At 42.5% G+C, this 132,166-nt stretch overlaps 5 protein-coding genes and 1 long non-coding RNA gene across 12 annotated transcripts; 3 read left to right on the plus strand and 3 right to left on the minus strand.

The window, feature by feature from the left end:
• Positions 1-9,789: 9,789 nt before the first annotated feature.
• On the plus strand, positions 9,790-49,610 carry CACNB3 (calcium voltage-gated channel auxiliary subunit beta 3). 2 transcript variants are annotated; one of them, XM_087925306.1, is made up of 13 exons: positions 9,790-9,997; positions 26,444-26,566; positions 29,441-29,563; positions 32,952-33,067; positions 33,589-33,641; positions 34,735-34,754; positions 35,258-35,338; positions 35,475-35,533; positions 35,757-35,866; positions 41,642-41,793; positions 43,204-43,299; positions 46,004-46,162; positions 47,105-49,610. In XM_087925306.1, exons 1-13 carry the CDS (start codon positions 9,956-9,958, stop codon positions 47,417-47,419), a joined length of 1,449 nt encoding a protein of 482 aa, XP_087781432.1. In that variant the 5' UTR covers positions 9,790-9,955; the 3' UTR covers positions 47,420-49,610. The 2 variants fall into 2 exon arrangements, with proteins under 2 accessions (XP_087781432.1, XP_026570450.1); XM_026714665.2 differs by lacking the exon at positions 9,790-9,997 and adding an exon at positions 11,717-11,867.
• A 2,053-nt stretch (positions 49,611-51,663) lies between these two features.
• On the minus strand, positions 51,664-68,096 carry DDX23 (DEAD-box helicase 23). 2 transcript variants are annotated; one of them, XM_087925291.1, is made up of 17 exons: positions 67,912-68,096; positions 65,236-65,444; positions 64,874-64,984; positions 62,984-63,080; positions 62,419-62,484; positions 61,969-62,107; positions 61,714-61,847; positions 60,872-60,984; positions 59,648-59,791; positions 58,348-58,573; positions 57,892-58,037; positions 56,832-57,009; positions 56,328-56,570; positions 55,757-55,908; positions 54,106-54,214; positions 53,470-53,644; positions 51,664-52,739 (listed from the first exon to the last, which is right to left on the minus strand). In XM_087925291.1, the coding sequence occupies exons 2-17, from the start codon at positions 65,442-65,444 to the stop codon at positions 52,516-52,518; spliced, it is 2,466 nt and encodes an 821-aa protein (XP_087781417.1). In that variant the 5' UTR covers positions 67,912-68,096; the 3' UTR covers positions 51,664-52,515. The 2 variants fall into 2 exon arrangements, with proteins under 2 accessions (XP_087781417.1, XP_026570449.1); XM_026714664.2 differs by having other exon boundaries at positions 67,879-68,096.
• A 2,189-nt stretch (positions 68,097-70,285) lies between these two features.
• On the plus strand, positions 70,286-72,416 carry LOC148127082 (uncharacterized). Its single transcript, XR_015741913.1, has 2 exons — positions 70,286-70,422; positions 72,292-72,416. It is a non-coding gene; the product is annotated as an uncharacterized LOC148127082 (long non-coding RNA).
• A 1,509-nt stretch (positions 72,417-73,925) lies between these two features.
• RND1 (Rho family GTPase 1) lies at positions 73,926-80,298 on the minus strand. Its single transcript, XM_026714819.2, has 5 exons — positions 80,067-80,298; positions 79,280-79,367; positions 77,419-77,528; positions 76,300-76,434; positions 73,926-74,834 (listed from the first exon to the last, which is right to left on the minus strand). Exons 1-5 carry the CDS (start codon positions 80,184-80,186, stop codon positions 74,586-74,588), a joined length of 702 nt encoding a protein of 233 aa, XP_026570604.1. The 5' UTR covers positions 80,187-80,298; the 3' UTR covers positions 73,926-74,585.
• Positions 80,299-80,634: 336 nt separating this feature from the next.
• DRC2 (dynein regulatory complex subunit 2) lies at positions 80,635-121,467 on the plus strand. Of its 4 annotated transcripts, XM_026714737.2 has the most exons (10): positions 105,539-105,663; positions 109,482-109,638; positions 110,929-111,096; positions 112,335-112,504; positions 112,613-112,751; positions 114,093-114,290; positions 115,438-115,656; positions 119,739-119,891; positions 120,852-121,177; positions 121,354-121,467. In XM_026714737.2, exons 2-9 carry the CDS (start codon positions 109,507-109,509, stop codon positions 121,164-121,166), a joined length of 1,494 nt encoding a protein of 497 aa, XP_026570522.1. In that variant the 5' UTR covers positions 105,539-105,663; positions 109,482-109,506; the 3' UTR covers positions 121,167-121,177; positions 121,354-121,467. The 4 variants fall into 4 exon arrangements, with proteins under 4 accessions (XP_087781430.1, XP_087781429.1, XP_026570522.1 ...); XM_087925303.1 differs by lacking the exon at positions 105,539-105,663 and adding an exon at positions 80,636-80,868 and having other exon boundaries at positions 120,852-121,467; XM_026714736.2 differs by having other exon boundaries at positions 120,852-121,467.
• A 1,247-nt stretch (positions 121,468-122,714) lies between these two features.
• FKBP11 (FKBP prolyl isomerase 11) lies at positions 122,715-129,894 on the minus strand. Of its 2 annotated transcripts, XM_087925307.1 has the most exons (7): positions 129,664-129,876; positions 129,169-129,234; positions 126,912-127,055; positions 126,344-126,431; positions 124,883-124,916; positions 123,393-123,463; positions 122,715-122,954 (listed from the first exon to the last, which is right to left on the minus strand). In XM_087925307.1, the coding sequence occupies exons 5-7, from the start codon at positions 124,891-124,893 to the stop codon at positions 122,737-122,739; spliced, it is 300 nt and encodes a 99-aa protein (XP_087781433.1). In that variant the 5' UTR covers positions 124,894-124,916; positions 126,344-126,431; positions 126,912-127,055; positions 129,169-129,234; positions 129,664-129,876; the 3' UTR covers positions 122,715-122,736. The 2 variants fall into 2 exon arrangements, with proteins under 2 accessions (XP_087781433.1, XP_026570552.2); XM_026714767.2 differs by lacking the exon at positions 126,912-127,055 and having other exon boundaries at positions 129,664-129,894.
• Positions 129,895-132,166: the final 2,272 nt, after the last annotated feature.

The raw sequence follows: 132,166 nt of genomic DNA on the forward strand, positions 1-132,166 counted from the left end.
GCTTCTCTCCTGTCTGGCAGAGTGTGGCTTAGGATGGCTCCAACACCAAATGGTGAAGTGTCGCAGGTCACGGTCAGCGGTAGGGTTTCGCTGTACTGCATGAGGACTGATTCTGATGTTAGCAGGTCTTTTATATTCTGGAATGCGTTTTCTTCCCACTTGCCCCAGGATCAGGTGGCTGTCTTGTTTAGCAGCCTATGTGGGAGTTCCGCTGTTATTGCCTTCTGTGGCAAAAAAACATTATGAAAGTTAGTAAGTCAGAGGAAAGCTTGCAGCTCCATTTTATTCTGAGGTCTAGGGGCTTCTTTGATGGCTTTAACTTTCTTTTCAGTGGGGTGGATTCCATTTTCGTCAATCAAATACCCCAGGAACTCTACTTTCTCTGTGCATAGTTGGCACTTTTCTTTTTTTACTTTGAGTCCTGCCTCTTTAAATTTTTGCAGGACTTCCCTGAGGCGGCTTTCCAATTGGTTTTTGTTCTTCGCCGATACTAGCACATCATCGAAATAAGGCACCATCCCTTTTATTCCTTGTGATAATCGTTCCATTAGGCTCTGGAATACCCCTGGGGCCACACTGACTCCGAATTGGAGTCTTTTGCAACGGAATGCCCCCGCCCCCCCGTGGGTCACAATAGTCTGTGCCTCGGCTGTCTCGGCATTGACTGGCAGCTGCTGGTATGCCTGTGCCAGGTCGAGCTTTGCAAAAACTTCCCCCCCACCAGCGAGTGTAGGAGGCGCTGTACCACTGGGATGGGGTATGCACTCTGCTGCAATGCATGGTTGAGGGTGGCCTTGTAGTCACCGCAGATTCTCACGGACCCGTCTGGCTTTATGGGGGTGACTATTGAGGTTTCCCACCGTGCGTGGTCTATCTGTTCCAGGACCCCTTGTGCGATGAGCTTGTCTAGTTGCTCATCAATTTTGGGGTTGAGTGCGAAGGGCACTCATCGTGGCTTAAGGCAGATTGGGGCAATATTTGGGTTCAGATTAAATGAGATTGGGGACCCACGGTACTTGTCTAATTTGGCATTGAAGACCTCCTGGAAGTCCTTCATGAGGTTCTCCTCCCAGTCTGTTTCAGCGACATGGTTGATGCCAGTCACCTCGATCCCCAATGGTGCGAACCATTCCAGTCCCAGCAGACTTGGGCGGTCTTTATCCACGATGGTTAGTGGGAGTACCTTTGTATGTCCCTTGAAAACTACGTGAAAATGTCTGATCCTGACCACGGGGATCCAGTTCCCCTGGTAATCTTTTAGGGTCAGTCTCTGGCTTTCCAACTCCCCTCTGCGTATGCTGGGTACCAGACACTTAATTGTATTCCAGGATACCATGGAGAGGTAGGACCCGGAATCCACCTCCATGTTGCACTGCTGGCCTTCGATGTTGACCTGTACGTGCACTTTTCGGGCATCGGTTGTGTTTGAGTGCCCGATGGTGACCGTCTGGTGGGTCACTTCTTTCCAACGGTTTTCTCTGAGCCACTTGTTTCTGCCTTCGCGGCTCCATCGGTTCTCTGTGTGCCTGTCTCTGGCTCTAGGGGGGTGCTGTCGCGTCGCCTCGAGCTGTAACTTCTCTTATTCCAGCAGACCTTGGCAATGTGTCCCCGTTTTTCACAGTGCCAGCAAATGGCATCTAGGAACCGGCACTCTGAACGGGGATGGTCCCCTCCACACCCGGCACACTGAAACCCCGACTTATGACCTCTTCGCTCCCGTCGGTCTCGTTCCGATTGTAGTCTGTGGATTTCATCATCATCATCTTCAGTCTCGGAAAAGGAGTCGACATCCCCGTGGTGCGTGGGCATGTCTTTTTGGCTTGCTTCTGGTCTTTTGTCCAGGGCTGGGGTGGCTTCCGTGGGTGCTGGCCGGTCTATCGTGTTTATTTGCTGCATTTTGGCTGCCAACTGTTTCTCTGCCTTGACTGCGGTGGCTTCGGCGATGGCTTTGGTGACTGTGATATCCGTTTGAGCCATCAACCGGCTCTGGAGTATGGGGTCCCTTAATCCGAGGACCACGTGGTCTCTCAGAGCCTCGTCCATGTTGGAAAAGCCGCACACACACCCGAAGTTCCTTAGGGCTGCCACGAAGTTGCCGATGCTTTCTCCTTCCTTCTGGTCCCTTCTGTAAAATTCATGCCTCCGGATGAGGTTGGGAACGGCTGGTGCATAATGGTTTTGCAGTAGCTGGTCCAGATCTGTCCATGCCATCTCCTTCACATCTTGGGGTTTGGCCAGTGCCTTGGCCATCTTGAACACTGAGGGCCCGCAGTGTGTCAGGAACACGGCTCTCTTCCTCTGGTCGTTTGCATCTTTCAGGTTGTTGCTTTTGAGGAACATGAGGAATCGATTGATATACGATTCCCAGTCCTCTGCCGCCTGATCGAATGGTGCAGGTGGCGAGTTGCTGCTGGCCATCTCGTCAGTTGTTCAGCTCTGGTTGCCACGTGCTCGACTGGTCTCTTTGTCTCAGAATCCCACCTTCGTCGCCAGTGTTAGATCGCGGGAAAGGAGACTCGAGACCAGTGTGACTTTTCAGCTCTTTATTCAATGTATGGATCTGTACAAGATCTTGGAGCCGCAGCAGCCCTTCATATAGGGATTGCTTGCGGCTCGCAGCCAATGACGGCTCTTTGAATCTCCCGCGATCGGCCTGGCCAATCGTGGTTGATTCGTATGGACCCAATCACTGTAGTTCATTCAACCAATCAGCTTGTAGAATGTGTGGACCAATCAGACAAGGGTATTTCGAGTATGCTAATATAGAATAAGAAGGATCAAATTCCTTCTTTTTCCCTGGTTTGTTTCCAAGCTGAGAATTTTAATAAAGTCATCAGATGATCAGTGGAGGTCAAAGATATTACATTATTTTCACCCAAAGTTGTCAACTTGATCAGGGGAGATCAAACTTGTTATATTTATTCATCGAAAGTTGTCAAATTGCTTTGAGTAGGTGACTGCAAAGGAATATCTCTCCATTTACCCTTTGATAGATCTTAAAAGATTTAGCCAATCATTATCAATGGAATGGAATGCATCAGTTTATTGCAAACAAATGTTGACTTATCTTTGAAGGAAAGCAGGTGCTTCTTTATTTAGTTAAATTGTCTCCTTATCTAGAGCTAAAATATATGTTTTTGTATGCATAAATTATATGACTTTCTTTACATGAGTTTTGCTACATCGTGTTTATTTCATTTATGCTGTCGGAGCCAGCTTTTACAGAATTTAAACTTTTTGTAAATGTATCAGAAAAATATTCCAGCCCTTAGGATTGAAAGAGCCTGTGAACTGGAACTTCATTGCTCAGTCCTTCTCCCGAAAAAAAGACAGCATCTTCAAAAAAAAATTCCATTAACACATCTTTGTCAACCAACTAACCTTTTCCCTAAGAATACAGGACCATCATTAAAATTATAGTTCGATACAAGGTGTATCCATACAATAAAAGGAATTTGGGACATTTTTTTTTAAAGGTTTGTTGGTATCCCATTTTACAAAAAGTCTAAAGCTTCACTCTTGAACAAGTTCAAGATTAAACTGCTCCAAAAGCGTGCATTCCCATGCATGCACATGTGCACGGATGCATGCACAGATACACCCACGCATATAAATTTTACATCCTGATGCAACCCCCCCAAAAAACGTTAACCTTAGACTGTCTACTATTGACCTCACCCCTTTCCTAAGAGGTCTGTAGGGGGCATGCATAAGTGCACCAATGTCCTATTGTTTCTTTTTTATTCGTAGCCATTTCATATATTCATAACCATGCTTATACCTATACTTGCTTGACAAATAAATGACAAATAAATAAAAAAAAACACATGATGAGGAACAAAATGAGAAAATACCTTCTACTCTCATTATAGTTCTCTGCTGCTCAAACCCAATATTTGCCCAAAGAATGGGAAGAGCTAATGGACAGAAATAATGGGAGAATGTTCTTTGGCTCAGAGGTTGCTTTTGGTAGGGATTCTTTTGCCAGCTACTCATTCTGAGTGCCAGCATCCAGCCATCCCTAAATCGAAGGGGGAAACAGAAGAGAAAAGTTGGTGCTTGGTCCTCTCCACCTCTCGATCCAGAAGTGACAAGAGTGGACTGCACTCTCCCCAAAGTGTTAAAAGTGGGAGAAGGCTTTGGCAGCCCCGCATCCTTCCCCTCTCTCCTTCCTTCTTGTTCTCCTCCTTTCTTCAGACAACAAAGAGGCTTCTTACATCCCCAGGGTGTTCTTGGCGTCTGAGAACATCCATTAACGGGCATTCTGGTCTCCCCCGCCGCTCCTCTGGTCCTTCAAGGGGAGTGTTTCCTTATTGATGAAGCCACTCTGAAGCAGCCAAATGGAAGGATTCCCCAGCATACAGATACTCCCACTCCTCCCTCCCTCCACCTTCCAAGTGGAGTACCTGCTTAGAAGGGGGAAGAGGGGGAGGCAGGAGCTGATCTTGCAAAAGCATTTCAGAGAAATGCTCCTCACGCTTTTATTTCTTCGGGGGCAAGCAATCCTCTGCAGTGCAGGAGGAGGGGCAAGGGAGAAGAGGTGTAAATGGGAAGAGATGAAAACTACTCCGTGTGGGAGGGCATGGCCTTGGCCCCTGTTGGCAAGGCGAGGGTGGGTGTGCGTATCTCTTTCTCGCGCTACAGTTTTCAGGGCAGGAGGCAAGTCTTTGCAAACAGATCTTGGGCTTTTGGAATTAAATATGTTTTCAAGCAGTATACTGAAAGATGCTAATCAGGGGCCAGGCTCAAAAAAGGGTGGTCCAAGGAACTGGGGAATGAAGTCAATGAACTACTGAACCCCATGACCCATCAATTAGTCTTGAATCCATTCGTGCCTTCCAAGAGATCAGGGATTCTAACTTCACTAAAACTGAACCGCTGTTGAATAAAATACCCCTCAATGTCAAGAAGCAAAGAAGTGTTTTCACAGATCAAACCAAGAAAGCCCATTGCCTTCTGAAAGGGACAAACATGACCTGTATGGTTGAGAATCTCCATAGACATTCAGGCCAGCACGTAGGTTTTCCTTCAATTGCAACAGTGCAATATAGTTTGTTTTTTTTAAAAAAAATATTTATATCAAATGTTTGAATGACCAAATATCAGGACCTAGCAAAGGGAATTTGCAGACAAATTGGCAAATCAGCAACTGGCAGGAGTCCTATGGACTTGGAAAAAACTGAGTCCACCCAGGCTCATGAATAAAAAATGAAAGAGAAAAACTCACTCAGGTTAACTTCTAATGGCTACATCCATATCAGTCTCTTGGCAACAATACAGATATGGTTTACCTTTGTCTTCTTCCATAATGCTTTTTATTCCTTTCAACTCCCCAGAATGTTGAAAGCAAAGTATGTAAAAGGAATTAAGGTTCTGCCTGTCCATCTATCAGCAGGGAAATGAAAATCAAACAGAATAGTCCAGGCGATTCTGAAAAGGAGCCAGATCTGGCTGGGGGCTATAGTGAAAAACATTCCAGAAAAAAAGTTCTCCAATCCATCCTAAAGGAGCAGCAGTCGGGGAATGGCTTGGAGTGTTGTTGATTGCTTTGTTCTAAGCCTGGGATCCCCAAACTTGGCAACTTTAAGACATATGGCCTTCAACTCCCTATTTTGTGCTGTGCTCCCTATGCTATGCTGGCTGGAAAATTCTGAGAATTGAAGTTCACAAGTCTTAAAGTTGCCAAGTTTGGATACCTTTGTTCTAAGCCCTCTGACCTCAACCCTGGTCTTGAGACATAGAGTGACCCACACAAATAAAACGCAACAAGAGATAAGAAGCACACCTGCACACATACATGCAAAAGAAAGGGTTTTTTAAAAAAAATGCTGGTAAAAGGGTTGGAAAGAATATCTGCATGTGTTTGCTGCTTTATTGATTCCCCACTCTAGCCTGGAGTTTCCTAATAATCTCATCTAAATACAAACCATGGTTACTACTTAGTCAACACTGCTGAACTTTTGAGATTGGCTGGGTATTTGATTTTATCTCAGAAGAACTGTTAAGTTTTCTTATTGGGGGGAAAAATTCACTCAGGGTGAGAAAAAAAAAAAAGAGGAAACTACAGGGTTTTCTGAGCCAAAGAATTTGTGAAAGTGACTCATGATAAGGAAGGCAAGCATCTGAAACAGGTGGAGGCAAACTGCTGAGAAATATTACCAAAAAGAAGAAAACAAATTTGGGTCTCTCAAATTCTCCTTTTTGAAGTTTGAGGGACAAAATGCAATGCTGAGCACAGGCCAGTGTAAAGATAGCACCTGTTAGAAACACTTTAAATCAAGTGTGTCTTTTCCCAGGGTCATCCAGGAGAAACACCTTTTGTTTAAAGGTGTTTCCAACTCATGCTACATTCTCACATCTTCCTACACATCACATTTTGCCTCTCAAATCTGGCTTCCTGCATAAACCAGCTAAATAACCTTTTGGTCTGATCTCACCAGCTGGGCTCTTCTTGGGGTTGGATCCTTCTGGGAGTGGAAAGAAAACAAGAAAAAGCAGAATGTTTTTGGTAAAAAGGAATGAAAAACGTAAGACAAGGCATTCACATATAGATATGTAATGCTTCTAAGATTCAGGATGCAAGTGTCAACTCGTAAAGCACTCCTGGCCTGGTTTAATTAGGGCATCTGTCGGAACCCTGACAGCAAGATTGGGGATAGGCGCCGTACATTTGGAGGAACCCAATAAACCCACAAAGATTACACAAATATGTTTGGCCAAAAATGTTTTTCTGCTTGAGATTCAAGTCACAGAAGGCCAGCCAGATTTGCTGCATAGAAGTGGCTGTCTATGGCAGAGGTCTTACAGCCTGGTGGACACATCTGGAATTCTGAAATCATGTTGTGGATGCCAAGAGCACCTGGGGCAAGAGTAAAAAAAAAGTTAACACGGTATCCAATAGATTGTGTGGTTGCATCCACCACCTCAACTTTATGGTTTTCCTGCTAGTTTCTCTCATAACAAAAATTGCCCTACTGAATTTTGTATTTGCACAGTGGCTGCCAGGAAGAATGTGGCTGGCTGAAACATTAATTTACTGGAAGACAAGCAGGCAGGATTACTTCCAGCAACCCCTTTCTAGCTCTCAGAGATGCTCTTGACCTCTCTATCTTATACTGTCCCTCCCTCCATGTGTTACTTGATTCTTGGTGACGGAATATTATCACACTGACTGAAGGTAATCATATCCTGGATTGCCCACTGAGGACAGGATGAAGAGAAGATAGATTCCAGCAATTTGAGAAAAGCAGATATGGCTCAAAAGATCTCGATTGCTGGTCTGATAGGTTTGCCATTTCAGTACTTGCTGGCAAAAATAGCGATTTTTAGAATCAAAGAGATCCTCTCAAAAGGTTTCATCTTTTCTTGGACTTAATTTCAGTCCTTCTCTGAAGACCAATTGCTCCACTGCATCATCCTTCCCAGCAGCCACTCTGGTCAGCCTGAAGATCCAGGAAACAAGCTGCGGAGAGAACGAACACCACTCTTGGGGACACTATTCCTTCTAGAAGCCATAATCCTGAAGAGTCTTTCTTCCAGCTTTCTTATAGCCTCAGAATTGTCAGTGAGTAGCATGGATAAATCTGTAGTGCTTCAAGAGGATGCACAGCTGACTTTGCGATGGCACACGGGGTCCTAGAAGAGCCTACCAGCTAACGAGATATTTCTGCATGGTGTCATAAGGCAAAGAGCAGCAGTAGAAAGCATATGTGAGAATCAGAAAGGATCCACTGGGGGGGAAAAATCCTGCCTGTTTGCCTTCTAGTAAATAGGTGTTTGCAGTTGGCCATATTCTTCAGCTGGCAGCCAGGTACACAATTTGCTAGTAGCCCTGATTTTTGGAAACTGCACACTCCCCCTCGCAAAAGATGCAAGCTGGGATTCACAGCTGCCTTATGAAGTAGGTTGAAGTTGGAGCTGGCGGGAGGGGTACAGCGATCTGTGCTGCTTTCAGCAAAGATGCAGCCACTTCTGCATCTTTCCACAATCTGGCATCTTCCTGCTCAATGAGGCACCTCCCATGGCCTCTTGGGCTGAATTGGAAACGGGGAGGAGGACTGGAAGGAATAATCCAGAGCCTGGGTTGGGGCTGGGGTGGTGGAACGGCAAACCCAAACCGAATTCAAGACAGGCAGAGTGAACTGGGCCCCGAGGTAATTGGCAGATTCAAGCAGGCAGAAGGCCTTGGCTCCCACTGTGGCTCACAGCTTCTTCAGCAGCAGAGAACCCAAACAGATGCACTGCTCCGTCTTTCCAGTTTGTTCGCCAGAACAACACCCAAGGCTTATGTATTGCAATGCCCTTTGTCGAATGAAGTCATTTGAGGGAACAGCTCCCCACAATGAAACAAACAGTTTAGCTGCACAAAATGCTGAAACTGCTAAATTCTTTGTCTGCCACTCATGCTCCAGCTCCTGGCATTATTGTCCTCTCACAAGTCTGGGACACCCGGCCTCCCTGCCGCCAGTGTCACCTCCAGCTATGTTGTCCCTTCACTCCCAGCTACTGCCACACAGGATGGGGACAGTTGTAGCCCCAAACACCCAAAGGTCAGAAGGTCAGAAGGGTTGTTTCTGCACCCTCCCTTCTGAAGCTCCTATCAAATTGTGCCAGGATAGTGACAAAGCTAATTGCTTCCTTTTCTCTCTTTCTCTCTCTCTCTCACACACACACACAGCTCCCCAAAGGCAACAGTATAGGGACTTTGCTTGCGTAGCTAAGCTTTCCACTTAGATCCACTTGTCTCACATCTGCTGGTCTTTCAAGAGTCGGATGAGGAGTACGATGGCTCCTATTCTTGTCCCCCTTTCTCAAATCCGGCTGTTCCAAGTGCCAAGAATCCCACCTGGTTTTCAAAACCAGCTTCTGAGACAAGCCAGGAAAGGGAGTTGGGGAGCCTAGCAGAAAAGAGGTTGAAGGAAGGAATGGATGCTGAAGGCAAGGGGCATTTCTGAGTGGATCCCTTTACTGGGCCAAAGCAGGATTCAGAAAAGAAAACATCATCACTTCCGGGGAGGAGGGGGGAGGGAGAAACCTTCCGGTAGGTCCGAGTACCTGAACGTGCATTTCTCTGACTTAACAGGAGAGGCTTCCCCCCCATCCCCCCATTTCCTGCCGTGTGGAGATGCTTATCAGTCCTTCAGTGGACCTACCTTCTGCACTGAACTTTCAGTAACTGGCACTTTATTTGACCCCCGCCTAAGATTTTTTTTTTCCTTTCCTTTTCTAAATCCCTTGGAAATGGGTTGCCCGAGTTGGTTGAGCTCCGGGGATCCCAGACCAACACGAAAATGCGGCGGGGATGAGAGGGAGGGCGGGTGGGTGGAATGGAAGGAGGATGGGTGGGTGAGCCGCTTGGGCCCGCCATCCTCTGGTCTCCCCGGTTTGCAAAGGTGAGCAAACCGCCCTCCGGCCATTTCCTGCTGGGGGAGCATCCCCGAGGAGCACGGCGAGAGAAGAAGCCGCCCGAAGGGTCCGCGCGGCAGCAGCTGCTTCTCCCGACGGTCCCGGCTGAGAAGACGGTGGGGGAGGGGAGGGGAGGCGGCGGGAAAAGGCGCGGGGTCCCGGAGCTCGAGGACGCCGGACGCCGCGCGAAGTGAGCTCAACGGGCTCGGCTGGGCGCACCCCCTCCCCCTCCCCCGGAGTAATGTGATTATTTAGCGCTTGGCACGTCTCTCTCTTCTTCTCCCCCCCCACCCCCAACCATTATCCGAGCGGCGCGTAACGGGAGGAGGGGGAAGCGAAAAGGGGCGGAGAGGAATGCGCGGCGGCGGCGGCGGCGGCAGTCCTGGAGAGCGAGAGAAGAAGGAGGAGGCGAGGGCGAGGAAGGCGCTTGGGAGCGGCGCGGCGGGGAAAGCAGCGGGGGCGGGGGGCGCCTCCCTCCCTCCTTCCTTCCTTCCCAGCTGGCACCGCACTCCGGGCCTCGCCGGCCGGCCGGCTCCCTCCCTGTCTGTCTATGTCTTTTTCTGACTCCAGCGCTACCTTCCTGCTCAACGAGGTAACTTAACAGGCACCGCGCAGCCGCCGTCGCCGCCGTTGCCATCGCCTACCACCACGCTGTACTCAACCTCTCTTATCTTCTTCTCTTCCTCCTCCTCCTCCCCGTCTGCCTCCCTCCGCCGTTCTCTCCTGCTGCTGCTAAGCACCAGGACCGGCGCGGGCGCTCCTGCCTGAGCTCTCTTCCCTCAGATTCCCCGTCCGCCTTGAATGCAACTCCTGGCAGAACCGGAGCCTTTTTTTTTTTTTTTTTTGCCTTGGAGGAATTCTGGGCAGGAGATGTCGGGGAGCAGGAAAAGGGGCTGGGTTGTTGTTGTTGATTTTTGCTCCCCCCCCCTCTCTTTCGGTCATGGTTCCCCTTCCCGGCATTCCGATGATAGGGGTGTGTGTGTGTGTTTTTAAACATCTCAGCCGGGAATTGGGTGAAAAACTCCTGTTAGAAAACGGTGTGAAGAAATGGTGAGATCGGATCTCGTTTTGGGAAAAGCTGGTGTTAACCCTTCCTCCGCCAAATATATTGGACAGCTCTCCAACTTTGGATGGGAAATGGGCGTGGGGCGGAGATTAGGTTGTGCCAGCAGCTCTGGCACTGAAGTCAAAGAGGCAGATGGAACTAGCGCCTGGGGGATTGCAGGGGGAAAATCCCCATCTGGCCCATTTCCTGCAAAGTCCTCCCCTCCCCGCTTTGCCCCTGCCAGCCCTGTTCATTTCTGTCAGCCCAGTGCAGGTGGATAGGCATCAGTCTGTCCCCAAGTTGGTAGGGTCATAGATAGTTAAGGGTGGACATCTAGTTGGTTCGTGCATGTGCAACTGTGCATGCAAAGTTGAAGATCTGGGCAAAAGTAGAATGGGTTGTAGCCTTCTGGTGAGGTCCAGAAGTGTTGGACTGTAGCTCCCATCCTCTAGGGAATGGTAGAAATTGTCCAATAGAGTGAGGAAGAAGAAGTAGGTTGGTGAAGTATGAATCAAGGCTGACTGTCCAAGAATGCCTCTCAAGATTGTCAAAGGTTACAGTAAAGGCCTGAGGACTAGGAATGTGGTATGTGGGAAATTAGGATTATTGGTAACTGGGTAAAAGCTGCTACTACGGAAACTGGTGTTTGATAGAAGGACAGTCCTTTGTGATTCCCTGTCCATATGACTTTGCTTGTCCCGTGTTGCTGTGCCCATCCCAGCCCACCTTGCATTATTGTGCCTGGAATACCATGAGAGACCCCCACCCACCCGCAGGTTGGATGTCTCAGTACGCTTTCCTGCATCTCTGTGGTAAATTGTCTGGTACCCGCTTAACTCTTGGAAAGCAGTCTAAAGGGGCGGGGGGGATGCAATTGCTGGAAAGTGTGGTTACACTTCTTGCTCTCCTCCCATCTGGTGGGATTGTCCCACACTTCCAAGAACCCTCCTCATGACCAGCTTTTCCCTTGTTGTGTCCCGCTGCTTCATGCCGCCTGGCACCCGAACCCTACCTCTTCCGTGTAGCCATAAGGAGTTGCAGACAGAGCTGCACTGTCCAGATGCCACTGCCTTGCCTGCCTGCCTGCCTGCCTCCCTCCTTACTTGCCTGTCTCTGTGCCTGCCCCCAAGGGAGGGCTGGTGGGTGGGCGCTATTGTTTTTGCTGTTGCTGCTCAGCTGAGAATGAAAGCATCCAGGGAGGGGAATCGGGATCAATAGCAGGCTGAGTTGCTTTGCCACTGTGTGCCACCTGCTGCCCCCAACCCAACTAGGGCAGGGGGCACAGCTGTAGACTGTAGACACCTCTGTCTGGAAGAACTCCTATCTTTCTTCCCTCTCGGCTCGGCTTCCTCAACAATTCTTTCCTTCCCCCATGTATGACGACTCCTATCTCCATGGATTCGAAGACTCTGAAGTGGTGAGTCGACGACAGGCTGAGAGAAAGGCTCTATTTTAAGCTGGGAGACGCCCACTTAAAAGAACTTGGCCTCTTCCTAGCTAGTTGTTGACCGGTGATGATCTCGGGGGCTATTGAAAAGGGACTGCTGGAAAGTTGGGGCTGAGGAACCTCGGGAGGGCCAGGGTTTATCACCAGTTCATTGCATGGTTGCTGGGGATTGGGTTAAATGGGCACCTGGGAGGGGGAGCAGTATTTCCCTATTTACTGGGACCATCTTGACTGGCTTCCCAAATCAAGAGACAATATTTTGTAACGGAGAGATCGGTGGCGAAAGAATCCCTGAGAAATGGACGGGGACTGAAAGCATTGCATTGTTTGGTTGGAGCAAGACTGTCAGATAGTGTTGGTCTCGAAGTCTTCCTCACAGAGCAGAAGAGAGATGCTGGGGGCAGATGAGCCGTTTGAATATGGTCCAGACCTGGAAATTCCAGCGCATTAACAGCTCTCTCTCCAAAACAGCTCCACCTGCTGGCTGGTGAGCCTAATGTATGTGTGCTCTAGTCTAGCCCATTCAGAAGGGTGGTGTGGGCATTGAACAGATCCCATGTGTTCCCATTTGGACCCGTTCTACACCCCACCTTTGTGAAGGAAGTGCTTTCTGCCTTTCTAAAGCTGCGAGCAGAAGGGGTAATGGAGTCCATACAAATAGGAAGCCCAGTTGAGGTTCTTTTACACTGTTTTGGGGGGGACATCAGTTGTTCCTGAAAGTGGCTTCCTTAAGATAATCCCTTTCTGAAAGAAATAGCTTGAGAATTAGCTTTGGAAATCCTGGATGGGAGGGTGCGAGTGATAGATATGGTTAAGAAGAGAGGTTATTTGGGAACAATAAAAGAAGAGAGGGAGAGAGAGAGAGATCCAGGGAAGCCTCCACCAATATGCCAGCTCAGCAGTGTTGATCACCAGGGTTTGGGGTTTCCTGCAGGGAGGCCAGAGTTCTTCTTATCATCTCCAGACCTGGGACTTCCTGCTTTCTAGGTTGGGGTCAGGCAGCCACAGTAGGCGCATCTGCTTTGCTTTCAGATGTGTGGGTGGGAGCCAGTGGGGGAGGTGGATGATCAGATGGCATGACGGAACTGGGTCGTGGGGGGCTGTGGCATTTCCCAAAGGCTCTGCTTGAGCTGGAGGGATGGGAGAGAGGCACTGCATGTTCAAAGGGTGGGTTGTTGTCATCTTCCCCCACCTTCCATCTTTAAGAGGTCTTACCCAAATCAAAAACTGTTTCTGAAGATTGTATGGAGTTATTATTTCTCTTCTTTCCCTTGATTATGATCTGTCTCAAGAAAAAGAGAGAACGGGAGGGCGTCTTTTTCTTTAGATAGAAACTGGGCAGATGATGCAAGGTCAAAAGACAATTGAGGTTCATCACCTTTTCCTTCTCTATAGGTGTTGTGGTTTCTGTCGGATATTTTGGGGTGCAATTGCAAATTCTAAGTAACAAGAACATGAATCGGGGATCATGGGAACTATAGTTTTAAAAAAAATCTGAGAGGCACCATATTATTAGAGAAAAATATTCCTAAATGCTAATGTCAGGTGTCTAAATTCTCAGAAATGTTGGCCTTCTGTTTATTCCCTTTATAAACTTGTTGATTGTTTTTAAGTTTTGTTATTAGATTTATGATTATTCTGTATAGTGCTTTTATACCACTCAAATAACATTTAGATTTTTGCTAAGTTTGGTTGTTTTCTTGCAGATGTTTCACTACCCAAACTTCATAACATCATCAGTGCCAGTGTTACCTAGTTAGTTATGTAGGTGTTATCTAGTTTGGGTAATGAAACACCTGCCAGTGGAGTAAATGCCAGTGGAGATTCTCAGTCATCCAGGCCATGGTTGTCCCAAAAGTGTTTCTTCAAAAGGCAACTGGATTTTCTTTGTTTTTCCTTGAAGGTATTTTCACTTCAGAACTGCTGAAGCAGTTTCTTGGATGAGAAGTGAAATGTCTTCAAGGAAAAGCAAAGAAAATCCAGTTGCCTTTTGAAGAAACACCTTTGGGCCTGCAAGAAAACAGAGAGTACCAAGGACCCCCTCATTTCAACACTGAGCTACAAATATTCTCCTTTATTTAGAGTTTCCTTCAAAACTTGAAGGCAGACTATATGATTTTCCTCTACTCCTTTGATCTTCTTACAGAATCGCAACCCTGTAGAGCAAATTAGGCTGAGAAACAATGACTGGACCCAGAAAACCTTTCAGGCCCTGTGGCTGAATTGATGGTTCAGTATTAGACCCATATTCTTATTTTGCCTTCCATCAGTCCTGATGGCTCTGGTGGTTGGGAGTATATAGAGTTAAAACCTGAGCAATCTGGAAGACCCTTAATTTGCAAAGGTTTCTGGATCCGCTACACTGCCCAAATGTGTACTGTGTACTTGTTTGAGGGGTTAAGCCGGAAACAGGACAAACAGCCCTGATAATAAATTGAATTTGAGTGCCTGGGATCACGATGACAGCCATTCCTCTTGTCATTGTGAATTCACCAAGTGTAATGGTAAATTAAATAAAATAGCTGGTACAGGAGCAGAAGATGCACCAAGTTCATGGCTCTGGATATGAATACTTTGAAGGTTGTTTCTTGTCTCTCTGTGTTTGTTTCCTCTTGTCCAATTACCATTGCTTGGAGGGCGGGCGAGAAACTTATATTAAAAAAGAACCCAGTCCTGCCTTCTGGGTTTCTATTTGTCATTGTAATCCATAATCCCCCATTTATAATATTTGCTTTCAGTATTCTCTGGAGAAAGCAGGTGGTTGGCTTCCATTTGCATTTGCCTTCAAAATAAGGAATCTTTCTTTCATTTTACACACACGCACACAAACACGTGTGTGTGTGTGTGTAATATGAGCGACAGTGAATCTAAGGATTGTCAAGACAGTGGAGATCAGAATAAAGCTCAGCTAAGTGGCAAGATAAAAGCAGAGAGAAAGAGTTTGCATCTCTTTGACAGCATGGCTTTTAAGCTCTTTGGCCCACATTCAGTGTCGTCTTAGGTTGCTTGTAGTTGTAGCCATTACAACACAAAGGGAGCCAGAGATAACCCTTCTCTCCCATTACTACATAGGTATGGGCATTAAAGATTTTAGATTGGGGGACTTTGAAATCTACAGGCACTTCTAGAAGGAGAAAACCTCCTTAATTCTAATTTTGAGCACAGGCTTTCAGGACGCTCAAAAAATATGTTTCCAGAAACAGGAAAGAATGAGCTTCTGACCATGTTTGCTGTGGAGGCCCTGAGAATTATCCCAGCCACCCAACATTATACGTAGGGATTGGAGGATAAAACATATAATGAACACTTGCTGGAATTGGGTATGTTTAGTTTAATCAAAAGAAGAACTAGGGGAGACATGATAGCAGTGTTCAATATCTCAGAGGCTGCCACAAAGAAGAGGGGGTTGAGCTGTTCTCCAAACTAGCACCTGAGAGCAGAGCAAGAAGCCATGGGTGGAAACTAATCAAGGAGAGAAGCAACTTAGACCTAAGGAGAAATTTCCTGACAGAACAATTTATCAGTGGAACCACTTGCCTCCAGAAGTTGTGGGTACACCAACACTGGAAGTTTTTAAGACAGGATTTGACAACCATTTGTCTGAAATGGTATAGGGTCCCCTGCCTAAGCAGGGGGTTGGACTAGAAGACCTCCAATTCTGCCATGCTGTTAAGTTCCGGTTAAGCTGAAATACTGGTCATGCATGTACCCAAGAATCTAGTCAATTAATGGTCAGTAATAAATTGGAGCTAGATAAGAGTGAATAAAATTCAAGAGAGGCTGGATCGCTTGTGGGAATATAAGAACTTCAGTCAGACTCCTCTCTTAGTCCCTCTCCAGGTTCCACCTTTCCTGCTACAGATCAGATCTAAAGCAGTGGGACTTAAGCCCAAAAAGGACTTGATTTCTGACTGAGCTTCAACACAAATTTGGTTTTAAATAATTATTTTAAACTCATCTTCTTTTCCTCTTCTTCCTCCGCTGTGCATGCGAAAAGGAAGCAGGGTTATTCCATTAACACTGGGTTTGCCACAAACAAGATTGGGTAAAACGCCAAGAGATGCATTCACACAACATGCTAAGTTTGATTAGCCTTAACCTTGGCTGTTTGTGCATGGTTGAATGCATTGTACCAAGTGGTTTAATGCCTTGTGCAAAGCAGAAAGAAGATGGATTCAATAACGAGCTTAAATGCCTTGTGTGAACCACAGTCTTTTTGAATTTTTCATGTTCTCCATATGCCCAAATGACAGAATATCCAGTGGGGAAGAAAAATATAATTTTGGAAGGGAAAAAAAACAACAGTTCTGGGTCTCCATCACGCTGCATTTGCACGGAGATTGATCAGACACTTCTGAAAAAAGGGGAAAGCATACTGACAGAGAAGGAAGGATGAGGAATCAGAGAAAACAGGCGCACTCTAGTATGCCCTACAGTATTCTAAAATAGGCTTTTATCAAGCCTTTGCAAAACATGGTGGGCAGAAGCGTTTTGTTGCTGAAGGGGAGTAGAAAATATTTCCCCGACACAACCAGCTTCTTTGGACCTGAAGCATAAATGCCCTTTTGGGAGGGAATACATGTACAAATACAGTATGATTACCAGGATACGTATCCAGTCACTATACTAAGGTAAAGTACCTGCCTTCACATACTCAGCTGTCCTGACATATGACAAATTTCTGATCGTCTTTAAATAAACAAATACCACTTGGAGGCTGTTAGTTTGGAGTGGAGGAAAGTAGTCTTTTCCCTACCAGCTGTTTTGACGGAGCTCAAAATCACTGCAACCCCGAAGGAAGAAAGCTGCTTTTGTTGTAAAAAGGGAAAGAGAAACAACATCTGTCAGAGCTTTTTGTTCCGTGCATGTGCACGTAATGGATGGTTGCAGCTCACACGGCAGCTCACAAATGCTTTTTACTCCTACCCTGGGAGGTGGGGTGGCTCTTCCGATCTTGAAATAGTCTCTGTAAATGTTTTAGTTTGCAGGGTATTGGGAAAAGCCTTTGTGAATGGCTGTTGTCCATACAGGAATCTGAAGTTGGAGGTCGGTTTGGTGTGTGATTGTGACCATGTTCGAGAACCAGAAACTAAACAGTTTGTTTGAAGGTCTCTGTATCGCAAAGCCTACAGAGCTAAGGCGGCTGGAACAGAAGAGACCGGAAGGCAGATTGTAATTTCTTGTGGCTGGAGCTGGCATCCATTCATTTTGCCACTTTTCTGCTTTCTTTTAGTTGAATGGGAAAGGGTTAGTTTACAGCTTTGGTTGCTGCTGGGATGATAAGATTTATTAATCTCAATTTTCAACGTCTCTCATTCCCTGTTTATATACTGGAGTCAGTCTGGTTTTCACAATATTTCAAGACAATATAAAGCTTCAGGATGCTTCATACTTTCTGTATATGCTTCCCAGTTCCTACCATCGGGGATCTTCAGCTAACTCCTTCCCATCTTTCCCTTGTCTTTGAACACAGATTGTACACAGATCTCGTTGCCAGTTCTTCACATGTTAACTGCTACTGTCCCTTGTGCCCCACATTTGAACATAAAACCATTCTTCTTTTCAGACCAGCTTTGAAGCTCCAACCATTGCAAATGTCAAAACAGCACTAGTCATGCACAAGTGGGAACTACCAGCCGAAAAGGGAGTAGAGAAGCAGGGAACTGAGCATGCTCAGTTGCTGCACAATGCCAACCAACTCTTGAGGGAAGAAAAATAGAAAACTCAAGAGAGAATACCTGGAATCTCAATGTATAGCATGCTGCACCGTCACATTTTGTTGCACATAGTTTTGGGTTCCTGGTTCCCTTTTACACAAAACTCAGGATGATAGTGTTAACTCACTTTTCCCACTGAGTACTTTATTGTTGATTCAGCCCTTCCTTTGTCAACACAAGGCCTTGCAAGGATAGGGACCATCAGTTCTATTGTGTGTTGGGGTTAGAAGCATATGGTCTTCATTGGTGAGTAAGGGGAGATGCAATATTTTGTGGTCAATTATGACTGATGATGAGACAATTGCCCTCTTTCCTAAGATACAACGAATCTACTAATGACAGTCCAATGAGTACTGTTGGTCTATTCCACCCAAAGGGGAAAACAGTTTAATAAAGTTTGTAAAACATGACTCTTCGGGATTAAGTTATTTTCTGAAATGAGGAGATTTATCAATAAGACTTATTTTATATCAGTGCAATCCTAAATTGCATTAACAGAGGGACACAATCAAGATCAATGAGATACTAATACCACTCTTTATAGTCTTAGTAAGACCACACCTAAAATACTGCATTCAGTTTTAATCACCAGCTATAAAAAAAGATGTTGAGACTCTAGAAAGAGTGCAGAGAAGAGCAACCAAGATGATTATGGGACTGGAGGCTAAAACATATGAAGAATGGTTGCAGGAACTGGGCATGGCTAGTCTAGTGAAGAGAAGGACCAGGGGAGACATAGGAGTGTTCTAATATTTGACAGGCTGCCACCGGGGGGGGGGCAGTCAAGCTATTTTCCAAGGCACCCCAAAACTAGTCAAGGAATAGTGGATGGAAGCTGATCAAGGAGAGATTCAACCTAGAAGCAAGGAGAAATTTTCTGACAATGAGAACAATCAACCAATGGAACTGCTTGCCTTTGGAAGTTGTGGGAGCTTCATCACTGGAAGCTTTCAAGAAGAGATTGGATTGCATTTGTCAGAAATGGTGTAGGCAGGGAAGATCTTCTGCTTGGGTGGGGATTTGGACTAGATGACCTACAACGTCCCTTCCAACTCTGTTAATCTATATCTGTATTTATCAATAAGTCCAGAGTAGGCAGATTTTAGGTGTTTGTATGTTTGTTTTTAGGACCTTGGACTGCCCGAAACAGAGCAAAAGACAAAATGGTGGCTTGACAAAGCCTGGCAGAAAAAATACTTATGAGTACAGCCCTGTTCAGCCCTATTTTATTTGACAGGGAAAGTGCCTTAAATTGGCAGGTGCTGTGTAGCTGAGGATGGATGGATGGATGCAGGGGTGGGATTCTACGGGTTTGCACCTATTCGCTAGAACCGATTGTTAACATTCTAAGCAGTTCGGACAACAGGTTGTTAGAAGAAATTACTGGTCTAATCCTGTAAGGAAGGCAGGAAGGAAACATTCTGGTGTTGCTTACAGAAACTGCCTCTCCGTTAACCCTTATTACATTCTTGATAGAATTAGACTTCCTGTCTCAGGAACGTCTCTGGAGTTATTTTTCCCCTCCTTTGCTGGTACTTTGCTTGTGTGGAGTGACCATTCAAAGTTACAATGGCATGGAAAAAAGTGACTTATGACCGTTTTTCGCACTTACGACTATTGCAGCATCCCCACAGTCACGAGAGGCCAGGCGAGGAGATGTGTGCCTCGATGTGAGTAATGTTGAGTTGGCCATGCCCAGCTAGTCACATGACCACCAAGCCACGCCCACCAACTAAGCCATGCCCACAGAACCGGTTATTAAAAAAATTGAATCCCACCCCTGGATGGATGGATGAACTGAAAAGTTGGAGGATGTCCCTGCACATACATACCCTCTGCTCCTCAGCAAGCAAGTCCTTTCTTGACATGAAGGAAGCAAACTTTCTCCAGGCTTCCCCCCCTCATGGGCATCATAGGCTGTTCGGTTTCAAATAACATAAATCTGTTGCACTTAGACTTTAATGGGGTGTGGTCAAACAAAAAACGTTTCCCGATTGCACCAAGAAGAAAATATTTCTTTGTCCTGCTTGCACAGCCCTGTGGGATCCTTGCAAAGATTCGTACATACATTTACTTACAGGAACGGGTCCCTTGTGTAGCAGGCTCAGACTAACAGTATTGCCTCTTATCTACTGTCCGAGCAGCATCTTCATTACAGTACTTTCCCACCTAAACCTGAGTTTGATTCTTTTGCAGAGAGAAGCCCAGTGTGTGTGTCATTCACTCAGTCACCATCCTGGCCTTGGTGCCTGCCCTTCCAGGGTGACTTGCCTGTTGCTGGGAGCAGCTTCCTCCCCTTCCCTTTGAGGAAGCTGCCATGCCCACAGTTAAAGGGAGGGGAGAGCGGTGGCTGGCATTCAGTGCTGTACTGAACCGTTTTATGCCCAGCTGGGTGTAGGAAGGGAGGGGTGAGATTATTGCTTCATGGGAGAAAGAAAGGGAGAGGGGGAACTTCACCCTTCTTCTTTACTTTCTCTGCTTTATTTCTATTAAGGTGCATGTCTGAAAGCTCCCGTTTTTGATGCAGTGTCCAATAAACGCACATTTTTCAGTTCTTAGAGAAAGATAATAGCCCAGCAGCAACCGTGAGATACTACCAAGAATAAGTACACAGTCTTGCTGCCATTGGTTTGTCCCAGATCTTAATCTGTGAAAACATAAACGGCAGAAACATTAATACAAATGCAAATCTCCTTAATTTATTAACCCTTCGCACTCTGCTGTTTAGAAGAGCCACGAAGACCTGGCTGCTCATTCACTTCTTCAGCGAGAGAAAGTGAAACTCTTATTTCATAGAGCTTGCCATCGTTTTTACATTTTTTTTAATGTTTTATGGTAATTTCTTTCTTCGATTATTGTGAGCCTCTCAGAGTCTTTGGCAGTTGGGGCACTTATAAATTTAATTATTTATTAATGAACCAAGTCATTAATTATTTACTAATGAATCAAGTCATATAATGAACCAAGCAGGGGTGATCATATGGTTGCCTGTGGCCCCTTGTACAGTCATGTAATACACAGGTGTCAAATTTGGCAATAGTACAACTAGATATTGGCACGATTATCTTGGTCCATTTTCCAGGATATGGGGTGGTTTTAAGGATTGGGAAGAGAGTAGAAGGCATCCCAGAAACAAAGCTTCCATCTGTAACCTCCCTCCCAAATTTTCAGCCATGTTTTTCCAATGATGCTAGCTAGATGGAGTCATATGGCATTTGATTGAGTGACTGACTGATAGATTGACTTCGAAGACTTATGTCCTCTCTCGCAAGATTTGGAATGGTTCACAATTCACAAAGCGGTACTTTTAAAACTCAATAATATCCATCAAAATTATAGCCGAGATGCAATACCATCAAAATGAAGTGTAACAAAATTAATCCAGTAGAAAGGTAGCTTCACAAACAGCCACTCAAACCTCAAATGCCTAGTGAAACAAGATCAGTTTCATCACTTTCCTAAAAATCAACCTTTTGGAGAACCAGTAGTGGAAATTTTAAGTAGTCCAGAGAACTTGCAAATACCACCTGTGACTGGAGATTTTACAGTATCCTTCCCCTGCTACGCCTACCAAGCCACACCCTGCACCAAACTGGTAATAAAAAAAAAATTGAATCCAACCACTTACTTGGGAATCTATCAACAGTCCATTCAGCACCCTCCAGCAAGAGGGCCACCTTCAACTAAAGTTTCCAGGTACTCTTCAAAGGCAGAGTTGAGAGCCTATTTGTAGTCAGAGTTCAAGGTGACCAAAGCACCACGAGTCGTTGCTATGGCTTCTTGCTCCAAAAAGATATGGAATTGGTACACCAGCCAAGGTTCTTCAAAGGCTGCTCTGGGCAAAGCCTCCATCTGCTGATCAAGGAGATTGAGAAGCACCTCCAAGTTGCAACATGTCTTTTTGGGACGAGATTGACTCTGTCCAGAGGTAGCAATGGGGTCAAAGTATTTATGCACCAACAATACCTCCCCCTTTCTAGAATTCTGTTTTAGCTTGGTCAAGTATTTTATTTGTTAGATTTAGCTCCCTTTTTTCTACATAGCAAGTCAAGGCAACACACACAGTACTCGTCCTCTTTTTCTTCACAACAACACTCTGAGGTAGGGTGGGCAAAGACAGTGAGTGACTGGCCTCGCACTTTGGCCTCCTCATATTATAGGTAATTTTAGATTCCAAGCAGAGGAAATTTTCCTGTGGATAAGTCATTGTAGAAAGGAGAGTGTCGGCACAGAATTTACCACAGCCATGCTTTATTTTGCAGGGTCCAATCTGGGTCGATTACTGGGATCAGAGATTTAGTCTTCTGAGCTTTTGGATTCATGCTGGAGCCCATCACCAGGGAACGTCTCTCTCACCAGAATGTGACATTCCAGTGGAAAGTAGTTCCCTGTGGATGGGTTTCAGCATGAGACTGAAAGCTCACAAGACCAAACCCCTGATCTCTGTGAGCCATCCAGATTATCCTGGGACATGTATATTTGCCTTCATTCATACTTTATTTTGCCCCAAACAATAAGTCTGTCCGCATCTGTCCTCTTTGCAATAGGTTTGATTTAACATTTGCAGATCATGTTTTCTTTTCTCAACTTCTTTTGAAACTTGGAGTTCCTTACAGAGGCAAAGACCTGGAGTCTTCTAGAAATTTGTGGCTTATTGTTTTTGTCATTCTCTGGTCACTGCAGTGTGGTTGAGGCTGCTGAGACATGGAGTTCTGCAATAACTGGAAGGCCCCAAGTTCCCTACTTTTTTAAAAAAAAATACATCCATTAAACAGATGTTCCATTTACAGCCCAGTTCAATATTGAAATAAATTATATCCTTTAAGATGCTTTGAGTATTTTTCAGTGGCCCTATAAATTATTACTACTACTTTTCAAATGCTGTAAATATTTTAAATACGCCATATGCATTGCTTGTTAATGTTGCCAGGTAGACTTTTAGGATGTCAATCATAAGGTTTTTCACGGTGGCCTCACTGTAGATGTCTGGTATCTCAAATTCTTCTTTTGAAAAAGCACTTCTGATTTTCAAGATCAGCAAATGCTCCGTAAATCTGATCCCCCTGATAAGTGGCATTAAAAAAAAAATCTGTCCAAATGGGTTGTTGGCATTTTTGTTGGTTTAACATACACTTACATGACATGTGTCAAAATTTCATTTGTAAATGTCTGCTGATTCCTTTCCTGTAAGAAAGGAAAGCTCCACAAAAGAGAGAATACCCTGGGAAGGGCAAGGAAACTGAAGGGTCATGAGAAATGAAGTTGCTGTAATTCGCATATAGTGTTACATGGATTGGCAGGGGACTTGGAGTCTGGGGCTTGGCCAAAGGGTGGGATGAGGGCAAATAGATTTTGAGCAGGACTTTGTAGGTGGGGAACGCTTTAATAATACCCAAATGCTGTAGTGTGGTGGAAAAATTAGCTGTTTGATAACATGAACATGAGTGTTAGCAAATCAATGAAAGCATGGACAGAATTTAGCATTGAGTTTGTCACTAGAGAGCTGACAGCCCGGGTTTGAGACCCGAACTCTGTGCAACAGGGTAACCCAAGCTCCCATTCCTTGCCCCAGCCTCCTGTCCACCTAGCAGTTTGAAAGCATGCCAATGCAAGTAGATAAATAGGTATCACTTTGGTGGGAAGATAACAGCGTTCTGTGCACTTTGGCATTTAGTAATGCTAGCTACATGGCCATGGAAGGTTAGCTTCCATGCTGGCTGCCTTGGGTAAGAAACGGTGATAAATGATGTGCTGTAAACTGACAGAGAGACCTTTACCTTTACCTAGTGGATCATTCAAGTGTTCAAAGGGCTTCATCTAGATCAGGGGTCCCCAATCACTGGTCCCCGCACTGGTATCAGTCCGTGGATCATTTTTTACCGGGCCGCAAAGCTTGGGCGCCGCCATCTTGTTTCGACAGCGCTTCCGGGTTTTCAGTTGCTTCTGGCTTTTCAGTTGGAAAGCGGCGTTTGGGTGCTCGCACCTTAGTTTCGTCGAAGGGGGGGGGGCTTCGAACGAAGAGCCGTCCCGATGGTGGTGGAATCTCACATTACTCAGGTACCGGTCTGTGAAAGAATAAATAATTGTGAAACCAGTCCCTGGTTCGAAAAAGATTGGGGGCCACTGATCTAGATTACTTTAGCAATCCTTTCCATAACAGTCATAGAGGGCAAGCCTTTACTATTGTCTTTTGATTGCTAATTAAAGGGCATGGAGGCCCCTGTAGAGTCATTTTTGGGGGGGATGTGTTGAATTTGGACTTCTGAGTATTTTGCTACTATCATCTTATAAAGGAGTGGTGCAGTGGCCTTGAGGTGGAGCTCTCATCCCACAATCAGGAAGCTGTAAGTTCGATCCCAGGTAGAGGCAGATATTTCTCTCTCCAGGCCCAATGAGAATATATCTGCTGAACAAAACTCTGCATTGGCAACAAGAAGGGCATCCGGCCATTCAACACTGTGCTAACTCCATTCAGTTGCCCAGACTCCACCCTGCAAGAGATTATGGGGTCATTAAAAGATGATGATGATCATCATTTTGTTTGTGTATAACAGGAGCTTCCTCATCCACATCAACATAGAAGGTTGAGCTGCTCTTGTTCTGGCTGAGGAAAACTTCAGCCTCTCCATTGGTCTGGGTTACAAAAGAGAATAGGAGCAAAGCTGCAGCAACCCAGCAATTACTACACTATTCCAGCGGTTGTATGCACTGTTATACCACACCATCAATTACTGTGACTTTATATTTCTACCTTTCTCAGTCTTCTTTTGCCTTCAGTGTTGTTTGTATTGACATCTGAGACAATTGCAGACTTTCCATTCAAGGCAGCCATGGTGAATGTGGCTGCAAATGGGTGTGATTATAGCCACTCCGCAGACATAACCACATCGGTTGCAATTCACTGCTTTATTAAGGGGTGAGTTGCAACTCACTGCTTTATTAAGGGGTAGGAGTCAGTCTGTTTTCACCCAATCTGACTCTGAGTAAATGGTCAGGGAGGGGTGAGGAGGTACCTGCAACAAATAGGACAAAATAATCAAATAGGCAGGGCTGTCTCATTGCAGGCATATCTCACACGTAAGCACTGATCTTCTTGAATGCAATGCATATTCATTGGAAGCCAGCACAGGAAAGGATAATACAAGTAGCCCTTGACTTATGACCACTATTGAGCCCAAAATTTCTGTTGCTAAGCAAGATAGTTGTTAAGTTAATTTTGCCCCATTTTATGGCCTTTCTTGCCCCTGTTGTTAAGTGAATCGCTGCAGTTGTTCAAACTGCTTACATGGTTGTTAAGTGAATCTGGATTCCCTATTGACTTTGCTTGTCAGAAGGCTGCAAAAGAATCACGTGATCCCAGGACATTGCAACCCTCATAAATATGAGTCACTTGCCAAGTGTCTGAATCTTGTTCACATGACCATGGGGATACTACAATGGTAGTGAGTGTGAAAAATGGGCATAAGTCACTTTTTTCACTGTAACTTCAAATGGCCATGAATTGTCATAACTCAAGGACTACCTGTAGTAAATATATCTCAGAGGAAGAGCTTCCAGTGCTTTCCATATACTATAGAAGATGGAAATGTTTTTTGACAATAATCTTTCATGGGAAGAGAGGCCTGTTTTAAATATACAAAAGTACCTTTTTAAATCTGGGAATAAAACTTTGAGGAAGGGATGCATTCATTCTACATACATTTAACCTTTTTGCTGACTTAACCAATTTTCTGTGTTCGTACAATATATCAAAGCACAAACTAATGAAATAAGCTGGGTTCCCAAAAAATGACATTTCCCAAAATTTCCCACAACAAATGAAGCAAAGTTGACTCTAAGTAAGCTTAATATGTTGTGGAAAAACACTTGCTAGGGCCTGGCATGTCCTGGTTAAACACAGAGATTTCAGATTTCAACATTTTAATAGACCCCTTTCACCACTTGTTGATTTTCAAATGACAAATTGTAACCTTATCACTCGATCCCAGAATATTATAACCTAATCAAAACCCAAGTCCTTCATGTATCCAGTAACCTCTAAGATTTGACATTAGGAATTGCAGCACAAATCACAGTGGGGATGTAGTTTACAGGTGATTGTTCCAAAACCCTTGGTTCTCTTATAGTTAGTAAGGCAGGTTTGAGACTAATTTCAAAGTGTAAAACGTCTCTGTAGCTGAGATATCCACTCCAGCTGTGTTACTTGATAGTGTAATGGTATGTGGGAATGACTTTGGGTGATAGGAGAGAGAGGCACAGACTGGACAACCAGGTGTGAAAAAAAGGCTTAGCTCAGAGAAGGAGGAAACATTTCAGAACTCTCCCTAGTTTTCCAGAGAGTAAAGGGAAAGAAGGGAAGAAATACCTTTAGTCTTGCAATATTTGGTGGATGTAACCTTACAATAAGGAGAGAGCTAGCACTTCTGGTTATTCTTCTTGCCTGGACTAACTCACTAGGCTAACAGGTAGAGAGCTCAAAGAGCCAGTATGAATTCAATTTCCAGTGCCCCAAATAACAATGGCACTTATATACTGCTTCACAGTGCTTTTTTTCCCCCCAGTCCACTCTAAGTGGTTTACAGAGTTGCCCCCAACAATCTGGGGTCCTCATTTTACCGACCTCAGAAGGATGGAAGGCTGAGTCAATCTTGAGCGGGTCAGGATCGAACAGCTGGCAATCGGCAGAGTCTGCCTGCAATACTGCATTCTAACCACTTCGCCACCATCTCTCTTAATATATAAATAATCTGTGAGTGAGTGAGTGTGTGTGTGTGTGTATTTCTTGCATTTCCACCAGGGCTCTGCTGATATTTCTTGCATTTCCTCCAGGGCTCTGCTGATTCTTACACTAGCCGCCCATCGTTGGATTCCGACGTGTCGCTCGAGGAGGAACGTGAAGGGGTGAAGCGCGAAGTGGAGAACCAGGCCCAGCAGCAGCTTGAAAAAGCCAAGGTAATGGATGGAGTGGGCAAAATCTTGTTTTTTCTTAGGACAGAGAGAGGGTTGCATCAGGTGAGAATGACTGCCCCCGTAACAAGCCAGGTTAATATCCTGCAGTCCAGTTTTTTATTGTTCAGTTGCTCTGCTTCCATTATGGATTTCCCCAGCTGGTTAGAACACTTGTCATCTTTCTTTGTTTTCCCACTCTTTCTGCCTTATTTTTCCTTGAAACCACAGAGGATCAGCTAAACAGAGGAAGTTGTAACAGCTACACAGTAGAACGTTTTTGGCAATGCGAGAAGCTGCTGTTTGGAAGCACAGATTAATTTCTGGTAGCCCTAATGAATCTGAATTACAATTTGATTAAAAGAAAAATATCATAAGCAGTAGAGCTGTGAGATCACATGACAGCTATGGAGAGAAGCTGCAGGGTTGCAGAAAAAGACAGCATCTTTAAAGAGGATGCAGGTGCTATATTTATACTCATTTTTGGAATAAAATCTGAATTACTGAGAGAACTGATGAGGAGAAGTGGGGAAAAGCAACTACTAATACCGATCTCTCTAATGTGACTTAGGTAGCCAAAAAAAGGCACAATTCTTGTCTAAAAGTTGGCATCATCAGGTTTGAGAGAACTCCTTAAGATTTTCAAAAGTACAAACTGTCTTGTGGAGAGGCGGTATTATGATAACTAATTATTATTATAGACTATAAATAAGATTGCAGATTATAGACTCAAAGACATCCCCATCAGTGAGAGAAGATTCTTTGTCTCTCATACACAATCTTGCCTTTCCTTTTGCTAAGTACTGTATAGAAGGTGGTTTAATCTTTTTAAAACATGGGAAAAAATGTCAAGGGAAAGAAGGTATGGAGGTAACAAGTTTTCCATCATCTGCAACTTGTAATGAATATTTAGAAGCACACATCCATTTGCTTCAGTTGTATAGAAATAGATAAATGTATAGCCAAGTAATAGTTATTACTATTATTACTATTATTATACACAAAAAACAACAATGCACACAGAAAATGAGATAACTATGCTGGGTTTTGTATCACAAATCACTAGTTGAACACCTCCCAAGCATTTAGGACTGCGTGATATATGGGCGGATTATGCAAGCAGATCCCAGTAAGGTGGCCTTCTGCAGCTGACCCGCCTAGGTGTTTAGGCACAGCACCCAGTGTGCCAATTACCATTGGAACCACCATTATTATTATTATTATTATTATTATTATTGTTGTTGTTGTTGTTGTTGTTGTTGTTGTTGTTGTTGTTGTTGTTTCTCTTTAGTATGTTGTACTACATCTTATTTTCTTTAATTTGGTACACCAGTTGTGGGATTTCAGCTTCTTTCATACTTCAAGCTATGTACATGAAAATATTTTTTTCTTGAGAATATTCTTGTGGTTTGTAGTAATAATTATACTGTATATTTTATCATGGGGGTGGGGTTTACATGATTTTTAGATAGAGAGTTCTTCATATGTGATAGGAGAGTATCAACCTGTGATCGCCTATTTGTATTTTCATTTGAATGCTTCTTTAACTACTTCGCAAGTATTACTGAGATCTGGGCAGTTCTGTATTTATGTTCTGTTTTTTTATGGAAGGTTTACTTAATTTTGGTACTTAATTTTTTTTTAAAGATCTTGAAATAAAGTTTCATTTTGTTTATCTCCAATGAGATTTGTCCACCTTTCCGGAGACAGTTGAAGGGAGGGGAAAGAAGGGCTGAATTCTCTAGTCATCATACCTGTATGCCACAAGGCCAGGAGGTAGCACTATGGAAATTATTTCACCATTTGCCTTTTTTAATTATTAGAAAGGGATCAGAGAATGTGAAAACTCCATTTCTAATGCCAGCTGGGTTTAGGGATTGTGAATCTTAGGTGAAGCGCCCTCTGCGACACCTGAGCTACTGACCTGACTATAATAAAATTGGAGGTGGGAGCAAGGTGTGAAGAACCAGGAAACTTCTGGGAGAAGAATTTTGGAACCTCAAGTTTTCTTCCCAGCAGGTCTTAGCATTTATTAGAAGTCAGAAATACTAAAAGGGAAAAGCTTTCCTTTTTCTATTCAGGTTTCCATCGATCCATTCCATCTCCTCTCCCCACTTCTCCTTTTTCCCCATCAATATTCAGCCAGTATTCCACATGCCTTGCCTTGTCTGTTTGCTTGTTTGCAATGGGAAGGATTGGCATAAATCATTTTAAAACATGGTCTGGGAACAGAAAGAGGATGATGGGAATTTGGCATGGCCAGAGCATGCTCCTCCAGGAGAGAGAGAGAGAGAGAGAGAGAAATATATAATCCATGTACCCATCTCATTAAAGGAAGGCAGTGGTGGTGGTGGTGGTGGTGGTGGTGGAGGAGGAGGAAGAAGAAGAAGAAGAAGAAGAAGAAGAAGAAGAAGAAGAAGAAGAAGAAGAAGAAGAAGAAGAAGAAGAAGAAGAAGAAGAAGAAGAAGAAGAAGAAGAAGAAGAAGAAGAAGAAGAAGAAGAAGAAGAAGAAGAAGAAGAAGAAGAAGAAGAAGAAGAAGAAGAAGAAGAAGAAGAAGAAGAAGAAGAAGAAGAAGAAGAAGACAACCACCTATGTTTTGGCTCTTGTGACATAAAAGTGAACCCTGCTTAGATGTAGGTAATCTCCAAGCAGTGTTGTGCCAAAAAAGGATCAACAAAGGCTAAGTGGTGTTTTCCTTTGAAGGGATGGTCTACCTTTCTTGTTCGTGAATCCCTATCATTGTTCTTGGGTGTTCTTTGAGCCAATCAAGGTCATAGAAATAGGAGAAAGAGGAGGACGGACATTTTATTTAAGGTCTTATTTTACATTGGGACTCACCTGGCACCGATAATTCATCTTTGATTTCTTCTGCTCCTCAGAACAAACCGGTTGCATTTGCTGTCCGTACTAATGTCAGCTACTGTGGCGCATTGGATGAAGAATGTCCTGTGCAGGGATCTGCCATCAACTTTGAAGCCAAAGACTTCTTGCATATTAAAGAGGTGGGGCATTAGATGAGCAGAAGTAACCTGCTCTTGGATTTGTGAGGGGAGACACTGCATTGCTGCTGCTACGGGTAGAGGTGGAAAGGGGATGGTCTGCAGGTCGGATGACCTGTCAGCCAGGTCAATGTATGATCACAGTTGAGACCAGAATTTCTGTCAGTTGTTAAGCAAGTCACACCTAGTTTTACAACTGTTTTTGCCATAGTTGTTAAGCAAATCACTGCAGTTGTTAAGTGAATCATTCAATTGTTCAGCGAGTCTGGTTTCCCCCATTGACTTTGCTTGTTGGAATCCAGCTGGGAAGGTTGGAAATAGTGATTGCATAATTCCAGGATGCTGCAACAGTCGTAAATACATGCTGGTGCCAAGCATCTGTATTTTGATCATGTGACTACAAGGATGCTGCAACAGTTGTAAATATATGCTGGTGCCAAGCACCTGTATTTTGATCATGTGACTATAAGGATGCTGCAACAGTTGTAAATATATGCTGGTGCCAAGCACCTGTATTTTGATCATGTGACTACAAGGATGCTGCAACAGGCATAAGTGCGAGGACTAGTTGTGAGTCCCTCTTTTCAAGGCCATTGTTACTTTGAATGGTCCCGAAACCAATTGTTGTAAATTGAAGCCTATCTGTACAGTGTGGTAAGTTTAGACCAGTATTTTGCAACCTTGGCAGCTTTAAGGGAGTGGACTTCCAACTCCCAGAATTCTGGCTTGAAAGTCGCTTCTCAAAAAATGTTCTCAAACTTCCCATATAGAAATGGAGTTTAGTTTTTCAAAATGAAAGGGGCGTTTAGATAGGAGACTACCAGAAAATCCCAAGGCTCCAAGTGTCCGCAGGATCTCACACTTTCACCAGAAGGACGAAAGCTGCATCATGCTGTTGTGATGCAAGCACAACCCATTTCACACAGGTGTCTGATGTATTGACACATGTACTGTACATAAGAGGTGGAACTTATGTTGTGACATTGTAAACTGCTTTCCTCATTCTCCTCCACATGCCCTGGGGATGTCTATGAGTACAGGTTAGGTAGGGAGATTATACAACCCAGAAATAGACAAAGTTGAAGTCCTTGTATATTATTGCTAAAAACAACCACATTAAAATGAATTGAATAGCCTAGAACATTGAATAACTTTGTTTTTGAATAGCCTAGAACCTTGTTTCTCAACCTTGGCAACTTTGAGATGTGTGGCCTTCAGCTCTCAAAATTCTCCAGCTAGCAAGCTGGGGTGGATTCCATAAGCAAACTGGCTGGGGAATTCTGGGAGTTGAAGTCCAGATATCTTAAAGTTGCCAAGGTTGAAAAAGACTGGCCTAGAAAGTATGGATTGGGTTGCAATAAGTAACACGTTAACTGATTTCAAAATCTTAATTAAAGTGCAGGTAATGTTTGATTTACAACTGTTGGAGTGACAATGGGGGGGCGGGGTTATTTTGGTACTTGGCAACTGTTTTACCTTTATGGCCTGCTGTAGCACCCTATGGTCACATGACTGCAATTTGCAATAGCTTTTGCTCAGTTTCTGGAAATTCTGGTCCCAGTTGTGGTTGTAAGTCAAGGGTTACCTATATTATAAATGTGAACCCATTTATTTCTGTAATTTACTTGCTGCTCCATTTTAAAAAGGCTTCCATTTGATTGCAGTAATAATAGGAAAAGAATAAAAGAAAATATAATAATAACCCCACTCCAATAACAGCAATACAGCTTCCATTCCATTATCATACCAGGGAGAAGACCAGTTCTTACTATCAACCTTGCAACATTTTTCTGGAAGAGACAAGTCATAGTGGCTTTTCTTGATCTCCAACAGGGTTGGGGCTGACTGCCTCAAATATATTATATTGTTAAATACTGCTCTGTTTTAACTGGATATTTCACCTAAACCCAAACCCCATGCAGGTTGAGGAAGAGAAACAGGGAAAAAGTAGCTATTCAGAAGAGGGAAGTAGGGGGAAAGAGAAGAAATAAAAGTCAGGCCCTAAAAGCCCTAAAAATGTAGACAGGGTATAGTTTAATTTAGACCTAGTATCTCATTCCTTGGTTGCTGTATCCAGAAGATCAAATGTTTAATTTTAAACAATTTTTATTCCAGGGATGTAGCTTTCCAGTATTGGAGGAACAGATGTTTAGCTATAATGGCTACCCACCAAATGCTATGTTTAATTAATTATTCATGCTAAAAATATATAATTAGGGGGAAAAAAGCACCTTCGAAGTTCTGCTCTCATCGGAATAGCTTAAGAAGATGATAGAAAGAGAGCAGGGGGGGAGATGGAGATGCAGAGAGACAGATCCTATTCTCTCTCTCTTTTTTCTTTAAAAGAAAGATTTGAGTTCACTATCTGACTTGCATATGACTTTCTTAGCCAAAACAAGGGTTCCCACATCACACTAAACGTTAAACCGTGCTCTGCAAACCACAAACAAAATAAATCACATTATGATTGTGTGTGATGCATGATTTTAGCCCAGGTGTTTCCCAACCGTGGCAATTTATTGTTTATTTATTAATTAAACAAATTTATATAGCAGCCCAACTCGCATATAGATGGCTCTGGATGGCTTACAACGTATACTTTTTAAAAAAAAAATCTTATATAATAAAACCATTAAAAAAAAGAAGAAAACTTTACCCCACTCACCATGGCAGCCATGATCAGATTAGCAACTTGATCAGCTCCATTTCCATTTATAGTTCTTAGGCCTGCTGACAAGGCCATGTCTTTAGGGCCTTTCAGAAAAAAACAGCAGGGGTGGGGGCCAACTGCACTGAGGGGCAATGAAGTTCCATGAAGGGGCCACCACCAAGAAGGCCTTTTTTCGTGGTCAGACCAGATCACAATCCCTAATCGATGCGACCCACAACACGCCTTACCTTCCTGCCCGATGGGAAGAGGTAATCAGGAGAAACGTTGCTTCAAATAACCTGGCCTCAAGCCAGGTTATAGTTTGTAGGAGCTGTGGTGGTGCAAGTGGTTAGAATGCAGTATTGCAGACAAACTCTGCCCACGGCCACTAGTTCAATCCTGACCTGCTCAAGCCTCGACTCAGCCTTCCATCCTTCCAAGATCGATAAAATGAGGACCCCGATTGTTGAGGCAATATAAACTGCCCAGATAGTGCTATGAAGCACCATTAGTCTAAGTGCTATTGCTATTTAAACCAGCATCTTGAATTATACCTGAAATTTTATATACAATGGCTGGAGGGGGCTTCTACCCTTAGAATTCTCTGCAATAGTTGCGTTGTTAAGCCCACACATTTGGAAGCTGTCGAGGTTAAAAACACTAGTCTAGTTTGTATGTGTGGTGAAGTGGCGATTAAGTTGGGGATCAAGCTTATGGCTCTTCCTGTGATATTCCCTTCAGAAATACAGCAATGACTGGTGGATCGGGCGGCTAGTGAAGGAGGGGGGAGACATCGCCTTCATCCCCAGCCCACAGAGGCTGGAGGCCATACGGCTGAAACAGGAGCAGAAAGCCAGGTGAGATGAGACAAGCATATAGAGCGTTTAATTCCGGCAACGGAAAGAGATATTAAAAGTGTCTCTGGCCATAAATTTGGGAGTAGAAGATCAAGTGCCTTCCCACACTGAAGCTCTTGGCTAACTAAACTCAGCCTCCAATGTATAGAGTTCTACACGAGTGCAAATATTTAGGTTACTTTAATGCTTCGTTTAAGGGCAACATCAGTGGAAAATAATTTGGAAGGTCAACAATCATGTCAATATTTATTAATAAAATTGGACTTTGGGAGGGGATGTGTCATATACAGTAGATCAGGGGTGTCAAATACATTTCATCACGGTGGCATCACGTGACGTATTGGGATTTTTTCCCCCCTTCGCTAAACCGGGAGTGGACATGGTCAGTGCGTGATGCATCCGGCCCGTGGGCTGGGAATTTGACAGCCCTGCAGTAGATGGATTCTAAATCTGTCAACACACAACACCACTTTTTAAATCCTAGGTTCTTACCATGTATTTGCTTTCCTCTCTTACCTTAGGCAATCTGGGAATCCTGCCGCCAGCAACCGGCGATCGCCTCCCCCATCATTAGGTAAAGACATAAAGTAGAACTAACCTTTACATATCTCTGCCGTTGTTGTTTTTTTAATTTTTGGCTTGAGAAAAGCTGTGTGTCAAATCACGCTGCATATCATCATTTTGAAAAACCCCAACAGGTCAGAATTGGAACTGATCCTCCTTGCATGTTTCACCTGTGCATTGGAAATGGGGTGATGATGGAAAAAGAGGGAACAGCTACAAAAGGAAGGAGGGTTCATCAGATGTGAGAGGAATGTTGTCTGGATTCTCAGAAAGAAATGTGTGAGATGAAGTTGGTAACACCTTTTAGGAGTAAGACAGATGCTAAATGAAACCTTCAGTGGCTAAGAGCTTTTCTCCATAAATAGCAAAACAAAAACAAAAAAACCCCAAAATGATAGCAGTTAATTTAAATAATGCAGAAAAGGGGATATCTTAGTCATTCGATTTTGCCTCCCTTGGCTTGTCTCAAGTATAGCATTGTCCGTGAAGTTCTAAGTGCAAACAATGACTTCCAATGCTGTAATGTAAATACAGGTAGTCCTTGACTTACAAAAGTTTGTTTAGTGACCGTTCAAAGTTACAACGGCCCTGAAAAAAGAGAATTACGGCCATTTTTCACAGTTATGACCATTGTAGCATTTCTATGGTCACATGATCGAAGTTCAGATGCTTGGCAACTGACTCCTGTTGATGACGGTTGCAGTTTCCCTTTTGCAAACATCTGACCAGCAAAGTCAATGGGGATGTCAGATTCCCTTAACAACCACGTTACTAATTTAACAACTGCAGTGATTCACTTAATAACTGTGGCAAGAAAAGTCGTAAAATGGGACAAAACTCACTTGGACAAACGTCTCCCTTAATAACAGAAATCTTGGGTTCAATTGTGGTCGCAAGTCAAGGACTCCCTGTATGTGTGGGTACATATCCTGCTGCACTTGGGAAATAATGTCAAGTATTTCCTGGGAGAAGCCTTCCTGGTCCTGTTGCAATTCCAGGAGACCAAATCTCCATCCCTGCAGAACTCCAGTCCTTCGCATAGTTTTTCTCTTGCTAGTCCGTGACCGTTGACAATCTCGTATCTTTTTTTCTCTTCCAACAAGCCAAGCAGAAGCAAAAGCAGGTAAGGCCTTAACGTTGGGGCTCCTTCCTGGGATGGTGCTCCCTTTTCTCCTCCAGACAGTTCCCCCACCCCCACCCCAGAAAAGCAGGATAAATTCTGAGGCTGTCTTGTCTCACTTCATACTTGAGCAGGTTGGATGCTAGGACAAATCTGAGAGCCAAGCTTCCCGGGGCAAAAATAACTCTTCAGTAATAGTGGAGTTTTTTTTTATATCACCGAACTTTCAAAAGGCAAAGTGAGGCTGGAGTCTATTCATCTTACAGAAAACCTGAAGCCTCCCCAACTGGGGTGTGATATTGTAGCAAAAGCAAAACAAAATGGATCCTGGGCGGGTGAGGGGGGAATGATCTTGATGTTGTGGGGTCAAAGAACTGGTGAAATGTGAGGCTTGGAGAAACTTCTCTTTATTTTTACGACTTCCCCCTTTTCTCCTTATGATTAGCAGACTTTAGCTGCAGAATAGGGGGGAAGCCACATCCGGTGACACACTCTCCTTTTTACAGACAGAGCACATCCCCCCATATGATGTGGTTCCTTCCATGCGGCCAGTGGTGCTGGTGGGGCCCTCACTGAAAGGATACGAGGTACGGGGGTGGGCAAGGGATGAAATTCACTCCTAAATTCTCTCCTAAACCCACATCGGATATGCTCATACTGACTGTGGTTGTCAGCTAACTAGTGCCTTTGCTCACCTCCCAAACTTACCTGTCTTTCCTCCAGGTGACAGACATGATGCAGAAAGCTCTTTTTGATTTCTTGAAGCACAGATTTGATGGCAGGTGAGGCATTAAAAAAAACAACACCCACTTCCTCTCCCTTCTCTCCAACTTCCTACCCTTCCTGAGGTGGGGAACTATGGCCACCACTACCCTATGGCCCCTTTATGTCTTGTGGACTTCAACTCCCAGAATTCTAGCCTTGAAGTCCACAAGTCCTCAAAAAAGGGCCATCGTTCCCCACCCCTGTCCTAAGGGCATTTAGCAGAGTCATCCTATTTTTCAGAATCTCCATCACGCGTGTTACAGCAGACCTGTCCCTGGCCAAGCGCTCGGTGCTCAACAATCCTGGGAAACGGGCCATCATTGAGCGATCTACAACTCGGTCTAGTATCGGTGAGTCCTAAATAATTGGGGTCAGTTTAGCCCTGGATTCATTTCCAGAAGAACTTCAATTTGGAGCATGTCTGCCACACAGAAGCTTGATATCTTCAGGGATCAACACAATCTTTTAAAAATTGTGCTTACTATTGCTTTATAAACACTGCACAGAGATTTTTGAACCTGGAGTCAGCCGTGAAAGAGGTCTGGGAAATTTTATCGTATAAAAAATAAGGACAAGCAGCATTCTTTTTTTTCTAAATTATTTTCGAGTTCAGCTTCAGAGTTTTATAATCCACCTGAGACCTTGCTAAAGAAATTCCAAACTGAAGCAGATCAGAAGTGGCAACGCATTTATGAAAAATTAGCAATAGTACAGAAGTAGTTTTATCAGCATCACATCCTGAAGGGCAAGGGAAAATCCCTCTTTCCCATTTTTATTGTTGCTGCATTTCATTGGTTGCAACTATTTCATTGGTTACTTGTGTGGAACCAGAGTAACTCTTTCAAATCTCCTGGGCAGAGATCTGTTCTTTTCCTTTGGAATTTCTCTTGTTGCTCAGGCAACTATCCCTAAAACAGTATTTCCCATCTCGTTCTTGTCATTTCAGCATAGGCATCTATGCAATTGAATGGTTTATACAAACCATTTTCCCTAGATTTCTGGAAGGGCATGGAGGAATCATTTCATAACGGCTGTAATGTAAAGTATGTTTATTGGCGTTTAAAGGCACATAGCCCAAAATAGGCATGAGTGGGAGGAAATGGGGGTATTGCTAAGTGAGTATAAATAAAGGAAGAGGAGGAAGGGAAGATTCAGGGGCAAGGCTGAAAGTATTGTGATTTGAATCAATAGGTGTTTAGGACTAAATGACATTGAAACGCTGAATCTTAAACAATGAGCTATGCATTTAACACTGCTGTTGTGGGGAATGAGAATGTCATTTGAGCTTTTGAATTGTGCAAATTGTGCAATTTCCCCCCATTCTGCTACCATCCCAAATAAAAATAATCTCAAAGCTGCCTCTGTTGGAAATCCATTAAAACCTACCAGATCAGCAAGAATTGGTTAGTTATTGTCAAGAACCCTCATGTAAATATTAGCATGTGCTAGCCATTAATATTTTTAGCAACTTTTTTTCAGTATACACACACACACACATACACACACTGGAGCCCCTTCTCTGTGAGAGGCACCCTGTTGATGGCATTTTTGCAAAATACAGGAGCTGAAAGTAATTAATATAGCATTGCATTTGCTATGATGAAAACCAGAGGATGAGGCCCATGCTAATACATAACAAGCAAAATACAAGTGAAGTAGTGTTGTACAGGACACATTTTACAACCTGGGGCAATGCAGTTGAAGGTTCAAATTGTTATTGCTGCAGTGTTTTTGTAATTCTAAAATCTGTCCTCTCTTGGCACAATGATCTGTGCAGAAATTAAGTTTAAAATAGGCAATAATTCATTTTAAAATTTGTATGCATTTGCACATTGGAAATAGCTTTTAGCTTTTGAAGCACATGACCTTAGAAATCACCCAAAAGAACCACTTAAAAAGCAATCTGTGGGCAAAGTGATTGATGGAAAGCTTGTCTGGAAGATAAATGGGAATATATACCACGGTCCTGGTGAATGACTCCGATGTCATAGTAAGGGGATAAAATATTTGTAGACACCAATACCTTTTTAAAGATGCAGCTACTGCCCCAGATTAAGGCAAGTTACAGTACTAGTATTATTGTTTATTAAATGTATGTGTGATCTAAAAACTCCTGCAATTTTTCCATGGCTATTCATGGAATCAAACAATATGTTTTAATATTTCTTTCCGATATCCATGCAGTTACAAATGTGGTAGGTGTGAGCAGCCCATAGACCTATAGGCCGGATGCAGCTCTTTTGAGGGCGCATTTAAACTGCAAAATTATATTAGTGGGATTTTTAGGTTAAGTTTGAAAAAGAAAAAGAGAAGAACAGACTTATAATCGATTTCCTCTCCTCTTTCCTGATGGCCTCACTGCTATATCTTCTGTAGCTCTTCCAAACTGGGAAAAGAAATGTAAACTTTTAATTACAAAATAGTTATCCTCCCCCAACATATGGTCATGGAAATTCGACTGGATGAAGTAGAAGGCTGTGACATGGCTATGAGTGAGAAAAGTTGGAAAATTGTAGAGATTTTACTTTCATTTGACATTGTGTTGCAAACCTGGATCAGCTAACCTCACCTGATCTCTCTTAAACAGCCATCTAATCATTCTCCTTGAATAGACTTGCTAGCTCAAATTTCTCAATTTTCTGCTGTAGTCAACACATTGTATTTATATTCTTTTTATGTTCCATCAGTGCAGACTGTAGTATTTCAAAAGCACTTTCTATGCATTTCCCCAAGCATTGACTGAAGAACAGTGATCCTCCCAAATTCCATTCTATGTATTGTTATTCTATTTAAAAGTAAACCCCACTAAGTTCAAGGTGATTAACTCTGAAATATGCACAAAGCCAACACCTGGAAATATCCCCATCCCTGAAGCCAGGTGCTGAAAGCTTATGTGTTGTTTCAACACCTTGCCTAGTTGAGCTGCTTGCTAACACATAACCTGCCAAATGTATGAATATTCTGCATTCAAAAAGGTTTGACATGTTTGTTTTGCTGTAACCTTACAATCACTGTGTTATATGGGTCACCATTTATAGTACTGTAATCCCCAAATTGCAAAGTAGTTGCCTATGAAAAATTGGTTGGTTACCTCTTGCTACTTTATACCTGTTGTGGAAAAATTAATAAATTGAAAGTGTGTGTGAATAGATTCCAAGAATCACTTAAAACTCCAATTTGGCAGTTTGAATCTCACCTGGCTCAAGGTTGACTCAGCCTTCCATCCTTCCGAGGTCGGTAAAAGGAGGACCCAAATTGTTGGGGGCAATAGGCTGTAAACCACTTAGAGAGGGCTATGAAACAGTGTAAAGTGATATATAAGTGTAAGTGCTATTGCTAAAAGATAAGCCTATTTTTAGAATCAACAAATGATATTATTTTCAGGCAATGGTTCTTAAAGTGCAGATCCTTTCAGAGATTCCACAAAGTTAAATCAACAAATATTTTAAGCTTTCTCAATTTTAATTTCTGATGCAGTAAATATTGATAACTATAACCCACATAAACCAAAGTTCTTTAGGGTCCTCAATAAATTTTAAGAATGAAACCCTTTCATTTCTTCGCCATAGTTATTCTACATCTATTTGCAGGTCTTTGTATTTACTACGGTGTCATTATTATTATCAATATTAGTACCTCAGTATCAGTACCAATACATCAGTATTAGTATCAGTATTAGGATGGGAGACCACAGATAATCTCAGTGCTGTAAATGGAGACTGGGAAATTGAAAACCATCGCAGGAAAAGGAATGTCAAACTAACCCTTTATTATTTATTTATTTTATTTATTTTGTCAAACAATTATTAGATAACAGGTATAAGTATAAACATGGTTATAAATATATGAAATGGATACGAATAAGAAAAAAAGAGACAATAGGACAGGGATGGTAGGCACGTTTTGGTGCGCTTATGCACGCCCCCTACAGACCTCTTAGGAAAGGGGTGAGGTCCATAGTAGACAGTCTAATGTTGAAGATTTGGGGGTTTGGGAAGAAACCACAGAGTCAGGTATTATCGACAAGGAAGCTCCAGGGATATGTCCAAGCATTCTTGAAAGTGGGAAGAAGAAGAAGCCACAATTCCTTTCAGATGAATGGAAGCAAATCTCAGGAGACAGAATGAAAAAGAGAAAAAGGGAGAAGCAGCTCAGGAGGAGATACTGCAAGACTTTTCTCAAAGCATTTCTCCTGGAGAAGGAGCCAAACAAGTCCAGCCTGTGAAGAGCCCCGACCCCAATGTTTTGATAAACATTGCAAATGAAGCCCTGAAGCCCCAAGGAGATGCAGTGAGTTGGCACCAGGATCTCAGATTGGCCCTTCCTCGGTGTATGGAAATGGCTCAAGATAAAATTAAACTCATTGATCAATTGTGCACTATTTTAGGAAAGCATCAATTCTATCACTAACTTCAGCTCTCTGAATAAAATATATGTTTGTTGTAATGTCCTTAATTTCACTTGGGTTCATTCTCAAGAATCAGAGAGGGCAAAACCTTGGCTGTCACTTGAAATGGGTCTTTTTTTTCCCCTTGAGCTTTTCTCCTGAAAGTTACCTTCATTTTCTGCTTAAATCTTCCTTCTGACTGAGAAAGAGGAGGCAGGTCAAGAGATCATTCATTACCTTCTCTGAAAGTGACTTCTGCTGACTCATTGCCCGTTGTCTTCTGTGGAACCACTTCCAGAAGACCTCCTTCTATCTCTGCAGACATGCTACTCCATGTGTAAACCCAGAATGGTTTAGAGCAGGGGTGTCAAACTGGATTTCCTTGAGGGCCGCATCAGGATTGTGTTCGACTTCAGGGAGGCCAAGGAGGTGTGGCCAGGGTGGGCGTGTCTAGCTCAATGTCACTCATGGGGGGTGTCTATGGTGACCTAAGCATTCTGCCAGAGAAAATGGGGCTTGGGAAGGCCAGCCCTCCCGAGATCCATTTTCACTGGTGGAGGCACTGCAAGCCAGTTCTTCATTGTTTCCAGGGTGGCCCCGTGGGCCAGATCTAACAACCCAGGTGCGACCCTCGGGTCTTGAGTGACACCCTGGTCTAGAGTTACCCTTTTAAAACAGGTAGTCCTTAGACCTATGACCATAATTGAGCCACAAAGCTAAGCAAGACAGTTTTTAAATGAGTTTTATTTTACGTCAGAGTTGATAATTGAATTCTGTATTATCAAGTTAGTAATAAGTTTGCTGCATGCATCTGGCTTCCCTGTTGACTTCGCTTGTCAGAAGGTTGCAAAAAGTGGTTATGTGATTTTGGGAACGCCACAGTTGTCATAAATACATGCCAAGGGAAGAGGCTTGCAACTTCATTAGTGGATGGTACACACTGGCCGTTCATGGCTTGGCTTGGTGGCCCCCCCCCCCCCCCCTCTTGTGATCTCCAAGTGAGTGTCCCTCTTCGGGATTTCTCCTGGGGAAGATGGTCTCCCAACATGTAGTAAAAGACAAGGCTCTGCAGAGCCACCGCGCCATCAATCCTTCACTACCATCCAGTCCTTCATAAAGATCTAAGACAGGTGGTTTTACTACGGGAAAGGAGCCAGGAAGATGCGGGCCAGATCTAAGACAAGGCTTTTACTACAGGAAAGGAGGAAGATGAGGATCATTGGAGGTGGGAAACACAAGAGATACAGGTAATCCTCAACTTACAACCACTTGTTTAGCGTGTGTTCAACTTTAACAACAGCACTCAAAATAGTGCCTTATAATCTGCGCTTACAATTATTGCAGCTTCCCCATGTTTAGAATTCGGATGCTTCACCACTGGCATGTATTTGCAATGGTTGCGGTGTCCTGGGGTCATGCGATCACTATTTGCAACCTTCCCAGCCGGCTTCCGACAAGCAGCGTCAATGGGAGAGGCTGCATTCACTTAACAACCCTGAGATTCACTTAACAACTGCAGTGATTTCTTAACAACCATGGCAAAAAAGATTGAGAAATCGGCAAGACTCGCTTATAACAATGGTGTTGCCAAGCGATGGAAGTTCAAGCCCCAGTTTGTGGTCCTAAGTCAAGGATTAACTGTATCTGAGACGTACAGAGGGAAGGAAGCTGAGAAAATGGCATTTCCTCTTTGGGGAGAAGGATGTCCAAATTCACAGCCCTTCTGTTGCTTTTACAGCTGAAGTCCAGAGCGAGATTGAGCGGATCTTTGAATTGGCCAAGTCCTTGCAACTGGTAGTGCTGGATGCAGACACCATCAACCACCCAGCCCAGCTGGCCAAAACCTCTCTGGCTCCCATCATTGTCTATGTCAAAGTTTCATCCCCAAAGGTGAGCTGGGAATACAGCCTTCCCGGGGGTGCTGTTGCTGCCTCCTTGTGGTGTTATCTGGTGATGCTCCTGAGATTACAAAGCTGTAGCCTTATTCAATAATCTTTACAGTAGTCCTCACAACAGGGAAACAAACAGTTGCTATCCAAATAAAGTTAGCAAGTCAGAACAATCTTTGAACGAGAGAGAGAGGGGGAGGGAGGGAGGGAGAGAATTCTCTGAATTTTACCTGTCACTTCCATTCTCAGCTTTAAAATACAAGATTCCAGGTGTGTATTCCAGAGCAGAGGATGATGGGAAAATACTTCTTCAGTGCTTTATGCTAAAGCTGCTTGTAACAGGGTGGTCTGGATTGCCCTGCCATTTTCTTTTTAAAGAAATTTGATTGGAAAGGGCTGTTTTCCATCACCAGAGAAGAGGCAGGGCGCTGCCAGTCTTGATTTCTTGAGTGAACAGCCTGATACGCAGTCCCAAAGGTGCTTTTTTTTTTTCCTTGAGAAAGTCCAATTGCCTTTTGGAAAAAGCAGTTTTGGGACTACCAGTCTCTACATTTTGTAAAAAGCACCTTTGTCACCACGATGACCTGGATGATTGAGAATCTCCATAGACATAGGGCCATCTGATAGGTGGGTGGGCTACTCTCATAACTAGGTGGTCTTCCAAGCTACCATATCAGAAGAAGGAGCCACATCGATCAAGAGAGCCCCCTCCCTTCCTTAGGAAGCCCAGGTTCATTTCCAACAAGGGCAATCAGCCTTTGGGTGACTATGGGCTATCTGTTGTAATTAGGAGCAGTTGCATCTACAGTACATGAGGGAATGATTCAAAGGACAAGAGTTTTGCTGGAAGAGCAGACTTTGGAGGGGTGTCTTTGTTTTTCAAGTTATTGTAGCCAAATTATATTGGCTGCTTAACTATTTTCACACATCTCCTGCCTCAGAATAGCTGACAACTTCAACACCAATGCTGCATATTTGCACAGAGGGATATTTGACCTTCTGTGGACCAAGGAAACGGGGCTAAGGGCCACATAACGAGGGGAGCTATAGTGGCACATAGCACAGCAGATCTGTAATTTTCTCAGTTGGCTGAGGCTGAGAAAAGGAACCGGATGTTTATGAATTGAATGTTCCTGGCAAGAAGGCCAAATTCATTCCTTGGCCACTGTCTTACTTATGTAGAGCAATAGCTCTAGATCAGCTCTTCCCAATGGGGGCACCTGCCAGATGTTGGGGTTAAGGAATCCCAAGGTAAGCAAGCATTCTTGAGAATTAATTAACCCACTTGGACTTTCTTAAGTTTGGGTAAGGGTGTTCTAATTCTTAACTCAAATCTGCTACTAAGACATTACAGTAGCTGTAGATTTCATGTGGTGACTTTGAACTGTATCTTCTCCTTGTTCTGTGGAAGGTGTTGCAACGCCTTATTAAATCCAGAGGGAAATCACAGGTGAAGCATCTCAATGTGCAAATGATGGCTGCCGACAAGCTTGTCCAGTGTCCTCCGGTGAGTCCTTTATGCGTAATTCATTTTCCATCTTGGTTTTGGCTCTGTTTGGTTCCACTTTGGTAGCATAAAGTAAAATAAATTTCTCTGGCTGTCCTTCTCTACTGATAATTTGCCCCTTTCTTAAAGAGACTGATACGAAGTTACATACTAGAATCCGTTTGCTTTTGGACATGCGCAGATGGTTTTCCCACAGACCCCCAACCAACACTTGTTTTATTTCCTATACAGGTAGTCCTCAACTTACAACAGTTCATTTAGTGACCGTTCAAAGTTGCAACATCACTGAAAAAAGTGACTTATATGACCATTTTTCACACTTGCCACCATTGCATCATGCCCATAGTCCCATGATCAAAATCCAGACCGTTGGTAACCAAATCATAGTTATGACGGTTGCAGGGTCCCAGGGTCATGTGATCCCCTTTTGTGACCTTCTGACAAGCAAAGTCAATGGGGAAGCCGGATTCACTTAACAACCGTGTTACTAACTTAACAACTGCAGCGATCCCATGGTAACAACTGTGGCAAGAAAGGTCATAAAATGAGGCAAAAACTCACTGTCAGCTTTGGAAGCCATATTAGCACCAGACGCTTCCATGCTGCCACATTCTTGAGCCTGGAAAAAATGGGAGGGGGAATTTCTCGGAGTGCATGTGGTTAGACATAATAGCATTCTTCTTCGAAGTCAAGGTCATGTTATTACTGCACCTGGTTGAGAGGACATCTCAAGCTAAGGTGAATGGTGATTGAGCGTGTGATGCGATGAGGGGTTCAGGGGGTGGATTTGTAATTTTTACCTATTGCAAGGAAACCTGGAACTTTCAGATTCGGGATTTCCCAGATGGTGCGAGTTTACTACCGAAATAAAAAAGAACTTTGGAGAGGATGTCGGTCTCGGAGTTGTTTGTTGGAGTGGAGGTTTTCTGAAACGCCGACACTCACTTAACAAATGCCTCGCATAGCAACATAAATGTTGGGCTCAATTGTGGTCGTAAGTCGAGGACTACCTGTACTTTGCAATGGCTCTCATCCATAGAGGGAAGATACACAAGTTCTCAAATAATAGGTTGATTTATTCAAGAATCCAGGCTGTCTGTGAATTTTGGGGAACCATCGAAGCATTAAATTCACAGTGAAAGTTCTGTGCCTGTTTGAACAGAGATGTCATTTTCCAGTACTTAATCATGGTCACTACTGAACACTTGCATGATGCCTCAGCAGCGGTTGCCTCTGTTCCAGTGCTCCTTTGCCTTCCGCCTTAAAGATGTGTCGGACCAGAATTCCGATTCTTCCCCTGCCATTGTTTTGTTCAGGTTTGGAATGATGGGAGCAGGAATACACAGTGCAGGTTGTTGTTCTGACCAAGGCTTCCGAGACCGTAACTAAGCACACGCTTAGTTAAAACAATTCTTGTTTTATTTCAACGCTGGGAATTATGTTCATTCCCAGCCTGTAATGAGTCCCAAACAGTCCCTCGAGATAAGCACCTTTCCTTTGAATTGCTGCCAACAACAAAAGTGCCAAAAGAACTATAAAAAAACCATCCAAAGTAAAAAGTCCACACAGAGCTTCAAGGATTAATCTGAACAGAATGAACGACTTTGCTTCCTACAAAGGTTTCTTTCCCTTTGCCTGTCCTTTATACCTTATGGGAGGGGCAATCACCTCCGAGCCTTACTCCCGAGTCTCCCCTTTTGTCTCAGCTGCTCTCGCCTTCTAGCAGCTCTGCGCACAAGCAGACTGGGAACAGGCTCCCCTTGTTCCTCTGCCTTGCTGCTGCCAGACTCCGAAGGCTCTGGAGTCAGCACCCCACTCCCAGATGGTCCTGGCTCCATCTCTGCATCGGATGCAGGACCCTCATCCAAGTCCTCTCCAGATTCCCAAACTGGTCCCCGTTCTTCCCCACTGTCCGATTCTGCACAGGCTGCCAGCGAACCACAACAGTTGTCTTTGACTTAGGACAGTACATGGAGACTGTCTATTATCAGGGAAGGAGAATATTTGTAGCTCAGGGTTGAAATGAGGGGTCCTTGGTGCTCCCTGAGCCTGCTTGTTTTCTTCAGGGCTTCATTATCCTAGCTAGATAACATCATCGGTGCTAGTCACAAGCACCGATGGTGTTACCTAGTGAGGGTAGTGAAACATCTGCAAGAAAACAAACAGGCTCAGAGAGCAGCAAGGACCCCCCCCGCTGCCTGTTATGTGGTCATAAAGTGGCTTATTATGAGACCATCCCACGACCACTGTTATTTTACAGCAGTTGTGAAGCAAATCACCACATTCGTTGGGTAAATCTGCAGCTGTAAAGCAAAAACTAGAGTTGCTAAACGAATCCATCCATTGTTTGCTCTGACGTGCTTTTGCTGAAAAGTGGAAGCAAATGCTGGGTTTTGACAAAAACCTACACTGCAGTCACCTGACTACAGGATGCTGCAAACAGCTGTAAAATACAGGCCAATTGCCTGAAATGCGGTTAAGTGACTGCAGGGGAGGGCAGCCATCAGAACTTCACCACCAGATTGTAAGTACCTTTTTGGGGGGGCGGGGGGGGGGTCTGTTGTAATTTTGAACAGTTGCTAAGTGACTGGTCGTAAGTCGTGGACTAGCTTACAGAGGCGACAGCAAGGGCAGATTGCAGCACAGTTTTTATAACTCTTACTCCTCCTTCCTTTTTATCTTTGCTGTTTGTTTCCTACCCAAGGAACTCTTCGATGTGATCCTAGACGAGAACCAGCTGGAGGATGCTTGTGAACATCTGTCTGAGTATTTGGAGGTGTACTGGCGAGCAACCCACCACCCTGCACACGGTCTTGGGAGCCAAAACCTCCTGACTCCTTCCACTGCCATTTCTGGCCTGCAGGTACGACAAATTGCCGGCCTTGCCCCAACTGAAAAGTCTCTTTCTAGTACGACATCCAGTTTCTAGCAGTGACTGTGACAGATGTTTTGAAATTCATTTGAGAACTCCAAAGGCAATAGGCTACCCTTGTTATCTCCAACTGGGAATTGCTATTATGTTGCCCCCCCGCCCCAAACTAGTCTCAAATGGGGCAGTGAATCTTGGCCCCACCAGGTATTGGATTCCAGATGTCATTAGCCACTGCCAGCATTGCCAGTGGCCATTCTTTGTGTCCAAAAATATTTTGACTGGCAGAGATTTTCTGTCTTTGAGTTATTCTCTTAGAGAATCTTCAACCACTGCATCTCATTTCCAAAAGCTAACTTTGGGTAAAGAGGAAGAGACCAATATACAGGTTGTTCTTGAGTTATGAGCACATTTGAAGCCAAAACTTCAGTTGCTAAACAAAGCGATTGGTTTTTTTTAATTAAATTTTATTAGTGAAACAAAGGGAAAAACATTGAAAAACAATGAATGTGGTGCATACATCCCGACACACCTGCTTGTCTTACATCACCAAATGACACATATAACCAATAATGCAAATTTACATATATGTATAAACTTTAGTCATCTTTAAAACACTTATCCCTTTCTTTTTTTCAACCAGTGGTTCCATGTTGATGATGGCTCCTTTACAAGCTGTGGACTTCGACTCCCAGAATTCCTGAGCCAGCATGGAATTCAGGAATGCTGGGAGTCGAAGTCCACAGCTCGTAAAGGGGCCGTGGTTCCCCACCCCTGCTGTAGATGGATTGGGGATCCTGAATCTAGTCATGTAACAGGTCTTGGATGGAGCAAATTAAAGGCTGAATTCCAGCCCAGCTCCGGGTGTCATGTTGGGAGAGCACGAGGCAGGCGGAAGGCTTGCTAACAACTTCCTTCTGCGGTTCCTTCCATCAGAGCCATGCCCCGGTGGGCGAGCATGAGAGCGAGCGCTCCCCAGTGGAGCACGACAGCTTGATGCAATCCGACGAAGTGAGCGACGCCTCGCGGAAGACATGGACGGCGTCCTCTCAGCGCAGCTCCCGTCACCTGGAAGATGAATACTCCGACGCCTACACTGACCTGTACCAGCCTCACCGTAACCACAACAGTGGCCTCCGCAGCACCAACGGCCATGACTCGCAGGACCGTCTTCTGGAGCGCGACTCTGAGCACAATCACAACGACAGGAACTGGCAACGCAACCGGCCCTGGGCCAAAGATAGTTATTGAGACATCCTGGCCAGGCATCCAGGGACACAAGACACGGCTGCTGCTGTCTTTGCCATCTCCCAAACTGAGTTAATTGCCTGATCTCAAGCCTTTCTCTCTTTCCCTTTGTAGCTGAGCCCCACAGAGTGCAGGTCCTGCCCCAGGACACAGGTGCTATCTAGGGTAGCCCAGACATAGCCATGGCTGCCTAAAAGAGGTTGGGTGATTTGTCTGGCCCTCCTTCACTTTGGATTATGTAGGCCATGGTAGTATCTTTGCAGGGTAAACTTCACATCCTGGTTCTGTTTTGGGAGAGGCGGGGAGGCTAGGATTTGGATTGGGCTTCTGCATCTGAGAGGAAGAAAAATTTATCCAAGAGGGAAGCTGGTTGTAGCTCTTTTTAACTGAGCAGGAGATCAGAGCTGAAGATTACAAGGGAGAAATTAAGCCAGGCATGTAGAGACCTTAGGTTGAATTTACTTCTTCCAAGCGGGAGATCCAGAGCCTCGCTTTTTGCCTTGCTATAAAAGTTAGAGCTGTGTGCACATGTCCCAAGATCTGTCTGGAAATTGAGGTCGGTGTAGATAACCAGGATTGCTAATTAAGAGCGATACGCACTCTAGAAATGGATATGAACAGCCAATGCTGATTCAGTTACAGGGCATGATCCTTTGTGGCATTGGCAACCATTTTGTGCAAATGCTTTGGTGAATCATGTGCAATAAGCAGCAGGTGAAACTGAGCTACAATATCTCAGCCAGCACAGAAAAGGTTAATACATCAGGAAGAAGGTAGAACTGAAAGGCTCCCTGACATTGAATGTTCTGCATTCAAGGAATTTAATTCCGTTTAAGTCGAGATCATGAAAGATCATTCAACTCTGGCAGGGTGATCTAAGAGATTATTGAGAAGTTATCCGCTGCTAAGTTGGATAGAATCCAAATATCACAAAGGCCAAAAGATATCTGTGTGGCAGCGGCTTTTCTACAAGAATATATAAATGTTCATCACTATCGCTAAGAGGGCTACCCAGATTCCATCTTCAGTTGCCCTTGCAATCATTGATAGACGAATAGAGGCAGATACAAAAGGGGAAAAAAATCACTTCAGATTTACCCAAGGTTTTCTTAGCTTCCATATTCTTCTATGTAGTTCCCGTGACCTTGAAGCAACCTTATTGATTCTAAGGAAGCTGAGATGCAAACTGTACCGCGCACTAGCACACGTAATAAAGCCTCCAGGCTTTATTGGTAGAGTAGCAGCAGGAAAGAGGTTTACCCCTTTCCATCCTAGTTCCAAAGTATTCTCTGTCCAACCTATTCCAGCCAACCGGCTGCCTTTTCTAGGTGGGAGTTTTAGATCCAAAGGGGGAGTCTTCAGCAGGGAAAGTTATTTTGCACAGAAAATAGCCAGTGGAGACCCTGGGGACAAGTAGGCCTTTCCTTATCTTTGTTGGCCTTCTACTCCAAATCTATTTCATCCCCAATAGAGTGAAAGCCTTGACACCCTGATTTCCTTGGAACCACAACCCAACGCTCAGCCTTGTTCCTCTTGTCCCGCTAGATCATCTCCTGCACAGTCACTTCTCTTAGAGGACTAGTGGGAAGACCTTTTTAAAGCCACAGTATGAGATGCTTGTGCTCTGTATCCTCCTCACTTGTTCCAAAATTCCTTGCTAATTGCATGCAACTTCCATCTCCCGCATTCCACTTGTGTTGCGGGAAGTGGAAGGAAGATGTGGTGCCGAATTATCGGTGGGTCCTGCTCTTTCACGGTGACTCCTACCTTCAGCACTTTGGGCTTCCATCTTGAGGAAGTGGCCCAGGGCTATAGACATCCTTCTTCCTGCTTTTTCTAATGCGCAAACCCCGCTCTTCCATTCCCCTCTTCCATTCTCGGGGCAGTGGGTGGCAGTTCCTTCCCTTCAAAAGCACGTACAGCTACCAGAAATCAGCCTGTAAATATTGCCCACTAGCATTGGGAGTTGTGTTGAGTGTCTGTTGTACCCCTGGATGGTCCAGAGCCGAAGGGGAAATGCTCTTCCCTCTTTTGTGGCTTAGGTGGTTTGAGGATGGGGAAATGTTTCTATCCATGCGGTAGTGGTTGTTTGATGGGCTGCTGCAACAGCTTTGTTACTCTTCTTTTGTAGAGAGCACTTATTTCCCCCAAAACTTGTAAGCCGTTTGAAACAACAAGCATTTGCTATTTATAACATGTGGCTGAGTGGTTGTTATTTTGAGCACAGCTACAAGGACATTGGAATGGAGGGTTTGAAGGACAAAAGTTAAGGTGGTGTTTTGGTTGGTAACACCCTTCCCTGAAGCAATTCTAGACCCAGCGTGGTTCTTGAGCCAAAGGTTGGGATGAACAGATATTCCACGACTTGAGTGTTCAGAATTGATCTATCACAATTTTCAATTGGCTCCAGAGCTATTCTCTTCTAGGATAAGAGTAAGGCTTGGTCTCCTCATTTGTAGGACCTTAGGCTACAGTTCCCAGAGTTCCTTGGGGAAAATCTATGGCAATTACATGGGATACATAAGCCACACTTTATCGGTATAATTGTCTCAAACAGCTTTCATGTTAAAAGTGGCAACTGTTCAAATACCGTAGCCCGAATAAACAAGGTCCTTTTAGCTCAAATGGCATTTGTGCACAGGAGTAAAAAGCAGGTAGGTCAATGAATGGGTTGCAATCATCACATTCTCGATTTACCCATCAGTTGCATTCAACCTAGGAAAGGTGTGGACTGGGTGGCGTCTAACCTTCCTCAGATAAATAACTGAAACACTGAAATTATAAAATAAATAAAATGTCAGAAGTCTGCCTATTAACCAAGACTCACATAAACACACATAACACACCATGAGTAGCATTTCTGCTTGCTCCCTATGCATCAATTGTGACTTTCAGATATATTAGAAAAAAACCTAGCCTAGCACCAACTTTTCCCTAGCTGTCTGTCAGAGGTCATCTTCTGAAGGGCTTCTCCTTTCCATTCACAAAATGCATTTTGATGATTCTCACTTTGAAAATTATTGTTTTGAGGAGTGGGTATCTATAGAATTGCTCACTATTTCTGGCTTTCAAGAAATATTTTTAAAAAGCTATGGTCTGAAAATCTATCTTATTGCAATACAAGGTAGTCTGTAAAGCCATACTTTTGCAGAAATTTTGACTGAAATTTTTTTTGACTGGTTAAAAAAATTTTTTTTGACTGGTTAAATTTTTTTTAATGAACTGTACAAACCTAAACAACAGTATTTAGTAGAACCCATCAGTTGCAACAAGATAAGCTCATATTAGACTACACTATTGCTTAACAAAGTATCTCCTCTTTGCGTCATCCTATTCCCACTGTAGCCATAGAAGCCAATTGGATGACCATGGGACATTGTCTCTCAACCCAACCCACCTCACAAATAGGAGGAAGGTGTGTTGAAGATGTTTGCCCTCTTGAGTTATTTGTAAAAATAATTAGGATATAACTTACTAAATATATTGGGGATTAAAATTTAGAACAATCGTGTTCATATGCATAGACCTTTATGAATCAGATTGTGCAATTTTGCATAGTTTGAGATTTAGTACAAGAAGCTTTGTCAAGAAATTTCTCAAGCTTGTGCTGTGGAGTTGATGAACAGCCAGGAATATCACCTTAAGAGTATGAAAGTGTACATAAACAGGGAACTCTATTGTAGCACTAATAAAACTTGTGGCACAATTGAAAACCTTCGCCCTCAAACTCCTGGTATAGTAGTAACAATAGTCTGTTTTAATAATGCAACATTTTGTAAACAAAAGAGAACCCAACATTTGTCTCAACTGCTGGCACATTTTCCTGAGACTTTTGAAACTAATGTCAAACATAGTTATTTTGCCCGTGGTTATCACTGCTAATCATTAAATTACAATTGGTCAAAGGAGTCCCATTCCCCACCCAAATTCAACTTACAATCTACCTCAGAAGAAAACTATGGTAACTACTGCAGAGAAAATTATTGGCTTTTCAGGAAATGAGAAGTTTCCTTGGTTTCTCCAGACTTCTCAATTTAAGTATTATTTTGCTACAAGCAGTGCTGCTGTTTCTCATTCACATATACAGCATTAAGCAGCCAACTTATTATTTCTAATTGAATAGTCCTTTCAATAGAACTGCTTCATTCAAAAAGAACAGCAGCAGTACAGCTATGGCAGCAGTATCACAGGTCTTTTACAACGTATATATTTCTACTTGTGAAAAACCAAGAATAAACAGGCAGAACAATGTTTCATATGGATTTATAGTAATTTTTTTCAGGTCACTGGGAAAAAAATAGCAGTCTTTCTGTACATTATCTGCCCTTTTTAGGTGGACTGGGTGGGGGGGCAGTTCTAGATAAAAAACACAATCGCATTGAAACATAACAGTTTAGGATTAGAAATGGGGAGAAGTCCTCTTTGGAGCAGGAAAAGAGGGTCTGGAGAAGTGATCACAAACAGAATTCCCCTCTTCATTGGGCCAAGTCCAAAAAGTTCTCCTTGTCTGATTTATGGAGATGGCAAATGTAAAAACAGGTAATTGAATCCTCCCCCCTTCAATATGTTTGGAAAGCAAGATTGCTAGCCATTCTCAACCACCACAACAAAAGGGAATGCAAGTTTTCTATAGACACCATCTTCAAGAAGACGATTAAAGGATCTGTGGAGATCCAGACTGCAAGATGACACCCTATCTCTTGAAGCAGGGGTGTCAACTCGTGGCCAGATGCGTCATGCGCTGGCCACGCCCACTCCTGGTTTAGCAAAGGGGGGAAAGATTGCGATGTCATGTGACGACAATGTGACATCGCGAGTTTGACACCTGTGTTTTGGAGAAATGTTCCTATTGTTCAGTCTTCACTTCAACGCAGGGTCATCATATATATATATATATAGTGGGAGAAGTGTATTTACATTCACAGAAAATGAGAAAATGAAACAGCCACTTCACTGTTAAAGACTGGAAGAGCCACTGTGTCACTTCTACCCTGTGTCACTGCCTAGGCCTCAAATGGTGGTCAAAGAGTGGCCCCTGATTATAATACAAGGGTGTGTGGGGGGTGGGGAGGCAGCTCATTGTAGGCTTAACTGCACACTCAGGCGAAGATAGTCTCCTCCCGACGCTTCTTAGTGAGGATGGTTCCTGGTTTGTGTTGGGCATCTGGATGGTTGGCCAGTTCTGGGGGGCATGAAGATACCGGACTCTCAAGGATAGCTTGCTTAAGGTCATAGAAGACAGCAGAGTCCTCTTTGGTGACAAAAGAAATAGCGACACCACTTTTCCCAGCTCGTCCCGTTCGACCAATGCGGTGGATGTAATCTGCAACGAAGAAGGAATTGAGTTGTCAAGGCACAGACGCTCCTGGTATATCGGATGCAATTTGGAGACCTAGCGCAGAGTTCCCCAACCTTTCTGGCCTTGCAGACCAGCGGGAGGGGCGGTGGGGAAAGGGATGGTTTTGCGCAAGCGGCAGGCAAGTGCGTGCATGCAGCTCCATTTGCGCAAGCGGCAGGTGCTGCGGAGACGCGCATGCGCGCACTTGCCTGCCATTTTCACAACTCGGTTGCAAATACAGCCCAGAGATTGGAGACCCCTGACCTAACAGACTCTGGAGAACTGTATGGCTATCCTTTAAGAACAGCATAACGTTTAAGAAAGCAATAAACAATGGAGAGAGCATTTCAAGGCTCAGAATACTTTTGGTACATTATTTCAACAATCCTGGGACTAGCCTGTAAGACAAGGTGCCGAGTAGTTCTGCTTTGTAAAAACTGTCTAATAAGAAGGCAACTGGAAGAAGATTTAAATTACATACTTTATGGCTTTTGTATTTTGCCACGATTCACCATCTAGCAATGTACTGCTAGGAGAATCCACATCTCTTTGAGATTGACTGGGGCATATATCTTCTAATATTCCAGTCACCCTGCCTTACACATGCTCACAAACACTAGTTCTTCCAAATTTCATTCAGAGAAAAGAACTATTGAACATTCCACTCACGGGGGAACTTGAAGGAAAGGGAAAAATAAATAAAAGGATAACTCACCTTCTATGTTTTTAGCCATATCATAATTCACCACCATGGACACATCATGAATGTCAATACCACGACCGGCTACATCTGTGGCCACCAAAATGTCCTTAGCACCAGCCTTCAAATTGGAGAGGGCAAATTCACGCTGCTCCTGACCTTTACCACCATGAAGTGTGCAAGCATTGTACTGTAGAGATAAAGGGAACAATATATTAAGAAAAGTTAAATTGTAGTGAGGGTGGTGGGGAAGAGAAGTGAGCAGGAACGAATATTGATTATTTCAACAGCATAGATATTTGAAAGGGGAGTGCGGCAGAGTTAGTCCTACCAATTTCCATATAATTTTAGAAATATCTTGCAAGTTACTTTAGGGATAAAAATAATTGGCAGCTAGGCAGAAACAGTCCTTTTTTAACAACAAAGCTCCTAGTGGAAAAGCTCCTACAGACAGAGAGTTGTTTATAAAATTGATGAATGCATTTTACAAGCTATTTGCTCAACAGTCGACTGCAACAGAGGAGAGGAGAGAGAACCACACATTGTCCAACAGATAAGGAAAGATTTCGTTCCAGGAGCCTGGAACCCTAACAAGCCTTAATCTCAACAAACATTTGCAATTCTGTAACTCTAAATAGGATTGTGACTCACCCCCATTTTCTCCAAAGATTTGGCCAATACATCACAGCCCTTCTTCTGATTGACAAAGATGATAATGGGTGGATCAAAACCTTGCTCCAAAATAGCCAACAGTTTCTTTCTGTGCAAGTGAAAGGGGGAAAATGGTAAGGAATAAATATGTATGGCTGAGACTGGAAGGGTATCACATATTAAACCAAAATGTCCTGCTACATTCTAGTACTACATGTATATCACAGTACACTGAAGCCTTTTTCATCCCTGGGCCATTTCAGGAATAGTTTGATGCTCTGTCATGCAGGAACACCACAGACATAATCCTACCTTGGAATCAGCCCACGTTGTTTATTTCAAATAGAAACACAAAGAGCAGACATGAAGAAAAACTCTAAGGCAATTAACCACAAAGTACTCACCTATTGCTATGTGTTACCTCTTCAAAACATTTTAATTTGTAATGGGGAGATTTTTATCTAAAATATCAGAGCAACGCTTGCCATGTAAGCAAAAGATAAGCAGCACAGGATAGCTCTCCAATGAACAAGATGCATTTCTGCCCCATTAGGGGCAAGGCATGGGGAGTTGCACTCAAGAAAGTACAGTGCTTACGAACATGTCCACTGTTGAATTAAAATGGGTCTCCTCTGGACCAGCTCTCAGAGGATGACAATTAAAATTTAAAAATATTTTAAAGTAAACTTGACTAGTAAATGCAATGAATTTGTTTTATATTGAATAAATATACAAATTATAAGTGTATGAGTAAACCAAATTATCCATACAGATAGTACTTTCTTAACAAACATTTGAATTAAAGATGGCTTCAGAAGGAGTGCTTTAGGGCCTGTAAATGCCTGTAAGCATTTCTCACTGTTGCAAAAAATTGCGCGCGCACACCCTTGCAGCCATGTGATGACAACCTCAATGCTTAGCAATCTAGTAGCATTTGTACTTGGATTGATTGCCAAGTGTCCCATCATCATGTGATCACCATCTGCAACCTTCTCTGCCAGCTTCCCCAGAAAGTCAATGGGTAACCAGCAAGGAAGGTTGCAAGCAGAGAGGACAGAGGGGAAGGGGAAACCCTTCTGGGATTGCAGGAATGGAGCTGAAATCCTAAAGATTTCATCTCTGTTCCTGTAACCCACCGGAGGATTTCCCCGCCATGTACAAACTGAAATCCTCCAGCAGGCTGCAGGAATGTTTGAGAGAGCAAGGGCTGCTGGCTGGGAGGATTTCATCTCTACATGGAGCTGAAACCCTTTGGCAGGCAGCTCTTTTGTGCCACCCATTTAATGACCCAGGAGATGGCTTAATGACTAAAACCGAGGAACACCAGGATTGTGGTAATTGAACAAAGCAATCATGTGGGCATCTCGCTTAACAACCATTTTGCTCCATGACCGAGATTTTGGCTCCACTTGTGGTTATTAAGCAAGGACTGCTTGTAATGCAATTTAAGTTCTCAAAATAGGAAAGCAAATTCAGTTTAACAAAGGGTGGCAGAAATGATGGTTGGATATATTTCTATTTTTCTCAATGTCCAAAAACAAAGAAAGAAACAGAACAAAACTTGGTCATTTTACCTTCAAAATTTCTGGAACATTTAGGTCTTTAAACAAAGCTCAAGTTCCCACCCTTCACCTCCCATCCTAATATTTACCTCTTCTCTGATTCTGACATGAGGAAGACCTTCTGCTCCACACGCTCATGTGGCTTCCCAGCTGAGCCAATATAAACCACAGCTGGCCGGCGCAAGTAACTGCGTGCCAGACGTTCCACGGCAGGTGGCATGGTTGCTGTGAACATCACAGTCTATCATGGAAGCACACACAGAAAGAAAGAAATAATATGCACAAAGATTCTTACTCAGGAGTACTTTTCTTCCTCTTATTCCACAGAACAAAAACCTTCTCTAAAAAAAATTTTTTTTTGAGCTCTTTTTTTCCCTATTGAGAAAGTCTTTTTCCTTTTATACTAAGACATTTGAATTCTCAAGTGAACAAAGCTTCCAAAGCATCATAAAATTTAATTACACTTTCCCCCCATAATTGCCATGACCATTCAACTCTCAGACAGAAGGAAACTCCTTTTAATCATGGTTAATTTTCATTTACATTTGAAAGCTGACCATGTGAGATAAAGAGGTGGAATTCTGGGTCAAAAGATAGAATTCAATTTAAACTGCTTAAAAAAAACCCGAGTTGACAACAAGACATTTAAGCGCCACCAACCTGTCGGTATTTATGCTTGCCCGATTCAAAGTTGGCCAGCATCTTCTCGGGGTCCTCAGCCTCATCGGTATCTGGTTTCTGGTTAGTAACAGGCATGTGTTCCAGAATTTTTTGCACATCAGGTTCAAACCCCATGTCAATCATACGGTCAGCCTCATCCAATACCACATAGGTACAACGGCTCAGCACCAGGTAGCGATTCTCCAACACATCAATCAGTCGGCCAGGTGTGGCAATCACAATCTGGAATTCAAAGGGAGAAAGGTACTTGTGTGTACCCTGACACTCAAGGCCAAAATCAACCCTTCCCTTCCCTCCTCCAGCAAGTTCTGGAAGCAAAATACTTGGTCTAGTCAGGACATTGAGCTAGGCTGTGGAGTGAAGGGAATCCTGTATTAAACTATGCACAGTTGCCATTTATTTTTCACGGGGTGCACTTTGCCAATCTACAAGACAAACATTTGTGACTGGGAAATGTGACAAATTTTATTATTGCAATCGCACCTCGCAACCCATGCGCAGGCGGAAGCCTTGGTCCTCACGTGAGATACCACCAATAACAGCCACGGTGCGGATGCCCAGGGGCTTTCCAAACTTAATGGTTTCTTCCTCAATTTGCTGAGCCAACTCACGGGTGGGAGCTAAGATGATAGCATAGGGACCTTGATCGGATTCCTCGATCCTGCAATGGAGAAAAACGGCAAGCTGAATGATAATGTCCAATTGAATGGTGAAAACTTAAAAGAGCTTTTTTCAAATATATATCTAGTTTAATGCCTTTGAAATCTAGATCCATCTGAATCAGCTTGAAATGTATTAAAAACACGTTTCTTGTCATTTTCACTCCTACTTTAACAAAGGATTTCCTAGGGTACTGGATTGTCAAATGTAATGGGCTCCCATCAGACAAGATTATTTCTAATCTATTGAATCTAGTGGAATTGTTGAATGAAGTAATGCAGTTTTTTTACATATATTATTCCAATGTCCAATCAGGGCTTCTTCCAAATGGACGGAAGTCTACATATCCAGATGGTATCCAGTTGGGGAACCATATAAAACAGGAACTTTAATAAGATCATTTCGGGGGAGGAGAGAAGAGAGTATGGGATTATTTATGAACCACAATCTGACTTGTATCTTATTTGCCTTGTTTGTGAGCTTCCCCAAAGCATCTTGCTGATTTCTATTGGCAACCTTAACGCTGGATTAGATTAACCTTTTGACTGACCAAATCTTAACTTCTATATCAAATTTTGACTGTAATCTTGCTCCTGCACATTCTACTCTATAATCTGGGAAGTGTCACTTGATTGCGGAGAAAGCTCCATTCCTACACAAAACATTTTTTACAACACTGAATCCCTTAGTGCAATTCTCTAGTTTGCCACAACACAGAGCTAAAAATTCAAGGAAACGATGGGAGTTTTTCTAGAATGGCCAGTAGAACATTGTTTAATATCAGACAACTATCAATCCCTTAATATTTACTGTTTGCCCAACCTCCAACCTTCTCGAGTGATTTTTCCCCTCCTCCTCTAGAAAGATGTCCCAACTCTCTCACCTATCAATCTTAGGCAGAGTGGTGATCCATACCAGTAGTGGAATAAGGAAGGCAGCTGTTTTACCACTACCAGTCTCTGCTACGCCAATGATATCACGATTCTGCAAACCAATAGGGATGGCTTGACGCTGGATAGGAGTAGGTTCCTGGGCAAAACAAGAAAGAGTGATCACGATACATTTGACCTTTTTAGAAGAAATCATGCCGGTTCAAAGCATCATCAACAAACTCCAGGAAATGCAATGTCCAATTGTGGCGGCTGCTGCTGCCACCACCACCACTATTACCATCGTACTTCTGAATTAAGCGCCTTGGATTCAATGTCCATCTGCAGTGGTAAGGCTAAATTATTAGAAACTGACAGTAAACAATACCCTATGCAGAAATCTAGTTTTAAATTATCATTATAATAAATCAAAGAACCCCATCAGACTCGCGAACCGAACAGCTTCTCACCTTATAGCCACATTTGTCAATAACCTCCAAGATGTGAGGAGGCAATGAGGAATCTTTCCAGGAACGAATGGGATTTGGAATCTTGCCTCCCTTGGTGGTGATGCTGTAATCTTCACGGAAGATACGCCAGTCCCTGTCCGTCATTTCATCCAGTTTCTTTTGAGACCAGTGCCGGTCGTCCCATCGCTGCTTAGCCTCCTTTTTACGTAGCTTGCGCAAGCGTGCCCTGGCAAAGTGAAGAAGTTTAATCAAGAAACCAGGCAAAATTACTGCAAACAAAACCAATAACCATAAAAGCAGAAGGAAACATATATCCAACAAAAATACAAAAATTACTAGGGTCTGGTTATGGATACGGCATACAGCATATGACAACATTCATAAAATTCCCACTAGCAAGTTTCTCTTATATGAATTTATTTATTTATTATTATTATTGGGGGGGGGTATTTTTTTTTGCAAAACTCTGGCAGAAAAATAAATTCTGGCTGTTTGGTCTTCCCAATTCTCTCCCTTGGCTCAAGTTCTACTATTTTTTAATAATAACTGTTAGGGCTAACAAGGCTAACAAGGTTAAGACTAACAAGGTTACCTAACGTAGTTTGGGTAAAATAATATATATAAACTATGATAGTAAGTTTAAGTGTGTGTCACTTTAAACTGCAAAGCATGTAATTTTGGGTGCGGTGTGAAACCGCCATAAGAGGGAGCAAGAGAACCTGCTGGATTGCTGACAATTGCTGGTTTGATGGTTTGCTAACTGCGTGTTCCCTACTGCTGAGTTGCTGAATATCGAAGGAAGAAAGGAGGTTTGACTTCTTCATATCTCAACTGCGAGAAGATATATTACTGGACTGATACTTGTAAGTTTACTGACCTCTTTTTCGACACTGGACTTTGCAACTGAATAATCCCCGGGCGGACTAAACTAGTGAATGATATATGGACTGTTTTGACTATGCTAAAACTCTTACTGGAATAAACTATTTAACTAGCACCGTGTATCTGTTTTACTGAGTGTAAGCTACAAAAACGTTTATCTCACATATTTTGCCTGCCTGCCTGACTGCCGTGCAGATTCTGCTAGGTTTTATCCCTAACAATAACTAACTTCACCACCACTTACTGCTACCATAGCATTTGGGGAAATATTGGACTATCATGCATTCACCACCTCCGTTTGAACACCAGGATCCAATGAAACTGCTGAAGCGTAAGCCAATATCACTCATACTGTGAGGATTTTTGTCTTCATCCTTTCAATTCCCAACGTCTTTCACCAACCCAGCACGAAACCTACTCTTCTTGCTCCTTCTCTTCCAGTGTTCGCCGCTTCTCCATCAGGTCCCCATAGAAACGTGACTGTTCCCGCTTCTGCTGCTTCAAGTCAATGCCAGCAATGAAACCACGCCCCAACAACTGAACCTGGTGTCGCTCCTTGTACCTATTGGAAGAACATATCAACAAGCCATGATGCGTCTTAACATGTAAGCTCTTACTCTTTTAGAAGTTTTCAGAACGTTGAGAACCTCTAATCTGAAGTTTTGGTTAAACTGTGGAACAAAATCCATCCCTGAGCTACATAAAGACAGCTTCAATGATGAAAAATGCTCTCTTTTGGTGCCAGTGCCTTCTATGCACATATTGTACAAATGCCAATTTGCCGCTTGAATTTCTACCAAGCTATCTCACATTAAATCTTTGTGCTTTCTCTTCCGCATACTAAATATTTATTCAGTCCTCATGCATATTTTGAGTGCCAGCTGGGCAGAGCCAAGTGAGATGAGAGTGGTAACATCTTGCACTTCAATCTCCAATTCTTTTGAGCTTGTCAACTGACAACATGGCTGGTTCTACTGTAGGAGCCACCTTTTGTTTACATACATGCTCCTCCTGGCTTTTGGGGGTACCTGGGGGGGGAGGGGGCATGTGCACGTCGGTTTGGGAACAACAATAATCAAATGCAAGTGGCCTGCCAACTCAAGTAGACAAATAATAACAATAGCACTTAGACTTATATACCACTTCACAGTGCTTTACAGCCCTCTCTAAACGGTTTACAGAGTCAGCATATTGCCCCCAACAATCTTGGTCATTTTAGCCACCTCAGAAGGATGGAAGGCTTCCGACCTTGAGCTTGGTCAGATTTGAACTGCCAAATTGCAGGCAGCTGGCAGCCAGCAGTAGTTTGCAACACTGCACTCTAACCACTGCGCCACTGCAATGAAGCAATTTTCCACTGACTACTTAACTTGCCCAATTTATATCAATGGGAAACTCTAAATATTTGCAAACCACCTAATAAATCTAAATCCTTAAAGCTTTCTTATCCATCCCTTCCTCACAGAGGTAAGACTGTCCTTATTCTTTTGCATCACACCAAAATGATTTTCCATGTTCCTTTCATTGCATTCTTCCCAGAAGAAAGCAGGTGTAAACACTTCTCCAGTCATAGTTGAGCTGAGTCCAATCCGTATTATGAAGCAGCATACCATACTGAAGCTCTCCTTGAAGAAATACTCACAAAGGATTGTAGTCAATAGAAGTATCTTCTGAAGCATCCCACTCAAAGACAAATTTGCGGTCGTTCAAATGTCGAGTGCGCCTCCGCTTTTTGATCCCACCCAAATATCGCTCCTGGCAGAAATGAAACATTTAAACATTCAATTTTGATCCTATCTTGTTTTCTCTATGAACAATATAGCTAGCAGGATTAAACAGTATGTTCATTTCTGTTTTTTATACCACCAATAGGTGATGGTTGGAAGTGAGAGCATAATAAACCTGAATAAGGCCACCTTGTGGCAGAATATTTATGGAGGTTCAGTCACCCAGGTCAGTTGTCCCAAAGGTGCTTTTTAAAAGGCAATTGGGCTTTCTTTGTTTTTTCCTTGAAGAGGTTTTGATTCTCCAAGAAGCTTCTTCAATTCTGTCTGAATGGTGGGGAATGGAAAGATTTATATGTAATCCTTCCATTCCCCACCATTTAGTCAAAACTGAAGAAGCTTCTTGGATGAGAAGCCAAACATCTTTTAAGGAAAAAAAGAAAGTTAGTTCAGTTGTTTTTGAAAAGGATCTTTGGGACACCTAATGGCAGGTGTGCAAAATTGAGATTTCCTGATTCACAATCCAAACCCGTCATCAGTAGGCTTCACCATCAATCAGCTTTATTCATCTAGAGGTCATCTCTAAGCTGTGTTTATCTTAGACTCATATAGAAGCACATATAAGAAGAATGGGCTTTAGAAGCCAAGAGTCCTAAAACAGTTGAAAAAACTGCTGAGCCAACTTGAATGTAAAGTTGTTCTACTGAACCCTATTCCCTTTTGAACAATGGCTGGAATCGCCCAAGTCGGCAAGCATTACTTTGATAGCATGCAGTTCCTTGGTCTTGTCTTTCTCCTCACGGATTTTCTGCCGTCCTTCCTCATCTTCATTGCCATTGGTCTCTCGTTCCAGGCGTTCCCTGCGCTCACGCCGCTCTCTCTCCTGAGGGTCTTCTGCAAGTAGGGCAAATGGTAAGATTTTCACAAAATGAATAACAGTATCAGAGAAACAAACTCTGAGCATATAGCGGGTTGATAAATTGTACAACACCCGAGGGGTGGGGGGGGAATATACCTAGCATTTTTCTTCCCATTTCTTGGAATTGCTTTCTCTTTTTTCTCTCATCTTCCAGGAACCGTTGTCGTTCCTCCACTTCCTGCTGACGACGCTTTAAGGCCTCAGCCTCTCGTTCTGCTTTAGAAAGGAACTTGGGCTGCAACCAATCACAAGCAGGTGAATAGAAACATCCTTTGGTTGGAAGTTGTAAAAAATACCAACTACCACGAAATAAGGTTGAGAACGTCTAGACTGCTACCATCTGTTTTTCTCTAACTTGGTGCTGTTTAGGAACGCAGGACTATAACCCCCCCCCCGCCCCCCAAAAAATTTTTTCCCTGAGGTAAATATCACATCAGACTACTCTGCAGGAGGTTGCTGGGATCCAGTATGTCTTCCAATAAGGCCTTCCAAAAGTTGATTGATATCTAGAAGCAGAGAAAATGGAGAGATGCTCTTTGGACTAACCTTGGCTTCAGCCTCTTCTTCAGCTTTCTTCTTGGCCAGCAGCTCCTCCAGAGAAAGTGGCTGAGCCTGTGAACAATACAGGTGCTCATTAAGGTACCAAGAAAGATCACTAAAAAGAGACGTTGCTATTATAAAAGCTAAGTGGATCTGGACAGGACAAAAGCAGCCCACTAAATTGAGAGAAGAAAAATCGGAAGAATATAGGTAGTCCTCAACTTATCGACAGTTCAAGTTACAATGGCACTGAAAAAAGGAACTTCTGATTGTTTTTTACACTTAGGACCCATGGTCACACAATCAAAATTCAGACACTTGGCAACTGACTCATATTTATGATGCTTGCAGTATCCTGGGATCATGAGATCCAAGAAAGGTCATAAAATGGGGTATTTTGAAAAATTCACTAAACAACTATTTCACTTAGCAACAGGAAAGCTGGTCTGACTTGCGATCATAAATTGTGGACAACCTCTATATTCTTTTTAAGCAGATCATCTAAAAGAATTATTCTTTAATATCAGAATGCATAGTTGACCATGAATGATCAAGAAGACGCACGCAGTACCTTTTCCTTCTTGGACAAGGAATCATCATCTTCATCTTTGCGAGAGTCTCTATCTTTCCTTGATTTGGAATCTTTGTTCCGACCTGGGGAGGTGCTCCTGAAGCAGAGACAGGAAAGAATTAAAAGGGAAACAACCTTCCTCCGTTGCAGTCAGAATCCATACATTTTGCCTGGCACTGATTTTTTTTTAAAAAAGTGAGTTTCACGTCTCTCTCTTTCTCTTGGGAAGAATGTCATTCTGTTTCTGATATCACAGAGCACAAGACTGAAACAATCTCCTGATCCTCTCCAAAGCTAGGATTCTCGACTAATCCAAAATTCCTGCCATAATTCAAAAATCAAATCAGAATTCCAACTACAGTGAGAAATTTTCAGAGATATTTTAAAAATAATCAGCATAAGAAGCTCATCACTTTCTCTCAATATTGGAAACTAATAATTAGTGCAGGTTCAGAAATTGGGTTTTGAAGGCATTTGCTATATCTTGAAAATCAGGTATAACAACAATCAGGATCCTTCCCATGCTTCTCTCTAGCTATCAGCACTAGGTTTTCTTTTGACATTGGACTTCAAAAAACATTTAAGAGAATAATATAAATCAAAAGTTCCTTTCTGAAACAGAAGAGAATGTCTAGGAAACTTGTATGTGTATTCTCTCTGTGTGTGTGTCTCTCTCTCCATATTACTTGTAAAACGTAATGCTCAATTTCCAAATATTCTAAACTCACCTACCAGAAAACACCCAGAATGAAAATATGTTTAGCCCTTTCCCAAAGCTGCAGTTGAAGGGTTCACTGGAGGATTTATTATCTTTATTGGAGGGTTTAGAGCAGGGGTGTCAAACTCACATCATCACAGTTGTGTCACATGATGTATTGGGACTTCCCCCCCTTCGCTAAACTGGGCATGGGTGTGTCCAGCGTGTGATGCATCTGACCCATGAGTCGGGAGTTTGGCAGCCCTGCTTTAGAGGCTTGAACATCATTCCCGCATCATCACAAAATTGGAAATAATTTGACACCATATCAGTAAAGGGAGGCACATGGCAAACAAAATTATCGGACCACACCATTAAAATATTCTCCACAAATTTCCTAACTGTATTTTTCAATTATGACTTCACTTTAAATGCAACCCGATGCAAAATATATGTACTGGAAGACCACTAATAGTATTTTTTTTAATCATTCAGCAAGAGACATTTGTCCACTTAATCAACAGCCAATTTCTGAATAGTGAGGAGCCAGAAACACAATTTACTTAAACTTTCTACAACTAGAAAATGCAAAGCTGGAATACAATTTCAGCAAGTGTTGTCTCTTAAATCTTGAATGCAATGTGTTTGATTTCTTAATTCTTGTAAACCAGTGATAGTTATCTCTAGGCCTCTAGATATTGTTGCAATACACTAAGGCAGTGGCCCCCAACCTTTTTTGTGCCACGGCCCGGTACCGGCATCACAAAATCATCCGCGGCCCGGTACCGGCATCAGCACGCATGGCAAGGCGAGCCGAGCGACCGGCCAGCCAGTCGTCCCCCGCTTCTCCCTGCCACCTTCAACTCCTCCTTTGTACCTGTGTCGATGGGCTTGAAAGAATCCTCGCGCCTTAGTTTTGTTCGAAGCCGCCCCTCCTCGATGAAACTAAGGCGCGAGGATTCTTTCAGCACCCAAACGCCGCTTTCTACCCGGAAAAGCTCACCAGAAGCACCTTTCCATCAAAACAAGATGGCGGCGCCCAGCAAACCGGCGGCCCGGTAGCAATTGTTCCACGGACCGGTAGCGGTCCGGGGACCGGTGGTTGGGAACCCCTGCACTAAGGATCTCTCTAGAATTACTGCAACATCTTTGAAGCAGCTTCTTTCTTTCTCTCAAAGAAAGCTATGTTTTACCTGGATCGTTTTCGGTCTTTGTCTCTTCGATGCCCATCTTTGTCACGATCTCGATCTTTCTTATTGCGTTCTCGTTCTTTGTCTCTTTCCCTCTCTTTATATCGCCGCTCTCTACAAACATATAATTTGCAAGAAGAGTTTCTCTTAATACATGTAGCTCCAGAAGTTTACTGTCATCTGCTTAAATTCTGGAGAGTTTATTTACCAAACACATCAAATTCAGAAAGCAACCTTCTCTATGATCTTCTCATACCCACCAAACCAGCTTCTGCAGAAATACAGTTGTTGAATTTACACAGAAGACAGAAATTATCCCAATTATCCTTGAAAAAGCTAACTCTGATTACATTGATACACATTACCTCTCTGTTGATTTGGATCTAGATCGGGATCTTGATCGACTACCTCTCCTCCTGTCACGAGAGCGGTGTCGTTTTCTGTCTTTAGCAACAGGGGAGGCTTTTCTATCACGCTCCCGGTCACGTTCTCGTTCTGCTGACCGTGAACGTCTCCGCTCTTCTTTGATGGGAGAAGAATCTCGCTCTCTCTTTTCAATGGTTTCCCCAGCCATCTAGATTAGGAGGATTATATTAATATGTGGGAGAAAAGGATAACAGTGAGAAGAGAGAATGCAATAGTCCATTTTTGCATGCAATTGTATCACATCTGCATCAGTGATGGTATTCAGCCAGTTTGCACCAGTCCGGGCGAACCGGTAGCAAGGATTTGGCATGGGTTGCCAAACCGGTAGTAACTTCTGACTAGCCATGTCCCTGACCAGGTTGCCCAGTCGCTGGTCGCTCGCTTGCCCCGCCCGCCTGATGCTAGCCCACCCAGTCACTCCTTAAGGTATTTCCTTTTTCCCCCCCTCCTCCTGACAATCGGCTGTTCCTGCAACCAGCTGTGCCGGGAATCCCCTCACTTACTGCTTAACCCAGGAGTCTTCCCTGAGGCCCAGAAGGCCCAAAATACGAAGGAGTGTGTGTGTGCTGCCAAAAGCAAAAAAGAAAAAGAAAAAAGCCACGCCCACTTACTCATATGACCACGCCCCCTAGTCACACCCACAGAACCAGTAGTAAAAAACATTGAATCCCACCACTGATCTGCATGCCTGTAATCTTAAAGAAAAATCTATGATATTTTCTTTCTAAAGTATAGGCATGACAGGGAACATAGAATACTACAGGTAGTTCTTGACTTACAACAGTTCATTTAGTAACTGTTCAAAGTTACAATGATACTGAAAAAAATGACTGTTTTTCACACTTATGATCATTGCAATATCCCCTGTAAGCAGATTTACTTAACAACCATGTTACTAACTTAACAACTGCAGTGCTTCATTTAACAACTGTGACAAGAAAGTTTGTAAAGTGGGGCAAATCTGTCTCATTCACTTAGAAATTTTGGGTTCAATTATGGTTGTAAATCGAGGATTACTTGTAATTAATATCAAGCACACCCATCTGACTGGCCGCAACTTTCCAATATTTCAAATAACTGACTTCCCCAGTTGTACTTTGACATTCCAGGGACAGAAGTTAAGAGAAAGATGCATAACATGTGAAATCCAAGATGTTGCTCAATATCTCTTAATATTTCTCACAATAGGTCAAACTGGCTGCAAAGTTACATTTCATCAACATCTAGATGCTATGTACACCCATGGCATGGATATTTTGCAAATGTTCTTTTCAATATGGCTATCTTGCCTTTTAAGATGTTCATAGACTTGTCACATATTCATTTAAGTCCCACTGACCTGTGCTTGAAAAAACAGAAATATTTTTCTGCTAAAAATAAATAAATGACATTTTAAATTAATTAACCTGTACAGTTTCAGATCCATATATACACTGATAATGGTACTTTCTGTTACAAATACTATATTTTTCTTTGTGAATGTGGGGAATGATGTGAGCATAAAGTCTACATATATAGGTTCTTGAGTACATTTCAGCATTTCATATAATAAGAAACCAGGATTGTCAGTCAATTAATTCCAGTATTATGCACATTCTGTATCCACAGTGCAAAATATGAAAATCTAGTTTTCAATCCACATACATACATATTCCAGGAAAATCACACTAATGTTTCCTGAAAGGATGTGATAATACATCGTGGATACCACTTTGAACTTTTTTTGGGAAAAGCCAAGCAAAAAGAGAAAAATTGAAAAATAAAAAGTAAATTCTCAAAGGAATTCTGTGCAGGAAAAAAATAGGCAGTATACAAAGCAATAAAAAAATAGTAATTGCAGTTGTTTATTGGTCTTTGTGGTAAACTGAAACATATTTTTCTTGTAAAATCAATTAGGTCACCACAGGGTTTTTTTTCTCATAAATTGGATAGAAATCAGAAATCTTAAATCTCAGCATCATTTTAGGATTTTCCCACTATCTCACTCTAAAAAAACAAGAAACAGAAATATTGGAAGAGAGGAGATAAATTTTAGTCTGGTGAGAAACTTTTTCTGTTCCTGGAAATCTGTCCTCTCAATTCCAGAAGCAAGAAGAGGAGGTAGGTGGTAGAGATAAAGAGACAGAGAGAACATTTACACAGTAAGGTAAATGCTACAAAATACATCATCCAACAAGCTAAATTCGCTTAGCTTTGCATGAGTGGGTGGATTAGCCTGTTTTATAAATCGAGGCCATTTCGTTATCTTACGGTTCCATGTACTCTGCGCACACAGAAACATTCAGTAAAATTCAGTAAGCAGCTTATTAAGCTGAAAACGTGAAAGGAACCAATGAAAATGCAAAATGTATTTTGCGCTTCCTTCATGGCCCTTTCGCTTTTCCTCCTCTTGTGGAAATACTGAAAATAAAAAGAGGGACACTAATCGGCACTCGCTTCCCTAGGATTACTGCTGGCCATCGATAACAAACTAATCCCCTCGCACATCCCTAATTCTTCCTATTCCCAATCTTAAAAACCCTCCTCTGCTTGTAGCCTCCAACAGCAAAAGATTCCTGGGGAAAGAAAGAAATCTAAATCACCTGTAACGTTTTTCGACGTCCGTAAACACTCACAGGGTTTCTATAGCCCCGCCATTTTAGCCAACCTCATCCCGGTCCCATAGCCCCTTGCCAGGCAGCATGATGGGAAAGCGAGTCCATCCAGCCTAATGATCCACCCTCAGGCACTGTGTTGAAACTACAACTCCTAAGAGGCCTCACGAGAAAGGTTAACGTTCCAGCATGCACCACACCAAATCAAGCGTTTGAGGTTTGGAGAACTACAGTTCCCAGAAGGCCTTTGTATGAGAAAGGAGGAAGAAGCGTGCCTCAGACGTTGTTCTGTGCAGAGGCCTGAGCTTTTTGCTCTCATGGTTGGGGGCGGGGGTTAGCTTTATGTAGGAGGTGGAGTTTTCGCATGGGAACATATGAAGCTGATGAGGGTTGACTGGTCGGATGTATGGCTGTATAAATTTTTGCGACCGCTTGACGACCGCAATGCGTTATATAATTTTTTTTTCCTAGTGACTCTCCACATTATTTACAGATCGCCTTTGATCAGTCCTTGCTGAACAGGTCACCAAAAAGGAAACAGCTCAACTAGCATGGATCTGTTCATTTACGTTACATTTGTACATTTTCTGTCCCTTGGGGAACAATAATAACGGCTGAGTATAGAATAGATAGAATAACTTTATTGTCACTTTGAATGTACGCTAATTGGCATACATTAAAATGGAATTTCACTGCTGTGTAAATTGAGTACTACCTATAATCATCTAATGCTATGCAATTAGGTCTGCCTAACAGCAATCCCCCAAAATCTCACCAAGCGAACATCTTTTTCAGTCCCCATTAATTACTGTCTGAAACATGAAAAAGTCAAGAGGCTGCACCTTCTGTACATTAACTAGTGCTCTGCCCTAAATATTGTTTGGCTTTGTCAAAAGACAACTTCTATCTTTTAAGAAATTACAAGGGTGTTAAACTGCTCTACATCTCGGCTTGACCTAAGAAACATGAGCCCCACACTGCAAGCCATAATGTGCTTTGCCTCTTGCCACATATTTTATATCTTTGTGGTATCCCTAATAGTGAGCAGCAGGCTATTCCCTTACAAGTGCAGGTTTACAATGCTGCACAGATGTTTTGCAGAATTACCTAGTGACTCAATTTTCATGGGAGAAAGTGAAGAAGTGAATTTTATTTAATAAAAAGTAATGAAAATCAAGTATTATCCCTCATCCCTTTGTTTAAATCTATGGCCCTTTTAAGGGGTGTCAAGGATGGATCTCACTGTCTTCCCCAGTGAGTGCTGGAGGAAGTAAAATCCTTATCTTGTTCTCCATAACCCCAGTCAACATGCAAATCTTCAAGCTCATGCAATTAAATTGGCAGTTTGCCACATTGTTTATTAATTGTACCAGCCACAAAATTGAGATGCCTGTTGTTTTTCTGTGTGAAAAATGAGGGGAAAAGATTTCATCAGAGGATAACCATACTAGTTTTAAAAAAAGAAGCTTGTTATTACATTAAAGTAAAAATTTGATGTAATTCTATGACGTAAATGTGGTCCTAGCAATGCTACAATAGGACTCAATGTTGAAATAGTCGAATCCATAGTGGAATTTGTTTTTATTTTGCTTTCTAGTACTACTGTGTGATTTTGTTTACAATACATTAAATTAAAAGTATATTATTTTTATCCTTTATGGTAATATATCTATAAAATTATTTTTAACAAATCAATATTACTGTTGAGCTGTAATCAAATGCCATATTTTCCATAAAAATATCACTTCAGATATTTCACAAGCTAAAATAACGCTACCATTTTGCGGGATACATTAACTGCACTAATTGAGACCTACCTATATTATAAAGGTTGAATAGAACACCGAATAGAATAGCTTTTGGATCGATAGACAATCTGAGAGTCATCTGGTATTTTGTGACTGACAGGAATTATCAGTTTTTTATATGATTTCTTTACTTAGCTACATTATTTACTTTTGTTTTCAGTTCCAACAAAACATGTTAGAACATCCATTGTCTTGAAATTAGGATCTCTCCACCTGGGCTGGAACAAGAAGCTTTGCAAAGGTCAAGGAAATGGTCTTTTTCTAACTCATGTTGAATAGCTGGTATTAGGACAGCATCTTCCATTATGTCTAATAGAAGCAACTCAGGGGTTGAAAAGCAGGTCATACAAATCAGACGCGTCACTTTCTTGCTGCTCCCTCTTCAAATATCCATCTGATCTAATAATGAATCTAGCACACTTCGTAACATGGGACTGTCTTTCCCATTTAACTCAGGGTAGTTACACCCATGGAAACTGCCTTCTTTCCCACAGTCCACTCATGTGTACTACCCATTTTGTAAATTTCCATATGAAAGTTTCATAGACCGGATGATTGAAGGCACTTATTTGCTCAGGGGATAAAGTCCAGAACACTTTGTGTTACTGCCTAGCTATGGTGTAGTATATGACAAGCCAGCAAAAGTGTAGATGATTAAGGACTTTGGATCTCAGGCAAGATGACGCATTCAGACATTTTTGTCATCTTTGACTCCCTCTTAGAGGTAAGAATAGGTTCCATTCCTACCCAAGAAAATACTTATAATTTTGTCATTGATAGAATTTTAGACTTTTTCTCTCTCTATCCAACGGAAATAGGTGAGGGTAAAGGTTCGTTCTCTGAGCTTGTGGGTTGGTTTCTGAATGTTTTGTTACCAGGCTAGATAACATCTTCCGATGAGTTTAGGAGATGTGTCAAATGTTCTTCTGTTGGATTCACTGAATTGCATTGCTTATCAACCAAAATTCCAATCCCAATTGTGGTTGTAAACCACAACCTAAACTCCACTGAACATGTTACCTAGTCTGGTAAATAAACGTTCAGAAACCATCCACAAGCTTAGAGAATGAATCTTCATCCTCATTCTATATCCAAGCTACAGATATTTGCCACTATTGGAAATAGAATTGCATCAGCTTCCTCAAAACTATCACAAAATGAGGATGTATATTAAATACAGTATATCCTGATTTCAAATAAAATATATATTTTATTTACCAAGCACAACTCTGTAACAGCAAGAAGGTAATTAAAATGTAATTCAGATGTGGTGTGGTATCCCAAGAGCAGATTAACTGTGCTGTAGAAAGAAAGAAAAATGTTCAGCTAGTAAGTAGGATGGAAAGCCTGGAGAATTAACCAGTTTCAACCCCAGCTTCCAAAAAAATGTAAAATAGCTGCCTTCAAAGGCAAGTCCAACATTATTGGTGGGCTAGCTTGAGGGAAGATGACTACTGGTGATTTGGACTGTGGGAGTATCATTCAACTCATTAAGGGTTCTGCGACCTAATAGCACTTCTAGATGTGCTAGGATTGCAGAATTACCTTTGGTCTTACTAGCTTACTAGCTAAATTCTGGTTAGAGTCTTAACATCTCCAAGGCAACTCAACTGGTTGGAAAAACCAGGAACAGGTTCTCAGGTTTAGTGTACTTCAATGAGTCATTGTTCTTCTATATGACATTTTGCAAACAAAGTCAATGTAATAAGAGAAGCAAAATTCAAGGCTTGGTCTTTCAGTTGCATAGCTTTTAGCAGTATTGAATAGATTTTATTTATCAAGCAGACTCTTTAGCTGGGCCAGCCTTCCCCAGTTTGGGCACCCTTTAGTTGAATGGATACTGTTTCCAGCCAACCCAGGGATTGCTGAGAATTTTGGGATCTGAGGTTCAGACGTCTAGAAGGTAGTAGATGGAAGACTAATGTATACAACAATCACTAAAAAACATGCACCTTTTAGTATTATTGTTGCCTGGAACTGCCATATCCTAAGTCTACAAGTGATGCTCAAAAGGTAACCTTTTTTTTTACAGAGCCCCCAGCATGTGGAGATCCAAGGTTCTCGTGTGTAACTGCAGCTTAACTTGTCTGCCTGTAAAGGCATCTTAGAACAAAGGAGAATGCTCTTGCCACCAATATTCAACTATATTTTTGACCTCTTCTGGACTTGTCTGGATCTGAGAACTAAACAGGATTAGAATTCCAGAGTTACGGGTTGGCCCAATGCCTTTCAATCTTGTCAATTTTAAGGTCTGTAGACCACCACTCCTCAAATCCTGTATAAGCTTGCTGACTGGAAAATTCTGGGGACTGAATTCCACACTTCATAAAGTTGTCTTGGTTGAGAAACACTGGGCAACACTAAAAAAATTTTAAAGTATCATGGAAGGCATTGGCAATCTTCTATCATATAACTGTCAAGAGAACTAACTGCATGGTCTTGTCATAAATTGACCCTGATTCAACAAGTTTACATAAGCTTTACATATGTATTCAGGTTAGGAGTCGCCTTCAGTCTAGCAATAAAATCTTCCGTCAAGCTTGACTTCTCTTTCTTCTGCTCAATAATAACAAAGCACTTATCATACTCTCAGGTGCACATCACTGAAATCGGACAGATTTCGCCAACAGACTCTGCACCTACTACAATGAAGAAATGTGTAACATCTTTGTGAAAAGGACCTCATCAAATGTAAAGTTAAATAAACTAACAACACTGCTCTTGTGTGATGCATTCACTTGTAGCCTTTTCAATCTGTGACTATCTTGCAAAATATTCCTAATGGGTAATGAAGCTTAACCATTGGCAGGCAAGCATCAGACATCAACAAGTGCTTGCAATCCTTATAAAAGAATTTATAAGAACCCATTAGAGAGAAAAAAATAAGACCTGATTTCACAACCAAATAAGCAACCATTTATAGATCAGCCCACCTAAGAGAACTACAGGTAATCCTAAACTTACAACAGTTCATTTTTAGTGACCGTTCAAAGTTGTAACAGCACTGAAAAAAAATGACTGATGACTATTTTTCACATCTGCAATGACCATTGCAGCATCCCCACGATCATGTGATCAAAATTCAGACCCTTGGCAATTGACTCATATTTACAACAGCTGCAATGTCCTGAAGACATGTGATCATCTTTTGCAACCTTCTGACAAACCAAGCCAATGGGAAGGCCAGATGCACTTAACCGTGTTACTAATTTAACAATTACGGTGATTCACTTGACTGTGGCAAGAAAGATCATAAAATGGGGCAAGCATAAATTTTGGGGTCAATTGTGGTCATAAGTGAGGACTACCTGTACTTATCATACAAGAGAATAAGCCCTCTTCCACTAAAAGGGCCTCTTCCATGATAAACATTCACTAACACGGGATTATCAGAAGGGAGTGCTAGATATGCTTTGAACTGGACAAAATAAAATCTAATATATATATACAATTAGTAGATAGGCTGCTATGATAGAAGCAGCAACATGTTTTTTCAGAACCAAAGGATTTCTCCTACTTTGCTGGTTGTATCAATACGGCATTTTAAAATCTTCTAATTCCATGGCACTCTTAGCATTCACAGGATAATTGCAACCAGAAATATAGTTCATGTGATAGAGGCTCAGTTTGTCCATTAAAACCAGGCCACAATTAGCCCACAAGAGCTACTGGGGCAGTTTGTGATCACCCTACAGAAGAGGTATGATTTAAATTAAGAGCTCTATTTAAAATCAGGAGCCTTCAGCATAGCAGTGTTTGCAGAATACATCTCCAAATTAAAAATACAGCAAAATCCTGGCCTGAGACTACAAATCTGAAATAAAATGTTTATGTTTCAGGAGCCAAAACAAAGCAGCCTCCCAAAAGCTATTGATCCCAACTGCCAGCATCCTTCCCTGTTGGCCAGAGACTAGGATTGGTGGGAATTGGAATGTAAAAGCGGTACATATTGCCTATCTTAGATCCAGCTGATTTCCTTCACTTTGACTGACGAAAGCCACACCAGGTAGCTCCCAGATTTAGAGTCATTTGGAAATGTTTTAAATATTACTTTAGGACTTTGACCCACAGCTAGAACAACGGGAAGGCAAACCCCCTGCCCCCCCAACCTTTGGGGATGAGGGAAAGGAATCAAAATTTGAAGTGTTGTAAAATAGTTTCTCCTTATTCCCTTCTATCACTGGGAGAGCGGAAGAGAGGTGATGGCAAAGAAGAAAGCCCTTTGAATAAGATGGTTAATCTGCATTATATTTTCATGAATAAATAAGTTCTCTTTTAATAACACTGAACATTTCACAGATCTCCCCCCTCCCCCTATATTTCCATTCTTTCCACACATATACACAAGATCAATAGGTCATTCTCTCCCCCCCAGCTTTATTTCCACGAGGGGTGCCTGGGCACCTGTACCCTAGATTCAGAGAGGGGTACATGTGCTGGCATAGAGGGAGATGCTTGCACTCAGTCCGCATCCAACAGGCAATTGATAAGCAGCAGGTGTATGGGATGACCCAGGGCCAAAGGAAGAATATTAACTGTGCATTGGCAAGGCGGGATAGTGGTGGTGGTAATCCCCCCCTCCAGTTCCTTCAAATATGCGCCATAGTCACCAGGAGCTACCGTCCAAGATGTCGCTGTGCCAAGCCCCAAGACTTGCAGAGGAGGCAAGTCTTGCACCAATCTTCGTTCAAGCCGTCCAGCCATGTTTTGCCGTTTCCCCCTCTTCCCTGGATAGCAGGAAGAAAGGGAAACTGGATCCTTCTGAACTTTCCAGCTCTGGCTTGGAGGAGCCAAGCCCGGTCCCTGAATCCCACACCCTGGAGGGGGGCCACCTGGAGGCCCAGGAGTCCACAGCGGTTCCATCACCACCCTCTCCTGCCAGCTCCTTCACATGACGGAACAACTTTTTGCTTTCTCCTTCTTAAAAGTGGAAGAAATGAGCTCCGATCGGCTGGGAAGACGGAGAAGTCTCTTGGGGAAGCTTCGGGTGGGGCTCTTGGGGGGCCCTGGGAGGCCAGGCTTGGTGAGGCAGAGGGACGCCACTGTCCGGAAGATGCTGTGGACACTCTTCTCTGATGTGAAGGCAGAGCATTCTAGGTAACTTTCTGCTCCCAGCTGCTTGGCGACAGAACAACCCTGGAAAGGAAAAGAGGCATTAGGACTCCCCTCAGGGCAGTGATGGCTAACCTTTTCAGCACCAAGTCCCCAAAGCCCATGTGCGTGCACCCCCAAAATGCAACACGCACATGCTCCTGTGCATGCACCCCACCCTGTTCATGCGCAGCAGAGAGCCAAAGACCAGCCGGTTGGCAGGAGGTGCGCGCGCATGCGCAGCGGTGCTGAGCTGGGGCGATGGCGCATAAGCCCACAGAGAGGGCTCTGCATGCCACATAGGTTTGCCATCACGGCCTTAGCGCTTTTACAGAACAAACACCAGGCTCATGGTAGGGTCTTCAGGGGCCGTAGAGGAATGAGGACATGGAGGAATATGGTCCTCCCATGGAAGGACTGGACTATTATTCTCATCCTTCAGGAGCTGACCAAGCAAAATGACTTTTCGCTTTCTATGAAAGAGCACTTTTCTCACTCCACCAGGGGGCTTTTCAAGTTCCTTTGGCAAAGAAGGGAACAATAGCCACCAACACTGATGCAATACCGCTTAGAATAGAAATCAGTAATCTAGTGTCCTCTGGGATTTTAGGCTACAGTTCTCACAACAGCAATAGCCCTTAGACTTATACACCGCTTTGTAGAGCGTTACAGCCCTGTCTAAGTGGTTTACAGCAGCGCCCTTCCCCGCCCCCCAACTATTTGGGCACCAGGGACCAGCAGCGTGGAGAGAGGTTCCCCCCCACCCCCACCAGACCAGAGGGGGAGTAGTTTTGCATGCTGCCTGTATCCCGTGGATGGGGTTGTGCTTGTTTGTGCAGCCTGGTTTCCGGCATGCCATGGTCTAGTGCCAGTCCACAGACCAGAGGTTGGAAACTCCTGGTTTACAGAGCCAGCATATTTCCCCCAACAATCTGGGTCCTCAGAAAGATGGAAGGCTGAGCCAACCTTGAACTGTTAGGATCGAACTGTCAATTTAACCTGCAATACTGCATTCTAGCCACTGCGCCATCACGGCTGTTTATTTTCAGTTTTCCTTGATTAATCTTAGTAGAACTACCGGTCCAAACCATTTAAGAGTATACCAGGTTTCTACCTCTGGCCTACAATCCTCACTGGATTAACTTTATGGATTTAGAGTTATCTGCCCACCCATCTCAAGTATGTGATTCTGATAACAAACAGGGTGTTTGCAGGAAATTGGCTGTGATCCAGCAGTGGTTTTATATTCTTATAGAAATAATACTTCATTGCAGGCATTTCCAATAACACAGCAATACTTGAAGGTGAAAGATGACAAGTTCATTAGCATATGCAAGCCTTAAGTCTAGCGTCCCTGATACTATTTTAGTCATCTTGGAAAGAAGAAGAAAAAGGTAAACTAGAACAAGTTTGAAAATGAGGAGGCCTGATGCCCCAGGAAAGGTCCCAGTTGAAAGAAAGAATTGCCAATAGATATTCAGACCAGTACCAACATCCTGTATTGCCTCACCTGTTCATAAGAGACTGGGGCTTGCTTTTGGTGAGACAACTCCATCAGCGTGCTGAGGTCAGTGCGCAGGTCTGTCTTGCATCCTATCAGCAGCACACGGGTATTGTGACAATAGTCCAAGATTTCAGTCTTCCACTGGAAAGGAAAAAGACAGTACAAGAAATGTTAAAGTCATTTAATACAAGTCTTAAGAGCACATCTTGGTTAGAGAAACTGCCCTGATCTGCCATTGCAATTCCCTGCTATCCAGGCCAAGTTAAAAACAAAATGCACCACAAAGCAAAGTAATTAAACAATTGGTATCACCATTTCCCTTTTTGCCACAATGAATGCAGGCCTTTTAAATATCAAATGTCCTATGTGAAATATTAAGATCTTTTCAAATGCACACCGAAGAAATCACCATAGCTTCCTTGATCTCAATAGTTCTAATTCTGAGCAGAGTTGCACTGAATTCAAACCCATTCTTCTAAAATTAGGGAAAAGAAACTTATTGGGTGACATTTCTCACCAATGCAGTATCTGTACCTAATAAGAAACCTTCAGAGTCTGAAACCTGTGATGTTGATTACAGTGGTACACATTTAAAAAAAACTGTAGAATTTCCTTCTCAAAATACAATCTCTTACAATCCCTTTAGAGGCCTATATACAAGTTCCAGAGTACTCGAAATGCTTGCTTCAACAATGAAATTTATTTTGTGGCAAAAAAACAAAATGCCATACAAAGTGAGTAATTAAATGAATTGTATTTAAAACTTCTGTATTACTTTTAAAGTAGGGTTTTAAAACTAGAGCTATTTCTTTGTTCTGGTCCACCCTACTTTTGGTGATGTTAGCTTCTCTCTCCTCAGTGCCTCAAAGTCACTCATATTTCCCTTTTTCCCCCTTTAAAAACATCCTCAAAGCTTTAGATCAGGGCTCTTCAAACTTGGTAGCTTTAAAGACTTGTGGACTTCAACTCCCAGAATTCCTCCTCCAGTCATGTTAGCTCAGGAATTCTGGGAGTTGAAATCCACAAGTCTTGAACTTGCCAAGTTTGAAGGCCCTTGCTTTAGATCAAGTCAAGTCCCAGTAGGCAGGACAATGGGATCATCTAGCCAGGTCACACCTTCCTTACCTTCTTCATTGCACTATCCATGGTCTCAGGACGACTGACATCAAAACAGAGCAGGACGGCATCTGAATCACTGTAGCATAGGGGGCGCACATTGTCATAATATGGGGATCCTACGAGAAGTAGTGAGAAAAGCCATGAAGTGACTCAACACGTCCTTCTCTTTCCCCTTTGCCAATATTGTTGAGGGGGAAAAAAGTTGCTTGCATGAATGACAGATGATAAAACTGCCCAGTGCTGGGATTAGATACACTTCCAGGTTTTGTGCTTTTAACACCCCTCTCCCCCTTCAAAGGAATAACATGAAAAAGTAACAGGAGTCAGAAATCTGCAGGGCTTTGCTTACTCACTCCCATCCTTCATATCCCCAGGAAATAGTTCAACCACGTTTTACCAAACAAAGTCCATTTCCTCTTTCACACCTGACATATAAGCAATACTGAATGTGGAAAAAAAAAAGGGATACAGACATTTCCAATTACAGAGATTTACGAGGAGAGTATGTAGTTTAGAGGGAAGAATGGAGTTGTCCGGTAACATTTCTCATTAAACATGGAGAAAAATGAGTTGTGCATGTTCCAGGCATGTCATACATGCAGGAACAGCGAATGGACTATGGCGGTGTAGTGTTGGCTGGCTGCAAAGTGAGGGAGAGATGAATAATATACACAGGCTATTCTCCCCCCTCAGGAACCGCAGCATCCAAAATGTTGCAGCCCAGACGCTTCGTGCCTAGAATAGCAATCAGCCCCTGGTTCCCTGCACCAGCACAATCACCATGGCAACAAGGGGATCCAAATAGCCAGGGTCCCCCCACTTTCAATCCCCTTCAAAAGAGGGGATGATGCCCATCCCTAGTTGCTAGGAGAACTCTCTTCTTGGCACCTCCTCCATCACACATACAATACTTTCAAGAGCCCCCTTATTATAAAGGGCTGCTTTGCCCCCTTGATTCCTCTTGCAGAATCCACTGAACCCCTTTTGCCCTGGGATTCTTCCTCAATGTGCATGAAAAACCGGGAAAATCACACACACACACACATCACACATTCAGGGAGAGATGAAGGGATGGATAAAATAGATGGGTGGGAGCTTAACAGCCTTCACAGGGTTTATCAGAAGGACTGGGGGAAAAAGCAGGTGCAAGCAGTAGATGGGGTGGGACTGCTGCATTACTTAAAAGGCTGAGATACCGGAGCATCTTATTTAAGGAGCTAGAAAAAGTCTCTAGCCCAGGTTTGAAATCTCAAAATAGATGTTTAGCGCCACTTCCCTTTAAGAATGGTTCGGAGGTGGTATTTGGTCAAGATGCAAGCCTTAAAAGTCTTACTCTTACCAATCTCTTCTAGTTTCACATCATACCCACCCACTCAATATAAATCCTTAAAAAGGTATTAGTTTCTACATATAAATGCAAAAATATCTTTCCAGTCCAAGATTGCAACACTACAATACACAAAGCACATTATCCTTTCTTTGTGCTAAAGGTTTGAAATACACATATATGGTCTAACTTGCCTCAAAAAACTACCTCTAAGCCAGGCCATGTATTGTTCTTTCCCAGTTATGACAAAAAGCACCTTCATGCATTTCTACCTGCAGTGTAGTCTTCCTGACCTCAAAACTAAACAGACTAGTAAGTCTTCTGCCTCCCCCTTACCTCCCTTAGAAACAGACTAGAACTCCTCATTTCATACACCAGGTAGTAATCAGTAGCAAGGAATGTTCAGGATTGATATCCCTTGGCCAGCTACTAGGTCCTACACAAGCTAGTCCTTCAGTTAGACCACTCCATTGCAGCATAAGGAGAATGTGGGTCGGTCCTGAGCAGCAGCCAAGCACAGAAGGAAAAGAGGTGCCTTACCAGATGTGTCCCACAGACTGAGCTCCACCCGTTGCTCCTCCGTTTCCAGGCATGCTGTGTAGTTCTCAAAAACAGTGGGCACGTAGGTCTAAAATAAAGACAGAAGACAGAGAATCATCATCCCGTGAACACAGCAATCGGTTGTGTGTTTATTAGAACAAGAAGGGGGGGCTTGGCCAAAACGGCCTTCCTAGCTCCAAAACGAGCAAAAATGGAGATGGGGGGGCAGCTCCTGCATAGGATTTGCACACAGCCCGAAATCGCAATTACTATCGAGCAAGCAACAGAGATGGTCAGTGAATACCTCTGCAACTCAAGCCGCTTGGGGGGATACCGACAGGCTGCAAACCGATGAGATTGGCAGCAGCCCGCAACCCGCCCCGAAGCAACGGAGACCACTTGGCGCGCCAAGTACTCCAGGAAAGCTACAAGGGACTTCCAAATCTGCGCAGAGGCGGCAACACCGGTGCTCTGCAAGAGACCGGGCTTAGGTAAGGGCAGAGCAAGCCCCCGAGAAGGGCCGGGAGCCACGTGATGCCATTCCAGCGAAGTCGGATCTCCCGGCTGGAGGGGAAACCGCATGGCAGGAAGCCCCCCACCCCACCCTCCGAGGTATCCCGCATGAGGGACCCATCCAATTCCCCGCGAAACGAGAAGAGGCGCAAAAGAACGCGCGGGTGCCAAAGCCGCTGGGGGGGGGGAAGCGCAAGATAACGCTTTTCACCCTCCCGCGATCGCAGAGGAAGCCGCCCCTCCACCCCTCCCCAAGCCGGCTGGTTCCTCTTACCTCCGGGTAGCAGTCTTTGGCCAGGACCTGAAGCATGGCCGTCTTGCCACAATGTACATCCCCCACCAGAACCAACTTGCACCGGGCCACTACTGGCTGAGGAGTCCTTCTCTCCCTCATGGCAGCGGTAAACGAAGCGGGCGGCAACCGCAACACCAGCGTTCGCGACTTGCAGCAAAATCCCAGCACTCCCCCAACCCGCCGGCTAAATTAATACAGCGGGCGGGGCAGGGAGTCCTAATAGGGAATGCGGGGAGCCAATGAAACGTAGAGTTGGGCACCGATCAGCCAATCAGAAGAAGCTGGCCCAATGACCAGCGCTTGGAAGGGGAAGCTGAGTCAGAGTTTCCCCCCCCCGCCCCGCCCCCTCCGTTCTTACCTGGTCGGGTCATTTTTTTTTTTTTTTTGCCATGAGAGTCAATCATCGGCCAAGAGGCGACTTATCATCCACGCTGATAAGGGCTTCCTTGTGTTTGTTTTTCCATAGAGTACGTAGAATTAGAGTCGTCCCTCCGTCCGTGATAAAATAGGTCGACTCTTTCAATAAAGCAATGGGTGACTAAGACTTCTTCCCGGGCCCCGGCAGGAGGAAGAGGGAGAAGATGCCTTGACAGACCTTCCGGAAACACCTGGACGGAGAACAGCCTCTTCGACGTACTCCAGAGCCTGCCCTCGTGTTCTCGTGTGATCCATTTCTAAAGAGCGCAGGGTGTATGCGTGTGTGTGTGTGTGGGGGGGGTCCGCTTTCTGCCAGGCCAGACACAGCCTTTCGGATGGTCTGCACGCGTGGCCCCCAAATAAGGTAAGGCGGGAGAAGGACCATCTGTCCTGTTATTGAGGTCACCGAAGGCTGCCGTGAGCATTCACCTGCCCCCCTACACACACACACACGGGTTTCAAACTTGATTGCAGAAAGTACGACTTCAGCAACAGGGTGGTCAATGCCTGGAATGCACTCCCTGACTCTGTTGTTACATCCTCAAACCCCCCACTCCTTTAACCTCAAACTACCTATTATTGACCTCACCCCATTCCTAAGAGGTCTGTAAGGGGCGTGCATAAGTGCACCATCGTGCCTACCATCCCTGTCCTATTGTCCTCATTTATTTGTACCTATTTCCTGTATTCTTACTCATGTTTATACTTATATCTATAATCTTGTGATTGACAAATCAAATATATAAAAAATAAAATAAATAAAAGACTCTCCCACTCTGCCAAAGTGACTCCCATTGCCCAACTTATTTTGCAAAATTAGGCCAGACCTGGCAGCAGATCTCCAAGTTATTAGGGCTGGGAAGAATGGCAAGGTAATTTTGCTGTTGGGGGTGGGGGTGGGAGAGCAGATCTTTAGGCCCCAGGTCTCCTATCCAGAGGTCTTCCACAATTGGAGAACTGTTGCGGGAAGGGAAGTGGAAAGGAAGCTGCTTATTAATGCCCTCCTTCAGGGTGCAACTGCTTCCTGTTCCAAAGGTTTGGGTGAGGCCATTATTTTATATCTGTCCAGTGAGGAGAGCTGAATATATGTTTCACTATATGTTCAATGTTCTTCAACCCAACTGACACCCAAAATGCTTGCTTTTCCTCCATCCTTCCCCTCTCTTGCACACGCTGAGAAGCGGGGAAATCAGGTCCCCTTCTCTCTCATTGCAGCTGTTCCCATGGTTGACAGAGAAACAGGGGAGAGAGATACCATTAAAGGTAAGATACTTTGGTGCCAGTTCCCTGATTCCATAGAGCAGTGCTTTTCAAACGGGAAATTCTGGGAATTGAAGTTCATACATCTTAAAGTGCCCAAGTTTGAAAAACAAGTGCCATGGAGTGATGCTAAGGGGAATTGCAGAATTGACACCTGAAGATCCAGGCTGGCAGGAAAGGCTTTCTTCATCCCACCTCTCAGTGTCATGTCAACGGAAATCCCTTGTTCTATTTCATTACTAAAGTAGAAGAAGAATCAGCATTGCAGTCAACACAGAAGAACTTGCTTTCCTTCCAGCTTCCATACTGGAGAACAGTATACTTCAAATGCTATTGTTCAAAACAGTCCTAAGTTTGTTGGGTCAGTGACTGAGTATTGTTTTTCTTTCAGGGGTCCTACATTAGAGGAAATGTGGAGGTAGATACATATGGTTTTCACCTAGAAAACCAGCCTGCACAAGTAGGTGTGTAGTCATGTGATTCAAATGTGCAGTGGAACTTGCTTTGTGGAAAGTGTCAAGTGTTCATAAATTCAGAAAGGTGCACACAAGCTTTTCAGCACTGATATTTTAAATATAATCCTGAGAGCAGGTTCTCAGAGTGTATTAAATGTTCAGAGAGCTCAGACTGAAAGCAAGGTTTAGGTTAATAATAAAAAATAATACAGGTTATCCTCATTTAGTGGCTACAATTGGGGCATTTAAGTGAAACAATGGTTGTGGCTTATGATTCTACGTCAGCTTTGCTTTAGAGACCTGCTGAGATTGTAAAAATTAGGATTGGTCATAAAATTACTTTTTAATCATTTTCATAATTCTGAACAGTTGCTACATGAGGCATTCACTAAAAGAAACAGTTAACAGGTCTGCAGATCGTGTTTTAGCACCAAACTGTAGTCTCTTCTCATGTAGTGGAGATCAAATGAATTGTTGCTTTTGTCTTCTCAAGTTTGACAATGTCTTGTTTCTGAATGGCATATTCACTTGCTAAATGAGGACTATCTGTAATTATTCCAAGTCCCGCTAATAGCCATGTACTTAATGTACTCAAGCCAACAGTGGCACTTCAAGTCTACAGTCAGAGGTCTCTTGGGGCTTTCCTTAGGTCTTGAGTTAAATGCTCCTTCTCTCAGTCCACAGAGAACTATATTGGCTTGTGATGTGTTATCCTCATCACATGCGTCTTCTGCCTGCATTCTCAATTACTGTGGTGCCTTGACTTTTCCAATGGGTGACTAAGTCTAACAGGTGTTCCACACCTTCAGGCTAGTCTTAGATACTATTTCAGCACTGGAACAGCCAAGAATGACCTAAGCTTATCTAACTTCGGAGATGAGGAAGAAGGGAAAGAAGTGTTGTGAGGGTGATTGAAAAAAAAAAACAAGGTTTCAGGCCATATTTTACTGTAGTTTGGCACACACATTCTCCTGTAGAATTTCAGATCCCTTTTTATTACTCAGCTGAGACAACTGAGATCCAATTGGTCTGCAGATCATGTGTTTTAGCACCAAACTGTAGTCTCTTCTCATGTAGCGGAGATCAAATGAATTTTTGCTTTTGTCTTCTCAAGTTTGACAATGTCTTGTTTCTGAATGGCATATTCACAGTTCTCTTGTTTTACTTTCGTAACACTCCCATAAGGAAAATTATTGGCTGAGAGTTATTGGTTACCTGAAGTACATTATTGAGCATGGAATATAATCCAGGCCTCTTAAACCTAAATGCAGCAGCCAGTTCACTGCAACAAGCAAGTCAAAATCTGAGCAGGCTGTGAAAAAGATGCTAGGATCAAATTCCACTTGTTAGAAACCAAGATATACTGCTTGGTTCTTAAAGCTGAATCATAGACACAAGTCATATTGCACAGTGCTGACCTGATCCAGTGATAAATCAGCAGCCTCTGGTGTATTATGGCCAGGCAGAACTGTTTGAGAATAATATCCCACATCCAGAGAATTGTATCCCCACACACAATGGGTGTGTTCCAGTGGTGGGATGCTGTCTGTTCGGACTGGTTCTACTGAACCAGTAGCTCTGATGATCAGCTGGCCCCACCCACCTGCCTCCGCCCTATCCTGTCCTATATTTCCGCATTTTTCAGCTCAGCTGATTCACATGGCATAGTGGATTCCTGTGCCTCAGCTGTTTTACTTACGGGGCTGCCCTAGAAGGTAAGGTGTAGTGCTTGAAATTGGTGTATTTTGAACGCTGCATGCAAAGCACTCTCTCATAGAACCGGTAGTAAAAAAATTTGAATCCCACCACTGGTGTGTTCCTGTCCATGCACACCCTGTCAACAATAACAGCTACGGGTAAAAGCTGTGCATTTACTAAAGCTAAGAACCACAGCTTTCCTTCAGTTCCCAAAATTGGATAGCAAGCAAGTGTGCATCCTGTTTCATTATGAACCATGTAACAGACTGGCCTGCCTCTTCATGTGAATGCTATTAATGTGTGAAGAACATGTGTTCTTCCACGAATCTGCCATAACCTACATTAGGATGTAGCTGAAGGTCAAATATATGTAAGAGGCTGCACATGGCTTTGTTACCTAGTTGTAAGCAAAGAGGTCAAGGTGCAAGGTCCTCCATTCAACATTCTTGGAGGAAGCAGGGGGAAAATAGTAGGCAGTAGCAGTAATAAATATCACGATTTCTGGACTCTCTGACCTTCTGCTAATGCTAAAATTTGAGTAGACAATCCTCATACTTCTTCAAATATAGCTTGAAGATAGGGATTGGTGAGATTTCTGGTATTAATCTGTTTAGGAACAAATTTTGGTTGCATACTGCCAGCAAGTCCATGAGAGAATTCATGGTAGCTATAACATAACTCAACTAGCATTTATCGTTTCTTGAGAAGAAATCTGTCATGACACGAACTCCACTTTCTAAGCTATTCTAAATTGTTCTAATAACTGGATAAGGGTTGTCAGTGGGGACATGGTATGCCAGTATAGTTTTCTGCTGACTGCAAGGTAATAGATGCTATTTCAGCTCAGGAGTGGGGGAAAGTCTGCTTCAAACCACTGCAGTCTTCTGACCTCCTTCCTAGATGCTGTGTAAGAAAGCCAACAGCTTGCTATGTCTATTGGTATTATCAAAATAATAGGGAAAACCGGAGGAGTAATACCTCCTTAAAAAACCTTGGTCCAACTGGCCCAGCTGGTAGGACCTGGTAAGGGCCCCTTTCCAGGGTTAAAGGAGAAGATGGTCAACAGTTTTGAAGCAGTGGTGGGATTCCAAAAGTTTGATCACGGTTGGGTGGGAGTGGCTTAGTGGCCGCGCTTTGCGTGCGCACTCTTTTTCCCTCCCTGCCATTTCTTCATCTCATTCTCAACCCATGTCTGAGGCAACTTTATAATTCTTCTGGTGTTAAAGCTGTTTTTTCCCCCTTAAGCTGGTGGCAACCCATCTAGTTTTACCAAAGGTGTGATCCAATGTGTTTCACTGACCATTCTGTTGATGCAAGAGATGAATAATATTTGGGAAGGGAGATCAACCTAGCATTTACTGTATTGGCACATTCGGGTGATGCAGTTGTATTTCCTCATGCCTGATCAATGTTCTAAAAGTCCAGGGACAGCCTCCCGTTTTTTTTGCATGAGGGGAGTAGTTGAGACCAGTTTGTTGTCATATTGTTTGCTGCTGACCTTGTTGGATTTATCCCCCAAACCAGGATGGACATGATAGAAATTGGCATTGGAACAATAATTTTATGATGATACAGTTTTCTGTCAAGGCAGAGAATGGTGGGGACCACTTCACTTGGCAGGGGTAAAGGCTCTTGCTGTGGAGTTCAAGGGCAAGAGAATTAACCCCAGTCAACAAGTATGACAGGAAATTCCCTGTAATTCTTCTGAAATGATTTGGGAAGTTCCCAAAATAATTTGTAATGGAAAGTAACTTGGAATTAATAGACTTGTTTTTGCATGCATGCCTAGATCAAGGAAGTGTGAAATCTTCTGCTTTCTATTTTAAGGGTTGATTCACAGCCTGCCCGTAATAAGACATTTCAGAGAATTCACATCAGTTTGTAGACTTGCTGCAAACAGTATGTCTGAGAATTGTGAGATGGGAATTAAAAATTTAAAAAGTGTGCATAGGCAATTGAGTGTGCAAAAAATGTATACTTTGTGGCACAAGGAAAAAAAAGAGATATTGAACTATGAAGATACCTTAAAGGTATGAAGAGCCATGGTGGCGCAGTGGTTAGAATGCAATAACTCAGGCTACTTCTGCTGACTGCCAGCTGCCTGCAATTTGCCCGTTCAGATCCCACCAGGTTCAAGGTTGACTCGGCCTTCCATCCGAGGTGGGTAAAATGAGGACCCAGATTGTTGGGGGCAATATGGTGACTCTGTAAACCACTTAGAGAGGGCTGTAAAGTACTATTGAAGCAGTATATAAGTCTAAGTGCTATTGCTCTTAAATGCCATCAATTATTATAAATTACAGTTATTTCTGTTTTAAAACATACTGGCTCCATTTTGAAAGCCAAGAAATGAAACTTGGAATCTTAGTAGTCTTCTTGTAACTGGGACCAGCCCTTCTCCAGGTTAAACACATCCACAGTGACAGTCACTGCCTTCAGAATGGGGGCAGTGATTAGAGGTTTTTCAACTTGATTGTTTCCTCAGGTATATTTACAGTAGGCATGAATAGGCTTTTTATTTTTATTGGGTAGCTGTGTATACTTTTTAACTTCTCTATCTTTAATCCATGACTGTATATTTTAATAAACCAAGGGTGAGTGATTACAAATAACCATTGACTTATGATCACAATCGAACCCAAAATTTCTAAGTGAGACATTTGTTAAGCAATTTTCCCCATTTTCTTGCCACAGTTAAGTTAGAATCATGGCTTCCTCATTGACTTTGCTTTGTCAGAAGATTGCAAAAGAAGATCACATGATCCCGGGACTCTGCAACTGTTATAAATATGAGTCAGGTGCCAAGTGTTCGAATTTTGATCATGTGACCATAGGGATGCTGCAACTGTCATAAGTGTAAAAACCGATGATGTTACTTTTTCAGTGCTGTTGTAACTTCCAAAGGTCACGATATAAACTGTTGTCAATCAAGGATTACCTATAATACTTTGCCTCTGCTAAGGTGCATGGAATGAGAATAGGGGTCTGATCACCTGATTCCCTTGCCATTTTATAACCAGTGACTGTCACTTCAGATACCCCTGCCTCGGACCTCCCTCGGTTCAATATATGTATCTAAATTTTTGTTTACAATGCTGATTTTCGGCAGCAGGAATATAAACTTTTAAGTGCGTGTTTCCTTTGATGATTGAACTTAAAATATTCGCATAAATAATAATAAACTATAAATAAATACATATAATAATAAATATATATAATAATAAATAATAAACCCTAACAAATTGGGGACTTCAACACAACATTTTATTCAAATTGTAGGCCATTTCATCACTGATACCTAAGTTGCAGGGATGAATTTTTGCTGTATACATTTGATTTATGCTGGAATTGAACAGAGTAGATTGCTCTTTAGGGGTTCATCCAGCTAGCCCAGCTATGGTCCTTTTCGAGAAATTCTATTCGTCTTAACCTATTGTTCATTGTATCAACAGGTGATGTTTAAGTATCAACGATTTGTTTAGTAATAGTGTCCATTGGCTGCTCCAATCTGTATAGATGTTCTAAGCACAATAAATTAAAAACCATTAAAATGAACTAAACGTGGTGGTTGACCAGATACAACTAGGGGCCGAAAGCACACTGAAATAATAATACTCATTTATTCACTTTCACAGAGACTTTGGGACATTCATATATAATTCAAGAGAAAGATTTTTTGGTACAGCAGAAGCTACCCCTGAAAAGACCTGTCACCTGCTCTACCACCCATGTGCCTTAGCAGGAGGTGGGGCTGAAAATTGGACAGGTTAATTCTGTTTTGGAGATGGTTGCCTTGTGTATCTTAGTGCTGCACTAATTCTTTATTGTGTTATTTGTATCTATAATGCTGTTTCCCTCTCCCTCCCTCTCTATCTATCTATCTATCTATCTATCTATCTATCTATCTATCTATCTATCTATCTGTCTCTCCCTCTCTCTCCCCACCCCCCACCCCCCTCCTCTCTCTCTATCTGCATTCTGCAAATCCTTTTAAGGAATATCTTGCTTCCTTACTATTATATCTGGCCCTGAGGTTTTTCAAATTCATCTATCTTTCAGTGACAAGAAAATAATTCAATAGTTTTGGTTACTATCAGTGGTTACTCCCATTCTAGGAAAAAAAATATTGAAATCCACTAGAATTAGTAAATCTTATCCACCCTCTCTTTGTTCTTTCCTTCCTATTTATCTTACTGGCCTAAATTCAAGTTCTTCCCAAGAGTTAAGATAAGAACATCTTTGCTTCCAGTAATATTATTGTAACCACTTTTTTTAAAAAGAAAAAAAGGAACAACAATATGGCTTCTAGATGTGCTTTTCAGTATAGGATTTCTTGCTAGTTGCTTGCCAAAAATGATCACTGAAACTCTCATTGGAATCTTATGTTTCAATACTGGGTGCAACAGTGGATTTCTCCTATCAACCTTCTAATTTTGGCCCAAACATGTCCCACTAACTATTTTTAAATGCAATATTTTTATAATGTTGCTTCTTCATTATCCTCAGCTCACAGGGGAGGCATCTTATAGTCTCTTGCTTGTTCCATGTTTAATACAGTGCTTTCTCTTTCCTGCCTAGACAGATTTTATTATAGACCCAATCAAGTACATCTGTCCATGTAATTGCTGATACTTTCTGAAGCCTTTACAACAGGGGTCTCCAACCTTGGCCCCTTTAAGACTGGTGGACTTCAACTCCCAGAGTTGAAGGGAGTTGAAGTCCACCAGTCTTAAAGGAGCCAAGGTTGGAGACCCCTGCTTTACAAGCTAATAATCCAGGTTCCTTATACATGTGGATTAGTATTCTTTTGAAAGAATACTGGGCCTGTTTTTTTAAAATGTTCTTTTTAAGAGTGCTAATCTCATGTTGCTGGGAAGGGAGAGTTAAAGTGGAAGCCACATTTGACCAGCGGTGGGTTGCTGGTTTTGATCACCAGTGAGAGTATTACGGGCTGTTTACTGCCTCTGTTTTGTATGGCCGTACCTTTTAGGGTTAACATTCTGCTAGCTCTTAAACTGTTTTGCTTATTCCACAGAGTATTTCTAGGCGCTAGTGGTCATGGCCGCTCCTTGCCAGCTCTGATAATTCTTGGCAAGCATGGCAGAGGATGGAACTTGCTTGTTATCAAACAGCCGCTCCCTCTTTATCCGGTACCATTCTTCCGCGGCTCTTGACCTGCCTAACGGGTCAGAGGTACTACAGAAGGGTAAGGAATGAAGCAAGGAGAGGGTGTGTTTTTTTTTTGAGAGAGAGAGAGAGAGTCATCATGGCCACAAACACTTTCATGAGACTTCAGAAAGGAAGAAGTATGGCAGCTGAACTTGACTGAGTCATGTGGGTGCAATGCAGGTTACTAGAGGAAAGGCTAACGGGTTGGAAAAGGAGGGAGTTCATAGCAATCTATGGCAAAACATATTCGTAGATGCACTTGTCCTTCACTTGGTGAAAAAGAATGGAGGCTCAGAGAGGTCAGTGAATTGAAGGAAGGTGGATTTTGATTACTTAAATGTTCTGTATCTTGCCCCTAAGCCTCCCTTCCATCATCTGGAGATTTTACTACTGTATACAGGTAAAACTTGCTTAATAACTGGCTGCTTAGCAACTGTTTAAAATTACAATAGACCTCTCCAGAGCTACCGGTACTTACAACCCTTTTTGAAAGTTCTGACCGCCACACTCCTGGAGGGTTATTATATGACTGCATTTTGGGTGCTTGGCAAGCAGTTTGCATTTTACAGTTGTTAGCAGTGCCCCATGGTTATGTAACCATGATTTTCTGCACCTTTTGCAGGTTTCTGGTGTTTACATCCAGTTTTTGGCAAAAGGTAACCACTGGGGAACAACTGACTTGCTTAATGACCAACGTGTTCATTTATCGACCACCACAAATAAATTTGAGTACAGTCACATGGTGAACCACTTAGCCAGCACCATGATTTACATCTGTAAGAGCCAGTTTGGTCTGGTGATTAAGGTACCAGGCTTGAAAGTGGAAGATCATGGGTTCAAGTCCTGATTTAGTCATGAAAGCCACCTAGGTGACTTCAGGCCAGTCACTCTTTCTCAGCCCAATCCACCTCACAGGATGGTGGTTGTTGTGAAAATAGGAGGAAGGTGTGTTGGATATGTTCACTACCTTATTTGTAAACATTATAAAGGTGGGGTATAAATAATAAACAAATTAATTAATTAAATTTTTCCTGTCTCAATTAGAGTTGTAAGTCAAAGACCACCTGTATAGTTTGGCAAATTAAAGGAGATGTTATTAATCCAGATCGCTATGCATTCGACATTGGCATGAAGTTCAAAATGGCTCCTTCCTCCAGCCACTATGTACTTTTCTTGGTGAACAACTGGCATGACGGAAAAGCAGCCACAGAGGAGGCAACAAAATGCCTTGTCGTGCTATCAAGGTGTGCTACATAATAACCAGCAATAGTGGATAAAGAGTAGCACAAAGATTGCTTTGAAAAAAAAAAACCTCTAATATATAGCCCAGCTAGCTGAAGGCACCTTGTCAGGAGCTGGAAAATGTGAGAGGGGTCTTCCTAAAATTTCAGCTTCACTTTGTTGGAAGAAATATCCTTCTGGGGTCAGTTCCAGGTGGGGAAAAAGACACTGGAAACATGGAAGCCGCTTGGAAAGAAGGTTTATCAATGAGCAGGATGGGCAGAAAAGGGAGGAAATGCTGAGAATCTCTGGGTTTGATGCCCTTTCTGGGCCTTGAACTTCCTGGGGCACAGGAAGAGTATCTTGACTGGTTGCTGTCAGAGGTCATAGCTAGCTCTGTAGGTTGTCTGTGTACTAAGTTTGGTTGAAACTTGGTGGGTGGTGCAATGAAGGGCAATTCAATGGCTCTGCCTGAAGGAGGTAGATCTTTGTTATGTAGAATAGATTGACCCAGGCCATAATGGCCCATTAACAAAGGTGGTGGGATGAGTTTCTGTCTCTCTAAGTTTCTACTTCTCTTTTAGGGGAAATATTCTGCCTCTTTAGTATATTCCTAAAATATTTCATTTTTCTAGGAGAGGGGTGGGTTTGAACTTCCAACAACTTAATGTTTCCTCTGCATCTTCTGGGCTACTTTTCAAAAGAACATTAATTCAGAAATATTTGAACTAGTAGGCCATGGATGCCCACAGGAGCCACTGAGTGAAACAAAAGGAATGTCCCTGATACTTATTGCAATCTCTCTTTCATTCTTATGACCGTTGGGAAACAGGTGGCATGTTGATTTAATAAATTACTATCATTATTTGGGTTATTTCTGAACACATGTTTAAAGAAAAAAATCTAGTGCTCTTTTAGAAGAGAGCTAGAGCCACGATCAGATACAGCTTGAGTGAAAGGACACACCTCTGTGACGGTGATCTATCAGCTCGGCAATGTGAAAGGTGATTAAGACTCCTTCACACACATACTTTTTCCCACACAACTCTGCCCCACCATACATTAGGGAGAGGAATTGATGATGGTTTTATCTGCTGGAAGAATAATGCTTAGTCGGGAGAAACAAAACGAGAGAATCTACTAATCACTTTTCTCCAGCGTCCCAGATTAAAAGTATTAAAGATAGCCAACCTTCATTGGTCTTGCTTTGGAAGCACAGTCAATTTATGCTGGTGTACTTTTCTGGAGGAAATGATGCTCACGCAGTCATGAAGAAGACCTTCGATGTATGTGGGGTGAGCAGGGGATGGAATGCAAGAAAAACTGATGCAGTTTTCATTGCAAGGAAAGATGACATCTTGCTTCTTGCTGTTGCTCTAGGACAGGGGTCGCCAACCTTTTGGACCTCAGGGACCACCAAACTCATAATTTTAAATCCCAGGGACCATTAACTGGCTCTGTGGGCGTGGCCTAATTTGTGGATGGGGCTTGGTGGTCATGTGACTGGCTGGGCATGGCTTGTATGTAAATATTATAAATATTTATATAAATATTGATTTTTTTATAAAAAAAAGAGCAACTTTTACCCAAAATCAGGCAAAGCAGGCAGGCAGATTGAGTTGCTCACAGAATCACAGATTCATTCAGAGATCTATCTATCTGCCATTGGCTAGCTCAGTCTGTCACATAAAATTTGCTAGTAAGCAAACTCACAAAATTAACTCACAACACCCCATGCATGTAAATATTGATTTTTTTATTTAAAAATACAGCAACTTTTACCCAAAATCAGGCAAAGCAGGCAGGCAGATTGAGTTGCTCACAGAATCATTCAGTGATCTAGGAGATCTCATCTTCCCTGAAAGTAACCATTTGTAACTTTTTGTTGTTTAGCCACTAAGTCATGTTTGACTTTTCACAACCCCATGAACCATAGCATGTCAGCCCCCACCCCCTTCCAGCATCTCCCGAAATCCACCCAAGCCCATGGCCACCACGTTGATGACTAAAAATCTCATTCTCTGCTCCTTTTGCCTTCAATCTTTCCCAACATCGGGGTCTTTCAATGAGTCCTGTCTTCTTATTTGGTAGCCAAAGTACAGTTAGTCCTCGACGTATGACCACAATTGAGCCCAACATTTCTGTAGTCAAGTGAGACCCTTGTTAAGTGGGTTTTGCCCCATTTTGCGACCTTTCTTGCCTCAGTTGTTAAGTGCTGTTAGTAACCTGGTTGTTAAGTGAATCTGGTTTCCTCACTGACTTTGCCTGTCAGAAGGTCGCAAAAGGTGACAGTGCAACCATTTTGATCACATGGTCATGGGGGTGCTGCAAAAGTCATAACCATGAAAAACTGTCATAAGTCACTTTTTTCAGTGCCACTGTATCTTTGAACAGTCACTAAAATGAATTGTAAGTCGAGAACTACCTGAATTTGAGCTTCGGGAGAGAAGAATGATCGCTTCCTCCTCCCAGTACATATGCAATGAGGAGAAACCCCTCTGTGAGCTAGAGAAGGAAGAAGTAAATTGAAGAGCCAACCCACATCTCTTTAAAGTTTATTGTTTTCATGTTAATGACCCCTTACTCTGATTGACCTAATAATGTGAGCCTCTGTGAAAGCTTCGGGCACTTTAAATAAATACCATAAAATAAATCTCCGGTAAGAAAGCAAAACTAACCTTGACACATCTGAAATTAGGAAATATATTTTCGAGATGTAACTTCCAAGCAGCCTCAATTTCTGGCATGTTTAGTGAAGAATTTAAGCCACTTTAGATTCTTCAGAATGTCACAGATGTTGCAATGCATACATTAAACATTAACTACTCAGAGAGAAAATTCCCTGGCAGACAAACTAAAGGTAAAAATACCCTCAATTCCACCTTAACCCTGGGTGGATGCCTTGTATTCTTGTAGTTTTTTTTGGCATGATATGCCCTTGCTGTCTTCTGAAATACTGTTTTCTATTTCCTCATTTAGCCAGTTTCTCTGGAACTTCCAGGTGGGATCATATCCAAGTATTAAGTAAGCCCAACTCTCCTTAGCTTCTGAGATCAGCAGAGTGATTAAAACACTCAAACAGCAAGAGTACAAACATTAAAACATAGCAATAAACAGCATGGGAATATGGAAAAAAAATGTATGAATGCCATTATCCCTACAGAAAGTGGACATTAAGAAAGTAAATTCCTATAACAATTTGCAGTAAAAGTGCCTCCTCTTAGGAAAGCTTTCAAAAGGCAGAGCCCCAAAACTGTGGCGGCCTCTTTCTTGTGCCCAGCCATCTTACTTCATTTGGTAGAAATATCTGAAGACACCTCCACAAGTGGTCAAAGAAGGGACTGGGTATATCAGGATTTTCTTGTTACTATTGTGCAGCACTGTGCCACAAATCTGGTAATACTCCAGAAGTTGCTAAACCCTAACTCCCAGAAGACCGTGCTATCATAGCCAATGATGAGGAGAGCAGGGTCTTGATAATCTGCCATATCTATCTTTTGTTAACCAGAGCACATTCCAATTTCTATACAGAGAACATTCTGTGGAAATCTTCAAGGACCTGACAGTGATGAGTTAAAATTGGTGAAAATAAGTCACTTGGGATGGGTAAACAAATCCAAGGTGAGGTTGTTTACTTAGGATAATAATCCCAATGTTACACCATTCCATTTGTAATACCTTCCTCTGTTTATTCTTTCTCTTCATTCTTCCCTCTCCTTTCAATAAATAATGCAGACCAACCCATAATTGACAGGGAAATTTTATTACTTAATCCCCTTTGACTGCTGTTGCATCAGGGGAAAACATGGTTCTTAACATAGCTAAGCTTTGGGCAGATTTACTTTCTGAATATTCATTATGAGCCCATTTTAGTGAATATATACCCTTACAGACCCATTTTCCCCAAAATAAGACCTATCCTGAAACAAGCCCTAGCATGTTTTATTCATGCACTTAATTTAAGCCCCAACCCCAAAATGAGCCCTATTTAAGAAACCTGCACAGCCATCCACCCAGCCGTTCTGTCTGGTTGCTTGCAGTGCATGGTCATGAGGTGAGGTGGAGTGGTAGTGGAGTTGCCCCACAGGCCCCGCACCAGCTTACCTCAGGGCCTCCCCGCCAGACCAGCTATGCTCTGATATCTGCCTTGTGGCAGCAGCGCCAGCAGCCATGTGTAGCAGGCGCCCAGGAGGCTGCCAGCCCACTTCTGTTTGCTCACAGTTGCAACGGAGCAGGAGACTGAGCAATGTGTTGGTGCTGAGGCCACAAGGCAAGGCAGGTGTTGGGCTGTTGATGGTCAGGCTGCGGGATCCCTGAGGTAAGCCGGTGCAGGGCGCATGGGGCAGCTCCACGCCTCGGCTCATGACTGTGGGACCAGCCTCCTGCTCTGTTGCAGCTGCAAACAGAAGTGGGTTGGCAGCCATGCAGGGTCCTGCTGGATGGGACTGTTGGAGCTGCTGCTGCAAGGTGAGACATCACAGCATGGGAAGCCTGACTGTGGAGCCTGAGGCAAGCCAGTGCAGGGTGCATGGGGCAACATCACCACCCTGCCTCGCAGCGGCAGCACTGATGCACCATGTGGCCTCCTACCCCACCCACAAGCAAGCAGAAGTGGGACTTCCATATATGGAGAAAAAAATAAGACACCCTCTGAAAATAAGCCCTAGTGCTTATTGGGGGGCTCAAAAGAAAATAAGCCCGGTCTTATTTTCGGGGAAACAGGTAGTTAGAAAAATAAGATTAGTGTATCTGGATGAAAATATTTTATAGCCTGCAGGTGAGAACAAAGAACCAGAATTTTCTGTAATGGTGATCTGGATGTTTGCAGCAGTTCTACATGAGAAAGCCAATGTACTTTCACATTCTTCCTAATTGACTCTACTGACCGTAAAAGTTACTGAATCTCTTTTTCCCAGTTCTGATGAAAGAAACCAACAATTCTGAATCAACACAGAAGAACACTGTGAAGTTGGGTAGAACAGGGGAACTTTCCTGCCCCCCCACAATTTGCATTTTCCTCTGGTTGCTTTCAGCCTTTAAGGAAGTAGAAGATGTGACAGGGATGAAGTAGATGAGGCAGGGCAAACTTTTTGGGCCTCTTTTTTGTTCTGCTGGGGTTGTAATAAATTAGGGATATTAGGTCTAGCAGAGGCTGTATTGTTCTAGTAAATTTCAATAGTTTGCTATCCAGTGTTAGTAGCCTCGCACGGGGTGTCTTTAGAGGCTGCAAATAGGTGCTATGCTCTATGATATTGTCGCTACTTATATGGTAGTTGATTGAGTACTTGGATTTTGTTGTGTTTTGTTTGGCAAACTTGAATACGGAGGAAGTGGAAGTGGGGAAAGAGATCTATGTAGAATGACATGAATGTAGTGATGAATAGGAGAAAAATGCTGCACCGCAGAGCTTCATTTTCTACCAATGTTTTCCTGGCTTTGGGATTATATGTGGAAATTCTGATGATGTCAGTGTAAATGTACAACAGTAAAAAGCACCTTTGATGCCTGGAAATTGTGAAATGGAATGCTTGAACCCAAAGTCAGTTAGAAAGAAGAAAAAAAGTAGGTGGATTTGTTTTCCTTAGTAATCTCATATAACTGGGTCTAGAAAGTCATATATGGAACAAATTTAGTGGCTAACCAGTAAAGTTGTTATTCAGGAAATCCTGGTTCCAATCTCATTTCAACCAAGAAGTATGTCTCAGATCCATGTATCATTTAAAATAATATTGAAACAATATTGTAAGAATTACTCAACAATTGCCGAAATGAGCATTGCAATAATTACCTAGCTATTTGTCTGTTTAAAGTATGCATATATCCCACGGCTTCTTTATGGGCTAGAAAACAACCTTCCCTAAATAGTGTGAGAGATTGAGAGGTTGAAAAAGGAACAGAAGGGACAATAAACATAAGTAATAAGTCTAATAAATAACAGATCAGCCCAGGTGACAAGAAAGCTGGGAAGAAGGGTTTCAAATTATTCAGAGACTCTACCTGTTGAATGAATTCACTGAAAATGAGATCGGAAATTCCTCTGGTAGTTTCCAAAGCTCTGTATTTTTCCCAAGATTAGTATTAAAGATATTTTACTGCAGTCTTTGTAAAAGGAGAACCATGTTAATCTATGGTAGTAAAAATGAGAAGGTGGTACTTTTTTCACACTAATACATTTTATTAAAAGGCATCATCAGCTGCAGCCCACTTTAGCAGAGGCTAGATTGATATAGATTTAAATAAGGGAGGAGAAGGCAAGTGTGGTTGTGCAAAAGTAAGTTACCTCACCACAGTTTAAATCTAATACATTAAAAAGTGCATGCCTTTTCATTAAATTTCTTAATCAGAAAAGGTGCCACCAGACTTCTTCTGAACTTTTACTGAAGTTTTTGTATGTCAGCCCCTCGAGATAGCCTGGGTCAAGAAACAGACACCGGAGGGATTCTAGGACTGCTGTTTTTATTAATGTCAATATACAGAATCTTAAAAGCTTTCCCAAAACCTTCATTGCTCCTTTTTAAGGACAAGAACAAGACAGGAATATGAGAATGGGTTGTCAGTGACATTGTGAGCAATCTCACTGTCCATCCTTCAATATTCATCCCTAAAGCCAAGTCACTTGATCCTTGGTGGCCCCAGGCTCCAGCTGTTACTTCTGAATTCCAATGCAATTTTGTTATAAATTGTTCTCATTGATATTTAATCAAAATGAGGTTGCCAAATTATTGTACTGTATTGTATATAATGAGGATCTGGGTAGGCCTGGTGGGGGATGGGGGGGTGTCATTCTTTTTCAAAGATATGCAAGCTGGATTTCAAGTTAGGCATCAGCTGTGAGTCCAGGAGAGAGGAGACAGGATGGCTATTTCTATGTGGGGGTCTGTCCTTAGAGCTGTGTCCCATAGGAAGGGAGACCCTCTGGATCAAATTGTGCTCTAAGAAGACTTGGGATAGCTCCTGCTGTACTACATTCTCTGTTGCCCAACATCATCCCTGGTCAATTTGCTAGACTTCATTGCCAGGTAATCAGTAATTTCAACCAGCCTGTGGAGACATTTATTCTGGGGCAACTCAGGAGTTCAGAGCTGCTTTGGTAACCTGTCCCAAGTTATTGAAGGTTCAACACATACCAGTTGTCACACCTATTTGTCTCAAGGCAGTAGAAACATGATCTGGCAGTGAAGAACGCTGCTGTTGGTCCCCATCATGGTCAGGTCATTTTTTGATTGCTTTTTGGCTTGGTGGTGTAGCTACCCCTGCAGAGTGGTAGGATCTGCTAAATTGGTCTATTCAATCAACTGGACTCTGTGGGGCTTCAAGAGAGAGTCTAATCCTAACCCTTGAAAATTTGGTAGGCAGTTTGGTCAAGGAATTAATCGCATCTTGGAATGGGTAGGTGATATAGGGGTCTTGGATTGAATTGCTCCTATGTGGCCTCTCAACTGTGTCAATCCCAAAGTGCTCTTTGATTCTCCAAGGAACTCTGGGGGAAGTGCCAGAAGAGATACCCAGAGCATTACTGAAGAAAGATGAAGAGTGAAATCCAACCAAACATGAATAAAAGCCCACACTGTAGATCACATCTTGGCAACAAGAATAGCAAAATGTATTTATTTCTCTGCTCTTATTGTGTATGCCAATAACTATCTGGCAGCCCTGATCCAGGATGATTAATTCCTTGTTGGAGAAGAACCATTAGATAGGACCATCAGATCCTGTGAGAAATCCAGCGGATAAGGCTACTATCTAGAAGATAATGTCTCTCTAATCTACTTGCAATTGGACTCTTGACTGGGCATGTCTGGGTGAGCAGCCTGAGGCATGGTCTTGTGATGGAGTGATTGAGTCTATGACTCCCAAGGCAATAAACAGAGTCTTTCAGATTATGAACCTGACTATTATTAAATCCATGTCCTTCTTGGCGTGTTAAGTCTCCTCGAGAGCTCCTTGTGCTTGGATCCATGTTGTGATGTTACTTCAAGGGAGGGGTTGGTTTTACTGGCCTTAAAAGAAGGTAGGGAGAGGTGCATCCCTTCTCAATAATGACCTATTGCTGGACCCAACAATTCTGGGCATCTTTAATCTCTGGTATTCCTTTTTTTAAGAGAAGGTGGTTTATTCTAGACCCATTTTGGTTAAGTTTCAGACCAGGACATATGAAGATAACACTGATCACCTTTGTTGATGACTTCCGATGGAGCTAGCACTTGGGGTGGCATGTCTGTCCTGGTTCTCCTTGATTTCTCAACAGTTTTTGATACCATTACGCTTGGTACCCTTCTGAGATTATTATGGGGATTGGGAGCTGGGGGGGAGGGGTACATTGTATTGCACTGGTTCTCCTTTCCATGTGGGTTGGTTCCAGTCAGTGTTGAAAGAAGGGAGACTCTGTAGCCTCCCACCCGCTCCTCCCCATTTGTAGAGTACTTAGAGCTCAATACTCTCATGCTTTCTGTTTGCATCTACATGAAATCACTGGGTGAGAACTTCCATTAGTTTGGAGTCTAATACCACCGGCTTGCTGATGATATCGAATAATACGTCTCATCCCTAGGCTACCCAAGCAATGCTGTTGATGTCTTTGTGTGCTCTTATGACAACATTGTCTTGCAAGCTGAACTGGTTGCCAGTTAGCTTCAATTCAAAGTGTTAGTTATAAAGCTATTAAAGGCCTAGGTCCTAGTCGTTTCAGGGACCCTGTAATTCTGATAATTCATGCCCTTCCTATGCAATATGGCAGGATGGACCTTTTGTGGGTTCCTTCACTTAAACAATGTGGTCTGTCAGCTCTAGAAAGCAGACCTTTTCTGTTGCAATGTCTGCTCTCCGTGTAGTGTTGCACACTGCTCAGAATTGTATGGTGTTATTGGCTTTCTAATCCTAAATTAAATAAAATAAAAAGGCAGTTCTGCTTGCTTTCTATTTTCCCAGGGCCAAGTAATCATTCCATTCCTCTTCCCCACTTCCTTTTCAAGGCCAGAGTTAAATTCCCCTGACCTTAGCTACAGGTAGCTATGTAAGCCTTTCAATTACAGGTAGTCTTCGACTTAACAGCAGTTCATTTAGTGACCATTCAAAGTTGCAATAGCACTGAAAAATGTGACCTATGACCATTTTTCATAGTTATGACCTTTGCAGCATCTCCATGATCATGTGATCAAAATTCAGATGCTTGCCAACTGACTCATATTTATGACTGTTGCAGTGTCCCAGGTGTCAGGATGCCGGCAGTTACCCCAATTAAATCATGAGTCTCGAGCCAAACTTCCAAAACTTCAAAAGGATTTATTGGGAGTTAAACATGTCTGGCAATGCCTGGGTGTAGCCGATTCTGAGACACATAATTCATTGTTACCCTTGACCCTGGTTTTCTCCCACCCGCTGGGTGTATCATAATTCATATTCTCCAATGGGACACATCCATAGCCAAGAGTTATCAATCATGCTCTCCAGTTAGAATTTTGCGCAGAAGAATCTTCAGTCACCTAGTTACTATCTCTGAAAAACTATGTATGGAATGCACTTTCGATTTCCAAGCTGCCGCACTGCTCTTTCAAACCCCTTTCCCCCCCTCCCTTTCTGTTGGCAACTCTAAAAAGATGATAGTAATATTTTATGAGTTGACACCAGGGTTATGTGATCCCCTTTTGCAACCTTCTGAGACAAGGAACGTCACTGGGGAAGCCAGATTCACGTAACAATCGAGTTATTAACTTATCAACTGCAATGTCTCACTTAACAACTGTGGCAAGAAAAGTCATAAAATGGGGCAAAACTCACTTAACAAATGTCTCAACAACAGAAATGTTGGGCTTTATGGTCATAAGTCAGGGGCTACCTGTATAGCCTTTAATTTGTATTGGGACTACCGCTCCCAGAATTCCTGTCAGCAAATTTCACAGCCATGTTGATTTGGAATTACTGAATAAGAGGTCTGGTACACATGCATGGAGAGAGCCCACAGTTAAGAAAGACAAGGGTGGATATTTACCTCTTCTTTGGGGCTTTGGGAAGAATATCTATGTTCAGGAAACAAATCTGATTTCTATTCTAGGATCAGTTTTTGGAAATTTTCAAACAGATAAGGATACAATAAGAAAAAACTAACCTCTATTGACCTCACCCCATTCCTAAGAGAACTGTAAGGGGTATGCATAAGTGCACAATCGTGCCTACCATCCCTGTCCTATTGTCCCCAATTATTAGTTCTTATTTCTTATATTTAAACTTATGTTTATTCTTATTTTATATTGTAAGCATTTGACAAAATAAAATAAATAACAAATAAATAAATTAAATAAATAAAAATTTCCACATCCCCCTGAAAAAACATGGAGCGAATGAAAGAAAATCAAAAACACATCTTATGCATTAAGACCATTATATGAATGATAACAGTTCTATATTTTATTATTTTGCCTCATTTCATTTCTGGGTATTTATTTATTTATTCCATTTGTATACCATCCAACCCCACCAACTGAGCATTGTTGGACTTGGTTTTGGGAGAGGCAAACAAGATATAGTCTAAGTTACAAAAGGGAAGAAAAGAATAGCTATGAATTACCGTATTTCATATTTTTTCAACTTTATTCCTTCAAGAGCAACCTAACTGAATATTCCAGGGTAACTGATATGCTGCTGAAGGTATATATTATGAGAAGGGGGAGTGAATTGAAGAAAAGAAAAAACCTACAGCCATTTGGGACTACAACCAAGCCTTTCCCTCTCTTTCCATTTTCACACTCAGAAGACTTTTGTTGCTGCTGCTTCTCCCTTTAAACATCTGTTTACCTCAAATAGCATCTTTCTGGCCAAATAGTAGCCACAGGTGACACTTTTAAAGAGGAGCTAGGTAGCACTTTTACAGGAACAAAATACCATTGGCACCTCATTGAAATACTAGTTTACCACAGACCATCTATATGTTTTAGCAGCCAGTATGAATGGATGAGGTAATTTCTGGTAGAGGGATTCGAAGAGTTCATCTGTATGGAAAGGAAAGCAGGAAGTAAAGTAAGATAGACCAGGTTTTAGAGCAGCTAAAAGAAAATTTAACTTTCTTCCCAAGAGCTCCCAAATTAGGATACATTTGGATCATTACTTACCATACCACTTCCCCAACCCCCATAGTGGTCAATGAGAAAAAATTCATAACATCTTCAATCCCCGTCTGCCAATTATCTATTGACAGCTCAAGAAGTTGATGGAACATAAAAAATTAATCCTCTTCAGGTGAGAGTTAGCATTTAAACTGGTGGTTTGGAAATGTTCGGAAACATTTAATTTAGTGTTCCCCAATTTGGTAGCCTCCAAATATTTTCGGGGTCTCAATATATCTGGCAGGCAGAAGAAAGGGAAAGGTTGATGGAAGTTCTATTGAATTTGATGGTCCTCCACAGAACTGTGTCTCTGTTCATCAGGACACCTCCTCAGACTAATAGCAACTGGTTGAAAGGGCTGCCACCTTGTGGTATTTAATTTAGAGATATTCTGGTGCTGGGGGAAAACAGGAGGAAAGATTCATTTGTAGTTTTATGAGTGAGGCCAGTGATATTGTAAGCAAGGCTGTAACAGTTTCAGAATAAGTCCAGTGAGTTGTTTAACTTGCTTCCTCACTTCTTCGAGGCAATGTTGACAATAGTGTTCTGAGTGCTGAATAGAAGGGAGTCTATTTGTCCAGTCTTTGGCACTGGCAAGCCATCATTTCCATGCCTCCATTTGAATCAAATGAATTCACATCAAAGCCCACTATTTAAAGAAGTATCCTCCCCTGCAAAAGTAAATCAGGAAACACATATGTGGATTTTATTTTTAATTTCATGAAGTACAGAAAGTTCTGTTGCAAGGGGATTTTTTTCGAACTGGGATGTGCAAAATGGGTTTTTGTTTTTTTTAAACCAATATTGTTCTTAGACCATGTTCTTTTAGGAACAGAAGAACCCTCACTATCCAGATTCTGCCAGGGTTAATTTGACTATGTTCCTGTAAAGCCTTTTCTGAAACTCACTACATTTTAGCTTGTCATAATTCAGCTTTCCCACTTGTATTTTTGAAATTCAAAAGAAACATTTCTTCTAAGGTTATCCGTAACTGCTGGATGCTTTTTGTCATTTGAACACTGTAAAATTTCTGAACTCTTATTCCTTGAATATACACAAACAGGGTGCTTGAAGGATAAAGAAAATGGGAAAACTCTTCAAGATTCATAGAAAAGGACATTGTGGTGAGCCAGTCAGGTTCTTTATTTATTTATTTGTATCCCACCTTTATTATTTTTACAAATAACTCAAAGAGGTGGTCATACTGAACACACCTTCTTCCTCTTATTTTCACCCAGCTGGCCTTCACGGCTAAGGCAGAAGTTGAACTCAAGATCACCCGCTTTCTAGCCCGGTGCCTTTATGCCAATTTATATAGCTGCCCATCTCACATCTGGGCAGCATACAAAAGAGCTAAAACATTAAAATATATAAAACCCAATCTAAAGCAAAGAATGATAGTTGAAGGGGTGTTAAAAATAGTGGAGCCACCTTCACTAGTTCTTATTCTATTGCCTCCCATACTGAATCAAATGAAAATGAAGTTGTCTTGGGAAATAGTTGTTTCAGATTTCATTCCATTCTTCAAATTTGGCAATGAAGGTGGCTAGATGTTCTGTCCAGAGAGTGGTTAACATGGTCCCTGGCTGGTGGATAGCCCTGCTTTTTCAGTCTTCACACAGTCCTATGTCAGTGGTGGGATTCAAAAAATTTTACTACCAGTTCTGTGGGCATGGCTTGGTGGGTGTGGCAGGGGAAGGCGATTATAAAATCTCCATTCCCACCCGACTCCAGAGCAAGGATACTGCAAAATCCCATTCCCTCCCCACCCCACTAACCTGCTTTCTAGCTCCATTCTCCTGTGCAGGGCAACAAAAGAAGACCCAACTGATTAGCTGGGACTCGGGAAGCAGAAAATAGATGGGGCAGGGCCAGACAGAGGTGGTATTTGCTGGTTCTCTGAATTACTCAAAATTTTTGCTACCGGTTCTCCAGAACTGGTCAGAACCTGCTGAATACCACCTCTGGTCCTATCCCTGTTGAACGAGCAAGCACCAGGCACTGTTTTTGTGTTCTTGAAGAAGCCTCTTGGATGAAATGCCAAAGGTTTTCAAGGAAAAAAGCCAAGAAAAGCCAACTGCTTTTCGAAAAAGCACCTTTGGAATAATTGTTCTATCCTTCAAGATAAAAGAAGAGGAAACCAGGAATATAAGATGAAATTAAATACAAAACAACAAAGACAGAGAGGGAGAAGAGGAAGAGAGAGATCCAACTTCACAGATAGGTGTGTGTGTGTATGTGAAAGAATCCCTCAATGCCATCTCCTTTTCACTTTCCATTCTAGACCCCCTGACATCCTCCTCTTCACCAAAGTCCTCTGAGTATTTATAATCCTTTCAATAATAGTTTTAGAATAGAAACATCTCTATATGCACTTCTTAAAATTTGAGGCTGGTCTGAACTTCTTTGCTTTCAGTGTACAGTTCTTATTGCTTCCTAACAAATTGAAAAGTAGCCAGGTATTAACACACATCTACTTGGGGATCATGTCTTAGAAACCTCTGGTCTGATTTTCCTAAATATCAGTATGTTAATTTTTCAGAATAATCTTGCCAAGCAAACTGTACTAAAGCTTGCCTAAGCACCTAAGTTGCCTGACAAACAGAAACTCATCCAGAAATTGAGGCAACCAGTTGGACCTACAACCGTAGACCATCTGATAGAGATTAGTGGTAGCCATGAACCTCAAAGTCCTGAGAATATGTTATGACTGTGATGCTGTACTAGCTTCTAGCTTCAGATCATGTGTCTGAAGGAGAAAAACAGAGCAAATGTGTGCCCTGCAATGTAAATTTGGGCCTCAATTATTTGGGATGAGTGCAGGATTTTCATGGTGGCAATGAAATCTCAAATTCATCCAGACTGAGGTCAACACAGAAATGCTGATCTGGTTTTATATTTTACAGGGATTATACCTTAAAAGATTTTAGTCCCAGTTCTTTTCATTCCCACTGCATTGTTCCTTCCCTTCTGTTCTGTGTATTTTGCTCCCTTTCCACTGAAAATGTAGATGACCTAAAATTAAAATTAAAAGAGGGCTTCTTGGTTATATTTAGATTGCAGCTTCCTAAGTAGGTCCAGGTTATATCTGAATAAGTTGACTACCAAGCGCTGTTGCCATGGCAACTGAGACTCATCTTCAGACCAGGCAATGTTGTTAAATACTGAAGCAGGCATTAAAATATCTTAGGGGAGTATCTATAGGAGTACAAATGGTGTGTTAACTGGCTTTATTTGGCAGCAGCATTCAATTTTCAACCCCAATGTTATTTTCCTTTGCTAAAGCTCAGACTAAGTAGATTTCATATGTCCTCCTTTGCCAAGGGGGAAAAAAAACAGAAACAAACCTCAAATACAGAGTTTAGAATTGTGGGTTTCAAGGATTAACTTTCAGGTAGATTTTGCGTGACAACGGAGAAAGGATCAGTAGATGATTCCCAATAATTTGCATCCTCTGGAAAACTAAGAAATGCCTTTTTTTCTTTGTACTTTTTCCTTTGATAAACTAATAAAAATGTAAATGATAAAAAATAATAATTTGGAGGAGACATAATCTTGATCTTCTGTACAAAAGCGAGACATAGACCTAATTCATACCTAAAGGCCAGATTTTACTTATTTAAATGTATTATCCGCCTGGTACCAGTGGACTCTTTTGGCTTGCTTTTCGAAGTTCTATTCCAACTTTTGTAAAGCTCAGGGAGTATCACAAGCCTATCTAAAGAATTAACCACTCAAAATTTGCAAGTACGTTTGTTTCCTGGAAAGAAATAGAATAGAGAAATAGAAATAAATACTATTGTTTATTTAAATATTTTTTAATTTAACCTTTTTATTTAAATAAATAGAAATAAAGAAATAGAATAGAGAAATAGAAAGAAAGAAAAATAGAGCCGAAAACGACTAGCACGTATGGGCGAGGGGAACCTTTTAAGGCCTGGTTTTCCCCTGAGGCTGTGGCTGCAGCCTCTCCAGCCTTCAGGCGTCGCTTTCTCTTCGTCCTTTCTCCCTGCGGGGCTTTGAACAGGCAGGGCGCACGGCGTTCTTTTAAGGCCGTCCTACTGGACTACAACAACAAGGGGGCGCTGTGGAGCTGGAACCGGCGCGTCCCCGGGAAAGGGGGCCGTTGCTCGGAGACCGGGAGGACTCGGCTTGGAGCAAGCGTCGCGCTCGCAAAGAGGGACGCGGTGGGTCGAGGAGGAGGAGAACGGGAGGGCTGGAATAAATAATATATGAGCAGACTCTTTTGGTGAAAAGGTCGGTGCCAATTTGTAGGGAAAGTCTTGGGTTTGCGAGTGTGTGTGTGTGTCGGGGGGGGGGCAAGTGTCGGTGTTTCAGGATCCATTCCTATTATGGAATGATGACCGAAAGGGAATTTTTTTGGGGGGTGGGGTGGGGGGGAACTGTAAAAAACAAGTTTTGATTGATCTGAATATCTACAGGTAGCCCTTACAACACTTCGTATAGTGACCGTTCAAAGCTACACGGGCCCTGGGAAAAGTGACTTTATGACTGTTTTTTCACACTTGCCACCTTTGCAGGATTTGTGGGATCAAAAGCCAGCTGCTTGGCAACTGGTTCATATTTATGACCATTGCTGTGTCCCAAGATCATCCTAATAAGGGAAGTCAATGTGGGGGGTGGCAGATTGGCTTAACAACCAACTTACTAACTTAATCAACTGTGGTAGGTCCCTTAACAACCGAGGCAAGGTCATAAAATGGGGGCAAAGCTTATTTAACAAATGTCTCGACAACATATTTTGGGCTCAATTGTGGTCGTAAGTCGAGGACTACCTGTGTTATCTGAGACAGGTTTGTGTTTTAGCAGGAGTTTCGGCATTGCTCCTGTTTGGAAGGAGAGCCTAGGCTGCTGGCCATTGTAATAAAGAAACAGCTTCTTTTGAGAGTGAATTGTTATGCTACAACTCCTCAACTCCGTGAAGGATTCTGTTACAAATAGAATTCCTTGTGGAAAGACTCAACCATATTTTCAACTGAGAAACCTTGAGCATCCTAAACCAAGCTAAATCCAAAAACACTAGGAAATTCTGGGAAGTTTGCCCTTCAAACAAATCAGCCAACCATAAACACATAGACATAAACCATATTTATGCACCATTCAGAAGAGACAATAAAATGCTAAGAAGGAAACAGAGACCAGAAAACCTCCTCTTCACCAACCCAGATAAGCAGGGATTAATACCAGAGAAACAATCTAGCAAAAAAATATCCTAATCAAGGAGAAAACTCTACCAGTACGTTTGGGCAGGGTAAATTACTGTATACAAATGAAGCAGAGCTCAAAATTCACTAGCAGTGGTGATGTTGCCTACTTGGGTAATGAGATGTTTGCAAAAAAAAAAAAAAGACAAGCTCAGGGAGCATCAAGGACTCTATAGAACTACCTCTTTGGTCAAGGCTAATTGGAAGGAAGCATTGATTAAAGCAGGGATTCTGAGCCTGTGTTGTCACAATAGTCTTTACCAGGTCAGTTACAAATCTGGAGATTGCATTCCTATTAATTTTTAAGTTGATTGGCTTATTTGTGGTTTAGCATATGCTGCAAAGCCAGGTCATTTTGTCATTTTTAGCAAAGAAATATAAACTATGCAGGAATATAAACAAATCTACAGATTTAAAAGAAAGAAAAAGAATAAAAAATGGAACATGAAAAAAAGAAAGGAAAAAAATATGTAAAGAATCAGGTTTTTTTACCAAACAAATTAATTCTTCCCATTTCTGCAAATTCTGTCATCTTCACCAATCAATCTGATGTGGGTGTTTTGGAATCTTTCCATCAATGGTGGGATTCAAACTTTTTTACTATCGGTTCCGTAGGTGTGGCATGGTGGGCGTGGTTTGGCTTGATGAGCGTGGCTTGGTTGGCATGGCAGGGGAAGGATACTGTAAAATTTCCATTCTCACCCCACTCCAGGGGAAGGTTATTGCAAAATCCCATTCCCTCCCCACCCCACTAACCTGCTTTCCAGTTCCGTTCTCCTGTGCAGGGCAACAAAAGAAGACCCAGCCGATCAGTTAGGACTCGGGAGGCAGAAAATAGATGGGGGCGGGGCCAGTCAGAGGTGGTTTTGGCCGGTTGTCCGAACTACTCAAAATTTCTGCTACGGTTCTCCAGAACTGGTCAGAACCTGCTTAATACCACCTCTGCTTTCCATCTTTGTGCCTGCAATAATCTTGCTGCAGTAACCATGTATAAAAACAATCTTCTATGCATCTTTTCTGGTTGACTGTTCATGAACCCCAAGAAAATTTCTGGTTCCAACTGAATATTAATCTTTTAAGATTCCACTTTGGTCCACTGTTTAAGGCACCAGACTAGAATCCATGCAATTTTCTTGGCAAGATTGTAGAAGTTGCTTACCATTATCTGCTTCCTTGGGCTGAGAGGAATTGGCCCAAAGTTGCCCAGGTGGCTAAGGTAACCTTAGGATTAATGAGTAGAATTCATAGTCTCTAAACCAGTGCCTTAACCTCTGTGGCAAACTATTTTAATTAGTAGAAGCCATATGTGAAGAATTATATGCCAATTAAACTTCAGCATAATTAACAATTGGCACATAATTCAAGTCCAAGGTCAAGTTTCGCCACTTGTTTTCGATTCCTTGAATTAGCATGCAACTTCTGACTATAAGATTCAAGGCAACCTCTGGGGGGGGCGGGGTGGTGGTGGAAATCTCCACAAAGAAAACTGTTAAACTAGTTCATCATGACATGTGTATTTTGCTTTTGATTATTTGATATTTCAGGCTCAGGGATGGTTTCCTCCCTGCCTTCCAGCAAGTGATTTCATAGTTTGTATCCTCATAAGGTTTAGAACCCTGATGTAGAAATGGAAGCAAATGTGGAAAAGTGAACAAGGCTGGCACCCGAGAAAGTGAGGTCTGGTTATGTGGCTTCAGGTTTCAAAGGCATCTAAAAACCATGGTGACAGAATTAAAATGAGGAAAAGAAAGACAGGAGAAAGAGAACAATATATTTGTTTTATGTTATTTATTGAATTTGCACACTTTTTTCTCCTAAAAGAGGCACTAAATGTATTGAACACTATAAAAATGAAGAGAAATCTAGACCAATGAATTGGTTAATTAAAATCCTGTTAATATAAAGACACAATATTCAGTCATGTTAAGACCAAACTGACAGATAATCAATTTTAATATTGACACATCTGTCTAAATAAGAACATATTTGCCTACTATTGGAAGAGCAGGAAGGAGAACATTAAATTGTATTTCTTTCGTAGGGAAGTTCAAAATATGAACCATCCATTCAGAAGGAATTGTTTTTTATTCTCCCCTAAACTGCCTCTGATAGCAATAAGACCAAGAAAATTCCAGTTGAAAAGCTTGGAAAAGGTTGTATAGGATGTGATATTTCAAGTATCCGCTTATCAATCATCAGCAGAATTTTGAGTTATGGAAAGGAGTATAGCGACACTCAAAGAAGCAACTACAGTATAACACTACTGTAGAATCACAGCTCCTAAAACCGGTTCTATTCAATAATTTGGCCAAAACATCCCTGATCAGCTGATGCTTTTAATATGTTCAAGTTAGATTGTGTTACAGTAATAGTTCATACAGGAAGTAATTTAGCATTTGGGAAATGGCTTCAAATCCCAGCTCATCTGCAAAGCAGATTGTTGTCTTTCTGTTTCTCAATCTAAACCTCCTCACTGGATTATGAAGATGAAAGGGTGGGATGGGGAAAATAATATACTCTATCTAAATGTTTTAGAAGAAAATGAGGATAATTACATATATAAAGAATGACAGACAGGATTAAAGGAATGAGTAATACATTCATTGAATGTAGAGATGTATAGTAGCAGCTTGGCTCAGCAATCAGAATTGTATTTCGTAGCTTCAAATGGGATTTCTCAATTTAGAACTTTCCAGAAGTGTAAGCTTAACAATTCCCATAATCTTTAGACAGGATATGCCCAACTCAGAAAATACAATAGGCATGCAACTTAATACCCCTAGATGCCAATATATTGGGAAATGGCTTTAGGTCAACTTTGTTGACATGGATCTTTCTTCTGTTCGACAGATCTATCTCTTTTCTAAATATAACCATGCCAAAAAAGAAGGGACCCAAACGGGCTATACTCTCTGAAGAAGAACGGTTGCTTATGATGCAACAAAAGCTGTTGGCTGAGGAGGAAATGAGTAAGAAGAAGGAGGACATGTTGATCCAATTTCTAAAGGTACCACATGCTACTCAAAAGTTAAAGAATGAAGCCAAAAATAGGCGCAAGTCTGCCATGTACTACATGCTACAATGAAACCAAAAATAAGCGAGACATACTCTGCTCTGAGGGGAGGAGTGTAGGGCCAGCAAAATGTGCTTCATTCCATCAAATGTGAATGATGATTTTACAATATAGAAATTGTATTTGTATCAGATATGTAAACTTGCTCAAAATCAAATTTCATGTGTCAAAGTTCTCTTGATGTTATAATTGAAGCAGAGCATTGCTTTCAAATGTGAATAGCATGAATCATAAAATAGTAGAAGGAATACTAATAAATGATAGAAGAATACCTTGTAGTCTGAAAGGTTTTATAAATTTAATATAAATTTATACTTAATATAAAAAAAAGAAATGAGCAATATCTGTACATACATTTTTGGACCTCAAGTTTTGATTAGCCTGTGACAGAATTTCAAACTAATGAGGTGAATTGAATAAGAGGTTAAAATTGTATGAAAATGAATTTATTTGATGTAAAAAAAGTTCTGGAATAGGCTAGTGGTTCAGAGGGATACACACACACACACACACACACACACACACACACACACAAGACAAGGAAGGGTAGGTAATACCAGTCAATATTTACTGAAAACTCCCAGTCTTATTCGCATGGAGTTTAAAATGTTTAATCGGTGGAGTAATAATTGGCCCAGAATAATATCTAATATCCAAAACAATTGTTAAGATAATATAATTCCACTGAGGGGGATTATTTTCACTTTCCCCTTGCAGCTTCTAATGTGCCCTCAAGCTCTTCTCTGATGGGAAATCTTTCAAGATTTTAAATTTTCAAGATTTTAAAAGACAAGGTGTAAAGGGCTGGAAAGGCTAGGAGACATCTTCATTGTATAAACAAATTTCAGCTTACGTGGCAATGAAGTTCACCGTTCAACTACTGGTACTAGGCACCTGTAGGGAAAAAATCTTGAGTGAAGATCTTTAAGTCTGTATTGTGATTACAAAATCAATAAACATCTGTTTATATTTTTTCAGTGCATATTTGCTTCAGTTTGTACAAGAACTCTAATCAAATAAAGGTGGATAGTTGATGAAAACAGTTTTCATTATGAATTTTGCATGGCCATAATTGCTTCATTTCCCATATTTTTCTCAGTGAAAAAATATTCAAGGCATTTTGATCTTCAGAATCACTTAATATTTAGTCACTGCCTACATTGCCTACTTGCTGCAGGGGTAAACTCTGGGGGAGTGCATTGTAAGCTGTGACTTGTATTTCAGGACAAGTTAGCCAAGGAGGAACGCAATAGCTGGGTGAATCTGAATAAGATCAACTTGCAATGGCGCACTGTTCTCCGTGAAGTCAAGGCCAGGGAGCTGCGTAAAGACATTGAGATTCTCAGTCAGACATTTGAACGTGTTGTGGATTGCAAAGACAATGTCATTAAGGTGAGCAGCAATCTCTAAAAGTCCGTGGAAGAAAACTGTATCAAGCAGTTGGGGGACACTTACAGAAAGGCAAGGCAAGTAGGAATAGAAAGCAACTTGTGAAACTCTCTGGCTATATGGCATTATGCAAAAAGAACATGAGCTGTGAGAACAGATTATATAAATAAAAACTTGTTTCTCAGTTGGTATCATCTTGTGCAGTATTTATCTCTTTTACATATTTTAGCCGACTGTCACAAATTGTATAACTGAAGAAAGGCAAGATTTATTCATATAACAGTGTGTTAACAAACATACAGAATTATTTTAAGAAGCTTCTCTGAAAAATTGAAGTCATTACTATCTCACATAAAACTGAGATAGGTAATAAAGTAGTTTGCTGTTGTTTTTTGCATTTGCAAGCACAGTAGACCAGCAATATCACTTGTTCCCTCTCATCTGTCTGGCGTTTAATTTTAAAGTATGCACAGTTATTCCCGGCTGCATAGTCCATTGTCTCATTATGAGGCTTGGACCTCTCTACAAAAACAGAAAAGGGACAGGAAGTGCAGCACTCTAGTTGTGTGAAATTGCCACACAAGTTCAGCATCAGGAGCCAGTGACAATGCTATTCAGGAAGAAGCCATAGGAAGACCCAAAGGTGCTTTTCAAAGGGCAGCTGGACTTCCTTGGTTTTCGTTCATTGAAAATGTTTTGCTTCTCGTCCAATAAGCTTCTTCAGGTCAGAACTGAAACAGTTCCTTGGAGGAGAAGCAAAATGTTTTCAAGGGAAAAACCCAAGAAAATCCAACTGCCTTTTGAAAACCATCTCTGGGTTTTCTGTGGCGTCTTCCTGAAGAACAACCATGATCTGGACGATTGAGAATCTCCATAGACATTAAGCCATGGAAGAAGCAAAGGTACAAGTCAGTATGGCATCACTTTGGGACAACCCTCAGAAAACTGGTGACCATCAACATAACCCATTTTTATGGGTTTAAAAGGGTCCTCTGAACTGAAGAGTTGCTCAAAATAATATGATTTGAAAATGTTTAAAGCTTTAATGGGTAGCCTCCCACACATTCAGCTACACCAACAGATAATGTAGCTCATACTACTGCTACTTTAGTAGCTTTGTATACATTTGTCTGCCTGAGTCTGACTACTGTAGAGTTCTGATTCTTTTTTTAATGTTGATTTCCATAGTTGTTTCAAACCTGCCTTTTGTCCCGATTTTATGGTTTTTCTCTGCCTCCCAGTCCCTTGCTAAAGACCTAGCTGAAGCAGAAGCTCAGTACACCCACGCCCTGCGTAGCCACTTACACAACATAGATCAACTGTTGAAACTCCAGAACTGCCGCCTGGGCTACTTAGAAGAGGATTACCAGACAGAACTGCAGGCATTGCAGAAGGAGTTTGACACAGAGAGGTAGGCCTGTGAGAAAAGGAAGAAAGGACATAGGGTTGGGATAGAGAGTCCTGGGGCACTGATCTGTGAACTTCTTGATGCTCATGGGACCATTTCCATTTCTGCCAGGAAGTTAATCATAGAACACCATGACGAGGAGAGTCTCTACCTTCAGGATGTATTGTTAGCGATGGAGCAGAACTTTGCTGAAAATGAATATGAAGCCAGACTTGACTTCCAAAGTACACGAGATGATGTCAAAAATAAGGTGTGAGTTAAGAAAGGGGAGCAAACTTGATGATATTTTCGTATTTGCTGATGAACGGGGGAATCCGATCACAATTTAGAACAGACAGATGAATCTGCAGGAAAAAACAATCTTTACATGCAGGTTTTAGCAATCGTAGAGCCCTTAATTTTTTTCTTTAGCAAAACTGTTACGACGTATTGATAGGGCAGTCGTTACCTATGAAAATGTTCTCTTTTTCTTGTTATGGCTTTATGAAATATTATCTGAGAATTATATTTCTGTTATATATTGGTGTGTGGATTTAAAAAGGAAGATGCTAGTAGGAAGAACTTGGAGTTGTTTGGCAGTCATCAATCCAAGATATCCTGTCATGGTTCTAAATAGATCAGGTGTTTGATATCGGACATCACAACCTACTCTAGCTACAGTACTTCTTGTTTCTTGCTTATTAATACTAAAATCTATTTTCTTTACTAGTTTGCCCTTTTTCCAGTGCATTATCATCATAGTTAAGATATACTAAATACCAAGCTAGAACACATTGGCTAGATTCATAAATTAAACTAAGCCATAGTGTGGTTTCCATGGTTATAGTTTAGTGTGTTGTATGAATCCAATTGATGTTAATAGTAGTTTTGGGCTTAAGAAGCATGAACCTGGTTGATTATGGCATGTTCAGTTAAACAAAACAGACTATGTTGAACCAGGCTTCTATAATCAAACAACTTGGAGGAAACTCAACAATCTTTTTGTTATTTTAAGCCGATATGTATATTTGAATTCTGAACTATAGCTGAACTGTGCACAATCTGATTAAAGATTGTGGGTTCATATCATTGTGTGACCGTGATACATCGAAAACAACTACTATTAGGAGTGTTCATGCAACGTAAAACCATATGCTACAAACTATATTGATCAATTTTTTTACAGCTTGCTTAGTATGTTTTGGGAACCAAGGCATTTTAAAACATGGAGCCATTTCTGCTCTACATTATTTTCTCTCCTCTTCTAGATACTGTGGGGTACAACATGAGTCATGAGCTAAAGTTGAGGGACTATGAAATATGAAATAGCAGTTTGGGACTCCACCTGATTAACTCATTATGGATGCTGCCCTTATTTCCAATACTTAGAACTGCATCACAAGCAATAAAGGGTTCTGCTAACGGGACCTGAAACAATCAAACAAATAAACTGAGTATATTTTCTTGTATCTGCAAGGAAGCTGTTTTGTTTTTTTTTTCCCTTGAGAAATGTCACCTGTTCAGACAGATTAAAAAGTACAGGTAGCTGGAGAACCCTGAAGCTGGCAGGGAGGGCCTTGGGGAATTGCTGACCCATTTTCATTTCCTGCAGAATTTGGAGGACAAACATTACCTTCGCATACAGTTGGAAGGAAAAGTGGAAGAGCTGTGGAAGCGCTTTCAACAGGCTTTACGTAACTACACAGAAGCAACAGAGGATCGTAAATTTGCTTTCGAAGGTCTGAAGCTCAGGGATGAAAGGAGCACCCGGGAGATAGAACTGCAGATGAAGAAATTGCAGAAGTTACAGGTAAGGAATCTTCCCGAATGTGTCCGAATGAGTGACTAAAACTGCTTCAGCTCTACAGGTAATCCTCAACTTATGACTACAAGGGAGCCCAACATTTCTGTTGTTAAGTGAGGTATTTTACTACCTTTCTTGCCATAGTTGTTAAGTGAATCACTGCAGTTGATAAGTTAGTCAGGCCGGCTGCTAAGTGAACCTGGCTTCCCCATTGACTTTGCTTGATGGAAGGTCACAAAAGGTGATCGCAGATGATCTTGGGACACAGCCGTGGTCATAAATAGGAACCGATAGCCAAGCATCTGGATTTTGATCACATAAATCATGGGAATAATACAACGGTCGTAAGTGTGAAAAAATGGTTATGTCACATTTTCAGTGTCGTAACTTTGAGCGGTCACTAAATGAACTGTTGTAAGTCAAGGACTGTGTGTACTTTCACACTTTCTAACTTCAGGGAGCCCTCACTGGGTTCAACTGTCCCTACCTTTGTACTTCTGTCCTGGCAATGGCGGAGGATTTTGTGGCATCTTTCATGCATTTCGAATGAGATACCCAAATGTCTGGACCTCATTACCACGCTGCATGAATTCAAAAGTACCTCCTAAAGTACAGTACTGTTTGGGCAACTACTTTTTGAGGATTTTTGTCCAGAGTTGCTGGTTTTCTTATTGATGAACTGCTGATCTGCTTCTACATGACCCCAAGATCCCATTGGGAAGCAGTTTGGAAACACCTCTTATCCTCAGCACCCATGCTACAAAATTAGCCATGATGCTTCAGCCTGTGGATTTCCTTGATGTATAATAACAGTAGGCAGCCTGTCTAAAACTGCCCTTTAGCCGCACTTCCAATTGCTGCTCTATTGTTCAACTTACAGCACCGGTAGAAAAACTTCCTTTTTAAACTGAGGACCACATTTTGGATGTGGCGTGGGATGAGCAGGGGGATCCCATTCCTGTGGTAGGCAAAGCCATAGTGGTCAGGATTGGAGCCCAAGAGGGGAGCCAAATTTGTAAGAATATCCTTTGTCCTCTTTCTCTCTCTTTTCCCTTCCCTTTCTTTGCTTTCTTTCTTTTTTTTTTCCTCCCGTTCTCTGTCATTACAAAGAATGCTCTAATGGTCTGAAAAATATCTCCTCTGTGGTCACCAGGATCTTATTGCCAGCATGAAGAACAAGATTGCGCTCCACGCAAGGGAGAGCGAGGAACAAAATCGGCGTGTCCGTGATGAGAAGGAAGTGGTTTTGAAACAGCTGCAGAAGCTCAAGAGCCAGATGAACCGGGCAAGAACTAAAGCCCGTAACAATCTGGCTAAGCTGACGAAGGAAAGCAATGCCACTCTCAAGGCCTTGGAACATGTGGTGGGAAAGGTAGGCTCTTGGGAGACTACTTCACTCTTGGTTTGAGGCGATTTCCTCGCAGGGTTATGACCCAGGTAGTTAAGGCAAGGTAGGCTTTTAGAAAGTCCTTCGTTTATCTCAAAAAATGTCCAGCAAATGGCCCTCCAACAACTGGTAAGGCTCCCCCCACACACACACACTACCTTGAAGGCAGCCACCCTTAATCCCCCAAACAACAGCCCGTGTGGTACAAATCAAGTCCCCAGAGTAGGCGCACAATGACAGGGCAAGGTCCAGGGTTCCAAGCCCAGTGCACAAGACGGTGGCATTTCTCAAGGCAAAGAAAAGGTCCGAGTCAAGACACAGTGAAGCAAAGGCCCAAAGCAGTCCACAAAACAAGGGCAAGGTCCAAGACAAAAGAGCAATCTCCGAAAACGAGGCAAGGCAAACAGCATCAGTCACGAGGCGAAGCCAGGGGAGTATGAGCCAAAGCAAACAACAATTGTTCCTGGCAAAGGCGAACTCTCCATGGCTTCTCCTTCAATTACTCCACTCCGGGGGTTCCTGGTGAGGAGGGGTGGGGTGGCCGTCTCCCAAGTAGCCTTGCAGCCCTTCCGTGGGCTTGCCTATGCTCTCCTTGCCCTTGGAGGAGGGAGCTGTTTTCCTCATCAGAGGAGACCTGCTGCCTATCAGCACTGCTACCTGTCAGCAGCCGACCCTACCCCGTGTCTGTGAGGGCAGGCAGCTCTCCATGTGGGTCAGCCCCCTCCCCCAATACCTGGGGGGGGGGCCTGGGGCAGCATCGTCCTCAGCGTCTGGCCTCTCCCAACATGCCAAGGGAGATGTGCCATCCCTTTCGGGCGGTCCCAGTTCCAACTCCTCCTTCTCCTCCTTTGAACCGGGCTCCAGTAGGGCCGTGACACAGAGGCTCCTCAAGAAGAGATGGAAATAAAATTATGCTTCAATATATCAAAAACTGCTTAACCTATACCCATAATACAGGCAGTCCTTGACTTACAACTGTTCGTTTAGTGACTGTACAAAGTTACAATGGCATTGAAAAAAGGGTACAGTTTTTCACATTTATTACCGCTGCAGCATTCCCATAGGTCATGTGATCGAAAGTCAGATACTTGGCAACTGACTCCTATTTATGATGGTTGCAGGGTCCCCGGGGTCATGCGATCGGGTTTTGCGACCTTCTGATAAGCAGAGTCAATGGGAAGCCAGATTCACTTAACAACCATGTTACAGACTTATCAATTGCAGTGATTAACTTTGCCACTACCGCAAGAAAGATCATAAAACGGGGCAAAATACACTTAACAAATACCAGTGAAAAATAGTATCTTGGACCTTTCCCCGCTCTCTCCCCCACCCTTGGATCAGAAGAAAGCCCTGTTGGTGTGACGCTGGCTGTTTTCACTGCCATTATGTATACTAACCTTGTTCCCTGCTATCACTGATCATCTGCCTTTCTTCCAAGTAAGAATGACAGAACATGCCAGATTTTACAGGCCTTGAGATTGTCCTTGGGCAGGGTTGAAAGAAGGGGAGAAATACCTGTGTTATATCAGTGCAGCTTGAGACAATGTAAGGCTATCTTATTCATGGGATGAAGATGAGACGAAAACAATATTCCAAGGCCATTGCAGGAAAAAAGAGATTGCCAAGCTATTTTGTTCAACAGGGGAAACAAAATGGACTGTATGTGCAAGCAAGAATGTTCAGAGGCTGCCCTAAGCGCTTGGAGAACAACGGGGTGTTTGGCTTTTATTGAATGTTCTTTCCTATAATATTTATATATTGCTAATAGTTCACACTCACTCCCAGGAACATTTCCCACAAAAATTGTAACACCTGAAACCATTAAAAGACTCAGACAAGCTGAAGTACAAAAGGGGAAAAAGGAATAAACTAGCTGGGATTTTCAAACGGGAGAGAAAGATGGCTGGAGATTTTTGCAAAAAGAAAAAAAAAATCTCTGCTGATGATGGATGAGAAATAGCAATGGAAATCTTGGCTCCATTTTGGGCATGTGGCTATTTTTATTCATCATTCCTGATAGAGTCTATCGGATCTCAGTGGGAAATGGACAGGCTTTGAAGCATCTCTTGTTTGTCTTGAATGTCTGAAAACCTTTACAGATATTATGTAGCACAAAATCTGTCACATCTTCTCGACTTGCCAAGGAACTGCTCCCACTTAGAGTTCTTCTGTGATGAACATTTCCAAAGATTTATTTGTCACACTGACATATGTTCTCTTTAAATAAGCAATTTAGCAGCCTTAAAATTCCATGTAAGGGAAAATATGTATTAATGTGTGATGCAAATGTCTAATTTTGTCTTCATCATCTTAGGAGTTACTTTCAGATATGGAAGGATAGCCAGAAAGATAACACCCCACCACAATAACTTTCCAAAGCCTACCTTGCTTGAATGAAGAGGAATCGAACAACCATAAATATAGCAGCTTTGAAAGCCTAATCATGAAACTTTTGGTTATTATTGAAAGTACTGGCTTAACGTTTAAAATGTTAACTGGCTTGTGGCTTAGTCTATCTGAGAGACTTCTATCTTGATATCAGCCAGTTCGGAAATTTTGGCTGGCTGAAAAAACTCTTTAAGGATGCCAGGGGTGGGATTCTACCAGTTCTCACCTATTCGCTAGAACCAATTGTCAACATTCTAAGCAGTTCGGAGAACCAGTTATTAGAAGAAATTACTGGCCTAATCCTGTAAGGAAGGCAGGAAGGAAACATTTTGGTGTTGCTTACAGAAACTGCCTCTCCATTAACCCTTATTACATTCTTGGCAGGACTAGACTTCTTGTCTCAGGAACTTCTCTGGAGTTTCCCCCCCCCCTACTTTGCTGGTACTTTGCTTGTGTGGAGTGACCATTCAAAGTTACAATGGCACTGAAAAAAGTGACTTATGACCATTTTTCACACTTACAACTGTTGCACCATCCCCACAGTCATGAGAGGCCAGGCGAGGAGATGTGTGCCTCGATGTGAGTGATGTTGAGTTGGCCACACCCAGCCAGTCACATGAACACTAAGCCATGCCTACCAGCTAAGCCACACCCACAGAACAGGTTGTTAAAAAATTTGAATCCCACCCCTGAAGGATGCTCCACTTTAAGAAGCCCATTTGTTGGGTCTGTGAGAAAGGGCTTTCTTTTGCATTGGTCCTACACTAAGTGTGAATGTATCTGTTTTCATCTTTAAAAAAAAAAGAATTCAAGGCCTTTCTCTGGAACTAGGTCATTTAATTATTAATAATGTCATGCATTTAGCCTTCACCATTTTCTCCCAGTGACTGCCTGGACTAATCCCTGCAGTTTTCCTGGCAAGATTTTCAGAGGTGGTTGCCATGGTCTTCTCCCAAGACCTGAGAGAGACTGACTGGCACAAGGTCACCAAACTGTCTTTGTACCTAAGATGGGACTAGAACTCATGGTCTTCCAGTTTCTAGCCTGGTGCCTTAAGCACTGCACAAACTGAGTTTCTATTAATATTAGTTGTTGTTTGAACAACAATAATACAGTATTTAGATAACTAAAGTCCATGAACATCCTAGGAAATAGAAAGAGAACACAGATAGATAGACAGATGATGTGATGCCAAGAGATACCTAGGAATTATAATTCCTAATTTATTACTACATTACAGGTAGTCCTCAACTTACAACCGGTTGCTTGGTGATGAATCAGAGTTACAACTGATCCAAAAAAGGAAACTTAGAATTGGATTTGAAATTCTGATAGTTGGGCCACCTTTGTGGTTACTACCAAGACCAAACTTTGTGTGCTTGGCAACATGGCTGCATTTATGGCTGTTTGCAATGGCCCGTGGTCACATGACAGTTTCGCTGAAAACCAGCATTTCCAGTTTTTGGCAAAACCTCGCCAGCAGCAGAGCAGCAGTGTTCGCTGACCAACTACCACAAAAAGACCATTACATGGTTTCACGACCATTACAACACATAACTAATAGGCAAGCTCCATTGTTGTCATAGGTCATAGGTTAAGCTCCAGCACTTTGTAAACACACTGTGCCAAAAACCTTGTGAAAACCAGGTCCAACCCTATTTTTCCCTGTTTTGCAGGCAGAGATAATTCTGCGCCTGGCTGAAATGTGCCGTAGGCTGGAGTCTGAGGAAGAGAAGGTGCTACCATTTTACCCGAACTCCCTGAACTACGAAGAACAGAAAACAGTTGATAAGTTGGCTTTAGAAAAACCAGTTGAACCACTTGCTCAGGTGAATTATCTGAATTCAGATATGGGTGGGATGCACTTTTGTCTTCTTCGTTGCCAAATGGAAGAAATATTTCTTCAGTTTACTGTTTGGAATAATCTATCCATATGTTAAAATTAATCTGCATCTTCAGAGTGTATTGGTTGGCATTTACTGCACCTCTCCCAGGAGGAATGATAAGATTGAGGCAAAGACTCGTTGAAGTTAGGAGTTTCTTTTTCTGAGTTTGGCACCAGTTGCTCAGAGGGATTTTCCTTGAAACCCTAGGAAAAGGGGGAAAAAAAAGACAGTTAAACCTCACCCTCTTTCCTGATCCTCAATTACCTATGAATCTGCTTTTCATAGGGGACAATCTGATTCAGATGATATGATTGGGATTTGGTGCAATTTGGCTCTCTAAGATTTGTTCAGAATTTGCCTCTGGTCTTTTAACATTTTAGTATTTTGCTTTTCGCTTTGCAAGAGCAAATTTGTCTCAAGCACAGCTTTTCATTTTGGTATTGGGCTGTTACCCACCTAAGGGAACTGGTCTTTATCATCTTTCTAGTGTTTGTATATTTCCCTCAAGGATCTCCCAATTTAGAATTGGCTTGGGAATTGCATATTTCACACCGCAGACACTGCGCTGGTGTTTTTATGTAGCCTTGAACACTCAGGAGTGGTGTGGCGGCATAGATGTGAAGCTCTTCTCTCACAGTCGGGAGGCTTTGAGCTCGATCCTAGGTAGAGGCAGATATTTCTCTCTCTGAGCACACTGAGAATATATATCTGCTGAACAAAACTCTGCATTGGCGATAGGAAGAGCATCCGGCCATTAAAACACTCGGCTAGATCCATTCCGTGGCCCAGACTCCACCCTGGAAAGGATCATGGGGTCATTAAAAGATGATGATGAGGGTCTTGAACACTCAAAGTTGAGATGTAGTTCCTTGCAACCAATCAAGGCTTTTCAACATTTTATAGATGATGCTGGACTACGTGGGTCTGGAGCGCTTTTGGAAAAGATACAACAAGGTGAGGCTGGAACAGCTCTCGCTAGAGCGGACTAAAGATGTACTGATGCAAGACAATTTTAAGTTGAGACATCTTCTCAAGCAGTACTTGGATGGCATCTCAGTGAATGATGAAGTCCTGAGCCAGGTCAACCCTCTGATGATCATTAACCAACCTACAACTGTCTCAGATGGGTCTCAGGCAGCACCTGCCGGGGGGTCCCAAGCCAAGCGGCCCATCTATAATGTTATAGAGGCAGCACATGAAGTTTCACATATCCTCTGAATCGGCATTTGGTGAGTCCAAGTACTTCTTTTCTACTGTGTTAACACAGCTCTTGGGCACAAAGAAGAGCCAGTCCATTCTAGTTACAGTCTATGCTGGGCCCTTGTTAGAAAAATTCCCCCAAACTGCCATTAAATAGTAACTGATGTGTCTTGCGGCTTTTTCTTCCATGGCCAATCCAATCCAGGGGCATGTACAACGGAAGCTGAAGATATACCTCATGCCTACATGTAAACTTTGAAACACATCTATCTCTGTGCCTTTGCAGCATGGACATTTAATAAAGCTCTTTTTTCCCTTACCATATTCTCTTTTTCCTTTCAAACCTGTTATATGCTATGTTTAAAGTTCCCCTTTCAAGAACTTGAAATACTCTATATGAAAAGGTGGGAAGTAGGCTCCCATGGATGGAATCACTACTAAGCTACTAAAGAAACCCAACAAGGAGGTTGTTTTGACACCTTCGCAACCAGAACACAGCCTTTGAGCCACCAAGATCTTTATTCTAAGGTCTTGTCTATCTTACAAACTTATACTTGATTTATACTAATTTAATTGATGTAGTTGTCTCAGCTACAGGGCAGTAATATTAATCTCTCACTATCCTTATACGTTCTTGTGATTTCATGGGAGATGGAATGGCCATTAGACCAGTGTAAGTTTGGACTGTAATTGGGGTTAAAGGTAAAGGTTCCCCTCACACATAGGTGCTAGTCATTTCTGGCTCTAGGGGATGGTGTTCATCTCCGTTTCAAAGCCAAAGAGCCAGCGCCGTCTGAAAACGTCTCCAGTGTCATATGGCCGGCATGACTAAACACCAAAGGCGCACAGACTGCTGTTACCTTCCCACCAAAGTGGTCCCTATTTTTCTACTTGCATTTTTACATGCTTTTGAACTGCTAGGTTGGCAGAAGCTGGGACAAATAACAGGAGCTCACTCTGTTACGTGGTGCTAGGGATTCGAACTGCTGAACTGCCAATCTTTCTGATTGACAAGCTCAGTGTCTTAGCCACTGAGCCACCGTGTCCCCCTTGGGGTTAGGCTACCATTTAAATCCATTGGACAAATTCCTATCATTCTCAGGCACTTATTAAATGTACCCAAGGAATTGTAAAGCATTCTCTAACTTTAGTTATCTTTAAGTATGAATGTTTAAGTAAAACCTATCCTATAAGGGCGTATGATTAATGGATGCCCTATATAACCCCATATAGTGACCACTTCTTTAATTAACATGTTTAAGTCAAGTATGCAAAAAAACACTCAAAATCACTCTTCTGTGCCACTTACATGATTAAATCTTGTGCAAACTATTAGATCAGCTTCATGAATCTAGAGTCTTCTTAGAAGGTCACTGGCTAGAAGGAAGTAGTTGTGATCTCACATCTAAAGGGCAATACAATTAAGTTTATGCAATGATGGGGACCAATTCCCCATCCTTGGCCTTTTGTGCAAGAGTTATGTCTAATGAAGTTTAGATACTGTGTACATGTGGGAAACAGTGTGAGCACTCCCCACCTACACACACATTCCACTGGGAAACAATATTGAAAAAGATAAAGAACTACTTTATTTCTTTTTGATCTTGTTTTTCTTCTCTTCCTTGAGTTTCTTCTTAGATATTCGGGGCATCTGGGCTTTCTTGTAGAGATAGTAGCCAATCAGTCCCAGCAGTGCTGGGACAAGCCCAATGCTTAGCAAGGGGAGTATATCGTTGGATAGCTTCTGCCAGTAATTGGCTCTGGAGAGCTGGATTAATTCAACTTCAAATTGCAGAACAGCATCAGCTGGAAAGAAATGAGATCTGTGAAATACACCTAAAAGATCCTAAGAGATTAGACATAATACCCAATTCCACAAGGCAAACTAAACCTAGAAGTATTATTTTTGAGTTTCTATGTTTGCATGCAGTGATACTCCTGAGCTATCCTTTTTTGCATTTCCTCTTTGCCAGAGTTTTATAACACTTTTTTCTTAAGTCCTCCCTTGGTTTACAAAATAAAAACTGCAGCACAGGTGTGGCTTTACAATATTACTTCCTAAATGCCCTCAATCAATTCCTTTCCAATCTCTCTTTTTTTGGCCCAGTTAGAGATAGCATGTCCAATCAATATTACAAAGCAACAGGACTGGACGTCCTTGCCCATACGGTGCTAAATATCTGGCTACCTCCTGCCCTTGTAGATTGGCTGGCCATTAAATAATTTCTGATCTATGAATCATACCTGGTATAGTTGGGGGAGAACCTCGCTTGCCATATGCCAGGTGTGGAGGGATAATGACTCTTCGTTTCTCCCTGCCGGAAAAGAAAATAAGTAAAGGTCAGGTGGTTACTGATAAGATACAGGTGCACAAGGTTTTTTGTTTTAGTGGGATTTTGGCAACTGATAGAATAAGCTTTGCAGCCTTCAGCAAAGCAAGCTATGTCCTTGAGGGGAGGGGCAGTCCTGGTAAAATCTGAGCAGACATGCTGGACCAGTTTTTCTGACCAGTTTGCCTGTTTTTATGTGTGGAGTGACATTTACATAACTGGAACACAATGTTTGAATTTGAATTCTTGAAGTTAAGGCCTAGAGCCCTTTTGAATGTTAAGACGGGACCAGAAAGAATTGGCAAGGGCTTCCATTAAGGTCTGAAAGAAACTGAATGAGATTTTTTTCAATTACGTTTTGTCCTCCAAACCTCTTAACATTGTTTTGTTTTCCTCTGCACATATTCCAGTTTGTTATTCTTAATCTTCAAGCATCAGGCTAGAAACTGGGAAGAGATTCTGAGTTGTAGTCCCATCTTAGGCACAAAGCCAACTTAGGCCACCCCCTCTCTTTCAGATCTAGAAAGGGGCCAATGGCAAGCCGCTTTTGAAATCTTACCAAGAAAACTGCAGGGATTTGTCTAGGCAGTCACCAAGTGCCAAGATTGACTTGACCTGTTATTCCCCAAACCTTTATCTTTGGCCTTTACTTCATTGTGCTTGTCCTCTTTTACTTTTTATTGATTTTCTTGCAATTCGTTTAACAAATGTGAGCAATCCAGAGTTGCTGAGAGTTGGGCAGCGTGTGGTTAAAATATTGATCATAGAACTGTTAGATATTTATAGACTGGGTTTGGCATTCTTATCCACCACCCATTGAGTCTTTCCCAACGACCTGGGATAGGCAGGTGCTGTTTGTTATAAAGGCACTGTTGTAGGATATAAGCTGTTCCAAGCAGAGCTGCTTTCTGCAATTGACTGATGGTGATTTTGTCAATGGTATTCAAGTGGTGGTCCAGAGGGTTTGAGATGGCACCGAAGGTGCCTATTACTCTTGGTGTACAATCTTTGTTTTATTGTGATTGTTCTTGCAAACACTTTTTCAGCCTCTATTGATCCACTGCCTTTTTAGCAGCATCTCCGCTTTGATGCCCATCTCTATATAATATATATATTGTTTTTCAGATGTTCAATTCCATGTCCCATCATTTCTAGCAATACAGTCTCTAGTAAGGAATGCTGGCAACTGCAGCATTATATTTAAAGGGCCAGAGTTTTTCCACTGTGGTCTGAACAAGCAAATACTCTGAATGCAGGTAGTACTTTTTGTGTCGCTTGGAAACTGTAGTCCATCTTGCCTTTTCACAGAGAATTCAACAGAATTCAAAACAAAGAAGGCTGCAGGCTTGACCTGAGTATAGCAACTACCTATGAAGATTTCCAGTTACTTTCGGGAATACTTACCCAACACACATATTCAGCAGACCCTGTTCTAAACCTGAATTGGGAGTAAAAAAGAACTTAATTAGAAGTTTGTTTTTCCCCTAGAACATTCAGATCTTCTATAAAAGGAGCTCTTCATATTAAAATAATAAATCTCTGGTTATCAAAACACAGGTTGAGATTAATGTATCAAACTAAAAATAATAATAATACAGGCAGGAAAAAAAGTTGGGAGCCTAGGACAAAGAGAATGACATATATAGAACATGCCAGTCACAATCTTACACAATCCCACAGATGACCACTGTAGTTAGCTTCTGCTGGAAGTCTTCTAAAAGAAAGCACAAAACCAGATTGCAGGGTCTAACACTTTCATCACTAAATATTTATTCTAATCTTCAACTGAAATTATCCTCCTACAGTTGGAAGTACGTTGAGTTTGGGTCTTCTTCATGGCCAAGTGATTTCCATTCATCCTTGAAGTAGCATAAAAAGATACCAGTGAAATTTGTGCTAACTCCTTGTCAGCTACAGGCAAGATGTCAGCAAATGCTGTTGTAGTAACTCAAGCCATACAGAACAGTTTAGGGGGAAATAAATTGATGTATACCCTTGGCTTTATTTCCATTTCTTTCCTACCAAACACCAACATTCAACAGGAAAGCATCCACTGTCAGCATAACATTGGGTGGAATTGGGAAGGAGATGAGTTTTGCCTGATGGCTAGACCAGCAAATTTAGCCATTTGTCAAAACTTACTGTGATATAATACAAGTATTTTGCATGGATACCATTCAATGGAAGACTTTTAAGCTACAGTCAGGCTCTATTCCTTTTGATATTTCAAAAGAGCGCTAACACCATGTCCAAAAGCAGCCTGAACAGTATTTAAAAGGTGTGGATTGGAAGCAGCAGATGTAAAGTCGTCTCCCTTGCTCCACTTCATACAGCTTCATACTGCCATCATGAGTGTGCTGAAGGGAAGGAGAATATCTGCACTAACAAGAGAATTTGACCTAATCTTATCTCCAAAAGTCAACTGAGTGCACCACTTCAACAATTGGTAAAGTACAGTATGTCAGATTGTGTCCAGAGTAAACTCTGTGTTGGGAAGATAAGGGAGGAAATCACTACTTCAGCAATGGTACAGGTAAAGATGACTAAAAAGTTCCCAGATATAAGCTGGGGTCAAATGATGAAATCAATTTCATGAGGGCACAGCAGGGAAAAGAAGTTGGTGGAGCATGTTTGTGCCATAGCCACATACAAGTGAGAAGAGACTCAAACTCTACATTTGTGGCAATTGTAAAATATGAACGGTGGCAAAGTGAGAAAACACTTATTTTGTGAAGAAACAGTATCAAGTATGTTTCTTTGACCAAAGATTGTTTGTGGGCACAGATTTTCTCTCTCCCCCTACTGCTTTCCTTGGTGTGTTCCTCAGCTAAACTAAGCATCTTATGATAAAGAACAGAGGTCTACCTGGGATGACTTGTCTTTTGCCCAATTCCACTTGCAATGGATCACGGGAGAGTGAGGTATCAATAATGCGACCATCTTCAAGAATACCCTGTTTAAAAAAAAAATCCTTAAATTAAGATTACGTGTACATATTTATAACATCAAATGACAATTAGCAATTTTGCCCTATCCAAAATTGATTTGTTTTAAATCAAAAGAAAGTGCTGAAACCTGCAACTTTGCAAGAAATGAAATATCATTATGTTCCATGATGAAAAAGTATGGACAGCAACTTCATGTAGGGCAATTTAATTTTCTATTATACTTCAAAGCAAAAATACTGTATGCAAGCATGGGGTGCCATTTTATCAGAAGTCATTTTTCCTCTTTAGGGATGTCTTTTTCATAACAGCATTTCCTGCAACTTAGAGCAGGGTAATTCAGAATAGTTTTTATTCATATTCAAAGTTACAGTATGTAATCAATTTATGAATGGCTAATTCCCACTGAAGTAAATCATGCTCCCTTTCTTTCAGAAGATGATTAGACATACTAAATCTGGTATGATGGTGTTCTGAGCAAAAATTACCTTTTTAAAAACATACTGATACTTGGACCACTATCTCAGTTTGGCTCGGGGCACAAAGATAGGAGGCCCCCGAGGAGTGAACTGGCCATTTTCCTGTTAGGATAAAGTATCTGAAGATGATTTCAACTCTTACTCTGTAGATCTCTGGGTAACAAGTGATAAAAAAAAAATGCTTCAAAATAAAGCCAACTCCAAGGATGCACAATATACTCTGACTAGTTGTGGCTAAAGTCTACTAGTAATTACAGTTTGTACTAACCAAGACTCTCCACATTAGCTTCAAATATCTCCATTCATAAAGAATTGCAGCAACTTAAACTAGAGGTTACCAGGCATCTTTACATAATTGTATAAAAAGAAAAGGGTATGGGCAAAATCTGCGCTACTGGACTCTGATAAGATGGGTTTCCTGCCTTCCCAGAGCAGAGACAGTTCTATTTTTAATCTTTTCATCCATTTGCCTACTTTACACCTGCCTTTGCGCCTTTAAGTGGCATAGCTTTTCTGCATTAGTATTACAGACACCTCAACTCCCCCAATTCCGACAGCCACTTCCATCAGCTTTGGCTAGAAACCTTTAAGAGACACAGGATTATCTACACGGCATATAGGAGAGCTGAGAAAGCTACAGCCCAGTGCTTTTCAAACTTTGCAACTTCAAGATGCGTGGACTTCAAATCCCAGATGCACTATTGGGGAATTCTGGGAGCTGAAAATCTTAAAAGTTGTCAAGGTTTTTTTATTTTTTATTTTTATCCTGCCCTTGATTTTCAACTCAAGAGGCAAACATACCCAATGCTCTTCCTACTATTTTTCTCACAGCAACCCTTGGAGGTGAGTTGGGCTGCGAATGAATGACTTTATTTGAAAAACCCATCAGATGTTCCTAGAATTAAAACGTTCAAGGAATTAAAACGTTTAAGGAGTAACTTAGGCCAGATCCTATCCTGGCTCATGCAGAAATCCAAATTACACAGGTAAAAGTAAAGGTTTCCTCTGTCCATTCACATCTGACTCTAGGGGGCAGTGCTCATCTCCATTTCCTAGCTGAGAGAGCCAGTTTGCCCAAATTCAAACCCTCTACAGGTAGTCCTCACCTTATGACCACAATTGAGCCCCAAATTTCTGTTGCTAAGTGAAACATTTTTTAAGTGAGTTTGCCCCATTTTACAACCATTCTTGCCACAGTTGGCGAGTGAATCACTGCAGTTGTTAAATTAGTCAAACTGTTCAGTGAATCTGGCTTCCCCATTGACTTTGCTTGTCAGAAAGTCGCAAAAGGGAATCACGTGACCCCCCCGGATACTGCAACGGTCATAAATATGAGTCAACTGCCAAGTGTCTGAATTTTGATCACATGACCATGCAGCGGCTACAACGGTGGTGAGAAAACTGGTCATAAGTCACTTTTTTCCAGTGCTGTTGTGACTTGAAATGGTCACTAAACGAACTGCAGTAAGTTGAGGCTCTCCAGTCGTTAAACGGCTCTCTACTTCCACTGAACACACCCAGTGAAGGGGAGCCCGCTTCCTCTTAAAGAGGACCCGCAGCTGATAAACCCAACAATCAGAGATGGTGACAGATGTCACCCATAAGTTGGGGGACCACACATTCCCCCTCCACCTTCTATTTTACGGGGGTGTAAGGCGATATAGAAACCTATGGAATGTGATTCTCACACAATGGCCTCTACACATTGGGCATAAAGCCTTGCAAAACTTCCAGAGGGCCCGTGCGGTTTAAGCAGGTCACGAACTAAGCTGCCCCTCCGTTTGGGCCTTGCCCCACGCCCCACGATTGGAAGGCCGCTCCCTTAAACCCGCCGGACCCTCCCCACCTTCGCCCCTCCCCCTCCCGGAGCCTCTGGGCATCCCACAGGAAACTCTACAGCAGGGGTGTCCAACCTTGGCGACTTTAAGACTTGTGGACTTCAACTCCCAGAATTCCTCAGGGGAATTCCTCAGCTTTGCTGGCTGAGGAATTCTGGGAGTTGAAGTCCACAAGTCTTAAAGTCGCCAAGGTTGGACACCCCTGCTCTACAGAGTAGATTTTCGAGACTTCCTCCTCAATCTCGACCCGTGTTTCCGAAAGGAGAAGGTGGAGCCTTCGTAAACCCCGCCCGCTATCATGGGGGGGAACCCCCCCTCTTCCTCCTCCTTCCTCAAGCGGGAGGAGGCTGTGCTGACGTGTTCGTGCGGCTTGGCTTGGCTTCCCGGCGACGCGCCTCTCGTCCCCGCCCCGCTCCCGCTTTACTCACTGTGTAGTGGATGGCCACAGTGTCGCCTGTCGCCGAGCGCTCGGTGCAGCCCTCAGGAGACGCCACCTGCGGGAGGGGGAAAAAAAGCGAGAGAAGATGGGGGTCGGGGTTGTGGGGCTGCCGGCCGGGCGGCCAGCTGCTCGTGCTCTCTTTCTCTCTCTCCTCGGTTGAGGGGAGGCTTCGCGGGGACCGCAGCTTTCCTCCTGGAAACGCGCGCGTCCAGACGCTCCGTCCCGAGGGGGTTGACCTCCTTTTGCCCTCCCCAATTCGCCCGCAAGGGGAGAGCCTGGACCTGCTGCCGGGCTAGGCAAAGGCGTCCTCTCGCCTCGAGCTGTCATTTGAAGCAGCCGGAGGCCCCGAGGCGTGCCGGCTTCTTGACCGCAAAGTAGCGGAGTAGCAGCAGCAGCAGCAGCAGCAAGCAGCAGCAGCAGCAGCAGCAGCGGGCGCGAACGGCGCGTCGGTGCCTTGCAAGCCAGGCGCGCCCCGCACACTTACCAGGGTTTCAATCTGGAGCGGAGGAGTTTCGCTTTTGCTCGCCTGTTCCTGGCCTCTCGTCCCACAGCTCAGGAGGAGGAGGAGGAGGGAGAGGCTGACACGGAGCCGAAGTAACATCGCGAGGGGAGACGGAGGCGGCTGCTGAGGGGTGGGGGGACGGGCAACAGAAAGAACGAGCAACTACTACCGGGCTTATACCTCAAGGCTAAGGGTGCCTCCTGGCGCCGCCCCTTGCTGCCCGCTTTCCCGCCCCAGAGGGAGGAGAGAACAAGCAGGGCCCTCCTCGTAAGAGGGCGCGAGAGGGGAGACGGGGGCTTTGGGCCCTACCTGCATCCTAGTCCTGAACTAGTCCTGACTTTTTGTACTACCTGTGGATCCTGAAAATGAGGTGGATTAACAGCGGGATGGGCCTGGGCCTTATGACAGAAGAGCCATCTCTTAGTAAGTGAATGAAAGTTGTGCCGGGCAAACATTTTTGCCTATTGCACAAATGGTATCTATATCAAAAAAAAAAAAAATTCAATTCTCGGAGTTGAAGTCCTTGGCCATTTTAAGATGCTGTGGACTTCAACTCCCAGAATTATTGGCTGTGGAGTTCAGGGAGCTGAAGTGCTACACCTCTTAAAAAGTTGCTAACGTTGAAAATATCTGGTAACGTAGGTTGGCACAAACGGTATACACTTTGGAAATGTATAAAGAAAAGGTACCAGTGGAGAGAGGAAACTGGCTGTGGATAATAATTACTGTGAAAAGTCACTCTGTGTATTATCAAAAACATTTTTTGTGATTTACAAGTACATAGCTTTGATGCTGGAGAAACAAGCTCTTAACGATGAGCTTGTACACGAATAAGAAATGATTTACTTTATAGAATAGAACACAATTGTTTGGATTCACACAACACGCTAAACCAGGGGTGGACATCCTAGTGGCCCTGTGGCAACGTATCCCATATTGATCCCATACTTTGTGGCCCCTGATGTTATTTCCGGGGTTTCCAAAAATAGATTGCATAGTTGTTTGTTTATCAAATATATGTAGCTGCCATCTCATGTATGTAACTCTGTATCATGTACACAATCTAAATAAAGCAATTAAAACCTTAAAAAATATTAAAAACAAATATATAAACCAAGCCATGGGAAGAGTTCCCTCAAGATCTTTCATACAAAACAGTCAATTTATGTGGTTCCTATTTCCATGGGATCCCTTGATTGACAGAACCAAGTTTTAGGGGATTTCTGAAATAGGATTGGAGCTTCTGGGGGAGGGGTGATGTTTCAAAGGGCAGGTGAAACGGGAGAGAAGGTTTGCTTCCTGGGTCTTATCACGGATGGAGCTCTTCAGTGGACGAGACCCATAAAGGGCCCTTCCTGCTGGACTTGGCAAGACAGGTAGATGTAACAGAGAAGAGAGAGTCCCTCAAATAACCTGGTCCCATAAGGCTTTAAAGTTCAACACATCTTGACCTGGAAGCAAATTGAGAGTCAGTTTGGTCTTGTGGTTAAGGTACCAGGCTAGAAAGCAGGAGACTGTGAATTCAAACCCCACGTTAAGCATGAAAGCCAGCTGGCTGATTTTGAGCCAGTCATTTTCTCTCAGCCCAAACCATCTCACAGGGTTATTGCTGTGGGGAAAATAGGAAGAGGAAGTTGGATATGATTGCCACCTTATTTGTAGAAATACTAAAGCTAAACAAACAAACAAACAAATGCAATCAATGCAGCTTACGGAGCAGACTTGTTACATGTGCAGTTTCAACATATAAACTGCCTGCATTACAGGTAGTCCTGGACTTAAAAATAGTTCATTTAGTGACCGAAGTTACAACAGCACTGAAAAAAGGGACTTATGACCATTTTTCACACTTATGACCATTGCAGCATCCCTGAGATCATGTGATCAAAATTCAGGTGCTTGGCAACTGATTCCTATTTATGACGGTTGCGGAGTCTCGGGATCATGTGATCACCTTTTCAACTTTCTGACAAGCAAAGTCAGTGAGGAAGCCACGTTCACTTAACCATGTTAGTAACATAAGAACGGCAGTGATTCACTTAACTGTGGCAAGAAAAATCATAAAATGGGGCAAAATTCACTTAACAAATATTTCACTTAGCAACATAAATTTGGGCCTCAATTGTGCTTGTGAGTCAAGGACTACCTGTACTGTATTTTGCTCCTGTTGAACTTTTGAATACTCTTCAGGGGCAGCCACATGTAGACCACATTACAGTAGTCAATTTGAGAAGTGACCAGGGAATAAGTACCAAGTAACTTTTTCTGTTTTGAGGTGGAAAACAGCCCAAAGTATAGTATAGTATATGTTCTAACATAGATAAGGATTCTTTATCTTTGATGAAGTTGTCATCTGTTTTTGCAGAGACATCCTGCCTTTACAGGTAACATAAAAACCTAATTTTATTTTATACAGAATTGTAATTTATATAAATTGTAATAAAATAAAATTGGTGACTAGAACAAGGAGAAGACAGGAGATTGC

The sequence above is a fragment of the Pseudonaja textilis genome, chromosome 2 (genome assembly GCF_049901715.1).
Source record: "Pseudonaja textilis isolate UNSWEBS1 chromosome 2, rPseTex1.2, whole genome shotgun sequence".
In the NCBI taxonomy this organism is placed as follows: Eukaryota; Metazoa; Chordata; class Lepidosauria; order Squamata; family Elapidae; genus Pseudonaja; species Pseudonaja textilis.

Excerpts from the sequence above, each read along its gene's own strand:
- CACNB3 (XM_026714665.2), top strand. The coding sequence starts at position 11,823 with ATGTATGACGACTCCTATCTCCATGGATTCGAAGACTCTGAAGTG. Across the intron at positions 33,068-33,588 it reads AAACAGGAGCAGAAAGCCAG|GCAATCTGGGAATCCTGCCG; the intron begins GTGAGATGAGAC and ends CTCTTACCTTAG. Across the intron at positions 35,867-41,641 it reads TACAACTCGGTCTAGTATCG|CTGAAGTCCAGAGCGAGATT; the intron begins GTGAGTCCTAAA and ends TTGCTTTTACAG.
- DDX23 (XM_087925291.1), bottom strand. The coding sequence starts at position 65,444 with ATGGCTGGGGAAACCATTGAAAAGAGAGAGCGAGATTCTTCTCCCATC. Across the intron at positions 62,485-62,983 it reads CCTTGTCCAAGAAGGAAAAG|GCTCAGCCACTTTCTCTGGA; the intron begins GTACTGCGTGCG and ends TATTGTTCACAG. Across the intron at positions 56,571-56,831 it reads GCCTGCGCATGGGTTGCGAG|ATTGTGATTGCCACACCTGG; the intron begins GTGCGATTGCAA and ends TTTGAATTCCAG.
- DRC2 (XM_087925303.1), top strand. The coding sequence starts at position 80,780 with ATGCGTGTGTGTGTGTGTGGGGGGGGTCCGCTTTCTGCCAGGCCAGAC. Across the intron at positions 114,291-115,437 it reads AGAAATTGCAGAAGTTACAG|GATCTTATTGCCAGCATGAA; the intron begins GTAAGGAATCTT and ends TGTGGTCACCAG. Across the intron at positions 115,657-119,738 it reads TGGAACATGTGGTGGGAAAG|GCAGAGATAATTCTGCGCCT; the intron begins GTAGGCTCTTGG and ends CCTGTTTTGCAG.
- RND1 (XM_026714819.2), bottom strand. The coding sequence starts at position 80,186 with ATGAGGGAGAGAAGGACTCCTCAGCCAGTAGTGGCCCGGTGCAAGTTG. Across the intron at positions 77,529-79,279 it reads CAGTCTGTGGGACACATCTG|GATCCCCATATTATGACAAT; the intron begins GTAAGGCACCTC and ends TACTTCTCGTAG. Across the intron at positions 76,435-77,418 it reads TGGATAGTGCAATGAAGAAG|TGGAAGACTGAAATCTTGGA; the intron begins GTAAGGAAGGTG and ends TTTCCTTTCCAG.
- FKBP11 (XM_026714767.2), bottom strand. The coding sequence starts at position 129,780 with ATGTTACTTCGGCTCCGTGTCAGCCTCTCCCTCCTCCTCCTCCTCCTG. Across the intron at positions 124,917-126,343 it reads CAAAAGACAAGTCATCCCAG|GTTTAGAACAGGGTCTGCTG; the intron begins GTAGACCTCTGT and ends CTCCCAATTCAG. Across the intron at positions 122,955-123,392 it reads TTCTCCCCCAACTATACCAG|CTGATGCTGTTCTGCAATTT; the intron begins GTATGATTCATA and ends ATTTCTTTCCAG.